Source organism: Mesoplodon densirostris, chromosome 19 (assembly GCF_025265405.1).
Source record: "Mesoplodon densirostris isolate mMesDen1 chromosome 19, mMesDen1 primary haplotype, whole genome shotgun sequence".
In the NCBI taxonomy this organism is placed as follows: domain Eukaryota; kingdom Metazoa; phylum Chordata; class Mammalia; order Artiodactyla; family Ziphiidae; genus Mesoplodon; species Mesoplodon densirostris.
Genome location: NC_082679.1, coordinates 29,366,618 through 29,488,513, shown reverse-complemented (window position 1 = coordinate 29,488,513; position 121,896 = coordinate 29,366,618). Strand labels below are relative to the sequence as shown.

Here is a 121,896-nt window from a genome sequence, read left to right as displayed (position 1 = left end):
GTATGATTTTGCTTTTCACTAAACTTTGCCATCGTTGTAGCCATATCTGCACACTGTAAGAAAAGCAGAATGAGACCCCTATTTTTTTTTTACTACAAATAGATTTTCTAATATCAGTTTGGTTATGTGTCAATTCCTATATTTTCCTTAGTTATGTTATATCTCTGTATTGGTCTGCTCAAACTGCCATAACAAAATGTCATGGACTGGGTGACTGAAGCAACATTTATTTTCTCACAGTTCTGGAGGCTGGAAGTCCCTGATTAAGGCTTCAGCCAATTTGGTTTCTAGTGAGAGCACTCTTCCTAGCTTGCAGGCAGGTGCCTTCTCATCAGGTCCTCACACGGCATTTCCTTCATGCTTGTGCTTTCTGCTGTCTCTTGTCATAAGAAACTAATCCTATCAGGTCAGGGTCCCACCCTTATGACTTCATTTAACTTTAGAGGCCTCATCTCCAATACAGGCACACTAGGGGTTAAAACTTCAACACATGAATTTTGAGGGAAACATTCAGTCCGTAACAATCTCTAAACATAACCTGCCTTTCTAGGCTATCATTTAATAAAATGTTAGAACTCCCAAACTCCAGCAAAAAAGAGAGACAACAAAAATCTGTTTGGTACATAAACACTGAGATAAAATTCAGCATTTTTTAAGTAAGTCAATGCTCCACAACACCATTCAAGTGCTACAGAAGACTTGGTCAGAGAAAATGAAATGTAAACTACAGGAATGATCTGTGAGGAGTTGGAGAGAGAGGCTATACCTATGCCTGGAAGATCAGGCAGGGAACAATGAAAGCAGTCCTCAATCACCTGGGCACTGGCAGGTAATCTGGGAACAGACTGGATACTACTGGGTGGTCTTCCAGGGAAATAATATTTCAAATACAGAACTCCCCAGCTGAGAGAGATGCAAACTGCTTTTCTTTTGATTTAGTCAGCATATGGCCACACAGTAGTCTCAGCTATTATCTGTGCTTTACCACATTCCTTGGAAAATCTACTACAATTACACTAGTACATCCAAAAGATAGGTGTCTTAAAAGGGAGCCACAGAATGAACAGTCCCAATCCACTCCTTGGGAATCTACTCCCCAGCCAACATACTAGAGAAAAGACTTCTTAGGTTTCACCAAAATGGTACTACCATAAGCGGTACTAGGCTAAATGAAACAGTTCTTTGTATATACTTTGTCAGCACGGTTGCTCTAATCTCTCCCCTTTTACTGTATCAACTCAAGTGCCAGATTAATGTTTCCAGAACTCCATTGCTCCACTATTAAAAACTGCCTCTAGGGCTTCCCTGATGGCGCAGTGGTTGAGAGTCCGCCTGCCGATGCGGCGACGCGGATTCGTGACCCGGTCCGGGAAGATACCACATGCCGCGGAGCGGCTGGGCCCGTGAGCCATGGCCGCTGAGCCTGCGCGTCCGGAGCCTGTGCTCCGCAACGGGAGAGGCCACGACAGTGAGAGGCCCGCGTACCGCAAAAAAACAAACCAAAAAAACTGCCTCTAGCCTCCTGAGTCAAGTACAAACTCCTTCGCCTAGCAAGCAAGCAAGAATCTCCATAGTCAAAACCCACCATATTCAACTTTATCTTCACTACCAGTCACAACACTTGCCCCAGATGTGAGGCTCACCCCTGCTCCTTGCCTGATGTGAAAGCTCTTCTCCTCTCTCTCCTCTCCACTTGGCATCCACAGCCTTTTCATTCTTTGTGTGTCACCTCCTTCATGAAGCATTCTCCGATGACATCATATACACATGGATTCTTCCTTCAGTCAACAATTATGCATTAAGAACCATTATTCCAGAAGCTGAGAGGGCTCCTTCCTCCCAATTCTTTTTGTCCACCATTGTCTGTGACTTAGATTTAATAATGATAATACTGTCCTGGTCTCCCAATAAGTCACTTTATTATATCTGTGGAAAAGCCTCTTAAACGTTTTATTTACTAGTTGGTTCTCGTGTGCAATCTCAATTTAACTGTAGGTTATTTTCCTCATATACATCTCGTATACCTTCCACAGCACATGGTAAAGGGCTAAATACCTTAATATTATTTGATGTTAAATATGTTTTCACTTGCAAACCTTGTTAATACTTACTTTTGGAGGGATAGAAGGAAAGAGATATTTTCAGTTGCTGCAAATTGTCCTTAACTTTTTTAGACAAATATTTATGGAGTTCCTAGTATGTGTCAGATACAGGCATAAATATTCTGTTATGATAGGGCCTTAATCACAGATATTTCCCCAGCACCTATCACTGTTTTCTGCACATAATTAATGCTCAATAAGTATGTGTTGAGGGGATATATGAATGTAGCCTCCTTGCCCTCAAGCAACTTATATTTTAATAGAGTGGGGGTAAATGAGATACAGGTGATGAACAAATAAACAAGTAGATAGGCAAGGTGATTTCAGAGCGTGATAATCACTATGGAGAAAATAAAACAGAGTACCACATACTATGCAGTTGTTTGCAAATTTGGAGATTTGCTATCAGCGGAGTCAGGCGACCCAATCAGCATGGCTTGGTGGTAAAGAGGGCAGTCTCTGGAGGCAGATTTCTTGGGTTTACAGCCCTGCCTCCCTCTTTCACTGTGTGGCTCTGGACAAATGACTTAACCTTCCTGGCCTCCTTTTTCCCATCCTCCAACAGTACCTATCCCGCAGGAAGTGAATCGAGGATTACAGAATTGATATGGAAAGTGTTTGTTGCTGTGCCTGGCAATCTGGGAAGCGGCGTAAATGTTAGTAATGATTACCGTTAGATTAACTCCCTTGGCGCTAAACAGACCCGCTCTGTCCTGAGCCCCGCCCAGATCCGCGCCCCCTGCCGAGGCAGGTAGTAAAGAAGGGCTGAGCAGAGCAGAGTTTTGACCTTGAATTGAGGTCTGAAGAGGCTATGGGATCGGTGCCCCCCTTCCGTCTGCGAGGGCGGACGGAGGTGGGCAGGCGGACTAGGGCCGCCGAACCGGGTGGGCGGCGGGCCCCAGCCCTCCCTCAGGCGGCAGGCCTCGAGGACTCGGACCCGCTCACCCCGCGGCCCGGGGCTGCGGGGCGTAGACCGGTCCCTCCCTCTGCGCCGGCCTCTCGGAGCGCGGGCGAGAGGGTGGTGCCCCGAACCTTCTCGCCCCGCCCCCAACACAACAGTCGCCAGCGGGGAGCACCGCCCACCCAGGGTGCGAGGCCGCGGGCGGGCTCGCCAGGCGATTGGCCGGGAGGGTTGCGAGGGGCACGCGGGCGGGGGCGGGGGGCGGGCACATACGCGCCGGCGGTGCGGCCGGCACGCGGCGCTAACGCTCTCTGCTTAAATGAGCGTGGGCTCGCCGCGCCCGCCACTTCAGCGGGGCCTGCGCCGCGGCCGCAGGCGGATGGGCCCGCGCAGGTCCGGTCCCTTGCGTCCGCGGTCCCCGGCAGCGAAGCGGTCAATGGGACGGAGTGCCGCGGAGCAGGAGGCGGCGCCCGTCGGGGGGCTGGGGCAGCGCGAGAGCCCGCCAGGAGGCTCGGGCATGGCGGGCCGCAGGACCTGAGTCCTACCCTGCGGGTAGCAACCTGGTGGCGGGCGATGGGGACGGAGCGGGGCTGCTGCCGCGCTGAGCCGTAAGCGCCGCGCTTCCTCCGCCGCCGCCTCTTCGTCGCCGCCTCGGCCCTTCGCGAAGAGCCGGGCAGCTCGGGAACATGGCCCTGGAGCAGCTCTGCTCGGTCCTCAAAGGTAAGCGCCCAGAGCTGCGGACGGCGCCCCCTGCGGGCGAAGCCGGCGTCTTCGTGTCCCTGCCCGGCGCCGGGCGTCCGACGCGCCCCTTTGTCTGGCGCGAGCGGATCGCGGAGCCCCCGCTCCAGCAGGGATCGACTCGCTCCCCGAGCGCTTCTCCCCAGCCTTCTGCGTGCCGTGGCGGGGGAACCGGGGAGCTCAACGGGACGCGGCGTCTCGGCCGGCCCTCCGAGCTGTGCCCTCGCGCCTCTTCCTCGGAATTCCGCACATCGCTTTGCAAAGTTGTGGGGTTTGTGTGAGTGGAGCGTAGGCCGCTCTTTTTCAGCATTAGTAACAAAGTCATTCCGAGCAAACAATAAAAACGCCCGCTGAGGCGTCGCGGAGCTGTTCTTGAAAAGCCCCGCGGTGGCCCGCCGGCCGGGTCCCACCTGCTGCGGCCGCGGAGGCTGCGGCACCACTGCGGGCGCCGCTGCTCGGGGCTGTGCCTTGGCGCTTCCCGGGACCTCAGGATACCCTGCCGCCGGTGTCTGGTTCTTTATGATTTGTTGTACCGGGAATTAAAACAGTCGGCTTGCCAAGTACACAAAGCTCCAAAACATACTACAGCTGCTTTGCATTTTCCAGGAGGTGTTAATTTTAGATTAAAATTTATATACATAGATAATTAAGATGGTGATACAAAGTTGTTTCTGAAAATCGGACTGAATAAATCCTGTTTTCGGTCCTCGGAGGAAAATCACCACACCAATAAAGGGCTTCCCTTTTCCGCTACTGACTTCGATTGAAAACTGAATAGCTGTGTATTTGTAATGTTATGAAATATTCCCGTTTTTAAATATTGGGTAAGGAGTTAAGGCATTGATTAGCGCTTTTCATTGCATCTTGATATTTGTACAGTGAAAAATGTTGGGTTTTTTCCCACTCCATATTAACACTTTTCAAATTTGTTTTACTGGAAAATTCTGTATAATTTTGCTTTAAATTTTAATTGCACAAATTATCTACTGTTCAGATATTCCTAAATTCATAGTTGAGATTTCAGCAATTTAACTACCCACTGTATACTTATATGTACAGTTTGTACTAAGGTAACCTAAGACTTTCTATCTGGTGATTGTTTCGCAGTCACCCCGTAAATTATTAATGATTTCCTCATTGTATTAAAATTTTATATCTCTGAAATCAATTTCTGTAGTCTTTCCTTTCTGTAACTCTCAATTTATATCGCCATTCCTTGGAAATTAAGATTTTGTTTTACTTTTTCAAAATAAATTCTATGCATAGCAGGGTTTCTGATAGTGCTCCTTATCTGAATTGCTTCGTTGTCCTCTTTGCCTTAGGGTGTTCAACAATAATGACATTCCATATGAGTAGCCCCCTCTGGGGAGAAATCACGTAGATCTATTATACAGCTTTACCTGCAGAACTTGAAACTGAGCTGGATAGGACGGAATCTCTGATACTCCTGGAACGGTGAAGGGTTTTGCAGCTTTTCTGCCTTTGCCTTTGTCGTTGGTACACACTGCCCTCTCTGGCCACCGTGGTGAAGCATTTAGTTGTTGCACCTTTCAGGAAAGGATTCTGTGGTTGATGGCAGAGCTACAGTGAAAACAATGTAGTATCTGGCTTTTCTTTTTTTAATTTTACCCAACCTACACTATTTTTACATGCTGGTGTATTTTTAAAGCTCAAGCGAACTTGTTGCTGTTAAGCTTACTAGAGAGAAAGCCAGCTATTTTTAAGTCTTCTAAAGTTTATGTATATGTGCTTATAAATATGGGGAATTGGTCTGGAAAGATTCAAGAAATTAACAAAAGTTGATTCTGAGAAAGGGATCTGGGAGACTGAGAAACAAGAGTAAAGGGAAGACTTCTGTTTCACTGCACACCCATTTGTATCACTTGATTTTTTTTAAAAACCAAATGCATTTGTTACCTATATAAACATTGGTATCTTTAATTTTTTTAAATTACCTTTTAAAAAATATTGGCTTTTCCCAGTGCTACCATTCATTGTGTCCACCAATGCATGAAAAAGAAGCCCTTAAATATCCTGTAAGGTGTAAATTGTTTCAACATTGAAGAGGTTCTTATCAGAAGCAGTTATTTAACATTTACATAATTATGGATATTACCTACTAAAAGCCTTCTTTGGAATATTATGGTCAGTTTCTACTAAAACAAATCAGCTATAACGACTGTGTGAAATTTTAAGTGGAAGGTAACTTTAAGATGCCATTGATTCTTTGTTTTACTTCCAGCAGTGAGAACAAAAGGATAACTCTGCTGGGCTTTTAAACTTTTCATATATTGTTAAATCTGAATAATTCACTTTTAACTGTTTATGATCACTCCAGGTCTTATAAAATTTGATTTGCCTTCTATCAAAGTTAAGTATCATAGGCACATGAAAATATTACATTAGTTTTATAAACCCGTTTTTCACTGTTCGTATTCATTCTGCACACTTGCTTCAGGAGAATCCTATTAGACGCAGTTACATTTAAATCTGTATAAACTGTGGTTAAATTTATGGTGTTACAGTGCATAACTATCCTTTGGCACTATATTTTAAAAATCTTATCTGAGACTGTGACAAATATTAACTCCTGTCCTTCATCCTTAAGCTTCTTACAAGAAATTAAACCATACAGAAATAAGTACCATAATGAGAAGTTATCCCTTTAATAGGGAAGTTTTTAAACATAGCCTTGGGAAAAATTAACTTTTTGACTTTTTCCCCCGAGTTGGAGAAAATATTTTAATACTGACAGTTGGAAAGTTATCTGTGTTTTGAAACTAAACTCACGTTTTAGGAAAAACGTGCAGCCCTGTAATACACGTACATGTGCATTACAAAACAAGTTCAAATCAAAGCCATTTTCAGTCCTTTTAGGAATAAGATAGAAAAAATAAACTATAAGTAAAGTTCATATCTAAAATTCTAAAAAGTAATCCAAGTTCTGCTCTTGGTTACTACCCATTCAGCACAATCTCCTGTCATTTTAAAATTTATGATCCTGCAGAGTAATTTTTTTTTTTTTTTTTTTTTTTTTGCCTGCGACATGCGGGATCTTAGTTCCCTGACCAGGAATCGAACCCATGCCCCCTGCATTGGGAGTGTGGAGTCTTAACCACTGGATCTCCAGGGAAGTCCCTGTTGGTTTGGGGTTTTTTTTTTAATGTGTCCCTGGGGCCCTTTGAGATCCTAGTTATTGTGGTGTTTGAGCTAGAAAGGGGAATCCTAAAAGGTGATCTAATCCAGTGGGTTTCCAAACTTCCCTTAACAGAACTCCCTCAGAGGAACTCTTATGAGTGGGTACTTAAAAACTAAACAAAGAACAGATAAGAACAAGGTTGCTCTGATTGCTGAGGGCCCTCACCCTCTCAATTGCTCATCAGAGTGGCCCCCAAAGAACTAACACTTTTTAGCATCTTTGTTCACAAAATTACAGGGTGTACTAATCTGAAAGTTCAATTCGTCCTAGTCAAAATGACATTAAAACATGTTGGTTTAAATATGCCTAGAGTAATATATTGGAAATTATAGCCTTAGTGGGTGAGAGGATATCAAATACTCTTCAAAATGTGACCTGGTTGTGTTAAAGTCTGATGGTAGTTGTTGTGGATGTCTGAGGATTCCTGTATAATTAGAGCATACAAAACTGCCATCTCAAGAGCATTTGACTAACAAGAAGGTTGTCACATTCTGCAGGAAAGAGAAAGCACTTCTGCAGTTACTCTTTCTTATAAGTGATTGGCAATGTGATTAGCACGTGGAGGGTGGAGTGATCCCAAAGTTCACCAAGATCCATCTTCTTTCTTAACTACAAAGTAAAATTGAGTTTGATTAAGTTAGGGTACTTTTCTGTTCTTTGGAACATAGCTAATGGAAAGCAGTTACTACTACCTTGAGTAGTATATGGACTCTAATTGAACTCCATCTTGCTTTCATTATAGAAAATAGGAGCAGGGAGACCAGTTAGGAGGTTCTTAAATTATGGAGGCTCATGATAGGTTTACCAAACCTTATGTTTACTGCTTAGATGCTAAAAATAGGAAAGCTTAGAAAGAGGTACATTGAATTACTAACAAAGGTAAATTGAGTCAGCTTGAGAAAAGTAAGAGTAGTAGCATATCTGAAAAGGAAAAAAAAAATCAATTCTTTTTCTGTCCCCTGATTTATGCTCAAATAAGCTGGGTCATCTCTGTGCCTGCTGTTAACCAAGACGTGTGCTTGTTAATTTGTTAGTGGGGCTCTGTACTATACGTTATAGTTACAAAGAAAATATAATAAGGATTTTGCTTAGTCACTTCATGTATTCATCTAATTTTTGTTGAGTGCTATTATGGACCAGCCAGTCTTCTAGTCGCTAGAGATGCATCAGTGGATCAGAGAGACAAGTCCCTCTTTCTAGTAGGAAGAGACAGATAATAAGCAAGAAAATAGCAGGTAATATAAGTAATAATTAAAATATTATTTGTATAATAAAACAGGATGAAGAAGAAAATGTAGAGCTTCTTTAGCAGTCAGAGAGGCCTCAGAAGGCCTGAATAACAGGAAGGAACCAGCCATGCAGAGAGAGTCTAGGCAGAAGGAATAACTAGTCCCTACGGCTAGAATTAGCTTGGTGTGTTGAAGTAATGGGAAGAAGACCTGTGTAGCCATAGATGGTCAGGTGCCACATCACATAGGAACTCTGAAGTCAGAATAAGGAGTATGGATTTATTCTAGATGTATGGGACTCTGTTGGAAGATTTTATGAAAGGCTGTGATGTGATCTGATTTATGTTTTGAAAGGATCTCTGGCTGCCAGAGACAGAGTAGGCTATAGGGGACTGCGGCAGAAATAGCCAGTTTCCTTCCAGTATCCATTTTACCTTTCAGTGATTCTCTGAATTTTAACTAAGCACCAATCACCCAAAATAAATACTAGATTTTCCAGCTTTCCTTAGGATTAAGTGTGGCCATGTGACTAAATAAGTCTGACCAGTTAGATGTGGGTTCAACTTTGGGGAAGTGGTGGTGTATCTGTTTGTTCAGTTAAAATTTTTATTTTGAGATCATTGTGGATTCTGGGCAAATGTTTTTAAAGGAAGGAGGAATGCCCTGTGTCATTTCTTCATTCTTGCTGACTGTAATGCAGACATGGTAGCTGTAAAGAAGATATGCACCCCGGCACTCTAGCATCTATATTGGACCATAAGATGACCCTGGAAATGAAAGTCATGCACAACTGAGCAGTAAGACAGAAGGAGCTTAGGTCCCTAGTAATGGTATAGCCTCCACTCTAGCCCTTGACTACTTACCTGCACAGTTTGTTTACTTGACAGAGAAATATACTCTATCTTGTTTAAACTACTAGTTTGGGTTTTTTATTACTCATGCCAAACCTTATGCTAACATAATAGGAGTGTGCAAAATCAGTGAAAGAAACAAAACCATACAGAGATAGAGAGCTAGTGAATAGTTACAGAAGTGAAAAGTATGAATGCTGTCTAATAAAATTAATCTTGGGAGAGTTCCTAGAAAAAGCAGGTTTTTAACAGTGTGAACGTTATTTTGTAGAAGCAGCGGGAGGTCCGTGGCAAGTGCAGATGTTCAGGAACAAGAGGTATTTGTAGGGACATTATGAGAATACACACACATATACATACATATATGTAGTAGAGCATTCACCAACGTTTCCAAAATCAACTCAGCAACTCCTTGTGCCCACCCTCTGCCCCGCCCCATCCATCTTGGCCCACACTTGCTCCTACTGTCACCAAAGGAGAAAACAGGCAACTTCTTTCTATTTCTTTCAGTGTACTGTCACTCTCCTGTTGGCAGTGGTCTTCAAAGTGTTGTGCCAGGGCCAACAGCTTCAGCATCACTAGGGAATTTGTTAAAATGCAAGTTTTCAAGCCCCACCCCTGACCTACTGGATCAAAATCTCTGGAAGCAACCCCCCGCTCCAAGTCTATTTTAATAAGCCCTCCAGATGAATATGATGCACACTAAAGTTTGAGAACTACTGTCCCAATGATTCATTTCTCAAATCGGGAAGAACTGCTGAGTAGGATTTGTACATTTTTAAGCCTTGATATATATTACCAGATTAACCTCCCAAAAGCTGTGCCAGTTTACAATCCAGTGGCAGAATAAGTCAGTTTCCTATATCCTGACCAACACTAGAATCTACATTTTTTTTAATATTAGTAAGGCAGAATTTCTGCATTTTTTTGGGCACATTTTCCTGGTGGCATAATCTTTTATCCCATCTGTTTGTAGTTTTTATTTATGTTCCTGTCTTTTGTAAATGAAGGTGTTCTCCCAAAAGTATAAATATAATTCATCTTTTTTTCAATCTGCTATTTATTTTCCTACTTATTGATAGCTTGAAGTAGGGACCTACTTTTTTTTTCTAAATAATTAACAAGTTATCCTAGAACCATTTATTAAAACTGTCTTCTCACCAAGTGTTTCAAATATCACATATATTTTAATAAATTCTGGGATATGTATGTCTGTTTCTGAGCTTTTCCTCTTCTTCCATTTTCTTATCTAAAGGCCCCTTGAGAATAAGGACCATGTCTTCTTGGTTCATTGTAGTTCCAGGGACTGACTCACTGCCTGAAATACAGTGGATGCTAGTAATGTTTGTTGACAGATCATCTATTTCTTCCTCTACCGTGGCTATATTTTATAATTACTGTAGCTTTATAGTAAGTATATTATTTTTATGTATTTTAGTCTTTTATTTTTATATTTTCCTTGGCCAATATAAAAAAGTATTTAAGATGACCATCAGAAGCATTTTAAGTACCAAAAAAGCACACTAAGATTTTTATTAAAACATCATTAAATATTGTATGACTTACTGGGAAGAAATGTTACTTTTACATTGTTTTATTATCCAAAACATATTACTTCTCCATTGTATTAAATTTATTTACTTAGTTTGTTTAATTTATTTTGGTCTTACGCTCTTCCTTTAATAGGTGTAATCATTTTCCAAGTAATTCTCTTGGGACTTCTAGGTTTTAAAATAACATTGTCTGTAAATAATAATTTTGTCTCCTTTCCAGTATTTATTGCATTGGCCAGAGTTGCCACTATTAAGTAACAGTGGAAAGAATAAACCTGACCTTGATTTTTAGTTGATTGGAAAGTACAGCCTTAAACTGGAAGGTCTGGGGACAGGATTGCGGTAGAGAACTCTGATAACAGTGATTCAAGGTTAAAAGGAGTAGCTTGGAGGATTTGTATTTAATACCTTGAATAGCACCTGTCTTTATCATTTAAGCCTTCATTTTTAAGTCAGATCTGTACACTGGTTATTAAACTACACTACATTAAACTCCAGAACCAGAGATGAGGTCATAAGTGGTGGACAGTACTTTTTCAAGCATCAGATCACAAGCAGTTCTCTGCATAACCAAACTCTGTGGTTGTGGAGTTTAGAATTTTTATTTTGGCGTGGATTTCTGCCTTAAAGAATTAGTGCCTTCCTGGGTACATTGTCTTTGAATTCAAATTGTGAGGTGTTTCTGGATTTGAGAAATTATTGACCCTTTTGGTAAGAGAAAGAAGGGAACAAGTGGCACATAGATTGGGATTAAGGACAGAACAGAGCACGACAGCACTGCTTCATGTACTAGATAATTCCAATGTTTGGCATCAGTAGAGTTTGTTTTACTGTCTCAGCCTGATTAGAGCAAGCAACTTACAAAGATCCTGTTATACAACTAAGCGAAAACTGTTTCTTATGATACCGAATTTAGAATGATTAATAGTCACCACTATACCACCACATTTATCACTAAATACTTCTGTCCCTAATTGTGCAAATTTGCCTTATTTATCTATCATTTTTTAAATTCAGTGGCAACAGTTCATTTGGTTGATAAGAGTTGTGAATAGCTTTTTTAAACATTTGGCAGGGGGAAATTGTGAGCAACACCCTAAATAAAGTAGAAAAGATTAATAGGGTTATTTGGTCTTGTTATTTTATTTTTAATGTGATTTTTCTACCTCAGTTGTATATTCTGTGAAAATTCCATAAATCAAGTGTTTTACAAAGCCAAATTTTTATTAGTCATTATGGAGAATAATTTTCTAGGCACAATTCATCTTTTTACCATAGTTTTACTGTTGCCCTCCTGGTTTCAGTTTGTTGATTTCTTACTTTCCCTTTCTGCCTGGTTTTGTATTACTTGCTTAAATACTGTGAAGTATAAATTTAAAAACTGGTAAATTGTTATGCCTGTGAATCAGGAGGAAAGGTATAATCACAAAATTTTGACCAGTTCTGTATCATCTGGCTGGGATAATATGCCTTGGGGAATAGTGTCCTCTATCAAGAAACATTGGTATAGATGGTTGTTATATTTGCTGAATTGTCAAATAGCTAACATTACCCTAGTTTTTTTGTTTTGTTTTGTTTTTGCGGTACGCGGGCCTCTCACTGTTGTGGCCTCTCCCGTTGTGGAGCACAGGCTCCGGACGCGCAGGCTCAGCGGCCATGGCTCACGGGCCTAGCCGCTCCGCGGCATGTGGGATCTTCCCGGACCGGGGCACGAACCCGTGTCCCCTGCATCAGCAGGCAGACTCTCAACTACTGCGCCACCAGGGGAGCCCTTTTTTTTTTGGCTGTGCCTCGTGGCTTGCAGAATCTTAGTTCCCCAACCAGGGATTGAACCCAGGCCCTTGGCAGTGAAAGCACAGAGTCCTAACCATTGGACTGCCAGGGAATTCCCTAGTTTTTCTTTTTTTTTTTAATGTATTTTATTTATTTTTAGTTTTGGCTGTGTTGGGTCTTCATTGCTGCGGGCGGGCCTTCTCTAGTTGTGATGGACGGGGGCTACTCTTTGTTGCGGTGCACGGGCTTCTCATTGCCGTGGCTTCTCTTGTTGCGGAGCATGGGCTCTAGGCGTGCGGGCTTCAGTAGTTGTGGCTCGCAGGTTCAGTAGTTGTGGCTCGCAGGCTCTAGAGCGCAGGCTCAGTAGTTGTGGCACACGGGCTTAGTTGCTCCACGTCATGTGGGATCTTCCTGGACCAGGGCTCAAACCCGTGTCCCCTGTACTGGCAGGTGGATTCCCAACCACTGCACCACCAGAGAAGTCCCTAGTTTTTCTTTTTGATCAGAAATCTTCTGGGGTTTTTTTGTTTTTTAAAAACGGTTCAAAATCCATTCCTCTAACTCTGATCCAATGCCAAGATGTTAAGAGTTTGAAGGAAGGATTGTTCCTACATAGCATGAGATCTTCAACACTGCTAGCAACCAAAGAAAGGGAGGAGAAATTAAAGTTGTTGAGAGAAGACAGAGGAAACAAAGGTCAACAAGGATACAGGATACCAAAGATGAAGATGTATGATTATATTATAAGATGTAAACAGCGTAAGATGACAAAAACTCTTTGTACGTTGGTGACTTTGGGTAGTAGATGCTGGGTACATGCTGCTGAGTGAACAATGGCTTGACAATCTACCAGTCACTTAACTAGCAATCTCTTCAGTGCCTCCATCTCCCTCACCCCTAGACATCCTTTAAGTCACCAATTGCAGTTGACTCTATATCTGAATCGTGTTATAAATATCTCCTCCTTCCCATTTACACTACCACTGCTCTGCTTCAAGACCATGTCATCTTTGCTTCCTAAATGACCTCTCTTTTTAAAAATTTAGACTCCACACAATCATCAAGATTAGTGGTCTGAAACACAGATGTGATAATGTCACTCTCTAGTTTAAAAACTCACAGTGATTTCTCCTTGTAGTCAGAGGTCCAAACTCTTTAGCGTGGTATTCAAGGCTTTTTACAGTCGGATCTCATCCTACTATTTCTAACCTGATGTACCACTTTCCCCTCCACATGCTAACTGTACTATCGTACTCAGAATTTCACTAATATCGCCTATAGATAAGTGCTCATGGCTCCATGTTTTTCTCTAAGCTGTTTCTTTCTCCCTCTCCTGGGTAGAAGTTCTATCCAGTCCCACTAGAACATACCTTTTTTTTCTAAAGCTTTCCTCTATTCCTCTTAACCCCCAGCTGAATGAATGGTTCCCTTTTCTGCTTCAATTGTGCTTTCTGTTATGACCCCTGTTAAACTCCTTTCACATTGTATTGTAGATTGTCTTTGACAGTAGGTTGACTCCTTAAGGACGGCAGTTTGTCCTAAAATCTATCATTTATTTAGCAGAATGCCTGGCACGTATAAAGGGCTTTGTGCAATGTGCATCACCTCACTTAATATTCGCAACAACCTTGTGGTGTTAGTGTTATTAGCACAACATCCCCGTTTTGCAAATAAGTAAACTGAGCTGAAAAGGCCTCACAGCTGGTACAGAGCAAAACTTGAACCCCATCCTGGATCCACCCAACTCCTGAAGTCCATCCTCTTTTAACTGTTTTGCTGTATTTCTCCCCTGCCTCAATCTGTGTATCCTCAGTGCCTGGTATCCACTAGGTACTCTGTATGTGCTTGCTGACCGAATGAATAATAAAAACTCCAGTTTGCACAGGAGGCTGATAGTGTGGTTTCCATTGAAAAGGAGAGTAAAAGATATCAGTGCATCATTCTTAAAACTAACATGTTATCTTCAAAACACAAGCATATACAAAACAATATATTGTTCATTGGGTATCAGAAATGTTAAACTTGTGGGCGGGGGGTGGGGAGAAGCTCCATTTTCTAAATAATGCTAGCTTTCGTAATGCAGGACACAGCGTTGTACCGCACAGCTATAGAGAGTCTTAAATGGATTTCTAGAAAACCGCTGCCCCCTTACTTCTGTCTTTATTATGAGTGTTCTCACAAGTCAAATAATCTAATTGAACTTTTACTGGCATAATACATTGCAGAGCTAGCCATTATGCATGGAAAGTCTTTGAGGAGATAGAGTAAAATAAATACAGGATAATTGGGGTCAGCTCAGTTTGTTGTTAAAAAAAAGTATGTGTTTTTTAATCCATCGTAAATTGAAAATGTACTATTAGTGCTTGTATAAATGAGTATAATATCAATTACATTTTTTCTTGGGTTGTCTTAAGTGTCAAATGGTAACTCAACATAACATTTAACACTTAAAAATCTTGAGAGTGAATGTTAGTAAGAAATAGGGAGTTTTAGTTCATCCTTTTTTGTCACCTGATTTTTCTTATAAACTTGGTAAAATCTAGTTCAACTTTTTAACTTCTCTTCTCTTTTATTTCTCTAGTGTTGTTAATAACAATACTTGTAGTGGAAGGGATTGCTGTGGCCCAAAAGACCCAAGGTAAAGACCTTACAGTGCTAATTTACTGCATGTTCAGGACAGTGGGATGGCTTATTTGGAAGGATTTCAACTTTTGAGTCCTATTTCCATAATCCCTCTGGGGCGTTCCAGTGACCTAAGGCTTTCTATCAACCTGTCAGCCTCAGTTCGGCTAGGTTCAGCTGCAGTTAACTAGAGTAAATTGTTAACATAAAGTCTTGCATAGATAAATTTTAAAAATTGGCATAACTAGTGACTCCTAGAACACTATGGATTATGTCCAAAAATCAAATGAGATTCATGCTTTATCACTAAGCAAAAATAAAAATCCCTCTTTCCAGTGTAGACAAATGAAACGTTTCCATCAATAGCTTATTCAAAGCCCTGGGGACCTGTTCTAATTGTCCTTGTTTATGAAAGAGGATTAGCTAGTGTGAGTTTTGAGCCAGATATTCATGTCAGAGTTTAGTACATTTCCTAAATAACCTGACTTATTTTTATTTTCATCGAAGTTATACATACACATGATGAAAGTCAAAGCATTTTAAAAAGTTAATTAGGAAAAATCAGTACCCCAGCCTACCTTACCCCATTTCTCCATGGAGATAGCCACTCTTTTGGTATTTTCCTGCATATTTCTAAATAACATACTATACAGCTCTCCGTGGTTATTTCAGTTTCGGGTAGTAGAAAATACTTTTCCCACCGTGCAGGATGAGAATTGAGCTGTTCCATGCACCTCCTCTTCACCACCTACCACATACAAGTGTTCTTTTAACTTTGCACCACAGCAGCCACATCAGTATTGTTATAATTCTGGTTACATCTCTTCAGGGCTTATGTCAAGTCACCCATTGGGCTTTTTCAATAAGAAAATTTTGTCTTTGGGTGTAGGAAATTTTTCTTTCCCTTTTTTCTTGTTTAATTTTTAAAATTCCCTTTTCTCCATTTTCCTCTCTTCTGTCTTCAAGGAACTCTTATTATTAAGTTACTTTTTTAAAAAATCTTTTCTGTTTTCCATTTCTCTTTTAACTGTTTTCTTCTCAGTAGTCTACACTGAGACTTCCTCAACTTTATCTGCTAAACCAAGAATTGGAAAACTTTTTTCTATAAAGGGCCAGATAGTAATCATTTAAGGTTTTGAAGGCCTTCGTAGTCGAAGGAGCACCTATTCAGATCTGCAGTTGCAGGGTGAAAACAGCCATAGACAGTACAGTACTCACATAAATGGGCATGGATATATTCCAGTGAACTTGATTTACAGTAACAGGCAGCAGGCCAGATTTGGTCCAGGGCCATAGTTTATGGACCTCTGCTCCAAACTTGATATTTTTTTCATTTCTTCTATTTTTAAAAACTTTCATTTGTTTTCTAAATATTCTGTTTCTTAGAGTATGCCTTGTTCTTGTCTTATCGATATACATTTGACCCTTGAACAGTGCAGGGGTGGGCGGTGTTGATCCCCACATAGTCAAAACCTGCCTCTGTATTTGCGGTTCCGCATCCTCACATTCAGCTGACTGCAGACCAAGTAGTGAGCGCACCCACGCGGTTCAATCCCATGTTGTTCAAGGGTCAACTGTACTCTCTTGTTCTCTGAGGAGATTAAATGATCGTTTTGTTTAGTGGTTTTTTTTAATATTCTATAATCTTTGTATCCTCAGAGTTGCTTTTTTGTTTGTTTTTAATCTGTTTTTCTTATTAGGGGCTTTCCTCAAATGTCTGGTGCTCCTTGAATGCCTTTCATAGTTATGAGAGGGGCATGCAGATCTGCTCATTATTAGCTGTCTGCAGGTGTAGACAGGGCTTCTTTACTGCCACCCTCCCTGGTGAGTGACCAAGTCCACATCCTTGAGTCTTTTTCTATGGGCTCATTAGATTCCCCAAAAATGATTAAGATTCCATTTCCTGCTTAGAGGCTCTACGTCTGATCAAGAGGCCTTTGGGAAGTTGAGTGGGGGAAGAGACGGGAGGTGTGGTTCAGCATGTTAACATTCACCTCATCTCCCTGTTTTCAGGTTGGTATTTTTACCCTCAGCTGTGCCTGGTGTCCCCTGGTCCAGCAACCCTGTTGTACCTTCTCCAAAGAAATAGTCTCATTTTTTGATATGGTGATAGAGCAGCAGCTACCTAGGTTTGTGGAGTAGGGGAGGGTATTAGAAATCAAATTGATTCCAAAGAGACTTTTAACCAAGCCTCATGTTTTTAAAAAGCCCAACTTCACCACCTCCTCGCCCACTGCCAGAGATACCTAGTGCTGCCAGTTGTTATTATTGCATCCACCTCTTTGTACTTATGAGCTTACGCCCTTAAAAAACGTGTTTACTGTCGTTTAAGTGGACTTTGAAAAAGGAGCAGAGCTAAATGCATGTGTTCAATCTGCAACCTTTAACTCAAATCAAACCCCTTGGTAATCTTTGAATCTTATTTGACTTTGCGTTAAACTAAATACAGAGGTACCACACCAGAGATAAATTCCTGGGGTCCTTTTATTTTTATGTCAGAATTGAATTTTATAGAGTTTTACTGATTTATCAGATTCTCCCACATGGTTTTGCCCTTGTAAATAAAATCTACGCATTTTATTTCCCTGTTCTTATACATGGCAAACTTGTCCTCTAGAGCAAATGCTTCTCGCCAGCACAGCATACCATCTTCACCTTCATTTCACTTCTGCTATATTCAATTTGTTATGCTGAGTTTGTCAGTGGTTCTTAAAAATTATATATATGTGTGTGTAACAGAGTGGGCAGTTGTTTGGGGAAGTTGTGGGGGGAACTATAAGTGATGTTTTACATGTTTCCCTAAGATGGACAAAATGTTGGAATCAAGCACATTCCTGCAACCCAGTGTGGCATTTGGGTTCGAACCAGCAATGGAGGTCATTTTGCTTCACCAAATTATCCTGACTCATATCCACCAAACAAGGAATGTATCTACATTTTGGAAGGTATTTGCCCAATTTCTGTCTTTCATTGGATGAATTTTTACTTATTGTAAAACTACATATATTGGTTAAATGCCCTGGTTAAACCAGTTTGAACAAAATTTAAATATGTATTTTAATTAAACTGTAGTCATTATAAATATTTCTTAATACTGACATTAAAAAAATAATCGTTGAAATTTTATAGGAATTTTGGATCTCCTAAAATATAATTTAACTAGATGCATCAGTATATATGAGAAACTTCTCTGATAAGAAACCTAAGCTTACTGGTATCTCTTATTAGGCTTTCTGCAAATTTATGTCCATAGTTAAATTATATGTTTCTTTCATTTCTTCTGTTTTTCTATTCATCATGGTACATTGTATCTCATGAACTAAGCATTAGCTTCTCAACTCTAATTTTAATCAACTAAGTACATTCAATTTAATAAATAACATATGCCAAAGGGAAAGATTACTATCGTTCTACGGAATAGCATTATTATTATATTATTAATATACAATGTAACATTTATCGTGAATTTTATATATAACGGTTCTCATTATGATCCTCATCTATGAAACAGTAACAGAGCAGTTGTTGTGCTTTTCTCACTTGTGTCAGGCCATTTTTACTTTTTCTTGTTTGCGTTGCCCTAATTTGCTTACTCTTATTTTCTAGCTGCTCCACGTCAAAGAATAGAGTTGACCTTTGATGAACATTATTATATAGAACCATCATTTGAATGTCGGTTTGATCACTTGGAAGTTCGAGATGGGCCGTTTGGTTTCTCTCCACTTGTAGATCGTTACTGTGGTGTGAAAAGCCCTCCATTAATTAGATCAACAGGGAGATTCATGTGGATTAAGTTCAGTTCTGATGAAGAACTTGAAGGACTGGGATTTCGAGCAAAATATTCGTTTATTCCAGGTAAAGAAGTTATTGTTTCAGTGGCTAGGTCTCACTCTGGTTTTAGAATCTTAAGGCTAGAAAAGAGATAATTCAGTCAAGGTAATCAAATCAAGGCTTTAAAGAAGTTAGCAAGGTCAAAGGGAAATCAGTCCATGAATAAATAAAATAAAAACTTAACAAAAAATTAGAAATGAAACTATGTCACTTGAATTTTGAAGCATATCGTAGATGGTATCACATTATTTCTTAGATTTCTGTATGTTTTATAGCATATATCAAATGCCAAAGACATCACAATAAATACATTTAAAAAATAATTGAACAAATAGTCTTATTTTCATGATCTATACCAAAAATTATTTTGGCAGGTTTTGTCCATTGGAATGACTCAATACTCATTTGAATAAACAGTCTCTAGAAAATACTGAGCAATAGAAAGAATAGTGCTCTGCACTTGGAGGCAAAAGATCTGGTTGTGAATCCTTTCTCTGCCACCTACTAACTATAAAATTTACTATTAAGCACAGAGCTGTGCCTAAGAGTTGCTGTTGCTAAGATGGGAATGTCTTCCTGAGGGCACCATAACTAATTCCCAGAAACTTGGCAGCTGAAGACAACAGTAGTTTATTTTCTCAGAGTTCTGGAGGCCAGAATCCAGCAGGGTCATGTTCCCTGTGGAAACTCCAGGAGAGAATCCATTCCTAGCCTCTTCCAGCTTCTTGTGTCTGCCCCAGCATTCCTGGACGTGTGGCCTCATCACTCCAATCTCTGCCTCCATCTTCATATCCCCTGTCTTCTCAGAATCCTTAGCTTAATCACATCCTTTGCCTTAAAATGTAATATTCACTTTTTTTAACCTTATAAGGTAGTATTCATAGGTTATGATGATTAGGATGTGTAAATATATTTGGGTGGTGGGAGAGCAAACCCACCTATCAGCATACTCTATCTTACCTACCACACGGTTATGTGGGAACACTTTATAGTCCTCAAAGCCTGTCTACTGTAAAGATATGCATATCCCTAATGTGGCAGCACAAAGATACACTAGTTACTGCTCCTGTCTTCCAAGAGTTTACAAACTTAATAAGATGAAAAAGTAACTTAATGTAACAATTATATAATTATAAAATTGTATAATCTTTTTGCTTTTATTTATGTAAAGATTATATAATTATATAATCTTTTGCTTTTATTTATGTTTTCATGCAAGAAATTTGCTAACTTAAAAAAATTAAATCATATTCAAATGAAAATATCTATAACCTTATCACCCTATAAATAAAAAACCAGTATTAACAATATGGTGTGTATTCCTTCAGATGTTTTTCTGTATCTGTTTATTTTGTTTATTTTATATAACAGAGATCATGCTATTCTTTCAGCTAGATTACCAGCTTTTTTGCCTGAACAATGTAGTCAACTTTTTTTCCCTGCTAGTAAATGTGTTAATGGTATTTTTAAGTGTCACTTTAGTATTTATGTTCTCAATGTCAAAACGATAACATTTTCAAAAAGTAAAATTTATTCTTTTTTTTTTTAGAGCAGTTTTTAGGCTCACAGCAAAACTGAGCAGAAAGTACAGAGTTACCATATACCTTCTAACCGCCCCCCCACACACACACAGCTACCTCCAAAGCCTAAAATGAACATCCTGCACCAGGGGTACATTTGTTACACCTGATGAACCCGCATTGACACATCATCACCGAAGTCCACATTTTACATTAGGGTTCACTGTTTTTTTTTCAGCCATCCGTATACATATATCCCCTCCTTTTTGGATTTCCTTCGCATTTGGGTCACCACAGAGCATTGAGTAGAGTTCCCTGTACTATACAGCAGGCTCTCATTAGTTATCTATTTTACACATAGTATCAATAATGTATATATGTCAATCCCCATCTCCCAGTTCATCCCACCACCCTCCCCCCCCTTGGTATCCATACCTCTGTTCTCTAGGGTTCACTCTTAGTGTCGTACATTCTATGGGTTTGGACAGATGTATAGTGACGTATGTCTGCCATTACAGTATTATACAGAGTATTCCCACTGCTTTAAAAATCCTGTGGGCTCCACCTATTCATCCCTCCCACCCCAACCCCTGACAACCACTGATCTTTTTACTGTCACCATAGTTTTGCCCTTTCCAGAACGTCATACGGTTGGAATCATACAGTATGTAGGCTTTTCAGATTGGCTTCTTTCACTTAGTAATATTTACTTAATGTTCCCCCATGTTTTTTCATGGCTTGGTAGCTTGTTTCTTTTTTTTTTTTTTTTTCTTTTTTTTTTTCTTTTTGCGGTATGCGGGCCTCTCACTGTTGTGGCCTCTCCCGTTGCGGAGCACAGGCTCCGGATGCGCAGGCCCAGCGGCCATGGCTCACGGGCCCAGCCGCTCCGCGGCATATGGGATCCTCCCAGACCGGGGCACGAACCCGTATCCCCTGCATCGGCAGGCGGACTCTTAACCACTGCGCCACCAGGGAGGCCCAGCTTGTTTCTTTTTAGTGCAGAATAATATTTCATTGTATGGATGTACTACACTTTGTTTATCCATTCTGTTGAAGGATATCTTGGCTGCTTCCAGGTTTTAGCAACCACAGGTAAACCTGCTGTAGACATCCATATGCAGGTATTTGTGTGGACAAGTTTTTAACTCATTTGGCTAAGTACCATGGAGTGCAATTGCTGGATCATATTAAGATTTGTCTTTAGTTTTTACTTAATTGGATTGTGGTGGTGGTGGCACAACATTGTGAATGTACTTAATGCCACTGAATTGTACACTTAAAAATGAGTAAAAGAATAAATATTATGTTATATGTTTTACTACAGTAAAAATAAATTTAAAAAATTACAAACAAGTGTCTAAAAAAAGCTTAATTTGAAAATTCAGATAGAAGACATATATCAACCCACCAGAATGAAAAAATTGCTAGTCTAAAAGATCTCAGAATTTTTAATTAGCCTGTTTAAACCTATTTTAATTCACAGTTTATTGTATGTAACGGGTTGCTCAATTCTTGTTAAAATTGTTTTTTTTGTTGTTGTTGTTTTGGCCATGCCATGTGGCATGCGGGATCTTCCCAACCAGGGATCGAACCTGTGTCCCCTGCAGTGGAAGTGCAGAATCTTAACCACTGACTTTCTGCATGGTTATCAAAGTACATGTTGAAAAAAAGTAAGAGGAAAATTTTTAGCTTAATCTAGCATACATCACAGAGACTGTTCTTTTTTAACTTAATAATCTAAACCCAACCTCCCTAAATAAAAGGGAGTGATGACACTTCAGCAATTTTGCAGAGAAATGTCAAAGAGAAATCTAAATTTAAACAGCATTAGAGTAGAAAGTCATAGCAACTATCTGGCAGGTGAATCAGAATTTCTTCACATATAGGAAAGAATTCTAGGACATTGTCATTATTGCACTAAAATTTCCAGAATTATCCCAGTTACTTCCAGGATGTAGCAATCCATTAAGAGCCTCTGCCTCAACAAATATCACCAGTAGCTGAGAGAATTTCATTTATTTAGAAGATACTAATTTCTCATCATCGTTAGTAAGTTTCATCCATATTTACAAATCCCTAGACAAAATTTACTTTATATGACTTTAAGTAACTAGACAGCCATGATTTAGCTATTTATGAATTGTCTATTTATTTTGACATTGTTTTTTTTTTCTTTTAGTGGTAAAATTATGGTATCGTCACTCACACTATAAAGGCAAGAAAGAGTAAGAAAGAAAAATGTTACAGTAAGAAAAACTGTCTAGAGAATTAGAATCTAGTCCTGACGTTGCCATTATATGGTCTAAAAAAGTCGTAATCTCTGATTATTTCCTCATCTATAAAACAGAATAGTACATGATCTTCTTGATGTTATTGTCATTAGCATAATATTAAACATAAGGTCTGTGGAAACTCTGAAGTGCTATAAAATGCAAATATAAGGTAATATAGTCTAGAAATCCTTAGCATTTTATTATAATTTATATTTTAACCATAAGCCATATGAAGTTGCTCTCATGATACATAAAACTAATAGAAGAAAAAGAACTGCATTTCTTCAAAGAATCTTTACATATAAAGTTGCCTGGCTTTGCTTTTTAATATTTTTAAAAGCATTATTCAAATGATTAAGATGTTTGTTTTTTCTTTCAGGCAGTCTAAACTTATTTGCAAAAATCTGACTCTATATAGGACTTTGTAATGTCTTTTGATACTAAAGTGTCAATTCAGTTAATTGATTTAGTTCATAAAAATCAAATACCTGGCCAATTTAATTAAATCAGTTATTTTGATATAAACTATTGGTTGTCAGTTTTCTATGAACTATTTCATAGGGCAGAATATCCTATATATCATCTAGTCATCTCTCTTTTTCCTGCCATTGTGAAAAAAACAACTTACTTGCTGCTACTGTGGTGGGATAAATTACATGTAACATAAAATTCACCGTCTTAAACCTTTTAAGTGTACAAGTCAGTGGCATTAAGTACACTTACAATGTTGTGCAACCATCACACTGTGCATTTCCAGAACTTTTTTGTCATCCCAAGCTGAAACTCTGTCCCCATTAAACACTTAACTCCCTATCCCTCCCTCCCTACAGCCCTGTGAATGTCTCTGAATTCGACTAATCTAGGGACCTCAATAAAGGGAATCATATAGTGTCCTTAACTGTCTGGCTTATTTTACTTAGCATAATGTTTCCACACACATCCATGTTGTAGCGTGTGTCAGAATTTTATTCCTTTTTAAGGTTGGATAATATTCCATTGTAGGGCCTCCCTGGTGGCGCAGTGGTAAAGAGTCCGCCTGCCGATGCAGGGGATACGGGTTCGTGCCCCGGTCTGGGAGGATCCCATATGCCGCGGAGCGGCTGGGCCCGTGAGCCATGGCCGCTGGGCCTGCGCATCCGGAGCCTGTGCTCCGCAACGGGAGAGGCCACAACAGTGAGAGGCCCGCATACAGCAAAAAGAAAAAAAAAAAAAAAAAAATATTCCATTGTATTATTTATACTACATTTTGTTTACTCATTCATCCATCAGTGGACTAGCTACTGCAGTTGACATAGAGTTGTGAGTTTTCAGATAGCATAAGTAAGTTTTTAGTTCATAATTGGATCAAAAGTATAAACGTTATCATTTTTAAAATATCGATCCTATAAGTGAGCACCTCAATATGCTCATAAATAACCAGTGGTCTGTAGTTTACACAAATGAAAGCTTTCTCTTGCTTTGTTATTAAGTATAACATTAGACATAACGTAAGACATTAAGCCTTAAAGTAGCTCTAAACTACCTCAATGCCAATGACTTTCTTCTTTTCTCTGTTACAGATCCAGACTTTACTTACCTAGGAGGTATTTTAAATCCCATCCCAGGTTTAGTATATTACCTCTTTTTCCTCATGGCATCTTTGATCAGTCTTATTTTCCTTTGAACATCATTCATCTGTTCTTTCTAGATTGCCAGTTTGAGCTGTCAGGAGCTGACGGAATAATACGTTCTAGTCAGGTAGAACAAGAGGAAAAAACAAAACCTGGCCAAGCAGTTGATTGCATCTGGACGATTAAAGCTACTCCAAAAGCTAAGGTAGTATTAAGTATGCAGTCACTTCTAAGAAGAACATAATAAGATGTGATTTGTATAATGTATTATTTTGGTTCATGCAGATACTTGTTATTTAAACTGACGTTACAACTTTTTAAAAATTTTATTTCAGTCACATTATTGAACACCTAGCATCTCAGCATTGTTGTAGTTAAATAAACTACACCATAAACTTCAGGAATGTCACACATACATTAATATTCTTATTTTAAGATTCTTAAAATCTGTGTGTTCCTAATTGGAGAGTATAGGTATTGATCAGTGTGATCATAGATTCATAAACACCACTATGAGGAGGTAAAATAGGCCATAGACGTTAAAGTATCTTGTCAGAGGTCTCAGAGTTGGTTATAACAGTGTCAAAACCAAAACACAAATGTATCATCTTAGTTGTGTGTTCTTACCATGCTGTCCTCTGCTAATCATATAGAGTTTTTATTGGAAAGTACCACAGGGAAGGATGTTTTTAAATAACTCTGACAGGTTGAGACTGGTTGCTAACTACTTCTGCTTTTTGCTTTTAATTTGTACTTCTAGGAATAGTAACAGTTAAAATTATATTTATTGTTTATATGTGTAAACAGAAAAGAAAGAGCGTAGGAGAATTTAAAGAATTAGGAAAATCAAATTTAAAGTTGCTGGTAATATGATGGATGAGATAACCTGAAAACCTACCTATTACAAAACACTTAGAAATATTGGATAAAATATAACAGATATCCTTTTAAAACCATAGATGAGCTCCAGAAAAGAAGATAATTCTTATGAACTAGAAATGAAAGAGCTATAAATCAGAGCAGTAAACTGAAAACTGAAATTGATGGTACAAATGCCCGTTGCTGATTTCAGTAACCTATGACTACTCAAGGGTAGATATTGCAGGAGCTTGGCTTCACCCACACTGAGACAAATAAAAGGCCTACGGTTCATGTGGCCTTATAGAGGACTGCCACATGAAGCTGGAACCCTCAAAGGGAGATGATTGCCATGAAATGGTAGATCAGAAAAACTCTTCCACTAGTGCAAATTGGTAAAAAAGAAGCTTATCCTGGGCTCAGTCTTAAGATGTGGGTGAGGCTGAGGTCTCCCCTGACTGTTTATACCTATATCTTTATTACAGTTTGGGATGTGAATTTACATTCCATGCTCAGCCCAGGAACCACTTAGCCCCAAAATGAACAAAATGGTCCTGGGCTTATTAAACCTTTTGAGGCACCTGAAAAGATAAATACAAAATAACCATGTAGGCTACAGGATTGCTATAGCTAAAACACTGCTGAAGTAAGCTTACAACCCAAAATTAGAAAACATAGGTGAACAACCCGCCATGAGTGAGTTAACAGGCATAACAACAAGAAGTTTCTTAGATCCCCAAGAACTGAAGTGTCTTAAATATCCTACAAGTAGTAATCAAAAGAATGAGAAAGAAAAATACCAAGTATGCTTTAAAAATAACCAAATGGAACTTACTCAAGTAAAAATTATAGTGTTGAAAGACAGATTTGAGAAAATTACCCAGAAAGTAGCTTGAGGATGGGAGACAGTGGCAATTTATTAAGAAACTTGGAAGAAATTACAATAGAATAATGTTTTCAAAGTGCTTAGGAAAAAAAATTAACTGGCAATCTAAAATTTGAAAATTCCATGTCCAACTAATCTGTCTTTCAAGAATGAGGGCAAGGGTTCAAAATGGCGGAGTAGAAGGACGTGCTCTCACTCCCTCTTGTGAGAGCACCAGAATCACAACTAACTTCTGAACACTCATCGACAGGAAGACACTGGAACTCACCAAAAAAGATAACCCACATCCAAAGACAAAGGAGAAACTGCGCTGAGATGATAGGAGGGGTGCAATCACAATAAAATCAAATCCCATAACTGCTGGGTGGGTGACTCAGAAGCTGGAGAACACTTACACCACAGAAGTCCACCCACTGGAATGAAGGTTCTGAGCCCCAGGTCAGGCTTCCCAACCTGGGGGTCCGGCAACGGGAGGAGGAATTCCTAGAGAATCAGACTTTGAAGGCTCACAGGATTTGATTGCAGTACTTCGACAGGAGTGGGGGAAACGGATACTCCACTCTTGGAGGGCACACACAAAATAGTGTACATGTCGGGACCCAGGGGAAGGAGCAGTGACCCCATAGGAGACTGAACCACACCTACCTGCTAGTGTTGGAGGGTCTCCTGCAGAGGCGGGGGGTAGCAGTGTCTCACCGTGAGGACAAGGACACTGGCAGCAGAAGTTCTGGGAAGTATTCCATGGTGTAAGCCCACCAGAGTCCACCATTAGCCCCACCAAAGAGCCCAGGTAGGCTCCAGTGTTGGGTCGCCTCAGGCAAAACAACTAACAGGGAAGGAGCCCAGACCAAACCATCAGCAGACAAGTGGATTAAAGTTTTACTGAGTTCTGCCCACCAGAGCAACAGCCAACTCTACCTACCACCAATCCCTCCCAGCAGGAAACTTGCACAAGGCTCTTAGATAGCCTCATCCACCAGAGGGCAGATAGCAGAAGCAAGAAGAACTACAATCCTGCAGCCTGTGGAACAGAAACCACATTCACAGAAAAATAGACAAGATGAAAACGCAGAGGGCTATTTACCAGATGAAGGAACAAAATAAAACCCTAGAAAAACAACTAAATGAAGTGGAGGTACGCAACCTTCCAGAAAAGAATTCAGAATGATGGTAGTGAAGATGATCCAGGACCTCGGAAAAAGAATCGAGGCAAAGATAGAGAAGGTGCAAGAAATGTTTAACAAAGACCTAGAAGAATTAAAGAACAAACACCTAGAAAAATTAAAGAACAAACCAACAGAGATGAACAATACAATAACTGAAATGAAAAATACACTAGAAGGAATCAATACCAGAATAACTGAGGCAGAAGAATGGATAAGTGACCTGGAAGACAGAATGGTGGCATTCACTGCTGCAGAACAAAATAAAAAAGAATGAAAAAAAAAAATGAAGACACCTTTGGGACAACATTAAATGCAAAAACATTCACATCATAGGGGTCCCAGAAGGAGAAGAGAGAGAGAAAGGACCCGATAAAGTATTTGAAGAGATTATAGTTGAAAACTTCCCTAACATGGGAAAGGAAATAGCCACCCAAGTCCACAAAATGCAGAGAGTCCCAGGCAGGATAAACCCAAGGAGAAACACGCTGAGACACATAGTAATCAAATTGGGAAAAATTAAAGACAAAGAAAAATTATTGAAAGCAGCAAGGGAAAAAGGACAAATAACATACAAGGGAACTCCCATAAGGTTAACAGCTGATTTCTCAGCAGAAACTCTGCAAGCCAGAAGGGAGTAGCATGACATTTAAAGCAATGAAAGGGAACAACCTACAACCAGGATTACCCAGCAAGGATATCATTCAGATTCGATGGAGAAATCAGAAGCTTTACAGACAAGCAAAAGCTAAGAAAATTCAGCACCACCAAACCAGCTCTACAACAAATGCTAAAGGAACTTCTCTAAGTGGGAAACACAAGAGAAGAAAAGGACCTACAAAAACAAACCCATAACAAGAAAATGGTAATAGGAACATACATATCGATAATTACCTTAAACATGAGTGGATTAAATGATCCAGCGAAAAGACAGTCTCGCTGAATGGATACAAAAACAACACCCATATATATGCTGTCTACAAGAGACCCACTTCAAACCTAGGGACACATACAGACTGAAAGTGAGTGGATGGAAAAAGATACTCCATGCAAATGGAAATCAAAAGAAAGCTGGAGTAACAATATTCATATCAGATAAAATAGACTTAAAAATAAAGAATGTTACAAGAGACAAGGAAGGACACTACATAATGATCAAGGGATCAATCCAAGAAGATATAACATTTATAAATATATATGCACCCAACATAGGAGCACCACAATGCATAAGGCAAATGCTAACAACTATAAAACAGGAAGTTGACAGTAACACAATAATAGTGAAGGACTTTAACACTTCACTTACACCAATGGACAGATCAGCCAAACAGAAAATAAGGAAACCCAAGCTTTAAATGACACAATAGACCAGATAGATTTAATTGATATTTATAGGACATTCCATCCAAAAACAGCAGATTACATTTCTCAAGTGCAGATGGAACATTCTCCAGGAAAGGTCACATCTTGCATCAAATCAAGCCTCAGTAAATGTAAGAAAGTTGAAATCGTATCATCTTTTCTGACCACAACGCTATGAGATTAGAAATCAATTAAAGGGAAAAAAAACTTAAAAAACACAAACACTTGGAGGCTAAACAATACGTTACTACATAAGCAAGAGATCACTGAAGAAATCAAAGAGGAAATCAAAAAATACCTAGAGACAAATGACAATGAAAACACGATGATCCAGTGCCTATGGGATGCAGCAAAAGCAGTTCTAAGAGGGAGGTTTATAGCAATACAGTCCTACCTCAAGAAACAAGAAAAATCGCAAATCTAACCTTACACCTAAAGGAACTAGAGAAAGAAGAAGAAACAAAACCCAAAGTTGGTAGAAGGAAAGAAGTCATAAAGATCAGAGTAGAAATAAATGAAATAGAAAAAAAGAAAACAATAAAACTAAAGGGTCATTAAAACTAAAAGCTGGTTCTTTGAGAAGATAAACAAAATTGATAAACCATTAGCCAGACTCATCAAGAAAAAGAGGGAGAGGACTCAAATCAATAAAATTAGAAATGAAAAAGGAGAAGCTACAACAGACACCATCAAAATACAAAGCATCCTAAGAGACTAATACAAGCAACTCTATGCCAATAAAATGGACAACTGGAACAAATGGAAAAATCCTTAGAAATGTGTAACCTTCCAAGACAGAACCAGGAAGAAATAGAAAATATGAACAGTCCAATCACAAGTAATGAAATTAAAACTGTGATTAAAAATCTCCCAACAAACAAAAGTCTAGGACCAGATGGCTTCAGAGGTGAATTCTATCAAACATTTAGAGAAGAGCTAATACCCATCCTTCTCAAACTCATCCAGAAAAATTGCAGAGGAAGGAACACTCCCAAACTCATTCTATGAGGCCACCATCACCCTGATACCAAAACCAGACAAAAATGTCACAAAGAAAGAAAACTACAGGCCAATATCACTGATGAACATAGATGCAAAAATGTTCAACAAAATACTAGCAGACAGAATCCAACAACACATTAAAAGGATCATACACAATGATCAAGTGAGATTTATCCCAGGGATTCAAGGATTCTTCAGTATACACAAATCAATCAGTGTGATACACCATATTAACAAATTGAAGAATAAGAACCATATGATCATCTCAATAGATGCAGGAAAAGGTTTTGACAAAATTCACCCATTTATGATAAAAACTCTCCTGGAAGTGGGCATAGAGGGAACCTACCACAACATAATAAAGGCCATATATGACAAACCTACAGCAAACCTCATTCTCAAAGGTGAAAAACTGAAAGCATTTCCTCTAAGATCACAAACAAGAGAAGGTTGTCCACTCTCGCCACTGTTACTCAACATAGTTTTGGAAGTCCTACCTGTGGCAATCAGAGAAGAAAAACAAATAAAAGGAATACAAATTGAAGAAGAAGTAAAACTGTCACTGTTTGCAGATGATATGATACTATACATAGAGAATCCTAAAGATGCCACCAGAAAAGTACTAGAGCTAATCAATGAATTTGGTGAAGTTGCAAGGTACAAAATTAATGCACAGAAATCTCTTGCATTCCTATACACTAATGATGAAAAATCTGAAAGAAATTAAAGAAATATTCCCATTTACCATTGCAACAAAAAGAATAAAATACCTAGGAATAAACCTACCTAGGGAGACAAAAGACCAGTATGCAGAAAACTATAATACACTGATGAAAGAAATTAAAGATGATACAAACAGATGGAGCGATGTACCATGTTCTTGGGTTGGAAGAATCAGTATTGTGAAAATGACTACTACCCAAAACAATCTACAGATTCAGTGCAATCCCTATCAAATTACCAATGGCATTTTTTACAGAACTAGAACAAAAAAATCTTAAAATTTGTATGGAGACACAAAAGACCCCAAATAGTCACAGCAGTCTTGAGGGAAAAAAATGGAGCTGAAGAAATCAGACTCCCTGACCTCAGACTATACTACAAAGCTATAGTAATCAAGACAGTATGGTACTGGCACAAAAACAGAAATATAGATCAATGGAACAGGATAGAAAGCCCAGAGACAAACCCATACACCTATGGTCATCTGATCTATGACAAAGGACGCAAGGATATACAATGGAGAAAAGACAGTCTCTTCAGTAAGTGGTGCTGGGAGAACTGGACAGCTACATGTAAAGGAATGAAATTAGAACACTCCCTAACACGATACACAAAAATAAACTCAAATGCATTAGAGAACTAAATGTAAGACTGGAAACTATAAAACTCTTAGAAGAAAATATAGGAAGAACACTCTTTGACATAAATCACTGCAAGATCTTTTTTGACCCACCTCTTAGAGTAATGGAAATAAAAACAAAAATAAACAAATGGAACCTAATGAAAGTTAAAAGCTTTTGCACAGCAAAGGAAACTACAAACAAGATGAAAAGACAACCCTCAGAATGGGAGAAAATATTTGCAAATGAATCAATGGACAAAGGATTAATTTCCAAAATATGTAAACAGCCCATGCAGCTCAATATTAAAAAGCAAACAAGGCAATCAAAAAATGGGCAGAAGGCCTAAATAGACATTTCTCCAAAGAAGACATACAGATGGCAAAGAAGCACATGAAAAGCTGCTCAACATCACTAATTATTAGAGAAATGCAAATCAAAACTATAATGAGGTATCACCTCACACCAGTTAGAATGGGCATCATCAAAAAATCTACAAACAACAAATGCTGGAGAGGGTGTGGAGAAAATGGAACCCTCTTTCACTGTTGGTAGGAATATAAATTCATACAGCCACTATGGAGAACAGTTTGGAGGTTCCTTAAAGAACTAAAAATAGAATTACCATATGACCCAGCAATCCCACTACTGGGCATATACCCAGAGAAAACCATAATTCAAAAAGACATATGCACCCTAATGTTCATTGCAGCACTATTTACAATAGCCAGGTCATGGAAGCAACCTAAATGCAGATCGACACGAATGGATCAAGAAGTTGTGGTACGTATATACAACAGAATATTTCTCAGCCATAAAAAGGAATGAAATTGGGTCATTTGTAGAGACGTGGATGGATCTAGAGACTGTCATACAGAGTGAAGTAAGTCAGAAAGAGAAAAACAAATATTGTATATTAACGCATATTATGTGGAACCTAGAAAAATGGTACAGATGAACCGGTTTGCAGCGCAGAAATTGAGACACAGATGTAGAGAACAAACGTATGGACACCAATGGTGGAAAGTGGGGTGGAGGGGGGTGGTGTGATGAATTGGGAATTGGGATTGACATATATACACTAATATGTGTAAAATTGATGACTAAGAAGAACCTGCTGTATAAAAAAATAAAATTCAAAAAAATGAATAAAATAAAATTCAAAAGTTAAAAAAAACAAAACTAAAATGCTTCAACAATGATAGTGTAACATTCAAAAGGTCATTTACATATATCCAAATATGTATCACAGAATTATGTTAAAATTCGAGGAGTTACGGTTGCCTCACAGAAAAGCATTAATACAGCCATAAAACATAATTTATTCCAAAATAAATGTTTCAAATGGTAAAATTGAAATAAAAACTGGAAACAGTGTGTGAATAAAAAAAGAACTATGAGGGCAAAATTAAGGTATTTGTGGGCAAAAATAATAATTGGACCAAGTGCTATATTTAAAATCCAAGTATATCCTGTTTTAGGTTAAGTAAAGGAAATTTTGAAAATACACAAACAGGAATGAAATAGATACTAAAAGAGCTGATACAGCTATTAGAATTGAAATCAAGATGGTCACGAATTCACAAGGAAGATATATTTTAAATTTTATGTATTAATATAGCCTCAAAATGTACAAAACATGAATTGACAGTTTCTGAGGAAAACTGACCAATCCACAATTATAGCGTGTAATTTTTTTGCCTCTCAGTAATTAATCAAGCATGTAAAAAAAAAAAGTCAAGGCTTAGAAGATTTGAACAACACAGTTTGCCTAATGGAACATGATATCTTGACTTGCAACATCCAGAGAATTTTCATTCCCTACAAGCATGCCTGAAACATTTATGGAAACTGATCCATACACTGAATGGAAAAAGGAAGTCTGCCATACATACCAGTGCTTGGTATCATGCAGAGCATCCTCTGACAAAAATGCAATCAAATTAGGAACCAGCAACCAAACAATAACTTTAAAACCCCATATGGTGCTAGGAAAGTTGGACAGCTGCTTGTAAATCAGTGAAGTTAGAACACACCCTCACACCATACATACACACAAAAAAGCTCAAAATGGCTTAAAGACTTAAACATAAGACATGACACCATGAAACTCCTAGAAGAGATCATAGGCAAAATGTTGTCTGACATAAATCATATGAATGTGTTCTTAGGTCAGTCTCCCAAGGCAATAGAAATAAAAACAAAAATAAACAAATGGGACCTAATCAAACTTACAAACTTTTGCACAGCAAAGGAAACCATAAACAAAATGAAAAGACAACCTACAGAATTGGAGAAAATCTGTGCAAACGAAGCAACTGACAAGGGCTTAATTTGCAAAATATACAAACAGCTCATACAACTCCACAAAAAAACAAACAACCCAATTGAAAAATGGGCAGAACACCTAAATAGACATTTCTCCAAAGAAAAAATACAGATGGCCAGTAGGCATATGAAAAGATGCTCAACATTGCTAATTATTGGAGAAATGCCAATCAAAACTACAATGAGGTACCACCTCACACTGGTCAGAATGGCCAACAAAAAGTCTACAAATAACAAATGCTGAATACGGTGTGGAGGAAATGGAACCCTCTTACACTGTTGGTGGGAATGTAAGTTGGTGCAGCCACTATGGAGAACAGTATGGAGATTCCTCAAAAAACTAAGAATTACCATATGATCCAGCAGCCCCACTCCTGGGCATATATCCAGGCAAAGCTGTAGTCCAAAAAGATATATGCACTCCTATGTTCATAGCAGCACTATTTACAATAGTGAAGACATGGAAATAACCTAAATGTCAATCGACAGATGAATGGTTAAAGAATATGTGGTACATATATACAGTGGACTACTACTCAGCCATAAAGAACAGGATAATGCCATTTGCAGCAACATGAATGGAACTAGAGATTATACTAAGGGAAGTAAGAAAAAGACAAGTACCATATGATATCACTTTTATGTGGAATCTAAAAGACACAATAAACCTATCTACGAAACAGAAACAGACTCAGACATAGAGAAAGACTTGTGGTTGCCAAGGGGGAGGTAGGGTGGGGGAGGGATGGATTGGGTGTTTGGGATTAACAGATGCAAACTATTACATATAGAATGGATAAACAACAAGGTCCTACTCTATAGCACAGGGAACTATATTCAATGTCCTGAGATAACCCATAATGGAAAAGAATATATTTTTCTTTATTTAATATTTTAGGTTTATTTAGATTTTCAATCTCTTTTTGAGTTTAAAGTTATTTTTCTAGAATATTGCTCATGCTTTCTGGTTCCACATTTATTGGTATAATACTTTACTCGGTATTCTTTTACAATTTTTAAAACCTCAGTTCTATTTGCCATTTTAAATTTGTGCCTTTGTTCTTTTTTTCTTTATCAGTTTGCCAGAAGTGTTTTCAAGAACTGTTGTTTTAAAAAAATCAACTCTTGTTTCTTTGCTTCCCATTTTCTCAGTTTGTGCTTTTATTTCTTCTGCTTTCTTCAGATTTACCTTGTGATTCTTTTTGCAGCTTCTTGTGTTGAATTCTTTGGTAATTAATTTTCAAATGTTCTTTCTCTAACAGGTATTTAGGGCTATCAGTATGCTACTAAGTATTTCCTTAGATGTTTCATGAGTTTTGATATGTAGTGTCTTCATTGTTGTTGATATCTAAATATTTTACAATTTAAAACCGTTTTAAACATTTTATTTTTTATTTTAAAAAATTTTTTAGCATCTTTTTGGACTATAATTGCTTTACAATTGTGTGTTAGTTTCTGCTGTATAACAAAGTGAATCAGCTGTACATATACATATATCCCCATATCTCTTCCCTCTTGCATCTCCCTCCCACCCTCCTATCCCACCCCTCTAGGTGGACACAAAGCACTGAGGTGATCTCCCTGTGCTATGCATCTGCTTCCCACTAACTAGCTGTTTTACATTTGGTAGTGTATATATGTCCATGCCACTCTCTCACTTTGTCCCAGCTTACCCTCCCCCATTCCGTGTCCTCACGTCCGTTCTCTACTTCTACGTCTTTATTCTTGTCCTGCTCCTAGGTTCTTCAGAACCACTGGAAAAGAATATTTTTAAATGTGTGTGTGTGTATGTGTATACACACACACACATATAACTGAATTACTTTGCTCTACAGCAGAAATTAACATTATAAATCAACTAAACTTCAACTTTAAAAAACCCATATGTTTAGAAATTTAGTAATATACCACCTTGTAATTGATAGGTCACGTAAAAAAATCAGGGTGGAAATTTGTACACATTTATAAAAAACTTAGCAACAGTGAAAATACTACATATCAAAACTTGTGGGATACTCCTAAAAGTACTTTAGGGAATTTATGATCATAAATGCTTCTTTTAGGAAAAGAAAAATATTTAAACTTAATGAGCTAAAATTCAACTCAAGAAGCTAAAAGAATGACCAAAAAATCCAAAGAACAGGTAATAATAAAACAGCAGAAATAAGTGAAATTAAAAATTCACGAAAAGAAAGAGTCAACAAAAGCTAAAGCTGGCCCTTTGTTTAAAAAAAATAATAACAATAGACATACCTCTGGCAAGATCGACCTAGAAAAAAAAGACATAAATTATGTTAGAAGTGGAAACAGTCATAAATCAACTACAGCTGAGATTAGAAACCATTATAAGACAAACTATGAAGAAGACCTGCAAATCAAATGATTAAAAAATGTAAGTCAAATGAGTGAGTTTGGACTCAAACTACAAAAGAGTGGGAACATTAAGAGACAATTAGAAGTCTGAACACTGGTATTTTATATTAGGAAATTATTCATTGGTTTGATGTGATAATATGAGGTTATTTTTTAAAGTCGTCTTTAACAATACATATGGAATTATTTACATGTGAAATTATATCTCTGGGATTTTTCTCAAAATAATACATGAGAGGCAGAAGTTGGGAGAGGTATAGATAAAGCTAAAGTTAAGAGATGGGAAATGGGTTTATGATACTCTTTTTTCTGCTTATACATGTTTGAAATTTTTCATAATCAAAGTGCTTCAGACTGTTCTTTATTAATACATTTGTAAACAGTCTTAAGTGGACAATTTCCTGAAATATATAATGTATGTGTATATATATACATATATACAATTTATCAAAATTAAATCAAAGAAATAGAAAACCTAAATAAACTCTTACCAAATTGATGAAATTGATTTTGTACTTAAAGTGTGTTAACAGAAAAACTGGCCAAATTAGATTTTACCAGATATTCAAGGAACATGTTATATAAACTGTTTTAGAAAACTGAAGAAGAAAGAACTTTCCCCAGTCTGTTTTGTCAAAACTAAATAAATAGCATGAGAGAATTTTAAGCCAGAGAATTATTTATAAAATGAAGGATGGAAAAAAAAAGACCCAAAAGACTAAACAGTAACAAACTAAACCTAACAAATTTTTTTAGAAATCATAACCAAAGATGGGCTTATCTTAGAAATTTTTGGACAGTTTAATATGAGAAAATCAAATGATGTAGTTTACCACATACGTAATTCCAACATAGGATGTATCTTCAGCATGATGAGGAATATCTACTAAAATCCTTAAAGCAAACATCATAATTGATGGTGAAACCTTAAAATCATTTTCTTTAAACTTATGTCTATTGCTAGTATTTTATTGGTGGTGGTCAATGCAACAAGATGAGAGAAAGAAAAAATGTTCATGAATTATAAAAATAAATTGGTTTTTTGTACTATAGCCAAAAGCAGTTTGAAAGTAAAACTTAAAAAAAAAAAAAGTTGTAAAGAACAAATCATAAGGTACCAGGAAGTAAATTTTTAAATTATATTGAAATACACAAAAGAAGGCCTACAGAAATGGGGTAAGAGGGAGACATGCACCACTTTCATGGATGGGAAGATGGAAATGTTTATTGTTCCCTAATTAATCTATCAATTTAAAATTCCAGTCCAGATCCCAGCACGGCTTTCTGGGGAATGTGGCAAGCTAATTCTAAAATTCACAAAGAAGAGGAAAGGATCCAGAAGAACCATGACAATTTTGAATAAAAACAAAGTGGAGTACTTACCCTTCGAGATAAAGTTGGGGTAGTTGGACAGATGCATTTATCACTGGGGTATGCAAACTGATAAAACTGAGCAAGGTTTCTAAAAGTAGGACTACACATGTATGGAAGCTTGGTATATAATGTATAGCATGCCAGATCAAAAGGAGACACTTGATAATTGATGTTACAACCAGTTGACTATTGATGTGAGATCCCTGTCTTGCACTTGACATAAAATTCATTCCTAAATGTTAAAACTAAAACTTTCAGAAGAAAATACAGGAGTATAGTTCTAAATATAACCTTTGGTTAGGAAACGTTTTATTAAAAACAAAGAAGACACAAAGTGCAAACCATAAAGATAAAATTTATCAATTACACTACATTAAAATAAATGACTTCCAGAACCAGCCAAGATAGAGTAAGCCCACTACAGCTTATTGCTCTTAACTTATTATAACTGAGAACTCTGGATAGAACACAAAAAGCAAGTGCATAAGGATTCTGAAAAGTAACCATTAGAAGGTGGGTTTGGGAAGGAAGTCAAAACTTGAATAATGACCCCAAATCACCACAAACCTGTGATTCTTAAATCACAGGTTTTTTTCCTTCTTTGTCTTTTGGGCTGGTTTGTGGAACTGAAAGCAGGTACAGACAGAAGAAAATGCTCTAGCCAGAAGACTGAGAAAGGGGCCCTTACAAACTGAAGGCGGAGGGGCATCCCTGGTTTGTTTTTTCCCCTTTACTAGCTCTGCCCAAGGTCAGCACCAGTCACAGCAGGTACAGCAGCAACTGAAACCCCATCTCCTTAACCAGTAGAACTTGGAAAAGGATATGGTGATGTCTGGAGAGTATGGAGGGAATCCCCATTGGGTTTTTTTCTCTTTGTTCTTAGTCACTCAAAACTCATAACAGGTTAGGAGACTAAAAACTCTGAGGAAAACTTATCTTTCTGGCCACCAGAGGAACTGAGAAGAGGAAACCGTGTTACCCAGAGAATGAGAAGTCTTGGAGAACAGGGAGCTAGAGACAGGTGCTAATTCTGGCTTACTCCTGAGCTGCATACGCATGGAACAGGCCCACAGAAACATGGCAAAGGTGTTGAGGACCAAATTACATTATAAACACTGTCCAAGTGCCTGAGTAGGGCATGTCCTAGGCAAGTCTACATAGCACGGCAAAGGCCTTGAAAACTGAACCAACACTGGAACCCACACCCACAAAAAGAGGCAGTACATGCAATCTGAACATTTCTGGGTAGGTTGCCTGATAAAACAAGCAACAGAACTCAACATTTTCCACAGATTTTTAAGAGGACCCAGAGTTTCAGTGTTATATCCAAAATGTGCAGGATATAATTTTAAAATTACTCGCAATATAAAGAACTAGGGAAATGTGATTAATTCTGAAAGGAGGAAGTAGCAGATCCCAACCCTAACAGGACTCAGATGAACTGTAGATTTTAAAGCAACAATATAACCATGTTCCATGAGGTAAAGATAAACATTCCTGAAATGAGTGAAGAGATAGATCTTAGCGGAGAAATAGAAACTATAAAAACGAACCAAGTGAAAATTTTAGAATGGAAAAAATATATCTTAAACTTCTAAAAGATATTCACTGTATGGGCCAATAGGAGAGTGGAGATTATAGAGGAAAGTCAGTAAACTTGAAGGTGGCTCAGTAGAAACTACCTAATCTGAAGTACTGAGAAAAAAAGATTGAAAACAAATTATACTAAAGCCTCAGGGACCTGTGGAACAGTTTCTAAAGGCCTAAAATTTATGTCACTTAAGTACCAGAAAGAGAAAAGATTGTTGTAGAAAATATATTTGAAGAAATAACTGCAAAAAAAAATTGCTGAAAGACAAATTTACAGATTCAAAAAGCATAGCAAACACCAAACAGGATAAAAACAAACATAAAACAAAGCCTACTCATATCAAATCAAGCTACTTGAAACCTAAGATTGAAAGCTTTGAGCTGTGACACAGAAAAATGTATTTTGTATAAAGGAATGACAATTTTTTTTTTTTTGGTACGCGGGCCTCTCACTGCTGTGGCCCCTCCCATCGCGGAGCACAGGCTCCAGACACGCAGGCTCAGCAGCCATGGCTCACAGGCCCAGCAGCTCTGTGGTATGTGGGATCCTCCCGGACCGGGGCACGAACCCGTGTCCCCTGCATCAGCAGGCGGACTCTCAACCACTGCACCACCAGGGAAGCCCAGGAATGACAATTTGAATGACTATGGATTTCTCTTCAGAAATCATAAAAGCCAAGCATCAAAATCTTTAAGTGCTGAAAAAAGGAACTGTGAACTTAAGAATTATATATCCAGCAAAAATATCCTTTCAGGAATGAGGGCAAAGTAAGTACATACCCTAATGAAGACAAACTTAAAGAATTCATTGCCTGGAGACCTGCTATAAAAGAAATGCTAAAGGAAGTGCTTTAGATAAAAGAGAAATGGCAGGGCCTCCCTGGTGGCGCAAGTGGTTGAGGGTCCGCCTGCCGATGCAGGGGATACGGGTTCGTGCCCCGGTCTGGGAGGATCCCATATGCCGCGGAGCGGCTGGGCCCGTGAGCCATGGCCGCTGGGCCTGCGCGTCCGGAGCCTGCGCGTCCGGAGCCTGTGCTCCGCAGCGGGGGAGGCCACAGCAGTGAGAGGCCCGCATACCGCAAAAAAAAAAAAAAAAAAGAGAAATGGCACTAGAAAGAATCTTGGAATTTCATGAAAGGGTACAGAAATGGTAAATATCTGGATGCATATATACCATTTTACCAACATCAGGGACAAAAGAGAGGACCTCGCTATAGACCCTCCAGTAAAACAATGGACCTTTCTGTGCCCCAAAATCAGATGACTCAAACGAAATGGACAAATTCCTTAAAACCACAAGCTGCCCAAACACATCTAAGAAGAAATATGTAACCTGAATGGCCATATATTTATGAAATAAATTGAATTCATAGTTCAAAACCTTCTTACAAAGAAAGCTCCTAAATGGTTACACTGACAAATTATAACACATTTAAAGGGGAAATAATGCCAGTTCTTTGCAATCTCTTCCAGGAAGTACAAGGGGAGGAATGCTTCTAAACTCAAGACAAGCATCACCCTGATACCACCGAACACATTATAAGGGAACTACTGATCAATATTCCCCCTGTGAGGTTTTGCTCTGTAATAAGAAATATATATATTTGGTCTTCATGCACATTTCTGGCTCAGAGCTCACAAAACCCTTGGAATTTCCTGAGTGATAAGAGCAATGAGAGCATCTATTGTTACAATATTTGGTCTCTTGTACCCAGTTCGTAAAAATGTTTCAGAGCCATAAAGTTGAAATGGGTGTCTTGTTATTCATAACAAGCCCTTTTCAACCACAAGTGAGTTTATGTTAATGAGGTGGCTTCTGGAAATCCGCAAGAGATGGAGGCTTATTACCAGGGTAACAAATAATCTAGTAAGTAAACTGGTTTTCTGAGTCCTGTAAGCCACCCTAGCAAATTAAAGGAACCCAAGAATGAGATCTTAGGAACGTCAGATTTATAGCCAGTCAGTCAGAATCATGTGACAACCTGGACTCGTGTTTGGCATCTGAAGTGGAGGCCAGTCCTCTGGGAGTAAGCCCTCAACCTTCAGAATCAGATGCTGTCTCTGGGTAGATAGTGTCATAATTGAGTTGAATTGTAGGACACCCAGCTGATGTTTGAGAATTGCTGGTGGTGGTGGGGGTGGGTGGGGAAGACCCACGTGTTGGAATTGGTATCATAATTGTTATTCCAGAAAATAGATGCAGGGGACTTCCCTGGTGGTCCAATGGTTAAGACTTTGCCTTCCAATGCAGGGGGTGTGGGTTTTTTTTTTTTTTTTTTTTTTTTTTTTTTTTCTTTTTGCGGTATGTGGGCCTCTCACTGTTGTGGCCTCTCCCGTTGCGGAGCACAGGCTCCGGATGCGCAGGCCCAGCGGCCATGGCTCACGGGCCCAGCCACTCCGCGGCATATGGGATCCTCCCAGACCGGGGCACGAACCCGCATCCCCTGCATCGGCAGGCGGACTCTCAACCACCGCGCCACCAGGGAGGCCCGGGGGTGTGGGTTTGATCCCTGGTCGGGGAGCTAAGATCCCATGTGTCTTGCAGCCAAAAAAAAACAAAACATAATGCAGAAGCAATATTGTAACAAATTCAATAAAGACTTTTAAAATGGTCCACGTCAAAAAAAATTTTTTGATTAAAAGAAACTAGATGCAAAAATCCTTAAAGTACTAGCCAATCTAATCCAGCAATATATAAAAAGTATAATACACTTAAATAGTCACAGCCAAGTGTGGTTTATCCCAGGAATGCAAGACCAATTCAACATTTGAAAAATCAGTGTAATTCATTATATAAATTAAGAAAGAAAACTACATGATTATCTCAATCTGTTAAAAAAGATCAACACCCATTCATGATAAAAAAAATCAGAGAAATAAAAATAGAGTGGAACTTCTGTAACCTGATAAAGGGTGTCTACCAAAATCTACAGATGACACCATACTTAATGGTGAAAAGCTGAATGCTTTCTCCCTCAAAATCAACAATGAGGTAACTCCCATTTAACACCATATTGGAAGTTGTAGACAGTGCAAAGTGGCATACAGATTGAAAACTATTTTTGCAGATGACATAATTACGTAAAAAAATTAACATGAAATATACCCTCAAAAAACTCCTGGAACAAATCAGTTTAGCAAGGTTGTAGGATAAAAGACCAAAAGACAAATATCAATTGTATTTTTTATATATACAGTTGATCCTTGAACAACACGAGTTTGAAGTGCACAGCTCCACTTATACATGGATTTTTTTTTTTTTAGGGTAAATACCTACTACTACACCATCCACGGTCGGTTGAATCCACAGGTGCAGAACCAAGGATCTGGTGGGCTGACTATAAAGTTATACGTGGATTTTTTTTTTTTTTGCGGTACGCGGGCCTCGGACGCGCAGGCTCAGCAGCCATGGCTCACGGGCCCAGCCGCTCCGCGGCATGTGGGATCCTCCCAGACCAGGGCACGAACCCATGTCCCCTGCATCGGCAGGCGGATTCTCAACCACTGCGCCACCAGGGAAGCCCCTATACGTGGATTTTTGACTGCAAGGAGGGTCAGCGCCCTTAACTCCCATGTTGTTCAAGGGTCAACCATACTTTGTTGTTCAAGGGTTAACTCCCATGTTGTTCAGGGGTCAACTATACTTTGTTGTTGGTAACTCCCATGTTGTTGAAGGGTCAACTATACTTTGAGCTATAAATGTTCAAAGGTTCAACATTTGAAGAATGAGCAATTGGAGTTCAAAATTAAGAAATCAGCAGTACCATTTAAAGTAGCACTTCCCCCACCCACCCAAAAAAAAAAAAAAAAGGCGCAACATCTGTAAACTGAAAACCTGCAGAACCCTGATGAAAGAATTCAAAGAAGACCTAAATAAATGGAGATATACACTGTGTATACCTGTTGATGGACTCAGTACTGTTAACATCCATTCTTCTAAAATAGATCTATATAAATGAACAGTTGAAATTAAATCTCCCACTATATTTTTGCAAATGTCGACAGAGTGTTTCTAGAGTATAATGAAAAGGCAAGGAATTATAAGAGCCAAAACAATTTTGAAAAGTACAAAGATGGAAGACTCACTACCTGATTTCAGGAGTTTAAATCTTCAGTAATCAAGACAGTGTGGTACTAACAAAAGCTCAAACACATAGATCAGTGGAACAGAATAGAGCCCAGAAAAGGATTCATACAAATACAGTTAATTGATCTTTTTTACAGAGATACAAAGTCAGTTCAATGGAGAAAGCATAGTCTAGTCTTTAACAAATGGTGCTAGAACAATTGGATACCCATATTTCAAAAAGAAAAAAAAAATTGACCTATACCTATATCTTAATATCTTATATAAAAACAAGTGTATTGCAAAACTTTCAGAAGAAAACATAGGCAAAATCTCTGGGTTAGGGAAAGAGTTCTTAGATATGACATCAAAGGAGAATCCATAAAAGAAAATCTTATAAATTGGACTTCATTAAAATTAAAGCTTTTTCTCTGTGAAGGACATTGTTGAGTGAAAAGAAAAGGCACTAAGAGAAAAATATATGTAAATCATTTGTCAAAAGACTTCTTTAACCCAGAACTCAAAACGCAACAATAAGAAAAGTACCCAATTTAAAAATGGGCAGAAAATTGGAACAGACACCTCACCAGAGAAGATTTAGACATTTCAAAACTGCAAATTAACACCACAGTGGGATAGCTCTATACCTCTATTAAAATAACTAATTTTTAAAAATGACAATGCCAGGTGCTGGGAACTATGTAGAGCAACTGGGAATCTAATAACACTCCTGGTAGGAATGCAAAATGATATAGCCATTTTGGAAAACAGCTTGATGGTTTCCTATAAAGTTACCATGTGATTCAGCAGTCTCCTGGCTGGGTACCCAAGAGAAAGAAAAATATCTTTACACACAGAACATGAATGTGAAACATTCATGGTAGCTTTATGGTAGCTTTATCCATAATGAACAAAAACTGGGAACAGTTTTAAGTGTTCCTCAGTTGTTAATAAAGTTTGGTACATCTATGTAGTGAAATGTATTCAGGAATAAAGAGACTAACTATTGGTGATTCAGTAGCATAGAAGAATCTCAAATGCATTGTGCTAATCAAAGAATCCAGACTCAGAATACTGTGATTTTATTTGTATAAAATTTTTACTTAGGACTTCCCTGGTGGTCCAGTGGTTAAGAATCCACGTGCCAATGCAGGGGACACAGGTTTGATCCCTCGTCTGGGAAGATCCCACATGCCGCAGGGCAACTAAGCCTGTGTGCCACAACTACTGAGCCTGCGCTCTAGAGCCCACGAGCCACAACTACTGAGCCCACATACCACAACTACTGAAGCCTGTGCACTCTGGGGCCCACAAGAGAAGCCATCACAATGGGAAGCCCACGCATCACAACGAAGAGTAGCCCCTGCTCACTGCAACTAGAGGAAAGCCCATGTGCAGCAATGAAGACCCAGCACAGCCAAAAAAAAAAAATTTTTTTTTTTATTTATATGGGAAAGGTGGAACGACAGCAAAAGGTCATTGGTCGCCAGGAAACAAGATTGAAGATGGATTTCGACTGCTGAGGAGCAGCAGGAGGGAATTTGGGGGAGGGGTGATGGAACTTCTTGATTATGGTGGCTGTCGCTTGACTCTGCATTTGTCAGAGGATTTTATTATATATTACTTGAGACGTGACTGAATGTCTTGTGACCAAGTGTCAGCAAGGATTGAGGAACTGAAATTCTCTTAACTTACTTTGGAAAAATAAATTGCTACAGCCACTTTGAAAAGTCATTTGGCATGCTCTGGTAAAGCTGAAAATTGTTATGTCCTACAATACAGCAACCCTGCTTCTAGATAAATACCCAGATACTCATCGTATGAGAGCATAAGGAGAATACAAGAATGTTTACAGCAGTATTTAATATTTTAAAAAGTGGAAGCAAGCTAAATGTCCACAAGGAAAATGGATAGTGACTCATTTCTGCAGTTGATCCAAGATTTTAAAATATACAAAAAAGAAAATATACAAAAAATACTATATATTTTTATAGATATATAAATTTTAAAATCTAAAGCTGTACATAGGAATTATAAAAATTATACTTAGGATGGGTTGTGTAGGAAAGATAATGGGGACATAGAAGGCTTTAGCTGTACAGTTGACACTTGAACAACACAGGGGATAGGGCTACCAACCTGCTTGCAGTTGAAATTTTGAGTATAACTTTATAGTCAGCCCTCTGTATCTGAGGTTCCGCATCTTCAGATTCAACCAACTACAGACTGTAGTACTGTAGTATATATTTATTGAGTAAAATCCATATAAGTGGACCTGCACAGTTCAAATCCACGTTGTTCGAGGGTCAGTTGTACACAGAATTGAACTGCACAGGTTCACTTATATACAGATTTTTTTCAATAAATATTACAGTACTACACAATCTGCAGTTGGTTGGATCTATAGATACAGAAGCACAAATACAGAGGGCTGACTATGGGACTTGAGCATCTGCAGATTTTGGTATCCAGATCAGGTCCTTTCTAGGACCAGTTCCCCATGGATACTGAGGGATGAATGTACAGAGGTGGGTTTTTTTGACCATATTTAATAGTTAAGTATTTAAATGCTTAAGTGAAATTAATACTTTAGATCTTGCTCTTTCTTGAAATACTTTGTGAAGAAATGATTCTATATTCATAAGTTTTTTAGGAGTGTGACCTAGAATGTTGAATAGTGGAGAATGTTACTTTTTATTAATAAAAGTCGATTTTTTTAAGTTAACATAAAAAATACTGTTCACAGTTGACATGGAAAGTGGATCAAGGGACTTCCCCAGTGGCGCAGTGGTTAAGAATCTGCCTGCCAGTGCAGGGGACACGGGTTTGAACTCTGGTCTGGGAAGATCCCACATGCCATGGAGCAACTAAGCCCGTGTGCCACAACTACTGAGCCTGCGCTCTAGAGCCCACAAGCCACAACTACTGAGCCCACATGCTCTAGGGCCTGTGAGCCACAACTGCTGAGCCTGAGTGCCACAACTACTGAAGCCCACACGCCTAGAGCCTGTGCTCCGCAACAAGAGAAGCCACTGCAGTGAGAAGCCCTCGCACCGCAACGAAGAGTAGCCCCCGCTCACTGCAACTGGAGGATGCCCACGTGCCACAACGAAGACCCAACACAGCCAAAAATAAATAAATAAATTTATTTTGTAAAAAGTGGGTCAAAATTTTTAAATTGTGTTAAATAAGAAAGTAAGCAGATGATTTTATTTAAGTACTTTAAAAGAAAAAATATGAAAGACCACCATAACCCTTGAGTACTCAAAATGGGGTAAACTAGTTAATGGATGATGTTGAAGAAATATTCACTTATATATACAAAAGAAGTCATTGGTGTTTGAGTATGTAAGTCGTGTTTTAGTCTATTTTTATCAGTGGCCTTTCCATAAAAATAACAGCTTTCTGAGGATTTCATTGCATTTCTTTTGGGGCCTTTGGGGGCTCTAGTAAAAAGCATTTTTTTCCCACTGGAGTTATGAACCAATTGAGAACATGGAGATTCAGACTAGCCCCCTTATTACACTAAAGGCTAGGAGAAGCAGCTTAGTGAGAGAATCAAACTAGACTTGCTAATTCCCTACCCACTAGGTCCACCTCCTACCTCAGTCTAGACTGGACCGTCCCATCCAGGGAAAGTGCATCTGCAGAAGAGACCCACTTACCCAGGTCACTGTTTCTCATACTCGCTGGTCCAGGGAAAGAGGGAAGGAAAAAGGGACCAAATTCCCCCCCATCCAAGTGACTCTCTTCACTTCCCTGGGGAGGGTATAGGAGTGGGTAAGAGGCCAAGAGTGTTTATGTGTAGTAAAAGATCTTGTCTTCTGCAATTTAGGTGAGAGAAGAGTAGTTTGTGTCCCCCTCTACCCATTGCAATTTGTCAGCCTCGTATTGTTAGAAATATTTTCTGAAGATCAGTTGAATTAAACTATTAACCAGTATTTAACTGTATTCACAATAGAAAAGAATGTCATTCTTGTCATATGACTTGCCTTAAAACCTTGACTTTTAAAAGTTATATATTTAGGGCCTCCCTGGTGGCGCAAGTGGTTGAGAGTCCGCCTGCCGATGCAGGGGATACGGGTTCGTGCCCCGGTCTGGGAGGATCCCATATGCCGCGGAGCGGCTGGGCCCGTGAGCCATGGCCGCTGAGCCTGCGCGTCCGGAGCCTGCGCGTCCGGAGCCTGTGCTCCGCAACGGGGGAGGCCACAACAGTGAGAGGCCCGCATACCGCAAAAAAAAAAAAAAAAAAAAAAAAAAAAAGTTATATATTTAAAGAGCATTTACTATGGCCTTATACAAGTACCATGTTTCTTCAGTTTAAAAAAAAAAAGTAAATACTTCAGACTTCTTGAGTATTTTCCTGCTATTTAGCTCTACCAAACTAGGTTTTATAAACCTACTCACTTTTTCTTTAATTGCTCTCAGCAAGAATTGTATTGGATAGAATTAGCATGTGATACGCTCATTAGAAGACCATACAATCTAATGGAGAAGACAAATAATTACAGTAGTAGTGATACTGCCAGAGAACCATGGGCAGTATGTTTTGGTTATATGAATGATGAAGAAAGTAATGAAAACAAATATATTTTAAGCAAACATATTGCTTCTGTGTTAAAATATATTTTTGGAGGTTTTATGAAATTTTGAAATGGAAATCCATTACTGGTGATCTTCCACCAGTTTCTTGAAAGTGGCTAATTGGTCATTTCAAATAAGCCAAAGTTACTAGTCAAAATTTAACTCTGAGCTGTATTTTGGAGTTTTTGTTCTTAGTTTTATGTCCTTAAGGTATTTTAGGGGGGAAAATATCTGACATTTTTGTTTTATGAAGCCCTTTAAAATAAAGAACCGGTGTGGCATCATACTGCTTCCTCCAAGATAGCAACCAGCAGGTGAATACCCACTAGATGTCTCCAGTGGCAATCAAAGAAGTCTTTATTCTTCATTCACTAAAATATTGTTTTAATTGTAGAGTTACCTATGAACAAGTAGAGCCAAAAGGTGAACTGTGTATGAGAGAGTATGTGTGTGTGTATGTGTGTGTGCCTGCACACATAGAAGGCATCCCAGGGAATGGGAAGAACATACAGTTTAAGAGTCAGAGCAACCTAGGTTCAAATTCTCGCCCTAAGTAACCTTGGGCAAGTTCCTTAATCCCTGTGAGCCTTAGTTTCCTCCCAGCCCATAAAGAATAATACCTATTTCATTCTGTTCTTACGGAGATTACGCTCAAGGTCTTTCTAAGCCTACAATCTAATGGAACTCTTCAAATAAGAATGGGTCAGGCACATTTTAAGAATAGCTTAGTGCCAGGTAGCAAGCTGCCTATAAAATTTGAGGAAGGGGGATACTAAGCAAAATAGAAAACTATAATAGTGCTTATTTTGAAACTCCAGTTTAAATCTTTCTGACTGAAAATGTAGAAAGTGTTAATTTATGGAGTAAAATCTTAAAACCACTTAAATGTGCAACAGTGAGATAGTGGGTAAATAAATGACAAGACATCATGGGAATGATTACAGTTATGAAGAGTATAGATAAGTTTTGATGTGTTACAGCAAAAGCAGAATGTATGTATCTTACAATTAAACTTAGGTTTTGAAAATGTGAAGAGCGACTTCCCTGGTGGTGCAGTGGTTAAGAATCCACCTGCCAATGCAGGGGACATGGGTTCAATCCCTGGTGCGGGAAGATCCCACATGCCACGGAACAACTAAGCCCGTGCACCACAACTGCTGAAGCCCACATGCCTAGAGCCTATGCTCTGCAACAAGAGAAGCCACCATAATGAGAAGCACGGGCCCTGCAACGAGAGTAGCCCCCACTCGCCGCAACTAGAGAAAGCGCGCGCAGCAACGAAGACCCAACACAGCCAAAAATAAATAAATAAAATAATTTTTTTTAATGTGAAGAAAAAAAGGTTTATCACAATAATTGTTAGAGTAATAGAATTATGTTTCTTTCATTTTCCCAGTTTCTCAGTACCAAGAGTTTGCTTTTATAACAAGGAAAATATGTAAGATAGTCATGCTTTCATGGAGCAAAAAATTTCTCTTTACAGACACAGCACAAACTTTAGGTTCCTTAATGCTTGGTTTCATTATTAAGACAACCAAAGAAACAGACCATTAGTCTTAGTTCTTTTACCTACTTAGGCATCGTCCTTTTAGCTATTGTTTTTGTGTCAGGTGTTATAACTCAATGCAGTCAACTTACATATTGATTTGATAATAGAACTAGAAAATTTAATGTATCTTTTTAAAAGCACTGTTTTTCTTTGTTTTCATGTTACAGATTTATTTGAGGTTCCTAGATTATCAAATGGAGCACTCAAATGAATGCAAGAGAAACTTCGTTGCAGTCTACGATGGGAGCAGTTCTATTGAAAATCTGAAGGCCAAGTTTTGCAGCACTGTGGCCAATGATGTAATGCTTAAAACAGGAGTTGGGGTGATACGGATGTGGGCTGATGAAGGTAGTCGGCTTAGCAGGTTCAGAATGCTCTTTACTTCCTTTGTGGAGCGTAAGTAAATAATTCCTATAACATTGGGATCTTTTACTTAATCATTTATTCAGAATACAATTATGGAGCATTTCCTTTAGACAAAGACTGCTAGTCACAGAATGTAGAAGTAACTAGGTCTTAGTATGTATTCTTAAGGAACTGACTGTCATGTGTGAAAAAAGACATGGTAATGCATAAGTTGAAACACTACCTATTATAAAGATATAAACATACGATAGGGAGTGCAAAAAGTGGAGACTTCTCTCAAGATTTTCAAAATTAAAAATAATTATCAGTAGTATGACTTCAGCTTGGTGAATAATGTGAATCCATCAAACCATGTTCCCCAAAGATTTAGATTGACTGTTTTTTTTAAAACTTTTAAAGTAATTTTAAGCTTATAGAAAGTTGTAAAAATAGTAGAGTTCTCCTGTGCCCTTCGCTCAGATTCCCTTAATGTTAACATCTTACAAAACCGTAGGAAAACTGAATATTAACACTGATTATTAACCAGTTTAGAGATCTTACTGCGAAGTCAATAGTTTTCCCATTAATGTCCTTTTCTGATCCAGGATCCCACACTGCCTTTAATTGTCATGTCTCCTTTAGTCTCTTCCATTTGTGACACTTCCTCAGTCTTTAATGACCTGGATGGCTTTGAAGAGCACTGGCCAGCTACTTAGTAGAATGCCCATTGATTTAGGTTTGTCTGATGTTCTCTCATGGATTCAATTGAGGTTATGCATTTTTGTCGAGAATACCATAGAAATCACATTCCACCTTTCTCAGTACATCATACCAGTGAGGTAGGGTACATAATGTGGTTTGCCTTACACTAACTTGGGTCACTTCCTTAAGGTATTGTCTGCCACATTTCTCTGCTATAAACAATAATTTTTCCTTTCTAATAAGTTTCTTTGAGAGTATGCAAATATCCTTTTGCTCACTAGTTTTAGCCTGTGTTAATGACTTCTGCCTGTAATAGTTATTGCTGCAGTATTTACCTAATGGTGGTTTTCTGTTTCTATCATTCCTTCTACACTTAATTATAATTCTGTGAAGAAGAGTTGTTCTTTTTCCTTCATTGATTTATTCAGTTACTTGTGTCAGTATGAGCTCATTTGACTCTATTATTTTATATATAATATATATATATATATACATTACTCTATAATAAAAGTTACTTTATTGCTCAGAGTCCCAGCTTTGGCCATTGGGAGCTCCTTTAGGTTGCCTCCTGTACTCTTTGGATAAGCCCATTATTTTGTTTAATCACTTCCTTACTTTCTGTTCCATAGGCTGAACCAGGCTCAACTTGTGTTTTCCTTGCCCAAGCCTTAGAACCAAGCATGTTTCCAAAAATCCCTTTCCTTCTCTTCCAGTGAGAAATCTGGCTCTAATTATCCATGGTATATTTATTTGTTCAATCCTAGGATACACATAAAGTAATTTTTGGATTGCTAACCCATATCCCTGTTAGAAACTTCCTAACAGAGTACACTATTTGTGTGCAGTTCTTTTTATCTTGAGCCATGCTCTCAAAATATGGTGTTCTATTTATTTAGGTTAGTTATCTTCCTCTCTCCTTTGCGTGTGGTTCATCTGTAGTACTCTTAGGTTCATTTGTGACTGTTGTGACTGTTTATATTTTGTTTTGTGTCCCCCCGCCCTCATCATGGTTACTTTAAATTATTTTTATTTTTAGAGTACCTGGAATATTGCCATTATTCAAAGAGAGCTCTACAAAAAGATACACTCAAATATTGTTCCTTTCTCACCTCTCCTGTGCCAGTCCCACCCCCCAATTCTTTGCACTCCATTCCTACCAACTCTCTGCTGGTAACTAATCACATTAGTCCCTGGTGTATCCATCATGCATTTCTTTTTACACAAAAGAGCTGATACACGTGTATTTTCTCATAGCTTCTTTTTTCTTACATGAGAAGCATATTATACTCTTTGCACTTTGCTTCTTTCACTTAACAGTATATCCTGGAAATCACTCCATATCAGTTCATAGAGATCATCTTTATTATTTACAACTCCATAGTTATTGGGTTGGCCAAAAAGTGCCTTTGGTTTTTAAGTAAAAATAAAAGACATATTTTTCATTTTCACCAAGAACTTTATTGAACAACATATTCATCCTTTTGTTCCACTACCTTCTGCCATTTTTCAGGCAACTTCATAATTCCATCTTCCCAAAACTTTTTATCTTTTTGAGCAAAGAACTGTTCCTGGTGCCTTTTACAGTCTTCCAGGGAATTGAAAGTTTTTGTATTAAGAGAATTTTGTAAAGACCTAAATAAATGGAAATCTGAAGGTGCAGTGTCTGATGAATGCGGTGGATGAATCAGAACTTCCCAGCCAGGCTGTAACAGTTTTTGCCTGGTCATCAAAGAAACACGTGGTCTTGCGTTATCCTGATGGAAGATTATGCATTTTCTGTTGACTAATTCTGGATCCTTTTTGTCGAGTGCCGCTTTCATTTGGTCTAATTGGGAGCAGTACTTGTTGGAATTAATCGTTTGGTTTTCTGGAAGGAGCTCATAATAGAGGACTCCCTTCCAATCCTACCGTATACACAACATCACATTCTTTGGATGAAGACCAGACTTTGCTGTGGTTGGTAGTGTTTCATTTCGCTTGCCCCACGATCTCTTCTGTTCCACATTATTGTACAGTATCCACTTTTCATCGCCCATTACAATTTGTTTTAAAAACGGAACATTTTCATTACATTCAAGTACAGAATCACATGTGGAAATACAGTCAAGAAGGTTTTTTTCGCTCAACTTATGTAGAACCCAAATGTCAAAGCAATTAACATAACCAGGCTGGTGCAAATGATTTTCAGTGCTTGATTTGGATATTTTGAGTATGTTGGCTATCTCCTGCGTTGTATAATATTGATTGTTCTCAATTAATCTCTCAATTTGATCACTACAACTGGTCTACTGACTGTGGAGCATCGTCCAGCGAGAAATCTCCAGCACAAAACTTCACAAACCACTTTTGACATGTTTGATTAGTCACAGCACCTTCTCCATATACTGGCAAAAATCTTTTTTTTGCGTTTCAGTTGCGTTTTTACCTTTCTTGAAATAATAAAGCATAATATGCCGAAAATGTTGCTTTTTTTCTTTCATCTTCAATATTAAAATGGCTACACAAAAATTCACCAATTTTGTTAAGTCTTCTTTTAAATGCACACTGATATGACAGCTGTCACAATCTAACAAAATTGTTTCAAATGAAGTTAAAGACAACTAAGTGCTACTAGAGCCATCTTACAGAAAAAAATGAACCTTTTGGCCAACCCTGTAGTACATTGTGTGTACATACTTTATTCAGTCATTCAGTTTATGGGCATATGGGTTATTTACAGTATTTTGCAATTACAAGCATACTGTTGCAATGAATAATGTTATGCATATGTATTTTCATATTCTTGGAGGTATATCCTCTGGATAGATTCCTAGAAGTGGGATTACTGATGTAAAAGGATGTAAATCTTTCATAGTTTGCCAAATACCCTTCCAGAATGGTTGTATATTTTTTTAAATTATGATAAAATGCACCCTCAGCCATTTTTAAGTGTACAATTCAGTGGCGCTAAGTACATTCACAACATCGTACAACCATCACCACTATCCATTTCTGGAACTTATGTAACATCCCAAATTGAAACTCCATACCCATTTAATAATAACTCCCATGCCCCTATTCCCCCACCCCCAGGTAACCTCTGTTCTGCTTTCTATCTCCATGAATTTCCCTATTCTGGCTACCTCATATAAATGGAATATTTGTCCTTTTGTATCTGATTTATTTTACTTAGCATAACGTTTCTAAGAATTTCAGTCCTTTTTAAGGCTGAATAATATTCCATATGCATATAATACCACATTTCTGTTTATCCTTTCATCTGTTGATGAACAATTGAGTTGTTTCTACTTGTAGGCTATTATGAATAAAGCTGCTATGAACATTAGTATACAGTTATCTCTTTGAGTCTCTGTTTTCAGTTCTTTGCAGTATATACTATGCCTAGAAGTAGAATTGCTAGATCAGGGGCTTCCCTGGTGGCGCAGTGGTTGAGAGTCCGCCTGCCGATGCAGGGGACCACGGCTTTGTGCCCCGGTCTGGGAAGATCCCACATGCAGTGGAGCGGCTGGACCCATGAGCCATGGCTGCTGAGCCTGTGTGTCCGGAGCCTGTGCTCCGCAATGGGAGAGGCCACAAGAGTGAGAGGCCTGCGTACTGCAAAAAAAAAAAAAAAAAAAAAAAAATTCTAGATCATATGGATATTCTATATTTAAATTTTTAAGGACCACCAACTGTTTTCACAGCTGTGCCATTTTACATTCCCTCCAGCAATGCAGCAGGGTTGGTCCCCATCCTCACCAAAACTTTATTTTTTGTTTTTTTGATAATAGCCATTTGACTTGGCTTTTGTTTTTTTGTTAAGTTGTAGAAGTACTTTATGTATTCTGAATATTAATCTCTCATCAAATACATGATTAGCAAGTATTTTTCACATTCTGTGCATTATCTTTTCACTGTCTTGATTGTGTACTTTGAGATACAAAAGTTTGATATAGTTCAATTTGTCTATTTTTTCTTTTTTTGTCTGTGCTTTGGGTGTCATAATCCAGAAATCATTGCCAAAGACAACATTATGAAGCTTTTCCTCTATGTTTTTAAATTTGGTAACAAGTTTTTTTATTAATTTATAACATGTTTCATGTGTACAGTGTTATATTTTGATTTCTGTATACCCTACAGCATGCTCACCACCAAAGTTTAGTTTCCATCTGTCACCATACAGTTGACCCCCTTTACCCATTTGCCCTCCCCACCCCCCATAACTACTACTCTGTTCTCTGTATCTGTGGTTTTGGTTTGGATTGGTTTGATCTGTTCTTTGTTTGTTTGTCTCTTTGTTTATAATCCACATATGAGTGAAATCATATGGTATTTGTCTTTCTTCATCTGACTTATTTCACTTAGCGTAATACCCTCAAGGTCTATCCATGTTGTTGCAAATGGTAAGATTTCATCTTTTCTTATGGTTGAGTAGTATTCAATTGAATATATATATATATATATATATATATATATATATATATATATATATATATATATATATATATACACCACATATTCTTTATCCATTCATCCATCAGTAGGGCTTTGGTTCTTTCCATATCTTGGCTATTGTAAATAATGACGTGATGAACACAGGTGCATAAATCTTTTCAAATTAGTTGTATTCTTTGGACAAATACCCAGAAGTGGAATAGCTGGATCATATGGTAGTTCTGGTTCTTAATTTTTTGACAAATCTCCATACTTTTTTCCATAATGGCTACAACAATTTACATTTCTTCCAACACTATGAGGGTTCCCTTTTCTTCACGTCCTCTCTAACATTTATTATCTCTTGTCTTTTTGATAATAGCCATTCTGATTGGTGTGAGTGATATCTCATTGTTTTGATTTACATTTCCCTAATAATTAGTAATGTTGAGCATTTTTGCATGCGCCTGTTGGCCATTTGTATATCTTCTTTGGGAAAATGTCTGTTCAATACCTCTGCCCATTTTTTTAATCCAGTTCTTTGTTTTTTCTTGTTGTATGAGTTATTTCTATTATTTTGGATATTAACCCCTTCTTGGATATATGATTTGCAAATATCTTCTATTCAGTAGGTTGTATTTTCATGTTGTTGATGGTTTTCTCTCCTGTACAAAAGCTTTTTAGTTGGATTTAGTCTCACTTTATATTTTTGCTTTTATTTCCCTTGCCTGAGGAGACATATCCAGAAAAACGTTGCTAAGACCAAGATCAAAGAGTGTACTGCTTATTTTCATCAAGGAGTTTTATGGTTTCAGGTCTTACATTCAAGTATTTAATCCATTTGGAGTTGATTTGGGTGTGGGTTGTGAGGTAGTGGTCTAGTTTCATTCTTTTTCATGTGGCTGCCCAGTTTTCCCAGTGCCATTTATTGAAGAGACTATTCTTTCTACATTGTGTGTTCTTTGCTTCTTTGTTGTAAATTACTTGTTCATATATGTGTGGGTTTATTTCTGGGCTCTCAGTTCTGTTCCATTAATCTCTGTGTCTGTTTCCTACAAATAACATGTTACTTTGAATACTGTAGCTTTGTAATATAATTTGAAATCAGGGAGTGTGATACCTCCAGCTTTGTTCTTTTTTCTCAGCATAGCTTTGACTATTCGGGGTCTTCTATGTTTCCATATAAATTTTACAATTTTTTGTTCTGTTTCTGTGAAAATGTCCTTGGGACATTTGATAGGGATTGCATTGAATCTGTAGTTTGCTTTATGTAGTATGGACATTTTAACAATATTAATTCTTCCAGTCCATGAGCACAGAATATATTTCCATTAATTTGTGTCTTCAGTTTCTTTTAACAGGTCTTATGGTTTTCAGTGTAGAGGTCTTACACCTCCTTAGTTAAGTTTACGCTAAAGTATTATATTCTTTTTGTTGTGATTGTAAATGGGATTCTTTTCTTAACTGCTCTTTCTGTTAGTTTGTTATTAGTGTATAGAAATGCACCAGATTGTTGAATTTATACCCTGCAACTTTACTATATTCATTTATTATTTCCAAAAGGTTTTGGTGAGGTTTTTTTTAAATATTTAACATTTTTTATTTGGTTGCACTGGGTCTTAGTTGTGGCTTGCCAGCTCCTTAGTTGCAGCATGAATGTGGGACCTAGTTCCCTGACCAGGGATTGAACCCAGGCCCCATGCTTGGCAGTGTGGAGTCTTAACCCCTGTGCCACCAGGGAAGTCCCTGAATTTTATTTATTTATTTAATTAATTTATTTATTTGGCTGCATTTGTCTTCGTTGCTGTATGTGGGCTTTCTCTAGTTGCGGCGAGCGGCGGCTACTCTTCGGTGAGGTGCGTGGACTTATTTCAGTGGCTTCCCTTGTTGTGGAGCATGGACTCTAGGCATGCAGACTTCAGTAGTTGCAGCACGCGGGTTCAGTAGTTGTGGCATATGGGCCCTAGAGTATGCGGGCTTCATTAGTTGTGGCGTGCAGGCTCTAGGGCTTGCGGGCTTCAGTAGTTGTGGCACACGGGCTCAGTAGTTGTGACTCATGGGCTCTAGAGTGCAAGGGCCTCAGTAGTTGCAGTGTGTGGGCTCTAGGGCATGTGGGTTTCAGCAGTTGTGGCACGTGGGCTCAGTAGTTGTGGCTCGTGGGCTCTAGAGTGCAGGCTCAGTAGTTGTGGTGCACAGGCATAGTTGCTCCACGGCATGTAGGATCTTCCCAGACCAGGGCTCGAACCCATGTCCGCTACATTGGCAGGTGGATTCTTAACCACTTTGCCACCAGGGACTTCCCTGAATTTTTTAGAGTATTCTGTATATAAAATCATGTCATCCACAAATAGTTACAGTTTTACCTCTTCTTTTCCAATATGGATACCTTTTATTTTTTTGACTAATTGCTCTGGCTAGGACTTCCAATACTATGTTGAATAAGAGTAGCGAGATTGAGTATCCTTGCCTTGTTCCTGATTTACAGGAATAGCTTTAAGTTTTCATTGTTGAGTATGATGTTAGATGTGCATTTGTCATATATGGCCTTTATTATGTTTTTGGTACATGCCTTCTATACCTATTTTATTGAGAGTTTTTTGTCGTAAGTGGGTATTAAATCTTGCCAGATGCTTCTTCATCTGTTGAGATAATCATATGGTTTTTATCCTTCATTTTGTTCATGAGGTGTATCACATTGATTAATTTATGGATGTTGAACCACCCTTGCATCCCTAGGGTAAATCCCACTTGATCATGGTATATGATCCTTTTAATGTATGGTTTGCTAATATTTTATTGAGTATTTTTGCATCTGTGTTCATCAGAGATGAACCTATAATTTTTTGTGGTGTCCTTGCTGGTTTTGATATCAGGGTAATGCTGATCTAGTAGAATGAGTAGGAAGTATTCCCTCTTCTTTAATTTGTTAGAAGAGATTGAGAGATAGGTATTAAATCATTGAATGGTTGGTAGAATTCACATTGTAAAGCCGTCTGGTCCTGGACTTCTGTTTTGGGGGGAATTTTTGTTTACTGTTTCAACCACTTTACTAGAGATGAGTCTATTAAAATTTTCTATTTCTTTATGGTTCAGTCTTGGAAGGTTGGATATTCTAAGAATTTGTCCATTTCTTCTAGGTTGTCCAATTTGTTGTCATAGAACTATTCATAATATTCTCTTATAATCCTTTATATTTCTGTGGTATCCTTGTTATTTCTCCTTTTATCAGAGCCTTCTCTCTTTTTTTCATAGTCTAGCAAACAGTTTGTCAATTTTATCTTTTCAAAGGACAGGCTGTTAGTTTCATTGATCTTTTCTATTGTCTTTTTGGTCTCTGTTTCACTTATTTCTGCTTTGATCTTCATTAGTTCTTTCCTTCTACTGACTTTGGGCTTCAGTCATTCTTCTTTTTCTAGTTCCTTTAGATGTAAGTTTAGATTTATTTGAGATTTTTCATGTTTCTCAGGGTAGGCCTGTATCACTATAACCTTCCCTCTTAGTATTGCTTTTGCTGCAGCCCTATAGGTTTGGTATGTCATATTTTCATTTTCATTTATTTTCAGGTATTTTTAAATTTTTCCTTTGAGTTTTTTGCTGATCTAATTCTTGTTCAGTAGCATTTGTTTAGTCTTCACAAATTTATGATTTTTCCAGCTTTCTTCTTGTAGTTGATATCTAATTTCATAGTGTTGTGCTCAGAAAAGATACTTGATATGATTTCATTCTTAAATTTGCTGAGATTTGTTTGCATCCCAACATATGGTCTATCCTTGAGAATATTTCATGTGCACTTGAGGAGAATGCATTTGGATAGAATGTTTTGTACAAATCTATCAAGTCCTCTGGTCTACCTTTTCATTTAGGTGTACTTTTCCTTGTTGACTTTTTGTCTGGATGACCTATCCTTTGATGTATGTGGGGTGTTAAAATCCCCTATTATGGTGTTGCTGTCAATTTCTCCCTTTAGGTCTGTTAATAATTGCTTTATATAATTTGGTGCTCCTATGTTAGCATATATATGAATAACTTACATCTTCTTGATGAATTGTCCCCTTTATCATTATATAATGTCCATCTTTGTCTCTTGTTACACTTTTTGGCTTGAAGTCTGTTTTATCTGATATGAGTATGGCTACACCTGATTTCCATGGCTGTCATTTGCTTGGAGTATCATCTTCTATCCCTTTGAGCCTACGTTTGTCTTTAAAGCTGAGTGAGTCTCCTGGAGGGTCTTGCTTTTTAATTCGTCCAGCCACTCTGTGCCTTTTGATTGGTGAATTCAGTCCATTTACATTTAGGGTGATTATTGATAAATGAGGACATAGTACTGCCATTTTATTTTTTGTTTTCTGGTTGGTCTATATCTCCATTGTGGTTTTTTTCCTTGTGTTTCTGTCTGCCATTTTAGTTTGGAGATTTTCTAGTATGTTTTCTCAGTTTCCTCTGTTTTTATGTTTTGTTGTTCCCATAAGGTTTGTATAAAATATCTCATAGTTAAAATACTCTTTTTTTCTGTTGATAACATCTTGTTTTTATTTGCCTATATGAGTCCTGACCTTTTCCCTTCTGTGTTTTAGATGTCCCAATTATTCAATTATTTCTCTTTATGTTGTGAGTTTGTTACCAAATTGATTCTTTTTTTTTTTTTTTTTTGGCTTAAACAATAGACATTTATTTCTCACAGTTCTGGAGGCTGGGAAGTCCAAGATCAAGGCACCAGCAGAATTGTTGTCTGGAGATGGCCCTCTTCCTGGTTCATAGAGGTCAGGATTCTTCCATGTCCTCCCTGTGTCCTCACAGAGGGAGCTCTCTGGGGGTTTATTTTATTTTATTTTTTATTTTATTTTTTTATAACAAATTTAATCAGTTACACATATACATATGTTCCCATATCCCCTCCCTTTTGCGTCTCCCTCCCACCCTCCCTATCGCACCCCTCCAGGCAGTCACAAAGCACCGAGCTGATCTCCCTGTGCTATGCGGCTGCTTCCCACTAGCTATCTACCTTACGTTTGGTAGTGTATATATGTTCATGCCGCTCTTTCGCTTTGTCACAGCTTACCCTTCCCCCTCCCGTATCCTCAAGTAGTAGGTCTGTGTCTTTATTCCTGTCTTACCCCTATGTTCTTCATGACATTTTTTTTCTTAAATTCCATATATATGTGTCAACATACAGTATTTGTCTTTCTCTTTCTGACTTACTTCACTCTGTATGACAGACTCTAGGTCCATCCACCTCATTACAAATAGCTCAATTTCGTTTCTTTTTATGGCTGAGTAATATTCCATTGTATATATGTGCCACATCTTCTTTATCCATTCATCTGATGATGGACACTTAGGTTGTTTCCATCTCCGGGCTATTGTAAATAGGGCTGCTATGAACATTTTGGTACATGACTCTTTTTGAATTATGGTTTTCTCAGGGTATATGCCCAGTAGTGGGATTGCTGGGTCATATGGTAGTTCTATTTGTAGTTTTTTAAGGAACCTCCATACCATTCTCCATAGTGGCTGTACCAATTCACATTCCCACCAGCAGTGCAAGAGTGTTCCCTTTTTTCCACACCCTCTCCAGCATTTATTGTTTCTAGATTTTTTGATGATGGCCATTCTGACTGGTGTGAGATGATATCTCATTGTAGTTTTGATTTGCATTTCTCTAATGAGTAAAGACGTTGAGCATCTTTTCATGTGTTTGTTGGCAGTCTGTATATCTTCTGTGGAGAAATGTCTATTTAGGTCTTCTGCCCATTTTTGGATTGGGTTGTTTGTTTTTTTGTTATTGAGCTGCATGAGCTGCTTATAAATTTTGGAGATTAATCCTTTGTCAGTTGCTTCATTTGCAAATATTTTCTCCCATTCTGAGGGTTGTCTTTTGGTCTTGTTTATGGTTTCCTTTGCTGTGCAAAAGCTTTGAAGTTTCATTAGGTCCCATGTGTTTATTTTTGTCTTTATTTCCATTTCTCTAGGAGGTGGGTCCAAAAGGATCTTGCTGTGATTTATGTCATAGAGTGTTCTGCCTAAGTTTTCCTCTAAGAGTTTGATAGTGTCTGGCCTTACATTTAGGTCTTTAATCCATTTTGAGCTTATTTTTGTGTATGGTGTTAGGGAGTGATCTAGTCTCATACTTTTACATGTCCCTGTCCAGTTTTCCCAGAACCACTTGAAGAGACTGTCCTTTCTCCACTGTACATTCCTCCCTCCTTTATCAAAGATGAGGTGACCATATGTGCGTGGGTTTATCTCTGGGCTTTCTATCCTGTTCCATTGATCTATCTTTCTGTTTTTGTGCCAGTACCATACTGTCTTGATTACTGTAGCTTTGTAGTATAGTCTGAAGTCAGGGAGCCTGATTCCTCCAGCTCCATTTTTCGTTCTCAAGATTGCTTTGGCTAATCGGGGTCTTTTGTGTTTCCATACAAATTGTGAAATTTTTTGTTCTAGTTCTGTGAAAAATGCCAGTGGTAGTTTGATAGGGATTGCATTGAATCTGTAGATTGCTTTGGGTAGTAGAGTCATTTTCACAATGTTGATCCTTCCAATCCAAGAACATGGTACATCTCTCCATCTATTTGTATCATCCTTAACCTCCTTCACCACTGTCCTATAATTTTCTGCATACAGGTCTTTTGTCTCCTTAGGTAGGTTTATTCCTAGATATTTTATTCTTTTTGTTGCAGTGGTAAATGGGAGTGTTTCCTTGATTTCACTTTCAGATTTTTCATCATTAGTATATAGGAATGCCAGAGATTTCTGTGCATTAATTTTGTATCCTGCAACTTTACCAAATTCATTGATTAGCTCTAGTAGTTTTCTGGTAGCATCTTTAGGATTCTCTATGTATAGTATCATGTCATCTGCAAACAGTGGCAGCTTTACTTCTTCTTTTCCGATTTGGATTCCTTTTATTTCCTTTTCTTCTCTGATTGCTGTGGCTAAAACTTCCAAAACTAGGTTGATTAAGAGTGGTGAGAGTGGGCAACCTTGTCTTGTTCCTGATCTTAGTGGAAATGGTTTCAGTTTTTCACCATTGAGGACGATGCTGGCTGTGGGTTTGTCATATATGGCCTTTATTATGTTGAGGAAAGTTCCCTCTATGCCTACTTTCTGCAGGGTTTTTATCATAAATGGGTGTTGAATTTTGTCGAAAGCTTTCTCTGCATCTGTTGAGATGATCATATGGTTTTTCTCCTTCAATTTGTTAAAATGGTGTATCACATTGATTGATTTGCGTATATTGAAGAATCCTTGCATTCCTGGAATAAACCCCACTTGATCATGGTGTATGATCCTTTTAATGTGCTGTTGGATTCTGTTTGCTAGTAATTTGTTGAGGATTTTTCCATCTATATTCATCAGTGATATTGGCCTGTAGTTTTCTTTCTTTGTGACATCCTTGTCTGGTTTTGGTATCAAGGTGATGGTGGCCTCGTAGAATGAGTTTGGGAGTGTTCCTCCCTCTGCTCTATTTTGGAAGAGTTTCAGAAGGATAGGTGTTAGCTCTTCTCTAAATGCTTGATAGAATTCGCCTGTGAAGCCATCTGGTCCTGGGCTTTTGTTTGTTGGAAGATTTTTTATCACAGTTTCAATTTCAGGGCTTGTGATTGGTCTGTTCATATTTTCTGTTTCTTCCTGATTCAGTCTTGGCAGGTTGTGCATTTCTAAGAATTTGTCCATTTCTTCCAGGTTGTCCATTTTATTGGCATAGAGTTGCTTGTAGTAATCTCTCATGATCTTTTGTATTTCTGCAGTGTCAGTTGTTACTTCTCCTTTTTCATTTCTAATTCTATTGATTTGAGTCTTCTCCCTTTTTTTCTTGATGAGTCTGGCTAATGGTTTATCAATTTTGTTTATCTTCTCAAAGAACCAGCTTTTAGTTTTATTGATCTTTGCTATCGTTTCCTTCATTTCTTTTTCATTTATTTCTGATCTGATTTTTATGATTTCTTTCCTTCTGCTAACTTTGGGTGTTTCTTTGTTCTTCTTTCTCTAATTGCTTTAGGTGCAAGGTTAGGTTGTTTATTCGAGATGTTTCCTGTTTCTTAAGGTAGGATTGTATTCCTATAAACTTCCCTCTTAGAACTGCTTTTGCTGCATCCCATAGGTTTTGGGTCATCGTGTCTCCATTGTCATTTGTTTCTAGGTATTTTTTAATTTCCTTTTTGATTTCTTCAGCGATCACTTCGTTATTAAGTAGTGTATTGTTTAGCCTCCATGTGTTTGTATTTTTTACAGCTCTTTTCCTGTAACTGATATCTAGTCTCATAGCACTGTGGTCAGAAAAGATACTTGATATAAATTCAATTTTCTTAAATTTACCAAGGCTTGATTTGTGACCCAAGATATGATCTATCCTGGAGAATGTTCCATGAGCACTTGAGAAAAATGTGTATTCTGTTGTTTTTGGATGGAATGTCCTATAAATATCAATTAAGTCCTTCTTGTTTAATTTATCATTTAAAGCTTGTGTTTCCTTATTTATTTTCATTTTGGATGATCTGTCCATTGGTGAAAGTGGGGTGTTAAAGTCCCCTACTATGATTGTGTTACTGTCGATTTCTCCTTTTATGGCTGTTAGTGTTTGCCTTATGTATTGAGGTGCTCCTATGTTGGGTGAATAAATATTTACAATTGTTATATCTTCTTCTTGGATCGATCCCTTGATCATTATGTAGTGTCCTTCTTTGTCTCTTCTAATAGTCTTTATTTTAAAGTCTATTTTGTCTGATATGAGAATTGCTACTCCAGCTTTCTTTTGATTTCCATTTGCATGGAATATCTTTTTCCATCCCCTTACTTTCAGTCTGTATGTGTCTCTAGGTCTGAAGTGGGTCCCTTGTAGACAGCATATATATGGGTCTTGTTTTTGTATCCATTCAGCCAATCTGTGTCTTTTGGTGGGAGCATTTAGTCCATTTACATTTAAGGTAGTTATCGATACGTATGTTCCTATTCCCATTTTCTTAATTGTTTTGGGTTCGTTATTGTAGGTCTTTTCCTTCTGTTGTGTTTCTTGCCTAGAGAAGTTCCTTTAGCATTTGTTGTAAAGCTGGTTTGGTGGTGCTGAACTCTCTCAGCTTTTGCTTGTCTGTAAACGTTTTAATTTCTCCATCAAATCTGAATGAGATCCTTGCTGGGTAGAGTAATCTTGGTTGCAGATTTTTCTCCTTCATCACTTTAATTATGTCCTGCCACTCCCTTCTGGCTTGTAGAGTTTCTGCTGAGAGATGAGCTGTTATCCTGATGGGGATTCCCTTGTGTGTTATTTGTTGTTTTTCCCTTGCTGCTTTTCATATGATTTCTTTGTGTTTAATTTTTGACAGTTTGATTAATATGTGTCTTGGCGTATTTCTCCTTGGATTTATTCTGTATGGGACTCTCTGTGCCTCCTGGACTTGATTAACTATTTCCTTTCCCATATTAGGGAAGTTTTCAACTATAATCTCTTCAAATATTTTCTCAGTCCCTTTCTTTTTCTCTTCTTCTTCTGGAACTCCTATAATTCGAATGTTGGTGCATTTAATGTTGTCCCAGAGGTCTCTGAGACTGTCCTCTGTTCTTTTCATTCTTTTTTCTTTATTTTGCTCTGCATCAGTTATTTCCACTATTTTATCTTCCACCTCACTTATCCGTTCTTCTGCCTCAGTTATTCTGCTATTGATCCCATCTAGAGTATTTTTCATTTCATTTATTGTGTTTTTAATCGATGCTTGATTCATCTTTAGTTCTTCTAGGTCCTTGTTAACTGTTTCTTGCATTTTGTCTATTCTATTTCCAAGATTTTGGATCTTGGAAATAGAATCTTGGATCATCTTTAGTATCATTATTCTGAATTCTTTTTCAGGTAGACTGCCTATTACCTCTTCATTTGTTAGGTCTGGTGGGTTTTTATCTTGCTCCTTCTCCTGCTGTGTGTTTTTCTGTCTTCTCATTTTGCTTATGTTACTGTGTTTGGGGTCTCCTTTTTGCAGGCTGCAGGTTCGTAGTTCCCGTTGTTTTTGGTGTCTGTCCCCAGTGGCTAAGGTTGGTTTATTGGGTTGTGTAGGCTTCCTGGTGGAGGGGACTAGTGCCTGTGTTCTGGTGGATGAGGCTGGATCTTGTCTTTCTGGTGGGCAGGTCCACGTCTGGTGGTGTGTTTTGGGGTGTCTGCGGACTTTTTATGATTTTAGGCAGCCTCTCTGCTAATGGGTGGCGTTGTGTTCCTGTCTTGCTAGTTGTTTGGCATAGGGTGTCCAGCACTGTCGTTTGCTGGTCGTTGAGTGAAGCTGGGTGTTGGTGTTGAGATGGAGATCTCTGGAAGATTTTCACCATTTGATATTATGTGGAGCTGGGCGGTCTCTTGTGGACCAGTGTCCTGAAGTTGGCTCTCCCACCTCAGAGGCACAGCACTGACTCCTGGCTCCTCAATTTGGGATGATTTGTTGTCTATTCATGTATTCCACAGATGCAGGGTACATCAAGTTGATTGTGAAGCTTTAATCCGCTGCTTCTGAGGTTGCTGGGAGAGATTTCCCTTTCTCTTCTTTGTTCTCACAGCTCCCGGGTCTCAGCTTTGGATTTGGCCCCGCCTCTGCGTGTAGGTCGCCAGAGGGCGTCTGTTCTTCACTCAGACAGGACAGGGTTAAAGGAGCAGCCGCTTCGGGTACTCCGGCTCACTCAGGCCGAGGGGAGGGAGGGGCACAGAGTGCGGGGCGAGCCTGCAGCGGCAGAGGCCGGCGTGACGTTGCACCAGCCCGAGGCGCGCCGTGCGTTCTCCCAGGGAAGCCGTCCCTAGATCCCGGGACCCCGGCAGTGACGGGCTGCACAGGCTCCCTGAAGGGCAGCGTGGACAGTGACCTGCGCTCGCACACAGGCCTCTTGGCAGCGGCAGCAGCTGCCCCAGCATCCCACGCCCGTCTCTGGGCTCCGCACTTTCAGCCGCGGCTCGCGCCCGTCTCTGGAGCTCCTTTAAGCAGCCCTCTTAATCCCCTCTCCTCGCGCACCAGGAAACCAAGAGGGAAGAAAAAGTCTCTTGCCTCTTTGGCAGCTCCAGAGTTTTCCCGGACTCCCTCCGGGCTAGCTGTGGCGCATTAGCCCCCTTCAGGCTTAGTTCTCGCCGCCAGCCCCAGTCCTCTCCCTGCGCTCTGACTGAAGCCCGAGCCTCAGCTTCCAGCGCCGCCCGCCCCGGCGGGCGAGCAGACAAGCCTCTCGGGGTGGTGAGTGCCGGTCGGCACTGATCCTCTGTGCGGGAATCGCTCCGCTTTGCCCCACCCAGGTACGTGGCGAGTTTCTTGCCTTTTGGGAGGTCTGAGGTCTTCTGCCAGCGTTCAGTAGGTGTTCAGTAGGAGTTGTTCCACGTGTAGCTGTATTTCTGATGTATCTGTGGGGAGGAAGGTGATCTCCGCATCTTACTCTTCCGCCATCTTGATTCTTTTTTTTTTAAATATTTATTTATTTAGGCTGCACCCAGTCTTATTTGCAGCAGGCAGGACCCTCGTTGCTGCCTGTGGGATCTTTTAGTTGCAGCATGCAGGCTTTTTTGCGGGCTTCTTAGTTGAGGCATGCGGACTCCTAGTTGCAGCGTGCATGCAGGATCCAGCTCCCTGACCAGGGATCAAACCCGGGCTTCCTGCATTGGGAGTGCGGAGCCTTACCCACTGGACCCCGCTCCCCGCCACCACCACCACTTGATTCTAAGGATTCAACAGGTTAGTAATTTGAGGCCTGTCTTTAGTTTTCCAGTAGGTGGCACTATAGCACAAGTTTTTGGTTTCTCTTACTGGAGCTGCCTCTGGTTATACAACATTTGAGGATCGGCACTTTGTTCGTTGTCATCTTTATTGTCATCGCTTGTGCCTCCAGGGTTGTTGGTGCCTTGCTGATGTTGACATCGCCACCTGGGGCACTGGGACTGCGGGCACCTCCACCACGTCCAGGGTCTACTGAGTTGCAGGCTCTGCTACCATGGGAGTAGGGGGAGGGGAAGAGGGGAGCTGGGGTTGCAGGTCCCAGTAACGTTGCTTCCCTGTGGCTGCAGGTGCCACTGCAGCCAGGAGGCTGGTGTTGTATGGCCGCCTCCCCTGCCACTACCAGGTTCTTTGGGGTTTCAGGCTCAGCCATAGAAAGAAAGTGGCAGAGATCACAGGCAGTGACTCTGCTGTTCCCTGAGTGCTGCCTCCTATTTGTGTTCCAGTCCACCCACCTTTAGATATACAGATGTCTGCAATTCTCCAACATCCTGGTCTATTGGGCAGAGTTGAGTTATGGATATTTTACTGGTTGTAGACTGAAGGGGAGAGACAAAGGGAGCACTTGCACCATCATCTTGCTGATGTCACTCCTTTTCTCTATGTTTTCTTTTAAAAGCTTTATAGTTTTCACTCTTACCTTTAGGACTTTGATCCATTTCATGTTAATTTTTTAATATGGTATAAGATAAGGGCCCAGCTTCATTCTTTTGCATGTGAATATACAGTTTTCCCAGGACCATTTCTTGAAAAGACTGTTCTTTCCCCTTTTAATAGTCTTGTTATCCTTGTCAAAGGATAATTTTGTCAAAAATTAATTGACCGTATATATGTGAGGGTTTATTTGAGGGGCTCTTTATTCCATTGGTCTATTTGTCTCTTCTAATGCCAATACCACCTGTTTTGATTACTGTAGCTTTGTAGTAAGTTTTGAAATTAGGAAGAGTCTTCCAAATTTGTTCTTCTTATTCAAGATTGTTTTGACTATTCAGGGTCCCTTGAGATTCCATGAATCTTAGAATAAGTTTTTCTATTCTGCAAAAAATACTTTTGGAATTTTGATGGGAATCAAAATGAATCTGTGGATTGCTTTGAGTAGTACTGTTGTCTTAAAAATATTAAGTCTTCAATCCATGAACCCAGGATGTCTTCCCATTTATTTGTCTTCTTTAATTTCTTTTAGCAACATTTTGTACTTTTCATTGTACATCTTATATCTCCCTGGTTATATTTATTCCTAAGAATTTTTTTTCTTTTCAATGTGTTGTAAATGTTCCATTTGTTCCCTGTTAGTGTGTAGAGATATAACTAATTTTTGTTGATTTTGTATCCTACAACTTTGCTAAATTAGTTTATGTGCTCTGAATCTGTGTGTGTGTGTATGTGTATGTGTGTGTGTGGTCTTTTAGGGTTTTCTACTTGTAAGATCATATCATCTGCAAATGGAGATAACTTTATCATATCCCTTCCAATTTAGATGCTTTTTATTTCCTTTTCTTGCCTAATTGTTCTGGCTAGCACTTCTAGTACACTATATTGAATAGAAGTGAAAGTGGACATTTTTGTCTTGTTCCTAATCTTAGGGAGAAAGCTTTCAACCTTTCACCATTGAGTATGATACTAGCTGTGGGGTTTTCATATATAGCCTTTATCATGTTGAAGAAGTGTTCTTCTATTCCTACTTTATTGAGTGTTTTTATCATGAAATGGTGTTCAGTTTTGTCAAATGCTTTTTTCTGATTCACTTGAGATGATCATGTGGATTTTTCCCCTTCATTCTGTTATTGTGGTGTATTACATTGACTGATTTTTGTATGTTGAGCCATCCTTATGTCCCACTTGGTTATCATATTAAAATGTTGCTGAATTCAGCGCCAGTATTTTGTTGGGTATTTTTGCATTGATATTCATAAGGGATATTGGTCTATAGTTTTTATTTTCTTCTAGTATCTTTGTCTGGCTTTGATATCAGAGTAATGCTGGCCAATAAATGAGTAAGAAGTGATCTCTCCTCTTCAACTTTTTGGAAGAGTTTGAGGATTGGTGTTAATTTTTCTTATGTGTTTGGTAGAATTCACCAGAGAAGCCATCTGGTCCAGGGCTTTTCTTTGTTGAAAGGTTTTTGATTACTGATTCAGTGTCCTTGCTAGTTAGAGATCTATTGAGATTTTTTTCTTTTTGTTCAGTTTCGGTAGTTTGTGTGTTTCTAGGAATTTGTTTCATCTAGGTTAGCCTTTTTTTTTGGTATACAAATTGTTCTTAGTATTCTTTTCTAATCCTTTGTATATGTGTAAAATGTACACTAATGTCCCAACTTACATATCTGATTTTAGTAATTTGAGTCATTGTATCTAAAAGTCTGCCTATTTTGTTGATCTTTTCAAAGAACCAAGTTTGGTGGTTTTTATTTTCTCTAGTGTCTTTTTCCTCTGTTTTATTTATCTCTGCTCTAATCTTTATTATTTTAATGCTTCTGACAAAGGCATGGAACTTTTAATTTAGTTTGCTCTTCTTTTTCTACTTCTTTAAGTTATTGATTTGAGGTCTTTCTCCCTTTTTTGCCTCGTTTTTTTAATGTAGGCATTTATAGCTATAAATTTCCTTCTTAGCACTGCTTTCACTGCTTCCTGTAAGTTTTGGTATGTTGTGTTTTCATTTTCATTTGTCTCAAAGTGTTTTCTAATTTCCCTTGTGATATATTCTTTGACCTATTGGTTGGTTAAGAGTGTGTCGTTTATTTTCCACTTATTTTCCAGTTTTCCTTGTTATTGATTTCTAGTTTCATTTCATTGTTATTGGAAAAGACATTTTGTATTATGTCCACCTTTTACAATTAAGATTTTTTTTTGGCCTAACATATGGTCTGTCCTGGAGAATGTTTGATGCGCACTTGAGAAAAATATATTCTGTTGTTGTTGGGTGGGGTTTTCTATACATGTCTGTTAGGTCCAATTGGTTTATAGTATTGTTCAAGTCCTTTATTTCCTTACTGGTCTTTTTCTTTTTTGCCATCCTGCTCGGCTTGTGGGATCTTAGTTCCCCAACCAGGGATTGAACCCAGGCCCTTGGCAGTGAGAGTGCAGAGTCCTAACCACTGGACCGCCAGGGAATTCCATCTTATTGATCTTCTATGTGGTTTTATTCATTATTGAAAGTGGAGTATTGATGTCTCCAACTGTTATCATAGAACTGTCTAATTTTCCCTTAAATTCTAACAATGTTTGCTTCTTATATTTTGGCACTCTGATTTCTGGTCCATATATATTTATAATTATTATATCTTCTTGGTGAATTGACCCTTTTATCAATGTACAGTGTCTTTTGTCACTTGTAACAGTTTTGACTTAAAGTCTGTTTTTGTCTGATAATAGGCATACCTTGTTTTATTGCACTGCACTTTATTGCGCTTTATAGATACTGCATTTTTCACAAATCGAAGGTTTGTGTCAACCCTGTGTTGAACAATTCTATTGGCACCTTTTTTCTAACATTTGCTCACTTTGTTTCTCTCTGTCATGTTTTGATAATTCTCACAATATTTCAAACATTTTCATTATTATTACATTTGTTATGGTCATCAGTGATCTTTGATGTTACTATTGCAAAAAGACTTGCTCAGATGGTGGTTAGCATTTTTTAGCAATAAAGTGTTTTTAATTAAGGTATGTACATTGTGTTTTTTAGATATAATGCTACTTGCACACTTAACAGACTACAGTAAAATGTAAATGTAACTTTTATATGCACTGGGAAACCAAAAAATTCATGTGAGTACTTGAATACCCACTTCATTGTAGTAGCCTGTAGCCAAACGAGCAATATCTCCAACATGTGCCTGTATTTGTTTCACCAGCCCAGCTCTCTTTTCATAACTATATGTATGGAATATCTTTCTCCATCCTTTTACTTTCAACTTAATTATGTCTCTGGATCTAAAGTGAATCTCTTATAGAATATCATATAGTTGGATCTTGGTTTTTTGTGGGGTTTTTTGTGGTACACGGGCCTCTCACTGCTGTGGCCTCTCCCGTTGCAGAGCACAGGCTCTGGACGCGCAGGCCCAGCAGCCACGGCACACTGGCCCAGCTGCTCCGTGGCATGTGGGATCCTCCTGGACCAGGGCACGAACCCGTGTCCCCTGCATCTGCAGGCAGACTCCCAACCACTGTGCCACCAGGGAAGCCCTGGATCTTGGTTTTTATAATCTTTTCTTTTAATCTCTGCCTTTTGAATAGAGAGTTTAATCCATTTACATTTAAAGTAATTACTAATAAGGAAGGACTTCTGTGATTTTGCTGTTTGATTTCTATATGTCTTAACAGCTTTGTTATCCCTTATTTCCTTCATCACAGCCTTCTTTTGTTCTTGGTTGATTTTTGTAGTGACACATTTAGATTTTCTTCTGTGCATATCCTTTAGACATCTTCCTTGTGGTTACAGTGGGGATTTTGTCTTTTTCTGATTGCCTAAGTCTTTAAAGGTATCTTTAACTGTTTTATGAGCATGTGGGAACTTTTTCATATTAAAGGCTGTTGTAGCTCATGTGTAGACACACTGATCCAGCTTATAAGTGGAGAAACTTTAAGAACAGATTTTAGAATTCTTCCCTTAAACTCTTGGTAACTCAAGTGAACAGATCCTCACAAAGCAAAATGGTTTGCTGCTTTTGTATCTCCTATAAAAGTACAAGTGACTTGTCAGTATTTCCTAATAATATTTTGTTGATTTTGCTTATTGTAAGTGCAGATCATATTTCATTAGCTTGACAAAAAACTGCTTTTACACCATCATGTTTTTGACTTGGTTTTGAATGGCCCTTAACTTTGATCTGCATTTGGGTAGGGCTGATTAACCTGTTTAATGGGTTCCTTTCCTCACAGTCATCTCCTGTATGAAGAAAACTACCATTTAAAGACTCACCCAGACTTCCTGGATACACTTGCATGTGTATGTTCCCATCACGTATATTTTAAAAAATAAGTGGTATATATTATCTATTGTCCTCAGGAGACAAATGTTTTAGCTTTTATGTCCTGACTGATGAGTATGGTATAATAGTAAGCTATATGATTTTTGCAAATCTGAAGTTAGTAAATATTTCAGTGTAACAGTAAGATATTATCAGGTATTTTTCTTGAGAAATTACTAATTTTACCCTTTACTTACAATTTCAAAGTATTATATTATTATTCCTTGGATTCTGTATTAAAATCATGGTTGTATGTGACCATATACAGTCTTTATTGTAGCTGAACTCTTCTATTTTTAATTTTAAAGATCTTTTTGAATTGCCAGATGGTCAGTTGGGTTATGAAGTTAATTTTAGCCAACCAGTCTTCCTACCTGCCTTCCATTCATTTATTTAACTTTTACAATATGAAGTGTTTGCTATGAAGATACAAAAATGGATGATACAGGCCCTGTCCTAAAGGATCTTACAGTCACTTAAGTGAGGTGACATATATGCAAATTAAGTAAATACAGGATTGACTATGACAAAGACCATTTAAGACAGAAAACAATGTGCTTTCTTATTAAATATCAAAGTTACTTCTAGTGGGCAGCATTGTTTATGAAGCAAGTAGTCCTTGAAGGAAGGTCCTTTGGGTTTATCCTTGAGGGTAGGTAGATTTTAGAAGGTAGAACAGAGGTACTAGAATGAAAAAGGTATAGAATCAGAGCTAATTTGGCCCACAAGAAGTAGTGGAAAGGAGAACAGAGAGAAATGAACTAGGAAAGGTAGATTAAAGCTAGAACTTGAAGACCTTTAAACTAAAGGCTTCATTTAGACAGGCACTGAGGAGTTTTGAAGAATGTTATACTACAAAAAGATATAATCAGAGCTGTACTTTTATTGGGGCATGGAGGCTACTTAGGAGGTTACTTCCATGATTGAGGTGGGAAACCAGGAAGGTCTGAACCAAAGAAGTGACAGTGAGGAGAAAGAAGAGTTGTGGAGACAGACTCCACAAGGATGCAAAGTGACAGTCACTTTTTGGGGCCTGACTGACTTGGAAAATAAAAACTGAATGGATAAAAGAAAGTGTTGAGTTATTTTGGGTGTAGTGAATTCCTCAAGTATTGGGAAATGTCAAGAGTTCAGCAGTGGTATTTGCCACAAGTAGAATCTGCTGTTGCTTTCTATGGATCTATAGATATAACCTCAGTTTGTTTCTAAAAATTGTTTTATTTCAAAAACTTTTCAAACTTGTAAAATGAAAAACAACCCTACAAAGGCTGTTTTACTGTTTCAGATAATTCAAATCAGCACTTGATGCAAAGATGCAGTTAGCAAGAAAGCCTTTTAGCCTTCTTACTTTTTCCTCTGTACATTTACTCCCAACATCTGTACTACCCATGCTGTCCAGTACAGGGTCCATCAGCCACATGTAGCTGGTGAGCACTTACAATGCAGCCAGTCTACACTGAAATGTGCTATAATTACAAAAATAGATCCCAGATTTCAAAGACTTAGTATGAAATAAAAAATGTAAAATATCTCATTAATAATGTTTTATATTGATTACATGTAAAAATGATAACATTTTGGATATTGTTTCAGGGCTCCCCAACACCACCCACATGATGGGTGGTTTGCTAGGACCAACATACATTCGTCCTAACAGCTAAGATTATTACAGTGAAAGGATCAGTAAGGGAAAAAGATTGTCTGAATCTGGAGAAGTCCTTTCACAGGTTTCATTATGCTCTCTCCTTCCCAAGTGGGGCACACTGAGTATGTTCATTTCTCCAGCAACCAGAAAATGCAGTAATATGTACAATGTTTCTGCCCAGAAAAGCCCATTTAGAGATTCAGCACCCAAGGTTTTATATTGGGGGCTGTTCACATCGGCACTGTCTACCTTGTGTCTACCGAAATTCTAGATTCACAGAAGGAAAGCAAGTAATTCGCATAGATGACATTGTTAACAAAACTCTAGGCACTGTGAACCACCTTATCAGTCAGGGAATGGAGGAAAGCCAAGTTCCCAGATTCCAGCTAAGGGCCAACCTTGCACACAGACCCTTCTAAAGGTAGCAGCCTTGGTCCTGCTGCATTAACTTTTTGCACAGATATATTAGGTTAAATAAACTATCAGAATTAATTCCACAGTTTATTTTTAAAGACTTTTAAATATGGCTACTTGTTCACATTCTTGACTCACATTATATTTATTTTGGCAGTGGTCTAAACTTATATGTAAAATTCTTCTCTGACATGTTTTAGCTGTTTTCTCTATAAACACTAATGATTTCTCTTTAATACAAATCTGATAATTAAACAGGTGACAAGCCTCCTTCAGGTGATATCTTTACACTAATCACTAAAGGTCAGACTAATTGAAGGCTGCAGTAGACTTAGCTCCATATTCTAAATGTAGCTTTATTACCCAAGAAGAAAAAGAAAACCTCCCCTCCAAAAAAAGTGTGTGATCAAAATAAAGGATTTTGTGAATTTTTATAAAACAAAAGTCCCAGTTTAAGAATGTCCATTTGATAAGCACATTTGAGAGCTCCAAACAGTACATTTTTACATGCTTATCATTAATTCAAATTGTTAAACTCTTTTGTTCTCTAAAATGTTAATGATTTGTAATTATTATTAATCCATCCATGAAAATATTTCTGAGGAGGTTTATATAAATGGACTAATTCTGCATGAGAGATTCACTTCATTTCTACTCATTGTAGATTGCAGATGTAACTAAAATAGTATAACTTGGCTAAAATGAATGATATAGAATAGCAACCAGGATATGTTTGACTTCTTCCCAAGCACTGAATACTAATATATACCTCACTCTTTAAGAAAGGGAATGGTTTTAGGAAAGTAATTTCCAGGACTAGAACTGTGAAAGCAGCAGAAGATATTTTTGTTAGAATAAATCCATAGTGTGATTTTCAGTGACATACTGCCCTACGGGTCCCCTGCAGGCCTAATTGAAGGAGAGAACCATCTTTCACCATCATTGCCACATCTCATCAGAAGTAGAGGGAAGCTAAAATCCTAACCCCCTCTTCTCTCCCACACCATGACCCATAGTGAGTAAAGGGGAAAGGAGAAAGTCCTCAGGCTGTAAGTAGAGAGTAGTTCATAGCTGGCAGTATTTTTGCTGTTATCTTTGTCCCTTATTTATAAAGACTTATAATTCAGCCATTTTATATAGTTTTGAATTGAAGCATGTCATTAGCAACCCATGTCAATAACTGATACTTTGATTCTCATTATAAAGAGCTATGCTTGTCCTTTGAAAATCCATAAAGCTTAATACATTTGTAATTTTAAATATACTTCACATTTCTACAAAACGAAATCTGACAATATCAGTGCTGCTTTCTAATTGCTTTAAATAATGTGGAGAACAGTTATAAAGAACTCTATGATAAAAAACTAAGGGTATTTTCCACTCACTGTTCAATCAATAAGAAACACTGCAGAAAACCTCTTTTTTGCCACTTTTGGAACTATGAAGAGCCATCAAAGTACAGTCACGTAATGTTCTGTGGATAAACTTTGAGAGCTGATGATAGTTTCACTCAGAAAATCAGAATACCTAGAAGCCACAGTGCTGTTTATAACTTCACTCACCCTGTCTTGAAAATAGCTTCTCTTCCCTATATCCCCATGTGTGAACTGGATAAAATAGGTAAAATAAGAATTCAACATGTAATATGATATAGTATGTAACAGAATTATGGTATGATATATAAACAAAAAACAGAAAACTCCAGTTTTTAGAAATGAGGAGTTCAAAAATGCTATTTGTTCTCTAGGACACTTGTTATATTTTAAAGTACACACATTTGTGTAATATGATTTTATGATATATATGACACAACAGAAGTGGGTACACTAGCTAATTTTGTACTTGAATAAAATACTACCATACATCTTCATTGGCTTTTCTATCCTTAATCTAACAGCTTATGTATGTAACTAATACTTATTGTCCATATGATGAGCTTTGAGACCATTAAGGTTTTTTTAAGAATTATATCAAATATGAAATTCAGTGGCATATATTCCATATATCTTTACTGTTTAAAACATTTTTTTGGAAATTCCGAAGAGTGCTTTTTTCCCTTTTTGTCTGTGGTAATCCATTCATCCATCAACAGACATTTGGGTTGCTTTCACCTTTTGGCTCTTGTGCATAATGCTGCTATGAACAACAAGTATCTGTTCGAGTCTCTGCCTTCAATTCTTAAGAGTATATACCTAGAATGAGAATTGCTGGAGCTTATGGTAACCTATATGAATTTTCGAGGAGCTGCCATACTATTTACCACAGCAGCTGCACCATTTTACATTTCTACCAGCAATGCACAAGGGTTCAGTGTCCCCACGTCTTTGCTAACATTTTCTTTTAACATTTTGAAAAAATGTACCAGGCTATGGTGTAGTGGTTGAGAATCCACCTGCCAGTACAGGGGACACGGGTTCGAGCCCTGGTCTGGGGAGATCCCACATGCCATGGAGCAACTAAGCCCGTGCCCCACAACTACTGAGCCTGCGCTCTAGAGCCCGCAAGCCACAACTACTGAGCCCACGTGCCGCAACTACTGAAGCCTGAGCACCTAGAGCCCATGCTCCACAAGAGAAGCCACCACAGTGAGAAGCCTGCACACCGCAAAGAAGAGTATCCCCTGCTCACCGCAACTAGAGAAAGCCCGTGCACAGCAAAAAAGACCCAACGCAGCCAAAAAAAAAAAAATATATATATATATATATATATACCAGGCTATATACTAGTTTCATAAGAACCATGGGAAATATAGTTGACCCCTGAGTAACAGAGGTTTGAACTGTGCAGGTCCACTTATACATGGATTTTTTTCAGTAGCAAATACTACAGTACTACATGATCCATGGTTGGTTGAATCCACAGATGAGGAACTGGATATGGAGAGGCCTACTATGGGACATGAGCATCTGCACGTTTTGGTGTCTGCAGCGGGTCCTGGAACCAATCCCCCTCAGATACCAAGGGATGACCATATATTCATATTGTCATTACACTAAAAACAGTCTTTTGGTGCCCAAACTAAGTACAAGTTTACATGAGTCAGCAACAGAGAATATTGGCCTTTGTCTTATTGTTTGTGTAGTACAGAGTGTGTTCACAAAAAAGCCTTTGAGGTAAGATACTGACTTTATAAGAGTAAATGTAAAATAAATCAGGATGAGTTGTAATCTGTTTGCTTTCAGTTCTTAGCAACAAAGTTTCCTTTTTTCCTACAGCTCCCTGCACAGGCAGCACTTTCTTTTGCCATAGCAACATGTGCATCAATAATTCTTTAGTCTGTAATGGGGTTCAAAACTGTGCATACCCTTGGGATGAAAATCATTGTAAAGGTGAGTCTACTGGCAAAGGCCAGCCTTTTTGAGAGAGGAGTGTCCATTGCCTTTCATTAAGAAAAAATTAAAATGTTTTTTTCTACAACTGTGCTTGGCATAACTGCTTTGGCTGGAATAAACACATATAAAATAAATGTTCTCCTTAATGGATCATAGACCTCTGGGATGTGGTAAAAGTGAAGAAAAATATTTATTCTCAACAAAAGCATTTTTTTTAATAGACTATGTTTTTTAACTTAAAGTTGTTCAAAAGTCAATCATGGTATTTCCTGCCCTTGTTTTCTTGGTCATTTCTATTGTAAAGATATCTTATTCTCATAATAATTTAGATTGTAACCTAGAGTATTCTTATTTTTTAAATTAAATGGAAATACTATTTAATAAAAATCAACTGATGGACTCAGTCTTACAGTGTAAAAACAGACTCATTATAAGGACTGCTTTTTTTATTCCATGAATTTCCTACGCTATATTTCCAGTATATACTCCCTGGAAGATAAATATGGCTTGTGGTAATACTAGTTGAATGTCTACAAACTGGTTATCAAATCACTGTTTCAGTACTAAGGTTTATCTCCCTTTTATTCTCCCAAGAGTTCAATAAATATCTTACTATGGAAGGTTAATGTAATCTGATATGGCTATCTTAAGTACTTGAGAGAAAGTATTTTCAGGTAATCATTCAAAAACAGTAGACCATGATAACATACCTGAGTGGGTTAGTCAGCTCATTTTGGTTCTCTCTTGCTTATGGCCATCAGTAGAAATACTATGGGTATACTCAAAACTACCATAGAGCAGAAAGCTAAACTTGATAGAACAAGGGTATTTTGTTTTGGCGTTTTCTGTATTCATGTATTACTTTGATTTGCAAGCTATGTACTCACCTACCTTCTGAGTAAAGAACCAAGTCCTTTTCCTTTTTCGTAGTCTGTCTAGCTGCGTTATGATTGGTTAGTTTAACCAGAAGTCGTAATGGGATTATTTTGTTTAAAAAACCTAAAAACCTAATTTTAAATTGCATTTTCTGTGTTGTATTTGAAAAAAAATACAGAAGTGTTCTGCTTTACTTAAAAATACTTTACCAATTTGTGACAGGACTCATGAATGAATTTTAAAAGCCTCATCGTTTTTCTTTCTCTTTTATGCAGAAAAGAAAAAAGCAGGACTGTTTGAACAAATCACTAAAACTCATGGAACAATTATTGGCATTACGTCAGGGATTGTCTTGGTCCTTCTCATTATTTCTATTTTAGTACAAGTGAAACAGCCTCGAAAAAAGGTCATGGCTTGCAAAACTGCTTTTAATAAAACTGGATTCCAAGAAGTGTTTGATCCTCCTCATTATGAACTGTTTTCACTGAGAGACAAGGAGATGTCTGCGGACTTGGCCGACCTGTCGGAGGAACTGGACAGCTACCAGAAGGCGCGGTGCCCCTCCACGGCATCGCGGTGCATCCACGACCATCACTGTGGATCGCAGGCACCCAGCATCAAACAAAGCAGGACCAACCTCAGTTCCATGGAACTTCCCTTCCGAAATGACTTTGCACAACCGCAGCCAATGAAAACATTTAATAGCACCTTCAAAAAGAGTAGCTACACTTTCAAGCAGGCACATGAGTGCCCTGAACAGGCCCTAGAAGACAGAGTAATGGAAGAGATTCCCTGTGAAATTTATGTCAGAGGGCGGGAAGATTCTGCACAAGCATCCATATCCATCGATTTTTAATCTTCTACTGAAGGTGACATTAATTATTAAGTATGTACGTATGTAGCCTACAGAGCACCCATACTGTGTTCAGCAGCCAACCCTTTTCTCCTGTCAGAGCCAGGAAGATCTTCATTTCCCATTAACCTAATGTAATGGTGAAGTTTTTATTATCTCAGGCAGTCTATATATGTTAACCCAACCTGGGAACTTATTCCATTCAGTAAAAAAAAATAAGCCTCTATTGCTCAGTGTCCTACAAACAAAGCACCAGTTACATAGCATTTGGAGAGATGAGGGGTGGTGGTGCGCCAGGCTCAGCTGCCTGCGGGTCTTAGCAGCAGGAAGACCGCTCCTGATTGATACAGCTCTGTCAATGTTTTGATCCCACAATAAGTTTAAAAGTAAGATTTTTCTTCACATTCCTTTTATTTTTTTCTTTTCTCTAAATTTAATTTCTTTTATAAGCCAGTAATTTTACCCTTTCAGTTTCTTATATAAGTGGTTCATGTATCACACGTATTTCAATATAGGCATTTGTTCTAGAATTTGTCAAAATATAACTAGTTACTGTGATAAGTGCCAATTAAGACACAGAGTTGTGTTTTGTCCATCTGTTTCTTCTTGACTACTTTCTATACTGCTGCCTTTTAATTACTGGATCCTTAGTCTTGATTTTCTGTGATATGATTTAGCACCTTTAAATAAGTCATATTTTGTCTTAGTTATATTATACGAAAAAGTTTCATAATCCTGGGATGTGTGCACCATTGCCAGTTATACCTAAAAACTTGACAAAGATTAAAATTTTTAGAAATGCTTTGAAATTTCCCAAGTTTTATCATATTCAGTGATAGCCCATTCATTCCTGTGAGCAAAAAGTCATTTAATGCATTTTGGGGGAGGCCTATCATTATATTTATTTCCAGCATTTCTCATTACTAGATCTGTGTTTTTTATTATTTTTATAAAAAGATTATTTTACTCCCTTTGTATTGGTTTATCTTGTAGGATATGGTAACCAAGGTTGTATGAGAGTTAAAGGAAAATGCCTAAGAAACTGTATAAGCCTTTAGATTGCTTCTTACTTGGGACAATACGTTTTTCTAGTTCTTACCAAGAATAACAATTTCCACTTTTTTTTAAACTGCACTTTTGACCTTATTTTTTTTTAATGGTATATAAACAATAATTTATAAACATGATATAAAAACTCATTGTGTTTTTTTAGACTTTTGATATTATTTGATACTGTACAAACTTTATTAAATCAAGATTAAAGAGCTACATGACAGATTTCTTTCAGTGTTTGCATTAGCGACTTTGTATACAAATATGCTGTGATGGAACTGTACACTATAATTTATTGTAAAGACCTTGGTAATATGTACATAAGCGTTTGTTTCCTCTTGTAATTGCATTTAGTTTATGATAAATTTTTCACTGTGTGATATTTATTGTTCTAAATCACTATACAAATCTGATATTAAAATATACATTGTTACATGATTCTTCAATCATGTTATTTATGGCACTGAGATTTTCGATCTTAAGATATGTATGGAAAGGAATCCATTTATTGAATTATAACTAAAAGATAAATTCTCATTTTTGATATTTTTTGTAGTTAAATTCTCAATGAAATGAGAAATTAAAGTTTCACTGGATTTCATTGATTTTTTAAAAATATCACATCTGTATGTTTTCTCAGATTAATGAAAACTGTGACCTTAAACATGATACATATATAATACTCCTTCAAAATGCTTATTATATCACATTTTTTTAAAGTATATACTATCCAGAAGATAGGAAAGCCTACAAATAGTATTGTCTTGATTTAAGTTTTTTTAAAGTCAGCATAATTTCCTGTTTTAAAAATATAACTTGGGAAGGTAAAAAGACTTAACGAATGTAGTGTTCAATGAACTAATGAACCAGAGCCAGATTAGGTAGCTAAATTCTTTCAGTAGCTGAAAAGGCATTTTAGTAGGTAACACACCAGACAGTATTTAGTAAATCCTTAATAAAATAATAACTGTGATCTCATTCTTAATGAAAGGAAAATTATCATATTTTCTATGTAAAATTATATCCATTAAAAAAAACTATTAAATCATTTTTAACATCTATAGTAGAAAATAATACAATATGCTTAACTAGTCACTTGTAACTGTATTTTTTTGTGTGTGTGTGTGGTACGCGGGCCTCTCACTCTTGTGTCCCCTCCCACTGTGGAGCACAGGCTCCAGACGCACAGGCCCAGCGGCCACGGCTCACGGGCCCAGCCGTTCTGCGGCATGCGGGATCCTCCCGGACTGGGGCACGAACCCTCGTCCCCTGCATCGGCAGGTGGACCCTCAACCACTGAGCCACCAGGGAAGCCCCTGTATCTTTATTTTTGAAACTTGTATCTTGCTGTCTCTTAAAAGGGTATGAAGAGGCCTACAAAATACAAAGCCTTTAAAGAAGACATTTAACATTTAAAAAGCACAGAAGTACATGATTTCAGGCAACTCAGCAAAGCTTGGACAAAAAATTTGATTCTAAATTTTCTTGCTGCTGAAACAAATGAAATCTTTGTTTTTCATGGTAGAAAACTCAAACTTATCTGCAAGAGGCTAGTTTTCTCTTAAACTAAAGAAAGGAGGGTCTTCATATTGAACGACATTTCCTCATAATTTAAAGAAAATGCAAAATACAGAGAGAGGCCATAATGGTAAATCTTAACCCAGTGAAGGCACATCTCAGTGTGGTCTAGGAACTAAAGAACCTGACGATCAATAGCTAAGCTAGCCTGAGACTGGCTTATTATTTTATTTTGAATTTTATTTTATTTTATTTTTGTATATAGCAGGTTCTTATCAGTTATCTATGTTATGCACATCAGTGTATACATGTCAATCCCAATCTCCCAGTTCATCACACCACCACCACCCCCCCTCCACTTTCCCCCTTTGGTGTCCATATGTTAGTTCTCTACATCTGTGAGACTGGCCTATTATTATTATTCCTTGAACTATGGGTGGGTATTAGATCTCATTTATTTCTTAGTTAAACATTTGGCAGTATATGATATGAAGAGAAGAGAATGAGACTAATAAATTTTAGGCATTATTACCAGAATAATGCTAATTGCTGTATATATAGTCTTTCATCTTTGAGGTCAATGAGAAAACTTTGCAAATTGTTTACTAATGTGAAAGCCATAAATTTTAGTAATTTAAGAAGAAATTTAGCCATCTTATGGAAGTTATTACACCCTTCACAGAGAATATAATACCCAGTGTTAAACATAGAAGAAAAAAGGCAAATCTGGAGGAGAGAATATCTTCAATTCAGAAGCAGCATTAGGTGCACTTGTACAGCACTGTCATTTGTGACACCATTGATCCCAAATTTAACACAAGGTATCAATCCCCAAGTGCCCTCAAATTTCAGGAAACCTACTAATCCCAACATCTGAAGTATGTAGGAATAAAGTATAATGTACCTTTTGTGAGGGGAGATGTTCACCCCAAAGGTTTAACAAAAAGCAAAGGATTTTCCGCATTTGAAATCACAAAAGAGATCAAAAACACTCCTTTTGTTTTGTCAACTGATGAACAGGATAGGAAAAGCCTAGTTGTGACTACAGGAATAATTCTCAATCAGAGAAGAGTATGCTCTCTTACAAAATGGTGCCTACTGTATTCATGATCAGAAGGAACCTTGAGATTTTGGTTTTTTTGAGATCCAAGAAAGATTATCTGCTCCAACTCTATTAATGAGAAGACTGAAGCACAGAGAAGAGAAGGCAGCGCCACATCTCAGAGCTAGTCCAGTGCCCTTTCCTTGCTTTCTGCTCTCTCCCTGCTTTAGCTGGCTATATGTTTTAAAAGCCACTCTAAACAGCAGCCCAGATGTTTCATGTAAGGTTGTCAATTACTCTGATTTAAAATGTAATTTATTATACAACAATTTCTTTCAAAGCATTATATTTTACTTTTTTTTTTCCTGATGTAACACTTTGTTATTCTACAATTTTGTTGCCATGATTTCTTGGCACCTGCAAATTCTACAAGACAATTACTGTGAATTCTTAATAAACAATGTTTGTTAACAATTTATATCCTTGACACTGGACAGAAAGAGCTTTCAGTGTTTTGCTTTCGTGATCTTTTTTAAATCTAAAGGAAAAAACATACTCTAGAAATTAAAACACTTGTGTATGCTGTATCTCTTGCGTTTGGAGAATGATTTGAGTTCTGAGCTAAATAATATGACAGGTTGACCTCGGATATCTTTTTTTTAGCTTTCTGAAAAATCAGTTGTCCATGTTTTATATACCTCTACTAATAACAAACTCATAATTCTGAATTTGCTTTTTTTTAAGCAACTCTTCCATATATTTCTGTGATTGGTTTAATGACTACAAAAGCCCAGGAAGCTAATAACTGGGGTGCATGTTTAGTATGTACTGTCTTGAGTATATTCTTTTGAAGCAATGATTTTTCTTTTAGAGGTGAACTTCCAGACCATATAAGACTTCTCATATGCTTAATGCTTAATTTGATACGTCACAGTAAAGAATTTGACCCTTGAACTGGGAATAAAACTTATGTTTTGATTTCCTTGCTTGCCTCAATTTCCAAAGTCTCTAGACGTCGCAATCCTCAGGCTATTAAACCATTTTAAGTTTTCAAATAAATCTTCAAGTGAGGAGCTTAAAAAAAAAAAAAGAACAAGATGGTCTTAGGTTGCCTGCAGGATCCAGGCTGCTGCCTCTGGTCACTGAAGTGGCCTTGAGATCTTCCACAGAGTGGGCTGTCAGAACACGTTGTCCTTTTGAGGTACACAGCCAAGCTTAGTCAGGGTGGGTGAGTAGACCTCATGAAAGGTGTACCCTGAGGAGAAAGCAAAGGAAGCCAAAAACTCTTGAGTCTTTCAGTCACACAGATCAAGGAGCAAAAGGAGAAGAAAAGAAAGATAGCTACCACTGGTCTGGCTCCACAAATAGTTACAGAGCAATTTTACTTTTTGTGTTATTTAGGATCAAGAAATAGCTTTTATCTAAAAGTGGTCTCACCCTCCAAGTTTTGTCATACTCTGTAACATCTGGTGCTAGCAGGCCACTGGAGCTGGTACCTTCTTTATTGAAACATTTTGAGTACCTGCTGATTGCTAGAAGGAATTTCCATCAAAAATCTAGGTTTTGAACATGCTTTTCAAATCTTGTTCTAATCTTCCATTGATGACATTGTCTAGGATTTGTATTAAGCTTTGTATTAAGTGGTGTTTCAGAGAAGCAATCACAAATTTTGAACCCAAAAATAGTCATGTGAATCGTAGGGGAGTTTTCTCTACCTTTGAGTAACTTTATCAGTCTGTTACATGTAACGCCTCAGAAGACAATTTAGCTCTGAAAATGTGCACAAGTAACTTGCTGCAACTGACTCAAATATGTGACCTCTGCTTTTCACATTCATAGTCTGAAGGTAACCTTACTTTCTCAGTCATTAGTTTTTAATATAAAAAAGAAAGAATAAAGCTTTAAATAAGTGGTAGGAGTCTTCCAAGATGGCTCCCAGCAATTCCTACCTCCCAGTATTCACAATGTTCTATCATCTCCTGGCCTTGAATGTGAGCTGGACCTAGTGACCTGCTTCTAATGAACAGAATACGGCAAAAAGGACACGCCTCTCCTGAGATTAGGTGACAGAAAGACTCTGTCTTCTATCTTGCTCACTATTACTCTTGTGCTTTCCTGCTCTGATGGAAGCCAGTTGCCATGTTCTGAGATGCCCTATGGAGAGGCCTATGTGACAAGAAACCAGGGTTTCCAGGCAACAGCACAGAGGCCCCCAGTACAACCACCTGCAAAGCACTGAATCCTGCCAGCAACACGTGACTGGGTCTGGAAGAGGTTCCTCCCACTACTGGAGCCTTGAGATGACCACAGACAGCACCTTGATTATAGCTTGTGAGGGACCTTGAGCCACACCCAGATTACTGACTCAGAAGCCCAAGATAGTATATGTTGTATTAAGCTGCTAAACTTAGGGGTAATTTGTTATGCAGCCATAGATAATACGAAGCTAGAAAAGACAATGGCATGTCCCAGTTTCACTCCTGGGGTAAACGTATTGGTGGAATCTAACATGATGTTTTATGTTTGCAGAACTGTCAGTGCAGTGGGCACATCTTGAACCTGGCAGCATGGAATGAGGAGAGCTAATCTTCCCCTTACATGAGTACCTGTCAGCTATTTTAGCCCCCCCAGCCACAAATAAAAACACTTAACTAAATCCATTCTCTCTCGAGTATGGCAAAAGATACTGAAATTTGATTCTGCATTTGAAATGTAAATAAGATTACAATTAAATCCTAACTCTCGAATAGTGCCCCTTTTAAATCACTTATCAAGTCTCCTTTGAGTAAGATAAAATTATCTTAAAATGAATAAAGGATAAAATTCGATTCAAATTCTATATAGTATTCCCATAATTCAGTCAAAATCTTTCATATTTCCAATCACACTAGCACTCAGTTTCCTAGACTGCAGAGCTAGTTATACCTCTATCATTACTCCACTTGAAAAGGTGATTCTTGGGAAAACTGATTAAGAAAGCAGTGGAGCGCACCCCCACCCACAAAAAAAAGAAGGTTGAAGGGACTGCACTGAGAAATACAAATCTTTCATGTCCAGAGCCACTCTACCCCAAAATGAGAAATGTAGCCAAAACATTTAAATACAGAGATTTTTCTGTTGTGATGAAAAAGAATAGATTTCCTGGAAGAGAATGCTCTTTTTTCCTTTTTTTTTTTTTTTTTTTTTTGCCGTACGCTGGCCTCTCACTGTTGTGGCCTCTCCCGTTGTGAAGCACAGGCTCCGGATGCGCAGGCTCAGCGGCCATGGCTCACAGGCCCAGCCGCTCCACAGCACGTGGGATCCTCCCGGACCGGGGCACGAACCCGTGTCCCCTGCATCGGCAGGCGGACTGTCAACCACTGCGCCACCTGGGAAGCCCCATCCTGCCATTTTTAATTGCTAGATGGCAGGCAGTGACTATACTGCTCGAAGCTTTACGTTGTTTTCCTGCGGGATTGGGAGAAGTGCCTGCCTTTCCACTAGGAGCCTTGTGGATATCTTCTCTGTCATTTAAAATAAGCATACCCACACATGCACTGTCCAAAAACTGTCCTCTCGTGCTATCACTACCTTCTTTCATGAGGATCCAGTGTTTTGTTTTGTTTTCTCATTACCCACAAATGCTCACACATTTTTTAAAGAAATTCTACAACACCAAACCAGGTTCTCTGAAGAAACTCCCAAAGTTTGTGAAAATGAGGGACCTTCCCTGACCGGTGCAGGTTAGTGCTAGGCTGAGAGGTGTACAGAAAAACTGTCTTTATCAAAAGCTATGTCTTAAAGGATGTGCCAGGGAATGCTTCTGTTTTAAGCTGACACTTTCACCTCTCCACCCTAGAAGTTTTTAGCTCACTGTTTAGCTCGTTTCTCTTCCCCTCATCAGATAGGCAAAGAAAGTGATTGCCCACTTTTTAATTGTAGGTTTACATAAATGCACAATTCTAGAGCATTGATTTTTGGGGCCCTAATCTACACTTTAACGCACTGAGCTGCATTTGGTGGCATGCCAGATGTGTAAAGTTGGAATTTAATGACATTTCAGTAGCAGTCCCAGAATTCAGTACAGTGCCACTGTCGAATACTAATGTGCCAGTAGCAAGAAAACAAGAACAGAAACAGCTTCTTTCTCAGGTACCTTTTTTGCCTTTCTTGGAGATGGGGAAACTGAAAGCAATGAACAATTTGGGGGAAACTTCAATCTCATAAAGAAACTCCAGTCAAAAGCAACCTATGGGGCTTCCCTGGTGGCGCAGTGGTTGAGAGCCCGCCTGCGGATGCAGGGGACGCGGGTTCATGCCCCGGTCCGGGAAGATCCCACATGCCGTGGAGCGGCTGGACCCATGAGCCATGGCCGCTGGGCCTGCGCGTCCGGAGCCTGTGCTCCACAAGGGTAGAGGCCACAACAGTGTGAGGCCTGCGTACCGCAAAAAAAAAGCAACCCATGGTAGTTGCTATGTTCGGGGAACTTTATTAACGAACCAAAGGTAAGTTCATTTTTAATACTTTACAATGTTAATTATACTGCCTATACATGAAGTTTGTGTTTTTCCTGAAGATGTTTTCAAGCACTTTTACTTTCTGAAAATAATTATGGACATCAGAAGTATTGTGAATGGCATCACCATGTGATAACATCATTTCTGCTTCTCATGACTTACAAAATGGAGTTCCATTTCCTTTTAATTAGAGGGGAGAGTGAGAAAATCTAATTTTGAAGAAATGAATTTTCTTATCCTTTAGGACAATCCCATTCTTTAGAATGGGATTTCTCGAACTCAGCACTGTTAACATTTTGGGTCACATGATACTTCATTACAGGGAGACCACTTTGTGTATTGTAGGATGTTTAGCAGTGTCCCTGACCTATACTCCAGTAGCACTGCCCCCATTTGTGACAACCAAAAGTGTCTCCAGATATGGCCAAATGTCCCCTGGAGGGAGGGGTCAGAATCAGCCCAGGTGAGAACCACTGCTATAACGAGATTAAAGGGTTTCCAAAAAAAAAACAACCAAAAGCTGTTGAATTCTATTTTAAAGAAATATTTCAGCTACTCAGCCATAAAAAAGAATGAAATTTTGCCATTTGCAATGACATGGATGGATCTGGAAGGTATTATGATTAGTGAAATAAGTCATACAGAGAAAGACAAATACTCTGTGTTATCACTTATATGTGGAATCTAAAAAATAAAGCTACTGAGTAGGGACTTCCCTAGTGGCACAGTGGTTAGGAATCCACCTGCCAATGCAGGGGACATGGGTTTGATCCCTGGTCTGGGAATATCCCACATGCCACAGAACAACTAAGCCCATGCTCCACAACTACTGAGCCCATGCGCCATGACTACTGAAGCCTGCACACCTGGAGCTCATGCTCCGCAACAAGAGAAGCCACCACAATGAGAAGCCTGTGCACCCCAACGAAGAGTAACCCCAGCTCGCCACAATTAGAGAAAGTCCATGCACAGCAATGAAGACCCAACGCAGCCAAAAATAAATAAATAAATAAAAACTACTGAATATAACAAAACAGAAACAGACCCACAGATATAGAGATCAAACTAGTGGTTACCTGTGGGAAGAGGGATGAGGGAGAGGCATAATAGGGGTAGGGGATTAAGAGGTACAAACTACTATGTATAAAATAAATAAGCTACAAGAATATATTGTACAGTATAGGGAATATAGCCAATATTTTATAATAACTTTAAATGGAATATAATCTATAAAAATTTTGGATCACTATGTTGTACACATGAAACTAATATAATATTGTAAATCCACTGTGCTTCAATTCTAAATAAAGAGGGACTTCCCTGGTTGCACAGTGGTGAAGACTCTGCACTCCCAAAGCAGGGGGCGCAGGTTCGATCCCTGGTCAGGGAACTAGATCCCACATACATGCTGCAACTAAGGAGCCCTCCTGCCACAACTAAGGAGCCTGGCTGCTGCAACTAAGTAAATGAAGTTGATTTTTGTGTATTAACTTTATACACAAACATTCTAAACTCACTTATTCTAGTGGCATTTTATAGATTCCTCTAGATTTTTTTTTGTTTTTTTTGCAGTACGCGGTCCTCTCAGCACTGTGGCCTCTCCCATTGCGGAGCACAGGCTCCGGACGCGCAGACTCAGCAGCCATGGCTCACGGGCCCAGCCACTCCGCAGCATGTGGGATCCTCCCGGACTGGGGCACGAACCCGCGTCCCCTGCATCGTCAGGCGGACCCTCAACAACTGCGCCACCAGGGAAGCCCTAGATTTTTTATATATGCAAACATAACATCTGTGAATAAAAGCAGTTTTACATTATGTATGCATTTTATTTCTTTTTCTTGCCTTGTTACACTGGCTAGGACCGTCAGTATGATGTTAAATAGAAATGGTGAGAGTGGATATCCTTTTATTGTTTTTTTTGTTGTTATTTTATTGTTTTTCATCTCAGGGGAGAAAGCATTTAGTCTTTCACCATTTAGTATTATTTAGGTACACATTTTTCATAGATGCTTTTTATCAAGTTGAGGAAATTCCCTGTTATACCTAGTTTGCTAAGAGATTTTATTTTATATAGGTGTTGAATTTTATCAAGTACTCTCTCAGCATCTGTTGAGGTAATCATATGGCTTTCCTCTTTTATATATGATAAATGACATTGATTGATTTTTCAAATGTTAAATCAACCTTGCATCCCTGGGATAAATTTACTTGGTTGCAATGTATTACACTTTGTATATACTGCTAGATTTAATTTCTAATACTTGCTAAGAATCTTTTGCATCTACACTTATGAGGAATATTTGTTTGTAAGCCTCATGATATGAGTTGGGAGGTAATTTACTTTCTCCTGCATTTTCTAATTCTGCATAGAATTGGTATTTCATCCTTAAATGTTTGATAGAATTCACCAGTGGAGCCATCTAAGCCTGATATCTTATTTGTCTGAAGATTTTTAATGGGAAATTTATTTTTTTTAATTGAGATAAGGCTGTTTGGTTTTTTGTTTCTTCTTGAGTCCTTTCTGGAATGCAAGGAATTTGGGCACTTCATTTAGGTTGTTGAATATTTTTAAAATTTAATTAATTAATTAATTTTTTTATTTTTGGCTGCATTGGGTCTTCGTGGCTGTGCACAGGCTTTCTCTAGTTGTGGTGAGTGGGGGCTACTCTTCGTTGTGGTGCACAGGCTTCTCATTGTGGTGGCTTCTCTTGTTGCTGAACACAGGCTCTAGGCACATGGGCTCAGTAGTTGTGGCACACGGGCTTAGTTGCTCTGTGGCATGTGGGATCTTCCTGGACCAGGGATCGAACCCATGTCCCCTGCGTTGGCAGGTGGATTCTTAACCACTGCACCACCATGGAAGCCCTAGGTTGTTGATTCTATTGGCATAATATTTTCTTATTATTCTTTAAATATCTGTAGAATCTGCTGTGATGTCTTTGCCTTCATTCTTGATAATAGTAATCTGCATCTTTTCTCCTTTTTTAAAAATCAGTCCAGCTAAAATTTACAACTTTACTGATCTTTACCAAGGCCCAGCCTTTGGTTTATTTGATTTTCTCTATTATTTGTCCATTTAAATTGTTTTTTGATTTCTACTTCTGTCATTTTTTTCTTCTTTCTACTTAATTTGGGTTTATTGTTCTTTATAGCTTCTTAAGGTAGAAGATTTATCATTGACTTTAGACTTTTCTGTTATTAGCAATGTTTCTATTACTGATTTCTAATTGAATTCTTTTGTGGTTAAAAAACACATCCTATATGATCTCTGTCATTTTAATTTATTAAAACTCATTTTATGACCCAGCATATGGTCTCTCTTGGTAAACATTTCATGTGATATTTAAAAGAATATATGTTCTGAAGTTGTGTGTAGTATTTTAAATCTTAAAAACAATCAGAAAAAGAGGCAGATTTTATACATATATGTGTAATGTTCTAAACAAATATCATTAAATGGTTATAATCTTCATTACATTATTTAAGTCTTCTACATATCTGTTGCTTTTCAGTCAATTATTAAAACAAGTGTTTTGAAATCTCAAACTATAACTTTAGACTTACCTATTTCTCCATTCACTTCTGTCAGTTTTTGCATCATGTAGTTTGAAGTTCTGTTGCAAACATACTCATTTAAGATTGTCTTCTTGTTGAATCATTATAAAACTACCCAGTTTGTGCCTAACAGCATAACCATGATAGACCTGTACATTGTAACCCTGACAATGTAGACCATTTACATTTAATATAATTATTTTTGTGGTTAGGTTTTAATTTACCATCTTGCTAGTTTCCTCTGTGGCCCATCTGTCCCATATGCTCTTTATTACTTTTCTCTTTTTCTGACTTTTCTGTATTAGGATTTTTTCCCCCATCATTCCATTTTTATCTTGACTTAATGGCTTATTAACTATTACAACTTTGCTTCTTTTTTAAGTGGTTTGCTCTAAGGTTTTCAATATACATCCTTAACTTATACAGTCTATCTTCATATAATTTTATTTCACTTCAGATGTAATGTCAGAACCTTACACCAGTAGGTTTCATCTTGTCTACTATTATTGTTATACATTTTTTAAATTCTGAGCTCCTTGAAGGAAGCAGCTATGTCCTATATATCTTATTTATTTATTTATTTATCTATCTATCTATCTATTTATTTATTTATTTATGGCTGTGTTGCGTCTTCGTTTCTGTGCGAGGGTTTTCTCCAGTTGCGGCGAGCGGGGGCCACTCTTCATCGCGGTGCGTGGGCCTCTCACTATCGCAGCCTCTCTTGTTGCGGAGCACAGGCTCCAGACACGCAGGCTCAGTAGTTGTGGCTCATGGACCCAGCTGCTCCACGGCATGTGGGATCTTCCCAGACCAGGGCTCGAACCCGTGTCCCCTGCATTGGCAGGCAGACTCTCAACCACTGCGCCACCAGGGAAGCCCTATTGTTATACATTTTAACTCTACTTAGGCCATAAGGCCCACAATACATTGTTATCACTTTCACTTTAAGAAATCAATTTGGTTTTTTTGTTTGTTTGTTTTGTTTTTTTTGCGGTACGCAGACCTCTCACTGTTGTGGCCTCTCCGGTTGCGGAGCACAGGCTCCGGACGCACAGGCTCAGCAGCCATGGCTCACGGGCCCAGCCTCTCTGTGGCATGTGGGATCTTCCCAGACCGGGGCACAAACCCATGTCCCCTGCATTGGCAGGTGGACTCTCAACCACTGCGCCACCAGGGAAGCCCTCAATTATCTTTTAAAAATTTTTTCAGTGAATGGAAATCTCTTATATTTACCCACATATTTACTATTTCCTGAACTCTTTCTTCCTTTTTAAAGATCCAAATGTCTGTTTGATATCATTTTCCTTCTGCCTGAAGAATTTTCTGTGCCATTTGTACTACAAGTCTTAGGCATTTGTTTGTCTAAAAAAAGTATTTTTGGAAAACATGTTTGCTGGCTGTGTAATAATTCTAAGTTGACAGATTTTCCTTGTGTTTTAGCATTTTAAAGATGGATTATTATTGTCTTCTGGCTTGCATTGTTTCTGACAGGAAGTCTGTGGTCATTCATTGTTTCTGTTATATAATGAGCCTCTTTTTCTGACTGCTTTTAAGATTTTTCTCTTTATCACTTTATCATTGCATTCTGGTGGGGTCCACCACCTCTGCTGACCCCATGGAGCTCCAGAGTGGCCCAGCAGAGCATCAGTTGGAAGTCTTGGTTACTTATCTGTTTAAATATGACTAATGACTCATCTGTAGTAAAGTTGTCACAGTATCATTTACATTTGCAAATGCCAACAAATCAAGCCAAAAGTCTGTGTGGGCACCTGTACATTATTGTTTATTTATGTGAATATTAAAAAAATCTTCTGCCCAATGTTAAAGAAACACAGAGTCTGACAATTGTTAAAACAGTAAACACACATTTTATTCAGGGACTATTGCAATAGAGGAAAAGAGACTTCAGTGTAGAACTGGGCTCAACTCCAAATACAGCATGGAATAGTGGAGATTTATAACCAAGGAGCAGGTTGTGGTTCAGTAGATGAAAAATTACTAAAAGGAAACACCAAGGGTAAGGGGAAGTCCTATTCAACAGACTTAAACAGTATTCTTGGTGAAGGGAGGGCAAGGTGATCAGACATTGCCTGGGGAATGGTGGGGATGTGAGGAATTTGATCAGAGATTGAGGGTGGTCAGATATCAAGGATGGAGGAATTCTCTCTAAACTAGTTGATAGTGATTCTTGCTATAACTGGGTGATGCAGGCCCAAAAAGGACAGATGCCAAGGTCAGGGCCTAGAGATCTTAGAGGAGACTGAGTAAAGTTTAGTCAAGGAAGGAGCCTCTGTCACCAACAAGAGCAGATACACATCTCCTCAAGTGCACACAGAACTTTCTCCAGGATAGACCATGTGCTAGGCCACAAAACAATTCTTAACAAATTTAAGAAGATTGAAATCATACAAACAATCTTTTCCAACTGCGATAGGATGAAACTAAAAATCAATAGCTGAAGGAAACCTGGAAATCCACAGAAATAGGCAAATTAAATAATACACTGTTAAACAACCAATGGGTCAAAGAAGAAATCACAGGAGAAATTATAAAATATCTTGAGACAAATGAAAATGAGAATATAACCTACCAAATCTTATAGGATGCAGCAGAAGTGGTGCTAAGAGGGAAGTATATAGCCATAAAAGCTTACATTAAAAAAGATCCCAAATCAACTATCTAACTTTATACCTCAAGGAGCTAGAAAAAGAAGAACAAACTAAACCCAAAGGTAGCAGAAAGAAGTTAATAATGAAGATTAGAGCAAAGGTAAATGAAATAGTAGTGAAAAAATCCTCTTTTATTTCTTCTTATGAATTTTGTGAAACTAAAAACCTCAAATTGGTCACCCCTCTCTCAGTTTTTCTATCGTAGAAAGTACACACCACAAAGTATATTCCTTCCAGTTTATTTCCTCAACTTGATGATGAAATGCTAGACATGCCCCAGCATCTTTAACCTGCCCTTGAGCCCCTTATTCCTTGTCTTTTCTATGATGTTCTTAAAGGAAATCTCAGCATACACTGTTCTTGTCCCCAGGTACTATACTGAGAACTCAAAGAAATAAAAGGGCACATGTAAGAAACAACAAATGCTGGATTTACTGGCACTGAAAGGAATTAAGCCAGAAGACCTCCTGAAGTGCTCTGGGCACTTTTCAGAAGGAAGAGAGGGACAACCTGATGAGAAGGTGGGCAGACTTCCCAAACAAAGGGAAGACTTAGATTGCAGGGGCACTCCTGAAGCTGGCAATAAACTGGGAGCCTGTTGTGTGTCTGAGTAACCGTGAGCAGCTCTCTTCTTGCACCCCACCAGGCAGAGAGGACCGCATGGGCCTCCCTGGAAGGTTTCACACATCCGGGCACGCTTTTTAAAAAAATTATATGATGATGAAGGGAGTAGAGTGTGGGTGCCACATTATTAATCCTGATTGCTCAGAATATGCCTGTATACTTTCATACACATCCGGAGTCCAGGATTGCACAACATCACACCTTTTCATAGAGCTGAGCTGGAGATGAAAGGGAATAGAACAAGTGCCAAAGAAACCAGAAGAGATCTCTTTATTTCTTCAAATAACTCTGAAGACTTGAGAGACTCAAATTCTGCTTGATGGAGTGAATGCTGCAGATCACATCAGCAATCAGTAAGACCAAATATATCTCCAGAGAGCTTTGAATAGGAATCAATGAGCCCTAATCCCAAAAGACTGGGGTTCCCATGATCTTGATCAGTATGATGGGAATGCTACGCACTTGGGGAGAATGTGCCTTCTCATCAGAGTCAGAGCGGACAAAGTTATGAATGATCACACAACCACCTTCCCACCTTTACCAACAAAGCGTTTGTATTAGTCAGGACTGTGACTTGGAAACAACAACAGCCTAATACAATTCAGTTAAGTGAAAAATGGAAATTTATGTGGCTCACATAGATGGGAAGAATACTGGGAAAACTCACATAATACAGAAGTTCTGCAGGAACCAGGGCTTCAGAGGCTGCAACTTGGGACCTGACAATTCCAGGTTCATCTCTGCACACATCTGCTTCTCAGTGTTGAACTCATTCTCTCCCCCTGCAAGCAGGCTTCTTGCACATGGCAAGTACATGCTTACATTCTCCAAGCATCTTTGTTCCAAAGATCAAAAATATTCAAGGAAGAAATCACATGAGCTGATTACCGTACCACTTCCTGAGGCCAGTGGGTCGGCATATTATGATGGGCTTGGCCTGGGTCACTTGCCTCCCCCTTGGCTTTGATGGACAGCCCCATTTAAATCACCCGGAGTAGGAGAAGTCTTTCCCAAAGGAAAAGGGGGTGAGGGTGCTATTACTGGGAGAGGAGAGCAGACACAGCTGAGTGGCTGTGGTCCAACATGACGCTCTATCTGCTCTTACGTGCGTTTTGTCTTTTATCCTCCCCCCACTTCCCACCCAAATTGCTCAGTATAACGTCCTGGATGTTTGATTTACTTTTTAGGGCATGCAGTGGGTAAAAAAAGTATTCCCAAGATAAATGGATGGTATCCCAGAAGCCCAGAATTGAGATGAGAAGTTGCCTAAGGAATTCAGGGGAAGAGTTGGGACGGACAGATGGCAGCATGGAAAGGGCATAAGATATTAACAAATTTTAATATTTATTGAGCACTTACTAAGATTTATTAAGTACTTACTCTGTTATAAACTTTGCTCGGCCTTTTCTTCACAACACCTCTATTTTACAGGTGGTATAACTGAAGCTTAGAGAGGTTAATCAACATTCAAAAGTCACACAGCTCCTAACTGGCCATGCAAGAGTTCCAGAGCCCATTCTCTCGATCAATTTTCCGTATTGCCTCCCCAGGTGAACTAGATGTCAAAAGACGGGGGTTTAAACTATAAACGGGGGGCTTCCCTGGTGGCGCAGTGGTTGGGGGCCTGCCTGCCGGTGCAGGGGACGCGGGTTCGGGCCCTGGTCTGGGAGGATCCCACATGCCGTGGAGCAGCTGGGCCCATGGGCCGCAGCTGCTGAGCCTGTGCGTCTGGAGCCTGTGGTCCCAGGAAGAGGGGCCGCAATAGTGAGAGGCCCGCGCACCGCGATGAGGAGTGGACCCTGCTTGCCGCAACTGGAGAAAGCCCTTGCACGGAAGCGGGGACCCAGCGCAGCCAAAAATAAATAAATAAATAAAATTTAAAATTAAGAAGAAAACATCTATATTTTAAAAAAATTTAAAATAAACAAAAAATAAACTATAAACGGGTGGGTTATTGGGGTGAGTGCTTTTTACTTTCATATATTTTCTAGATTTCTTTTCATGAATGTATATTACTTCTATAATTAAAAACAAAAATACCTTGTACAGAAAACAGAGAAACCTGGGCTATAGTTGTGAATCTGCTCTTAACTCACTCCCCACCCCTAACAACCTTTCTTTTCCCCCCACTCTGGGCCTCTGAGTTCTCTATCATATCTATGGCTGCTGACAGCTCAGATTTCCTGAGATCCTTGTCTGATCTCCCCTCCCAGGCAAGCAAGGGGACCAGTTTCTGGAACTAAGTTAGGTGAGAAGCCTGGACCCATGGATGCAAAATGCCAAACAAAGAGGAACCAGGTCAGGGTGGCCCAGGAAACCAAAAAGTTCCAGGCATAGACTCCAAGGCACGGGGAAAGGATAACCAGCTGGTGTGAAGGAAGGGCTGACAGGGACCAGGTGAGACAGCCCAGCTGGTGCAGGAGAGGCTCCCACTCAGCCAAGCTGAGGCTGAGAGTGCAAACATCCGTGGACACTGCCTTCCCTCTATCTGCACATTTTCCTCTGGGGAACCACCCTTTGCCCACTGCATGCAGTCTCGATGGGACCTGTCCCTCCTGAGCAGAGTGTTAGGACTGAGGACAGATGAAGCACATGCTTCCTCGTGGGGACACCTCACTGTTTCTGATGTTACATCCCCAGAGCTGTGCTGATTCCCATCTGCCCCAAAGATTGCTTCTTCCACTTTTCCTTCAGTTAAGTGTTTGCTTAAGTTCACCAAAGTCAGTTTCTCTCGCTTGTAACCAGAGAACCCTAATAGATACAACTCTCTTTCTCTGTTTGGATGACCTGTTGAGCTGCAGGACCTGGATGGCATCCAGATGAACTGTCTTGCACTTTGGGTCATGGGAGCTCTTGCTGCTCCGTGCAAACACCCTCCCAGCCAGACCCAACCCAGTGCCCAGGATCCCATAACCCCAGCCCCAGGGGCCCGTCCTCATTACATTCCCTTGAATGTGAAACAGACACATTCAGGCCTATCATCCAGGATGTCCCAAGCCAGTTGGAGAGGTGAGTGTGGCCCCTGCGGAACAAGAGAAGCTTCCTGGGGGCTGATAGTCTCGTGCTTTGCTTGGTGGTGCCTCAAGGTGTTAGAGAACGGTCAGATGAGTTGTCAAAGAAAGCTTCATCCAGCACCTAGCAAACAAGAAGGGGGTGGTAAATGTTTGTTGACTGATGACTGTTCCCAGAGCTGGGCCACAAAAATAGAACGTATCTTGACTATGCCAGGCTTCACCCGAGCCGGCCAGCCCTCAAGGAGCACTGGATCAAAGAAAGGGGTGAGATGCCCAGACTGAGAAGGTGGAACTCGAGGGACCACCCTGGCACGTGAACTCTGCTTAGACGTTCATCCACCTCCCTCTCTTCCCCTGGCCTGGTTTTAACTTCCATTAGCCAATTTGTCTCCTATTTCTTTCCGCCCCTCTCCCCTCAGGGCCCAGTCTTTTCTCTTTATGAGGATGCTGATCCTGCATCCTCCTGGCTCCCTAGGAGAGAGACCCAGCCCTAGGCTCTCCTCGAGTCCTTCCCTTAATTGTGGTGCCACCTCCATGCTCACCTGAGCCCTCCAGGAGAGCCTTGGGCCACAAGGAGGGGGGTTCTGAGGAAGTGTTAAGTCTTCTTCCACAGGAAGCATTTAAATGTCATCTTCCCTGTAAACTTGTACTGCTGAGAAAACTTGTTCAGACCAAAAGCAATGTGATGAGAAGGAAGAAGGTATTTTTTTTAAAAGGTTACAAAAATATCAGAACTGATATTTGCACAATGACACTCAAGAGGAATGGAAACTTCAATTTGAGATGTAACTCAGAGTAATACTCATAAGTTTCCCCCATGGCAACACAGCGCTGGAAAATGAAAATAGCATGTGGCTGGTGGCCAGAGACAGACTCTGGCTGCCCTGAACCAGCAACCAGGCCAGCACATCCACAAGTAGGCCAGCCCCATCTGGTACCCAATGGTCATCTCCCATGAAATGATCTCATTTCTCAAGCCAATATCATTTCAGCCTGAGGCTGAAACAGCCAATGGAGGAAGGGACACTATTGAGATTTTAATCTCACTTGCTGGGGGTGGCGTGTGGAGGAGTTAGCCCCCTTCTCCAGGCCACTGCCCTCCTGGACCAGGGGGAGGCCCACCTTTACCTCTACCATAGGCCTTTATGCATTGTTTTAATAATCTTTTATTACAGAAGCAAAACATGTGAGTTTTAGAAAATGAAAAAATCTTGACAAGCAAAAATGAAAAGAACACATTTCCAACCACTCAGAGATTACCACTCTAGCTCCTTAGTATATAGCCTTCCAGATTTTTTCCATGTACAAATTTGTACATGTATTGTTGTGACCAAAATGAAGTCATATGGCACATTGATTTTTTTTCTCTCAACTTTTATTTTGAAAAATTTTAAACCTACAGTAACTTGAAGAACTAGTATAATGAGCATCCATAAACATTTTCCCTAGAATCATAAGTTGGTACCATTTTGTCACATTTGTTTTGTCTCTGTCTCCCTCTGTCCCCAAATACATAAATTTCTATATATCTCTATCCAGATATAGATATGTATATATCTCTATCCAGATATCTATATAGATAAGTATTGCAATATAGATATATAAATACATGTTAGGCATGTGGAATAAGTTGCACATAGCACGGCCCTTCCCCCCTAAATTCCTTAGCATTTCTCCTAAGAACAAGGACAGTAACTTATACCACCACCATACAATCACCACACTCAAAAAATTTAATGCTGATACAATGTTATTAATTAATATACAGCCCATAGTTCCCTAACTGCCCAATACTGACCTTTATAGTTAGTGTTGCAGGTTGTGTTCTTTGGAAGTCAACATATATCGACATGGAGTTTGGGGTGCAAGATGCTTATCAGGCATCTACGCCTGTAAAAGGGAGCAGGTGGAAGCAGGATTGGGCAGAGGAAGAAGTTGCACCACACAGGCCTGGCAAAGTCTTGGTCTACCCAGTGGGGAAGCTCTGGAAGGAGAACTGCCCATCAGAGTATCATGTACGAAGCCAACATGGCTCCACAGCCGCTCCTGGGTCAGTCACTCCATGGGGCTGCCCTGGGAAGGGCCTGACCTGGGGTGAGGCAGCTCTCTCGATGGAGCAGATCTGAAGGCACTGGCTGCGGGCCACTCTCTATGGTTGGGCAGCATGAGGGGTTAGGCTTAGGCTTAGGGTTAGGGGGTCTGCGAGGCACACCTCCTGATCATCCGAAGATGGACTTGTAGTGCCCTTCAAATTCTGTATCCAATCAAGGGTCACTTGTTGCACTAAGTTGTCGTGTCTCCTGTGTCCTTCAAATGGTAACATTTCCCCTGCTTTTATTTTGTCCTTTAGGATATTAACACTTTGAATGGCCCAGTCAGTTGTTTTGTGGAATGTCCTTCAATTTGGATTTGTCTGATACAGAGTTTCCCAACCTCCTTTGTTCAGCCAATAGTCTCCCTTCCATTTTAATAAATTTCATGTTGTGTAATACCCAAACAACAATCAAAATTTCCCAACTGATCAGCCACTTCATCCAATCAGTGTCCAATCCTGGACCACAAATTGCATCTGGTAGTTACGTTCCTTAGGTCTCTTTCCATCTAACACAGTGTCCTTGTCATGTGAGTAAACCTGGTGGAGGGACCAGACCGCTTGTCTTGCAGACCCTGGGCTCTGAGCTCTCCGACCGCTTTCGTGTGGGTGCTCTGCTTGATGACTTCCAGGTAATCATGTTGGGCTATAATTCATCATAGGTGGTTATGTATACTTTGTGGAACGCATATTAGCTGATCAATAGGCACTCTGAGCCTTGAGACATGGGTCCCTCACCGAGTTGCCAACGCTCACTCTCCCCTCTCCTGTTTTCACAGCTCCAGTCCTTCTTCAGGTATTTATAGAAGTGGATGTGCTCTGTCACACCCGTGCTCTCAGCAGGGAGCATCACAGCGGGAATGAGGGAGGAGGGCAGCAAGACCAGCACTGGGGGCAGAGCCTGTGTTCCCACCCTGTGTCCTCACCTTTCTGTGTGACTTCAGGTAATGCCCCTTGACCTCTCCTCTTACCGAACACACAAATACAACACTCCTTGCCCTGCCCAGATTAAGCCAGCTCTCAGAGAAGTTCACACAACCAGTCTGCTTCTGCCACCCCAGCCCAACCCGCCCTCCCTTCAGCGACAGGCAGGCCTGAGCTCAAAGGCTCAGCTGATGTGGCTCAGGAGGGCAGCCAGGTCTCTCAGGCACCACTTCAGACCCAGCACAGAGGCTGAGGTGGAGTGAGGGTACAGGAAGGGCCCACCTCTGCCTTGTGCCTGGCCCAGAAGGAGTCACCAAGAGCTCCCCACTCCCAGTCCTGGGACCCCAGTCAGCAAAGACGCACACACGCACACATGCATGCATGCATGCATGCATGCAAGCACACACACACGCACACACACGCATGCAAGTATACACACCAGCCCCTGCCAAAATCACTTCTCAGCAGCTGCAATACAATTAGGTCAGTCTTCTGGGAATTAGGCACTCCTTGAAAAAGAAAATAGCTATAAATGATTGAGAGCCATTTTCCTGATAAGAACTCATCAGGAGGCAGAGATGTCAGTTAATTAAAAGAATAAAGTGGAGCCTTCTCTGAGCTCAAGACAAACCCAGTGTGGCACCAACAGTGAGATTCCCAGAGCCCTTTGCAGGCACTTACTTTCTGGAAGGAAGGGAGAGCTGTGCTCCCATGGCCGGGGTTAGGGAGGGGAGAGAATGAAAGACAGACAGAGGGACAGAAAGACAGAGGCAGAGATAAAACCATGCAACTCAGATTGGGACTTGAGCCCACGGTCTTTTTTTTTTTTTTTTTTTTTTTGCGGTACGCGGGCCTCTCACTGTTGTGGCCTCCCCCGTCGCGGAGCACAGGCTCCGGATGCACAGGCTCAGCGGCCATGGCTCACGGGCCCAGCCGCTCCACGGCATATGGGATCCTCCCAGACGGGGGCACGAACCCGTATCCCCTGCATCGGCAGGCGGACTCTCAACCACTGCGCCACCAGGGAGGCCCGAGACCACGGTCTTTTAACTGAGATCACACACCTGGTTTCAGGACTATGAAGCTCAGGTTCTTGATGTCTCATCGCAGAAAGAATTCAGTGAGAGACAAAGTGATAGGTAAGAAGTGGATTTATTTAGAGAGAAACACAGAGTGTGGGCCATCTCAGAAGGTGAGAAAGGCACCAGGGTATGGGGTTGTCAATTTTTATAGGGGTGGGTAATTTCACAGGCTAATGAGTGGGAGGAGTATTCCAGCTATTTTGGGAAGGGGTGGGGATTTCCAGGAATTGGGCCACCGCCCACTTTTTGATCCTTATGGTGGGCCTGGGAACTGTCATGGCGCCTGTGGGTGTGTCATTTAGCTTGCTGATGTAAGCATATACTGAGGATCAAGGTCTAGTAGAAGTTGTCCGCCATCTTGGACCCATTTGGTTCTAATCAGTTTATGCCATGTCCTCGGGCTATGTCATTCTTTCAAAAGTTGTGCCCTGTTCCCCCCTGTTTCAACACCACATGATCCCAGGACTTCACGTTGCCTAAGGAGGGCAGTCTGAGACAGGGACATCAAGGAGGGCTGTGGGGTTCCCAAAAGGAAGACCAGCCAAAGGCCCCCACGTCCCAGGATGCCATAGCTGTGGCCTCACCTGTCTCTCAGCAGCATGGCCCGAGTCTCCCCCACCAGGCCCAGTCACGGCTTCAGCTGGCTGTCTGCATCCCTGCAAGCAAGCAATATGCCTGCTGTGCACGGGGAGGGAGTAGGGAAAGACCTCATCAGTCACAAGTGTGCTCCGCATTCCCTCCCAACTGCAGGAAGGCAGGGACCACGTGCTATTCACTTCTACACCAAGTGGGGCAGGGGGGTGCACTGTGGGTGAAGTAGTGTGCCCCTAAAGACCTGAAAGCAAGGAGGAAGGTCACTTTCTGAGACTTAAACTATGAAATTAGCTCAGAGCAAAGCAGAACTATGCATTGTCACCCTAGAGAGATAGATGGACCCTCAGTCCACAAGACCAACCATAGACTGGTTACAAGTACTAATAATCTGTCCAAAGACAGACTGTCTGTGTCACAGGGGTTGGCCAGCTCTGAAAGCATAGGAAAGGGGAATCACCGACAGACCAGGCCCTCCTGAGCAGTGTCCAAGGGAAATGGTGGCCCCATTTCAGTTGATCAAAGAAAGAAATGCCTTTTGGAGGAAGACAGGGCCACATTAGGAATGGAAGTTGCCTCAGACCACCATTTCCCAATGCACAAATCATCGCTGTGTGCCCACCATTGTTAACGCAAGTTCGTGTGCTTGAAGCACAGTGAGGCCAAACAAACCAAAATGTCGGAGTTTGGAGCAGAGAAAGGTTAATTGCAAGGCCATGCAAGGAGACGAGGTGGCTCATGCCCTAAAATGCCCTGAGCTCCTCGAAGCGTTTCGGCAAAGCATTTTAAAAAGCCAGGTGAGGGAGGGGGGTCGCAGGTATGTGATCAGCTCATGCACAGTTCTCTGATTGGCTGATGGTGAGGTAACAGGGCGGTGTCACAGCGATTAACATTTCCAGACCTTAGGCTCCAGAGACCTGGGATTATGTGCTCATGGTCATCAAGTAGTTAACATCTTGCATTTGGTGGTGGGTTTTCACATCTGCAAAACAGCTCAGGAAATGCACATCAAATACTATTATCTAGGTACTTCAGAGAGGAGCCAAAGCAGAGGATATGGGGGAAGGCTTGTCCCAGGAAGGCACCATAGGGTCCTGCTTGGTTACACCAAGACCCCTTCTGATAACCAGGCTTGCCACATGACTGGCCAGCAGGAGGGAAGGCACTGGTCAGGCCACACAAACCTCTGCCCAGCAGTTAGAATTCTCACTGGCAATTCATCAATGGACGTATGATTCTGCCTCAGTCTTCCATGTCTTTGGAGGTGTGGGTTGCCTTCCCTGAGTCCCGTGGGCTTGAAGATACTGACCAGGTGCAGACTAAGAACTGCCTTACGGATTCAGCCTCTCCCCCAGTATCTGCATGCACTTTCTCTACCCAAAGTGGGTACTTGGTTTTAGATGGATGAGGTGTGACCGAGTCCAAGCTCACTCACTCTGCTCGCCACTCAACAGGCCAGTAAATCGGGAGACGAGGTGTTGAGACAAGAAATAGCAACTTTATTCGTAAAGCCAGGTGTCGGAGAAGATGTCCTAGCGTACCATCTTATCGGAGTCTTGATGCTAGTTTATTTTATAGAGCTGAGAGGGTGAGGAGGTGAGGAAGTAAACTAAAAAGGCCATAAGTCCTGCAAAACATCTCCTGGTTTGGCCAGCCTTGGGGAGGGATGTGTTAATTTCTTTTTTCTTGCAGCCGTTCACAGTTGGGCAGGTTCAGAATGCTTCCCTGTGAGCTGAACAAAGGCACTTTAACATTTAGGCAGAGAGGCAGGGTTCCCCAAGGGAGGCCATTATATATGCCCATAGCTATAGACAACATCCTTTTAGTGATTATAGTAACACAAAGTAACGGAGAGCTAAGGTTAAAGTAAAAGAAACAGATCCAACATGGAGTCAGATTTTGTTCTTTCCTGTTACAGAGGGACAGATTGACACACAGGTAACAGAAGAGTTACTGCAAGATTAACCCTAATCTCCTGGCCTTGAGAGCTGAGCCTTGCTCACCATGATGGACATCTCTTTGGCTGTATATTCATTCTTTCCTCTCCCAGCCATGCCTGGCCCAAGCTCCCGCTAACCATTTGATCTGGAGTCCAGCAGCAGGGATGGGGCCAGTGAGCTTCATGCAGTGGAGGAGGGGCTACTGTCCTCCTCACTGGGGGACCCTTCCTCACCCCTGCCAGCTCTAGAAAGTAGGAGGGGGTGAGATGCATTACCCGTTCCTCAAGACAGTGCCACATTCCATGGACAGCCATCTTCTGGGGCCATCTGTGGCTTGTGACACAGGAGATGGGAGTGTTTTAGAGTTTGTTTGTTTTAGTAAACAGCATAAAAAGTCTCCACCGAGCTCTGGACATTGGCTGGGCAGTCAGGGTGGGCAAACAGCTGAGAAGTGTTTCCTCCCCAGGGCAGTGCTCAGTGTGTACCTGACAGCACCTCCCCCAGAGCGAACCAGGCACCCCCAGGACCAGAGGGCAGAGGATGAAACTTCTCAAACCACATTCACCTTCATGCTTAGCATGATGTTCTGACCCTCCCCACTGCCCCTTCATTGTTCCTGGGCTGCTCCAGGGGTGGAAGGAACTGAGCTTTTGGAGTTCAGAGACCATGGTTCCAGTCCAGCCAGGGCTGGATAACTGGTAGATGGAGTTCTGCTGCCAGCTGTGTGCCTACAGGACTGAGTTCACCCAGAGGTGTTGATACAGAGCAGGGCCCTGTGGGACTCCTGGGCACAAAAGCCTTTCTGTGTCTCCCATTTCTTGATTACAGGAAATAGGCTTCATTCAGCCTCCAGGACCTTCCCTGGGCTCCAATGAGCAGGTTCAAACAGTTGTTAATCAGGGAAGGGAGGGGCTGCCGAGACAAGGGAGGGACAGTCAAAGGAAACAATAGTGCAGCCTTGGGGCAGGGTCCTGGTTCCACCTCAAGGGATACACTTAACAATATCTTTGAGCTGTTTTGAAGATACGGAAACCTCTACCAGGTGGGAGAAGTTAAGGGTATGCTGCCCACAAGCACGCAGACCGCAGACCGGCTGGAAAAGAAGGTTGATGATGCTGACTCTCACTCACCTCACCACCAACGAGTCAGAAGAATGTCCACGAGCTGATCACGCCCTCTTTGAACCATTACTATGAAACCCCTCACTACACCCTCCAAGTAGGGACACACAGTTTGTTTGTTTGTTTGTTTTCAATTAATTATTTATTTATTTGGCTGCACTGGGTCCTAGTTGTGTCATGTGGGATCTTCATTGTGGAATGTGGGATCTAGTTCTCTGACCAGGGATCGAACCCAGCCCACCGGCCTTGGGAGTGTGGAGTCTTAACCACTGGACCACCAGGGAAGTCTGGGACACACAGTTTTGAGAGCATTAGTGTGCTGTGGCCCCCTTTGCCTGGCAAAGCAATTAAGTTATTCTTTTCTGCTTCACCCAAAACTCTGTCTCTGAGAATTAATTTGGTGTCAGGGTACAGAGGCTGGCTTCAGCTTCAGTGCCGTATGGGCTAGTAGGGGCCCCAGTCAAGGCCCTGCCATTACTCAGCTGTGTGAGCTTAGGAAAGTCATGGCATCTCCTCCAGGCCTTGGTTTTCATACCTGTAAATTGGGGGTAGGATTGATACTTGTTCTGCCCACTTGGCAGGCGTGGGTCAGTGACACATGGGACCTAATAGTGCTTTGTGAACCATGAAGATGTTGGCCCTCCTCCAAGGCTCCACTGTGGCCCTGCCCTGGCCTCCTAGTGTGCCAGTGTCACAGAGCAGGACTGTATGGGGCCTTCCCCGGGACAGGCCTTCCCCCATGTCCTCTGCTTTAGCTCCTCTCTGAAGGAACTAGATAGTAGTATTTGATACATATTTCCTGAGTTGTTTTACAGATGTGAAAGCCCCTCACCAAATGGAAGATGTTAACTATTTGATGACCATGAGCACATAGCCCCAGGCCTCCTGGAGCTTAAGGACTGATAATGTTAACCCCTATGACACCACCCTGTTCTCTGACCAACATCCAATCACAGACTTGTGCAGAGCTGATCCCATACCCTACAACCCCCCTCCCACACCTGGCTTTTAAAAATACTTTGCCACAACCCTTCAGGGAGGTCGGAGCTTTTTAGGGCATGAGCCAGCTGCCTCCTTGCAGGGCCCTGCAATAAATCACCCTCTGGCCCAAACCCCCATCCTGCCCCACTCACCGAAGTCGGCTTGAACACACACACTCAGCGGATGTTGGTGGGGAAGGGAGGGGTGGAGTGCATACCACAACCCACTCAGCATGGAATTCTGAGCCCCCTCGGTCACCTCTGGGCAGCAAGGTGACCAGCATTTGCTGGGTGCCTGAGGCTGCTGCTCACGCCCCACCACCGGGGGGTGTAGGTGGGGGGCTCCTGGTGCTGTGCCTGTGAGGGAGCTGCTGACTGGGGTGCGCTGACAGCTTTTTCTGAAATGCCAATAAATCACCAATCTCTGTCTGACTCACCAGGATAGATTCAATCACTTTATAAACTCTAATCCTCAGAAGCGCATCACCCGCTTCCCAGTGTCATTATCTTCCCATGGCAGTTGACAAATATAACACCTCGGTTGGGGGTGTTGACTAAAAACATATATGCACAACCTAAAAGTTGAGAGTTATGTTTTATTCGGGGGACATACTGAGGACTTCAAGCCCGGGAGGGAGCATCTCAAGTGATCATGAGAGAACTCCTCCCAGGAGGTGAGGGGGGCAGCTAGGATTTATAGAAGTTTTGCAACAAAGGGCAGGTAGTAGGAACTAAAGGATTACTGTTAATTAAAGAAAACCAGACACCTCAAGTTAGGGAATTTAGTGCTTTTCTGTGTCTGGGAAGATGCAAGAGTTTGCGCTCACTGAAATCATTCCTTTGACGTGCACCTCGGCTATCTGGGGCCGGTATCCTGTGTTTTCACACCCTGAGTTTCCTCAGGGCTCACCGTGGGGAGTGGCTGCAGTCTGATGGCTGCTAAATGGCACGTATTCTTTGTTTTCTTCCTGAGTTCCCTCAGTGCTCACCAGCTCACCACTGTGATTGTGGTGGCTACAATCGCTGATGACTGTGACATCCTTTGTTTACTGATATGGCAGGCAATATTCCATTTCTCAGGGGCATGGCAGGGCTCTGGCCCTGGCGGTGGGGGTGGGAGGTGAGTGCACTGTCTCTGGGTCTTTCTAGGACGTAACTGCTGGTCAGAGGTGCCTGGCTTCTGGTCCCAGCCTGTTCTGGCTGCAATGTGACCTTGGGCAAATTGCTTTCCCTCTCTTTACCTCAGTTTCCCCATCTTTACTAATCAGCATTGATTGAATTCACTGGCTTTACTTGTAAATGCACTTTATTTGTAATGTTTTTGAGTCCTAACCCTCATTCCTTAAGGCAGGTACTTACTTTGTCCTTGTCCTCTTTTTTTTGGTTGCAAATTAAGACACCTGAGGCATGGAGAGGTCAAAGGACAGCCCTACAGGGCACAAGACCAGCGGGTGTTAGAGTCAAGGTTTGAGCAATCTAAGTGCAACTCCCACACCCCTGGGCTGCCCACTCAGGAGGCCAGAAAGGGGATCCTTCAGCCCAGCAGGAGCTCAGGGCCTTCTTTTCACAAGGCGCTTGGGGGATGGGGAAGAGAGAGCCTGAAAAGCACTTGCTGGATTCATTCAGGGAGGCCCAGGAGTGGGCAGGGGAAGGCAGAGAACCCTCCAGGCTGATTGGTGGAGTGAGAGCCCCCAGGGGCTTTCAGAGGCAACACAGGCTGGGCCCAGAGCAAGGACCAGACAGAGGCTGCTTCATGGACAACTTCACCTCCCGCACCCCTCATCCCAAGATGGCCGTGGCCTCCTCCCTCTGAAAATCTCAGAGCCCCAAAAGGCCAGCTCTGCCAGCTGCCCAAGCATGGGGGTGGTGTGAATGAGCCCTGTGCCACCCTAGTGCAGTGATTTGGGGTTTCAGCCGAGGACTCAGCCTCAGCTCACTAGCCTCTACAGGCAGGGGACCCGCAGGCCCCACTGCCAGGGGACACCAAGAACTAGTGGCCTGCCCGGGCTGTCCCCATTCCCCTAGACATGTCCTGAGAGGAGAGGCCCAGGAGGCCCTGGACACTCTGGTGCAGAGGGAACGTGACTTCAGTCCCTGCCACACATATGCTTCCTGGGGGACCCTGGGCAAGCTTAGGACTTGTGGTTTCAAGAGACAGAAACCTGAATCCAACCAGCTCCAGAAAAAAGGGGGTTATCAGGAGGATACTGGGCCTTCTCACCACCCATGTTCCTCAGGGACAGCTAGAATAAAGGACTCAAATACCACAGGGTGCTGCCCACCCCTCCCTGCCCTGTCACTACATCTGCCTTCTTGACTCCCTCCACATGGGAAGAACAGGGCTGCCACAGCTCCAGCCATCACCAGAGGGGGACTGCTCTCTTGCCTTACTTCCAGCCTGTCAAGTCCCAGAGAGGGGCTTTGATTGGCCAAGCTTGTGTCAGTAGCCCATTCCTAGCTCAGTCAGGTTTGCCAAAGGGGCAGGGCAACATGACAAAGGCAGAGCCATTGGCCACCTGTGTGTCCAGATCATTCCCAGAGAAGGAGACTCACTGAGGGCCAGGAAGCCAATCCTTTTGGTGTCTGTTACACCTCTGTGAGACAATTTCCTCACCAGTGAATTGATGCTGATGTTGGTGACCACTCCATGGGTGGCTGTGAGTTATTGATGAGACAGTGCATAAGTAAATTGTTTGGTGCCTGGAAGTAATTCCAAAATATTAGCTTTATTATCGTTGCTGTTGTTGTTAATAGGATTTGCTTTAGCCAAGTGAGGACTGAGGTTCCCACTGAGAAGGCTGTGGATGGGGCAGGGCCTCAGCTATTGGTCCTGCCTGAGCCCTGGTCCTTCTAAGGTCACTCACTGGCCCATGAACGTGCCAAGGAGCAGAGAGGAAGGGCTCCCTCCCTAGCTGCACCCCACCCCACCCCCATCTCGGTTTCAAATGGATGATAATTCTTTGCTACAGTTGGGAGGAACATGCAAGAAAAAGTGAGAAGAGAGAACTGCAAAGTCTTGTTAGCACTTTATTGCTGTTGTTATTAATTATCATCTCCAGAAAACTGCTGGGATTATGAGCCTGTGTTTTCCTCACGTTTCCTCTAATGGCCATTATAATGAGGGAAGCCAAGCAGACTTAATTTGCTAATGCCAACTACTAAATTATGCAAAACCACATCTGCTAATGAATCTCTCCCCTCTGGCTGCTGGTGCTGATTAGTTTGGGGTGCGTTATTGGAGGGAGAAGCGGGGAAGGGGCCCGGTACTCACTGGCCCTCTTCCATACCCAGCAGCCATCCGCCTGTGCACGCCCCCAGATGAGGGCCTCCGAAGATGTGGCTCTCTATCCCAAGAGGCCTTGAGGGGGCTGAATAGATTCTTTGGGTTTTGATTAATCTTAATTCAAGATGGTTTTTGATTTTTTCAGTTTGAAAAGAATCAAATAGCTTATCTCAGAAGGAAGAAAAAGGACACCTTTGAATTAAATGTAAGCCCACGAATGACTTCTCTTTCTCTGCTCTATTTCTGATGACTATTTATAGATCTGAGTCCCGTCACTGCAAATGAGGGATCTTTTCCTCCTCCCCCAGCCCCTATTGCTCCCATCCCAGCTCCCTGAGGGTGATGGTCATTCGGACAGCTCAGCTGAGGCTTCCCTCCAGACAAGGAGCTCCTCCAGGAGAGGGGCTGGGTCTGCATGCCCAGGGCCAGGCTGAAGCTGGGCACAGGGCAGGCCTCATATCCATCTGTTAATTGGGTAAGTCACAGCAAGTTAAGGGACTTATTTAGGCCAAAGAAGGTAGTTTACCAGAAGCATGTAGGCAGCTCACAGATGAAGAGAAAGACTTGAGTGAACTTTTCCAGCCTTGGAAAGGGCAGGAGCTGGGGCAGCCTGGGGACCCAGGTGACACGAACTGTATTTTTAGGGCACAAATCCTCTCCAGGTGTTCTTAGCCAAGGTGGTTCAAATCTCTCAGTAGCAACCCACTGTGTGATCTTGGACAAGTTTCTGAATCTCTCCGGAGCTAATTTATTCTGTGAAATGGGGCTCGCAGAGCCTTTCTCCCCATCTCTCACAGTTGCTGTGTGTGTAACCTAGATGCCAGCTGCAGTCATGCTCTTCTTTGAAATTTAAATTAAATTGGCTGAGACCTCCCTCCCTTGTGAACAGGAAATCCAACATTTTCCCCCAAGATTTCTGTGACTCCCTGGGGATGGCTGCACTCAGGGCCACCTCCTGCCCCTGCTGGTGTCTCCAGCTCACCTGTGTCTCACCCTCGTGACTGCTGTGGCGCCTACTCAGTGCTGATCTCAGCATGCAACGCAGCCCTCCCTAGAGGCTCCCCGGAGACATTTATGTGGAAGAGTCTTTATTGAAATGGGGCGGGGGAAGAGGAGGGTTGCACTGCCAACCACAAACAAACCGACAAAGAGAAATCAGCCTCCTGCCATCTTGCCCTGCACTGCCCACCCCCCTCCTCTCTTCTCCTCTTCCCCAGCCTCGCCCAAAGTCTCCTTACATTTCTTATGTGGAGCAATTGGGTGACCTCTTTGCTTCACTGTCATCTTCCAAACTAGGATATTACCTTCCACCTCTGAAGTGTTTTATCAAAGAATTTCCTATAGTTGGTGTCCTTTCTTAATTTTTTTTTAACTTTTTTTTTCTTTCTTGGCTGTGCCACGTTGCTTGCAGGACCCTAGTTCCCCAACCAGGGATCAAACCCATGCCCCCTGCATTGGAAGCCGGAGTCCTAACCACTGGACTGCCAGGGAATTCCCTAATACCCCTATTTAGCAGTGCCAGCCATCAAAATAATTTTTTCATATCCAATGCATGAAGAGCAGGTAAATGTGAAAGTGCTTTGAAAACCACAAAATACAGCCCACAAATGAAGGGTCATTTACCTGTTTCTACAAGTAACCCCTTGTGCACAAAGCTTCCTTGGAGGTATCTAAGCTTCTCTTTGCTCGTGTTACTGACATCCTTCTCTTCCCATTGCTGGTCTTGTATAAGATTCTATTGATTTTTCTGAAACAGTTCTTTACAGGCTCAAAAGGAACTCAGTCCCCTGAAATTAAATGAATCTATCTCTAACTTTCCCTTCCCAGTTTTTAAACTTTTTATTGGAAAATAATTTACATAGGGAAGGACATACCAGTTTTCACACCTGCATCACCAGCCCTCAGCTCAAGACACAGAGCATGACCAACTCCTGGAAGCATCCCCTGCGTTTCCTTCAGTCACTGCCCCCAAAGGGGGACCCAGCCATCCTGACCTCTACCAGCTACATCAGCTGTGCCTGCTTCTGTCCTTTATGTGCACAGAGTCTTACCATGTACACTCTGATGTGTCTGGCTCCTTCCCCACGTACGTCTGTGAGATTCATGAATATTATTGCGTGTCCCCATTGCTGCATAGAACTCTATCGTGTGCAGTATCTACTGTTGATGAACATTTGGGTAGTTTCCACTTCTTTGGACATCCTAGTAGATGTTTTCAGCACACATATGGATGTATTCCTGTTGGGTATCTACCTCGGAATAAAATGACTGGTTCATAAGGTATTCATGTGTTCATTTAAAATAGAAATTGCCATATATTTTTCTTCCCACTGTCTCTTCTGAGTGTCTACTACTCTCAGGTCACATTCTGCAGGTCACATGCCTATGGAACACGCTACACAGCAGTGCTGGAATCTGAGCCTACGCTCAGAGTCTGACCTCCTAACCACTAGGCAACACAGCTTTCCTGTGTTTCTGAGAACAAAGACTCTAGTATACAGTAGAAAGTTGTGTGTATTTTGCAATGTAAACCTCCAAACCTGGAACTTAGGAGAACAGAACATTCTATAATGTGCAGTGGGCATATCTTCACTCCAGAAGGAAACACTATCACTCACTTCTAAGGTTGTTTGCTATCCAAACATCCTAGAAATGGTCATCTGGAATAAAGGCAGTCAGTGCCTCTGTTCACAAAAGGTGCAAAAGTGCGAGAGACCCTAGAGGATCATCCCCTAACACCCAGCTGCTCGGCCTGGAGACTGGGCTCTGGCCACCTGTGGCATCTCTCACCTCCATCACCAGCAGAGGTGCTGGGGGCTGAAGAGGGCCTGGGAGGCTGGCCTGGAAGGGGGACTGCGGTGCCACCTGGTGGCAGCCTCTGAGCAGTGGCGAGGCCAGTCTGGGCCGGCCTTGCTGCGGGCTCTGAGGACACCAGGTGCTACCACCCTGGGGGTCACACTAAGGCCTCAGCCCAGGCCCCGCAGGGCTCAGCTCCATCTCTCTGCCCTTTGCCTCTTCCTCCTTCACCTCCACTCCCCTGGACCCTCTCCGTCTCCCTGTACTTTATCCTCTCTTCCTTGCTTCTTCTCCTCTCCTTCTCGCCTTTCGTGTATCTCTCTTACTTTCCTTCTCTTGCTTCCTCTCTTGATGATTTTATCTCAGGGGCTGTGGACAAACTTTAAAAAACAAATTAAACAAGTACGAACCACAAATGTGAGGAAACAAGCAAGTGAGGCCCACCCACAATCCCCCACCCAGAGATAACCACCATGAACAACATCCCCAGAGTTTTATATCACACATGGCCACACATATTAGCACGTTTCTCGCCAAACTGGGATCTTACGTAGACAAAGCTCACGCTTCCCAGCTACTACAGAGACAGGGGGGCCTGTGGAGGGGGCCTGGAGGAAGACTTTCTTCCCCTTGAGAAAAGGAACGAGAAGGAGCCCAGGACCACTGCTGGCTGCCCAGGGCCTTGAACTTCAGGACCCAGACAATCCTGAGTCCCCTCTCCTAGCCCATTCCTGTCAGCAGGGTGAGGCAGGGGGCAAGTCAGGCAAGTCAGGCCTTGGCAGTGAGGGTCCTTGGGAACGGGGCCTGGGGCAGAGACTACCTGGGCACCCCCAGCCCTGAGCAGTGGCCAGATTAGAGGGGGTGTGTGTTGGGCAGCAAGGTAACATGGCTGGTATGTGTGCACGCACTCACACAGCAGCCCCTGGGGGCCCTGACACGGCCGCACACAATCCAGTCATAATTTAGTGCAAACAATAGAAATACTTTTTTTTTTATTCAAAGAAATACACAAACTTGAAAAAAGTACTGGTGTGTGTTAGTGGGATCATCAGTACAGAGCCAGTATGGACAACACCTTCAAGAAGTTTGGCTGGCCTGGAGGTGATGTATTAATGAACTAGATGGGGGAAATCCTTTCACAATGTATACATATCAAATCACCAGAATGTACACTTTAAGCAACTCATAGTTTTATCTGACTTCAGATTTAGGGATGATTTTTTAGATTTGACACCAGAAGCAAAGGCAGCAAAAGCTAAAATAAGTGAGACTACATCAAACTGAAAAGTTTCTGCCAAGCAAAAGAAACCATCAACAAAATGAAAAGGCAACCTACCAAATGGGAGAAAATATTTGCGAACAGTATATCTGGTAAGGGGTTAATATCCAAAATACATAAACACAACTCAATAGCAAAAACAGACAATCTAATTTAAAAATAGGCAGAGGATTGGAATAGACTTTTTCACAAAGACAAAAGGTACGTGAAAAGGAGCTTTACATCACTAATCATCAGGGAGATGCAAATCAAAACCACAGTGAGATATCACATCACATCTATTAGAATGGCTATCAAAAAGATAAGAAATAATATGTATTAGCAAGGATGTGGAGAAAAGGAGGTCTCTGGACCTTGCCTCCTGTCTCTAAAATGGAGAAAAATCAATCCCATCCCTCGGCTGCCTAGAGGACAAACTAGAAACTTCCTGTAAAAGTGCTTTGTAAACCAAGGTGCTGTAGACCCTCAAGGGAATTGTGTGGGGTACAGGTGGTGCCCCACTAGAAGGTTCCCTCCTTTGAGGGCGGAAACATGGGCTCAGTAAATGCTTGCTGGATAATGAATGAATCTTTTCACCTGAAATAAGAAAATTAAAGCCCTGGGTCCCTAGAATGTTTAGCAAGGGGACAGGAGGGAAGCGGAAATGCTAACCACACCCAGAGTGTGTCTCCTGTCTTCTCTCCTCTCCCTCCTTCCCTTCCTTCCTTTTCCTTTGATTCAATACACATTCTCTCTCCTGACTTTTTAGGGGGAGGAGAGAGTAACAATGACACTGACAACAGCTCCTCGCTTCTTTTTTTTTGTTAACGTCTTTATTGGAGTATAATTGCTTTACAATGGTGTGTTCGTTTCTGCCTTATAACAAAGTGAATCAGCTATACATATACATATGTTCCCATATCTCTTCCCTCTTGCATCTCCCTCCCTCCCACCCTCCCTATCCCACCCCTCTAGGTGGTCACAAAGCACCAAGCTGATCTCCCCGTGCTATGCGGCTGCTTCCCACTAGCTATCTATTTTACGTTTGGTAGTGTATATATGTCCATGCCACTCTCTCACTTTGTCACAGCTTAACCTTCCCCCTCTCCATGTCCTCAAGTCCATTCTTTAGTAGGTCTGTGTCTTTATTCCCGTCTTGCCCCTAGGTTCTTCATGATCTTTTTTTTTTTCTTAGATTCCATATATATGTGTTAGCCTAAGGTATTTGTTTTTCTCTTTCTGACTTACTTCACTCTGAATGACAGACTCTAGGTCCATCCACCTCACTACAAATAACTCAATTTCATTTCTTTTTATGGCTGAGTAATATTCCATTGTATATATGTGCTACATCTTCTTTATACATTCATCTGTTGATGGACATTTAGGTTGCTTCCACGTCCTGGCTAGCACAGGCTCCGGACGCACAGGCTCAGCGGCCATGGCTCATGGGCCCAGCCGCTGCGCGGCAAGTGGGATTTTACTGGACCGGGGCACGAACCCGTGTCCCCTGCATCGGCAGGTGGACTCTCAACCACTGCGCCACCAGGGAAGCCCCTGCATGACTCTTTTTGAATCATGGTTTTCTCCGGGTATATGCCCAGTATTGGGATTGCTGGGTCATATGGTAATTCTATTTTTAGTTTTTTGAGGAACCTCCATACTGTTCTCCATAGTGGCTGTATCAATTTACATTCCCACCAACAGCGCAAGAGGGTTCCCTTTTCTCCACACCCTCTCCAGCATTTATTTGTAGATTTTTTGATGATGGCCATTCTGACCGGTGTGAGATGATACCTCATTGTAGTTTTGATTTGCATTTCTCTAATGATTAATGATGTTGAGCATCCTTTCACGTGTTTGTTGACAATCTGTACGTCTTCTTCGGCAGCTCCTCATTTTTGCACACACCTCACAGTTTACAAAGCACTGTCACATGATCACATCTGTTTTCTCTTTTGATCACTGAAATTCAAATTTAACTAGGCCATCCTGTGTTTCGTCTGGCAACCTAATACGCAGCCCCTGGGAGACCTCCCTCAGCACCCGCAGGCCCTCTGCCCAGGCCCTCCCAGGGACTCTTGGTTCCTGGTTTATCTGGAATTCATTGATCCAGGCTTCAGAAATGGCCTGAGCGTCCGTCCCCCGCCACCCCCCCCACCCGGCCCCGTGAAGAGTCCTGTGTCAGACTCTCTCGGGGTGAGGTGACCTGGCAGGAGAACCCCCGGTCCCGGTTCCGTAGCAGAGCAACACTGTTACAAGGTAGGGAGTGCCAAGTACATCCATGATGTGGCAACTGAGGCCTACAAAGGAAGTTACACCATCTCTCTAAGTGTGAAAGCTGTGGTACTCCTCCGCCGCTTGCACCAACCGCCTCTCTTCCTGAAGCGTTTCCCTTCCTTCCTGTGCCCTCCTACCCGTGCTCCTTCCCAGATTTCCCTCTAGACCAACCATCAGTAACCCTGAATGTCTGGAAGGAAAAGTCTCTCAGTGCCTCCCTTCCTGGAAGCCGTTCATTCTCTCTTTCAACCAGTATTTCGTCGGGTCTTTTGTGTGTCAAGCCCTGGGCTGGACGCACTGTCACCACGTGGGTCCTGCGGGTCCCGGGCCAGCAAGGATGGCGGCCTCCCCTCTCCCCTCCACCCTGCCTTCCTGCTTTCCTCCCTCCCCCCTCCCCCCATACCCTCTGCCCACCGTCTGAGCAGGCCTCCCACTCGGTGCCCGGGACACACCTCTGACCTCCTTGCTCTCACGGGGCCTTCAGAAAGACCCTCGCTGTCACAGAGGAGGGGATGTATCCTCGGTTTTCTCTCCTCTTTGATTCATTTTCAGAGCAAAGAAAGATAACCTCCAACCTGAGGGAAACGCGGGTTGTTTTCCTCCTGGTGGTGGAGGAAAATCATTTCACAAGCCAGTCCGCCCTCTGGTGGCCAGTGTCGGGGACCGGCCGCGTTTGCGTTACCCCGACGTGCTCGGGAGGCTGGGACCCCTGCGGCATCGCTCGGCCCTCGCTCCCCCCTCGCTCTCCCGGCCACCTGGTGCAACCCTCCCTCTGAGTCCCCCTCCGAGACCCCCTGCTCCTGGAACCTTCCTTGTAACAGTGTTGCTCTGCTACGGAACCGGGACCGGGGGTTCTCCGGGGCACACCTTGCCAGGTCACCTCACCCCCGGAGAGTCTGGCACAGGGCTGTCTTCACGGGGGGCGCTCGGGCCATCTCTGAAGCCTGGATCAATGAATTCCAGATAAACCCAGAATCAGGCGTCACGGGGAGGGCCTGTGCCGAAGGCCTGCGGGTGCTGAGGGAGGTCTCCCAGGGGCTGCGTTATTACTTAGTTTGTCACATGAAACACAGGATGTTCCAGTTAAAATTTAATTTCAGATATACAATAAATGAAAAAACACATTTTTTTTTGGTATAAGTATGTCCCAAATACTGCAGGGTGCATACATACTTAAGCTAAAAAATGTTTTTGTTGTTTCTCTGAAATTTGAATTTAACTCATGTCCTGTATTTCATTTGCTAAATCTGGCAACCCTACTGAGTGGAGTAATGGCCATAGGAGGCCATCTGGACAAGGTGGGGGTGGGCCGGAAGGAGGCTGGGCAGGCAGGTCCCCAGAGAGGCTGGGGAAAGGCAGGGGGTCTGGGTCTAAATCCAGCTTGGGGCCACAGAGAAGAGAACAGTAATGCAAAATTCAAAGCATTTTTACCTGGAATTTACATTCAAATCATGGTGGTGAGATGAGGGTGAAAACAATGAGAACCTTGCCTGTCCTCAGGGCTCTACTCAAATGCTGATCTCACCCCACCCAACTACCCCCACCCCCCTTCCCTAGGGCTGCACCCATACATCCATTAGCAGCATTGTTACAAGGCTAAATACAAATACATTTTACAGATGTGGAAACTGAGGCCTAAAAAAAAGTTATAAAATGCCTGTAAAGTCACACACCACAGTTGAAAGCCGTGGTACCATTCCTCCACCACTTTCGCCATTCCTCTCTCTTCCAGAAGTGTTTCCCTCTCCTTCCTGTCCCCTCCTACCAGTGGCCCTCCCTCCAATGTCTTCAAACTTGAGTCTACAGGACATACCAGCATATACCACACCCTTAAGGGCAGAGTTGGCCTCCTCCATGTTTCCCCCAAGGCACCTAGAAGGTATCAATAATTGGTGTGAAATGAATGGATTTAAAGAGGAAAAGTCTGGGACTTCCCAGACTTTTTGATGGTCCACATCAAAAAAAAACCAAAAAAAACAACAACAAAAAAACCAAACAAAACACTTTAGAAATAAATAAAGAGGAAAAGTCTAACTTGGGAGCGGCTGCCTCCCAAGCCTAACTTATAAGGTAGTTAATTGGTGTAAAGTCCCTAGAAAGAGGCCTAGCAACAGTGTCAGGGCTCTGGAAATGTCAGCACTTTCCTTCGTGACAACTGCCGAAACACTGCTTCCTGTGAGGTGTCACCAGTGATTTTTCTCCTGGAATGGTATTGCATTGCAGTTCTTTCCCACATGTGATGGCATCCTTGACAATCACAAGACATTTTGGGGAGATTTCCTTTGCTTTCTGGACAAGGGTTCAGGTGGGTGTCGAGAGCACGATGTGATATCATATTCCCTCAGAGAAACTATCTCTTGGCCTCATTTCCCCGTGACCATAGCTGTGCATCTATGTTTCTAGCAATATTAGAACCCATTTATAATGATTTATGGTAATTACACTGGACAGGAGTTTGATGGCTATTAGCCCTCTTTATTTGGCTGAAAAACATTTGAAGCGTGAAGCTGTGTGAGGCAATCTGTGCCAGCACCATCACGAAGCATCCTTGTGTTTGGAACCAATTTAGAGTGCCATTTTTGATATCACAGGTTATCCATCTTCGGATTCCAAGTCCTGAGGATCTGTGTTCTCCTGCTCTGGTATCAGGAGGACAGCCAGCGGCAGCAGGCCTGCCCTGGGAGTGGGCAGCCAGGCTGGCACCAGCCCTAGGAATTGAATTCCCAGGGGACGCTGGGTCACCTAACACTCAGCTTTTTTACCAGCATCATTCCACCTCCTGCTTGCAGCAAGATCCTAGGACAAATGGAAACACCGGCTAGTGTGTTGCCTCAGCATGCCCTCCTCTTCACTTCACTAACAGAGTGAAAAGGCTAGCTAGGACTGCTTAGGCCAGCACACACCAGTGCCGGCTGTTTGGGGCCGGCATTCACGCCAGACCTGATGTTCAGGGTTTGAGTATCACTCCTGAGTAGAACAGTCATGGAATTATAATAAATAAGAATCTCTCAAGCTGTGACTGTGTCATGCCAAAATAGCTGGATTAAAAAGTAGAAAATTCATCAACAGGCCAGATGTTTAATTTTCCACAATGACAAATAGAACACATTCCATCTAAATGTTTTCATGTAGATATATACTCTGGCTTTTTTTCAGATCACTGCAACCTGCCCACACCAACACCTAGGAGATGGTTTCATATATGCACATCTTTATAAGCATGGGAAAAGTAGAGTCTGCCCAGGAAGAACTGAAGTAAGGCCATGAAAGTGCAAGACTGACCCACAGCCACTGCTGCTGTCCTGACTCCCTCACTGTTTCCAGGGCCCCCTGGGAAGATGTCTCTCTCTAAAAGCAAGAACAGCAGGTGCCATGTGACTTGTCTGACCATCGTTTTAATGAGAAAGAACAATAAGGGAGCAATTACTGGGCTGAGGAGCCCAGGGCTGCCTGGGCCTGGCAGGTCCGATTCATTTATCCTCCTCTTTGTTGGGAAACTTGGATTGACTTTAATGATGAGAAATAAAGCAGCTTTCAGGAGGCTCTCTCGACACTAATGGAGCCTGGGAACCCTTTCTTTAGATAGACATTGAAATATGCAAGAACACCTATGTCATCTGAATGCCCATGACCAAGTTTTGGACATTTCAACTGCTCTTGGTAATTGGATTCTGTAAAACTCCAGTCATTTCTGTCTCCATCTGGTGGTGGGGGTGGGGGTGGGGGTTGGGGGGGACGGAATTCATTGTTTTAATATCCACTGGTAAACTTAGGGTTTTATTTGCACAGAGAAAACCCATGAAACAGAAACTGAAGATAAGGATGGGAAAACTACTTCAGTGTTTGTGCAGGTGACTTTAGAACTTCCCTCTCCCTCTCTTTCTGCCTCTGCCTTGGCTGGGGGAATGCGCACGGGACCACCAGACACTGATGTTTTTAGGCCATCCGCTCTCTGCTTCTACTAAGGCTGGGACAGGAAGCCATTTACAGTAGCCGGGGGAGGGTAATGATTCCAGCTTCCCTCCAGAGACATAACACAAACCTGGAGGCAGGTGTCCACCTGAGTGCCCCGGTCTAGAGGCCAGGCTCTGAGGAGCAGGGGCTGAGGGAGCAGCTTTCTGCTTTAGTTAACTAAGCCTCCTCTGTGCTGGCCTGTGCCCTGGCCCCAGCTGTGCAGTGGGTGCCTGGCATCCTAGAGCCCTCTGCTCTCCCTCCCTGGTACTTCCATCCGCACCCGCAGCCAGACATTTCCTCTGAGCCTAAGAGACAAAACTCTTACTGCCTTCTTGACATCTCCACATGGATGAGTCAAGCTCAACACATTCAAACCAAACCCCGGTGCTTCCCCTACCTACTCCCATTCCAGTGCTCCCTGTCTCCAGGAAGGACACTCTGACCTTCCAATGCATAAGCCAGAAACCTAGAAGGCACCTATGTCCCCTTGGAGTTATCCTTGTCTCACCCATGTCCGTCAGTGGCACTGGCATACTTCCAACCTCCAGAATCTGCATGAAGAAGTCAGGGGAAGCCATTCTTCTAGGCAAGGCAGTCTGGAAATGCCAGGAAGCTAGAATTCTCCAGGAGCAGCCTTTGACCAGTGACTGATGGCTCCCTCATTCCTCTGAGATGCGTGTTTTATCTCATTTCACCAAGTTTCCTGCAGGATTAAGCTCCATTTGCCCAAGGCAGGATGGGCTACATGGGCTTGCGATGTGTACAGCTGCATGAGGCCCCATTGCTTAAAGGGCCCTGTGCTTGGCTGAATACTCTGCTGTTGTCGTTCTGAATTTCTCAATAATTTATAAGCACAAGGCCTCACATTTTCATTTTGTACCAACCCTGCAAATTGCACAGCTGGCCCTGCCCAAGGGGTAGCTGGTTTGAGAATACCCTGGCTGCCTTCCCTCCTTCCTTCCCTGTCTCTCTTCTCCACTCGCCTGCTGGTATTTCCTGACCCCAAATAAACTACTTGAACTCAAATCCTCATCTCAGGGTCTGCTTCTGGAGGAAGCTGACCCATGACCCCAACATATCCATTTCTCCAGAATTTGTCCACTGCCCTTGGTTTATCCTCATCTCGCCATGACACTCTCTCTCCTGGACCACTGCAGTAGACTCCCAACTGTTATTTGCATGTCCACTTTGTTCCCTCCAATTCCTTCTCCACAGTAGCCAGAGGGTTGGTTGGTTTGAATATAAAGATAATCATGTCACTTTCCCGCTTGAAACATTTCAAGGGTTAATTTTTTTTTTTTTTTTTTGCGGTACGCGGGCCTCTCACTGTTGTGGCCTCTCCCGTTGCAGAGCACAGGCTCCGGACGCGCAGGCTCAGCGGACATGGCTCACGGGCCCAGCCGCTCCGCGGCATATGGGATCCTCCCAGACCGGGGCACAAACCCGTATCCCCTGCATCGGCAGGCGGACTCTCAACCACTGCACCACCAGGGAGGCCCTCAAGGGTTAATTATTGAAGCTGGGTGATGGTATGTAGGGATCTGTGATCTTTTTCTTTCTACTTCTGCATATATTTTTTAAATTCTATAATAAAAGCTAAATTAAAACAAAGTCTCAATCACTTCCCAAAGCTATTATGAGAACAGACAAAACCACGGTGGCCCATGAGACCTACAGGAGCTGGCGGCCCTTGTATTTTTGCTGTCTGCACATTAGCTATAATGGCCTTTCTTTTCCTTAGATGCACTGTGATCCTTTTGGCCTCAGGGCCACTGCACATGTTGTGCCCTCTGCCAGGAATGCCTTCTCTCATACTCTTACTCCCTCCCAACTTAACCTCTCTGTTTCTCAGTTTTTCCTCATCTGCAAAACAAAGATGATACTAGTACCTACTACACAGTGTTTTCTCATAGGATTGTTATTAGGATAAAAGTGCCTGGCACAAAGCAAACACTCAAAGAACACCAGCTATTGATACTGTAAATATAACACTGCTGGGCTTCCCTGGTGGCACAGTGATTAAGAATCCGCCTGCCAATGCAGGGGACACGGGTTCAATCCCTGGTCCGGGAAGATCCCACATGCCACAAAGCAACGAAGCCAGTGTGCCACAACTACTGAGCCTGCACACCTAGAGCTCATGCTCCACAACAAGAGAAGCCACTGCAATGAGAAGCCCAAGCACGGCAACAAAGAGTAGCCCCCGCTCGCTACAACTAGAGAAAGTCCGCGCACAGCAACAAAGACCCAACGCAGCCAAAAATAAATAAATTATTTATTAAAAAATAATAATAACACTGCTTCCTCCAGGATTTGAATAAAATTGACAATCCAGGAAGCCTGGCCATGTTTATTCTGAGTTCCCTCGGTGTCTGTACCTCAAGAAGATCCTAAGCCAGCCAGTTGCTGTCTACCCTCCACTTGTTATGGTGAGAATCAAATGAACCTTAAAGATATCGAGGGCCTACAGGCATGAAGCATGATTATTGTATGCTTGGGGGACCCAAGAGAAGCAATGTGGCTCAGTGAATCAGAAGCCTTGAGGCTCTGCCAACCTGCTTAACTGGTTCCTTCTAGCTGCTGTTGGCCTTTGATTGGGCAACCACACATTCAATCAAGTTCAACCTGAGGTTATCAGAATTAACCAGATGTCAAACACTTCCTCTCTGATTCAGCCAGCTTCTTGACCTGCTATGTGGCCATCTGATTATGGTTTAAGTGGGTATCATCATGTCCACAGGAATCCCAAAAGCCATGAGGTGCTGGAGTTAGGAAGGAGAGAGCAGCCCACGGTTCCTATGGTAGACTGAATGTTTGTGTCCCCACAAAATTCACATGTTAAGATCCTAATTCCCAATGTGATGGTATTTGGGAGGTGATTAGGTCATGAGGATGGAGCCCTCATGAATGAGACTGGTGCCCTTATAAAAAGCACCTCAGAGAGCTCCCTTGCCCCTTTGGCCATGTGTGGTTATACTGAGAGGACTGCTATCCATGAACCAGGAAGCAAACCCTCACCAGACACCAAATCTGCCAATACTTTAATCTTGAACTTACCAGCCTCCAGAACTGTGGGAAATAAATGTTTATTGTTTAAGCCAGCTAGTTTCTGGTATTTTTGTTATAGCAGCCCGAATGGACTGAGATAGTTACCAAATGCCCAATAATGTCCAGTCTCTGTGGCAACCTTTTGAGACTCCTCATTGATTCATCCCAAAATTACTCTTCTTAGGGGTTCTAAGGTTCAGAAGAGTCTGGAAACTTGCTAAAAGTCACACAGGGAAGATTCAAAACCAGATTTGCCTGGCCCTAAGCCTGAACTCTTTCTCCAAGTTTCAGCATTTCCCAAACTCAAGATTCCTAGGCCCCATTCTCCCACTGCTAATTCAGTAAATCCAAGGGCAGGCCTGAGAATTTGTATTTTAAAAGTGACTCTGAAGATCATCTAGGTTTGAGAACCATTTATAGAGAGCAACTGTATTTCCCCAAATCCAAACAAAATGGCCCCATGAGGCTCAGTTTGTGAGCTGGGCCCAATTTCACCACTTGCTTTAAACAATTAGTTAACCAGTCTCTTTTACATCATGCCTGTCTTATTTCAAATCAAGCCTTTTAACATCTAAACATATAAAGGCCTTTATTTATTGACCAAATCTCTGTCCCAAG

At 40.8% G+C, this 121,896-nt stretch overlaps 1 protein-coding gene across 1 annotated transcript; it reads left to right on the top strand.

Annotated features, from left to right (window-relative positions):
- Window positions 1-3,689: 3,689 nt before the first annotated feature.
- NETO2 (neuropilin and tolloid like 2) lies at window positions 3,690-77,961 on the top strand. The gene is made up of 9 exons (XM_060084386.1): window positions 3,690-3,723; window positions 14,928-14,984; window positions 17,773-17,913; window positions 18,575-18,823; window positions 24,152-24,175; window positions 24,280-24,407; window positions 48,848-49,076; window positions 76,113-76,226; window positions 77,381-77,961. The coding sequence occupies exons 1-9, from the start codon at window positions 3,690-3,692 to the stop codon at window positions 77,959-77,961; spliced, it is 1,557 nt and encodes a 518-aa protein (XP_059940369.1).
- The last annotated feature ends 43,935 nt before the right edge of the window (window positions 77,962-121,896 follow it).

What these genes read in the sequence shown, in the direction of transcription:
- NETO2 (XM_060084386.1), top strand. Translation starts at nt 3,690, where the DNA reads ATGGCCCTGGAGCAGCTCTGCTCGGTCCTCAAAG. An exon ending in GCTCTGCTCGGTCCTCAAAG is followed by an intron (nt 3,724 to 14,927) that starts GTAAGCGCCCAG and finishes TTATTTCTCTAG; the next exon opens with TGTTGTTAATAACAATACTT. An exon ending in CTTTACTTCCTTTGTGGAGC is followed by an intron (nt 49,077 to 76,112) that starts GTAAGTAAATAA and finishes TTTTTCCTACAG; the next exon opens with CTCCCTGCACAGGCAGCACT.